This window comes from Leishmania major, chromosome 26, assembly GCF_000002725.2.
Source record: "Leishmania major strain Friedlin complete genome, chromosome 26".
Lineage (NCBI taxonomy): Eukaryota > Euglenozoa > Kinetoplastea > Trypanosomatida > Trypanosomatidae > Leishmania > Leishmania major.
In genome coordinates this window covers 922,767-1,032,901 of record NC_007267.2, presented here as the reverse complement: position 1 = coordinate 1,032,901, position 110,135 = coordinate 922,767, and the positions used below count along the sequence as shown (strand labels likewise).

The 110,135-nt window shown below is 62.0% G+C and overlaps 27 protein-coding genes and 1 pseudogene across 28 annotated transcripts in view; all 28 read right to left on the bottom strand.

Moving 5' to 3' along the window:
• Positions 1-2,313: 2,313 nt before the first annotated feature.
• Positions 2,314-2,598, bottom strand: LMJF_26_2550 (conserved hypothetical protein; the record flags this gene model as incomplete). Its single annotated transcript, XM_001684210.1, has 1 exon — positions 2,314-2,598. One exon carries the CDS (start codon positions 2,596-2,598, stop codon positions 2,314-2,316), a length of 285 nt encoding a protein of 94 aa, XP_001684262.1.
• A 2,703-nt stretch (positions 2,599-5,301) lies between these two features.
• On the bottom strand, positions 5,302-7,389 carry LMJF_26_2540 (conserved hypothetical protein; the record flags this gene model as incomplete). The annotated part of the gene is made up of 1 exon (XM_001684209.1): positions 5,302-7,389. One exon carries the CDS (start codon positions 7,387-7,389, stop codon positions 5,302-5,304), a length of 2,088 nt encoding a protein of 695 aa, XP_001684261.1.
• A 3,834-nt stretch (positions 7,390-11,223) lies between these two features.
• LMJF_26_2530 (putative serine/threonine protein phosphatase) lies at positions 11,224-12,723 on the bottom strand (the record flags this gene model as incomplete). Its single annotated transcript, XM_001684208.1, has 1 exon — positions 11,224-12,723. The coding sequence occupies one exon, from the start codon at positions 12,721-12,723 to the stop codon at positions 11,224-11,226; it is 1,500 nt and encodes a 499-aa protein (XP_001684260.1).
• A 1,231-nt stretch (positions 12,724-13,954) lies between these two features.
• LMJF_26_2520 (conserved hypothetical protein) lies at positions 13,955-15,424 on the bottom strand (the record flags this gene model as incomplete). Its single annotated transcript, XM_001684207.1, has 1 exon — positions 13,955-15,424. The coding sequence occupies one exon, from the start codon at positions 15,422-15,424 to the stop codon at positions 13,955-13,957; it is 1,470 nt and encodes a 489-aa protein (XP_001684259.1).
• A 1,665-nt stretch (positions 15,425-17,089) lies between these two features.
• On the bottom strand, positions 17,090-18,535 carry LMJF_26_2510 (putative protein kinase; the record flags this gene model as incomplete). The annotated part of the gene is made up of 1 exon (XM_001684206.1): positions 17,090-18,535. The coding sequence occupies one exon, from the start codon at positions 18,533-18,535 to the stop codon at positions 17,090-17,092; it is 1,446 nt and encodes a 481-aa protein (XP_001684258.1).
• Positions 18,536-19,704: 1,169 nt separating this feature from the next.
• Positions 19,705-20,136, bottom strand: LMJF_26_2500 (conserved hypothetical protein; the record flags this gene model as incomplete). The annotated part of the gene is made up of 1 exon (XM_001684205.1): positions 19,705-20,136. One exon carries the CDS (start codon positions 20,134-20,136, stop codon positions 19,705-19,707), a length of 432 nt encoding a protein of 143 aa, XP_001684257.1.
• A 911-nt stretch (positions 20,137-21,047) lies between these two features.
• LMJF_26_2495 lies at positions 21,048-22,543 on the bottom strand (annotated as a pseudogene). The gene is given in 2 exon segments: positions 21,048-22,118; positions 22,121-22,543. Coding segments are annotated over 2 exon segments (1,494 nt in total).
• A 2,475-nt stretch (positions 22,544-25,018) lies between these two features.
• Positions 25,019-29,404, bottom strand: LMJF_26_2490 (conserved hypothetical protein; the record flags this gene model as incomplete). The annotated part of the gene is made up of 1 exon (XM_001684204.1): positions 25,019-29,404. The coding sequence occupies one exon, from the start codon at positions 29,402-29,404 to the stop codon at positions 25,019-25,021; it is 4,386 nt and encodes a 1,461-aa protein (XP_001684256.1).
• Positions 29,405-32,269: 2,865 nt separating this feature from the next.
• LMJF_26_2480 (putative phosphatidyltransferase) lies at positions 32,270-32,959 on the bottom strand (the record flags this gene model as incomplete). The annotated part of the gene is made up of 1 exon (XM_001684203.1): positions 32,270-32,959. One exon carries the CDS (start codon positions 32,957-32,959, stop codon positions 32,270-32,272), a length of 690 nt encoding a protein of 229 aa, XP_001684255.1.
• A 634-nt stretch (positions 32,960-33,593) lies between these two features.
• Positions 33,594-33,962, bottom strand: LMJF_26_2470 (conserved hypothetical protein; the record flags this gene model as incomplete). The annotated part of the gene is made up of 1 exon (XM_001684202.1): positions 33,594-33,962. One exon carries the CDS (start codon positions 33,960-33,962, stop codon positions 33,594-33,596), a length of 369 nt encoding a protein of 122 aa, XP_001684254.1.
• An 888-nt stretch (positions 33,963-34,850) lies between these two features.
• On the bottom strand, positions 34,851-36,191 carry LMJF_26_2460 (conserved hypothetical protein; the record flags this gene model as incomplete). Its single annotated transcript, XM_001684201.1, has 1 exon — positions 34,851-36,191. The coding sequence occupies one exon, from the start codon at positions 36,189-36,191 to the stop codon at positions 34,851-34,853; it is 1,341 nt and encodes a 446-aa protein (XP_001684253.1).
• A 670-nt stretch (positions 36,192-36,861) lies between these two features.
• LMJF_26_2450 (conserved hypothetical protein) lies at positions 36,862-37,527 on the bottom strand (the record flags this gene model as incomplete). The annotated part of the gene is made up of 1 exon (XM_001684200.1): positions 36,862-37,527. One exon carries the CDS (start codon positions 37,525-37,527, stop codon positions 36,862-36,864), a length of 666 nt encoding a protein of 221 aa, XP_001684252.1.
• Positions 37,528-38,224: 697 nt separating this feature from the next.
• Positions 38,225-41,356, bottom strand: LMJF_26_2440 (putative protein kinase; the record flags this gene model as incomplete). Its single annotated transcript, XM_001684199.1, has 1 exon — positions 38,225-41,356. The coding sequence occupies one exon, from the start codon at positions 41,354-41,356 to the stop codon at positions 38,225-38,227; it is 3,132 nt and encodes a 1,043-aa protein (XP_001684251.1).
• Positions 41,357-43,607: 2,251 nt separating this feature from the next.
• Positions 43,608-44,618, bottom strand: LMJF_26_2430 (putative metallopeptidase; the record flags this gene model as incomplete). The annotated part of the gene is made up of 1 exon (XM_001684198.1): positions 43,608-44,618. The coding sequence occupies one exon, from the start codon at positions 44,616-44,618 to the stop codon at positions 43,608-43,610; it is 1,011 nt and encodes a 336-aa protein (XP_001684250.1).
• A 1,621-nt stretch (positions 44,619-46,239) lies between these two features.
• LMJF_26_2420 (conserved hypothetical protein) lies at positions 46,240-48,174 on the bottom strand (the record flags this gene model as incomplete). Its single annotated transcript, XM_001684197.1, has 1 exon — positions 46,240-48,174. One exon carries the CDS (start codon positions 48,172-48,174, stop codon positions 46,240-46,242), a length of 1,935 nt encoding a protein of 644 aa, XP_001684249.1.
• A 1,434-nt stretch (positions 48,175-49,608) lies between these two features.
• Positions 49,609-50,934, bottom strand: LMJF_26_2410 (conserved hypothetical protein; the record flags this gene model as incomplete). The annotated part of the gene is made up of 1 exon (XM_001684196.1): positions 49,609-50,934. One exon carries the CDS (start codon positions 50,932-50,934, stop codon positions 49,609-49,611), a length of 1,326 nt encoding a protein of 441 aa, XP_001684248.1.
• Positions 50,935-51,702: 768 nt separating this feature from the next.
• Positions 51,703-52,383, bottom strand: LMJF_26_2400 (putative peroxisomal membrane protein 4; the record flags this gene model as incomplete). The annotated part of the gene is made up of 1 exon (XM_001684195.1): positions 51,703-52,383. The coding sequence occupies one exon, from the start codon at positions 52,381-52,383 to the stop codon at positions 51,703-51,705; it is 681 nt and encodes a 226-aa protein (XP_001684247.1).
• A 490-nt stretch (positions 52,384-52,873) lies between these two features.
• On the bottom strand, positions 52,874-55,657 carry LMJF_26_2390 (conserved hypothetical protein; the record flags this gene model as incomplete). Its single annotated transcript, XM_001684194.1, has 1 exon — positions 52,874-55,657. The coding sequence occupies one exon, from the start codon at positions 55,655-55,657 to the stop codon at positions 52,874-52,876; it is 2,784 nt and encodes a 927-aa protein (XP_001684246.1).
• A 2,531-nt stretch (positions 55,658-58,188) lies between these two features.
• On the bottom strand, positions 58,189-73,413 carry LMJF_26_2380 (conserved hypothetical protein; the record flags this gene model as incomplete). Its single annotated transcript, XM_001684193.1, has 1 exon — positions 58,189-73,413. One exon carries the CDS (start codon positions 73,411-73,413, stop codon positions 58,189-58,191), a length of 15,225 nt encoding a protein of 5,074 aa, XP_001684245.1.
• Positions 73,414-74,595: 1,182 nt separating this feature from the next.
• Positions 74,596-86,490, bottom strand: LMJF_26_2370 (conserved hypothetical protein; the record flags this gene model as incomplete). Its single annotated transcript, XM_001684192.1, has 1 exon — positions 74,596-86,490. The coding sequence occupies one exon, from the start codon at positions 86,488-86,490 to the stop codon at positions 74,596-74,598; it is 11,895 nt and encodes a 3,964-aa protein (XP_001684244.1).
• A 2,424-nt stretch (positions 86,491-88,914) lies between these two features.
• Positions 88,915-90,963, bottom strand: LMJF_26_2360 (putative SLY1 protein; the record flags this gene model as incomplete). The annotated part of the gene is made up of 1 exon (XM_001684191.1): positions 88,915-90,963. One exon carries the CDS (start codon positions 90,961-90,963, stop codon positions 88,915-88,917), a length of 2,049 nt encoding a protein of 682 aa, XP_001684243.1.
• Positions 90,964-92,086: 1,123 nt separating this feature from the next.
• LMJF_26_2350 (conserved hypothetical protein) lies at positions 92,087-94,750 on the bottom strand (the record flags this gene model as incomplete). The annotated part of the gene is made up of 1 exon (XM_001684190.1): positions 92,087-94,750. One exon carries the CDS (start codon positions 94,748-94,750, stop codon positions 92,087-92,089), a length of 2,664 nt encoding a protein of 887 aa, XP_001684242.1.
• A 1,196-nt stretch (positions 94,751-95,946) lies between these two features.
• On the bottom strand, positions 95,947-96,330 carry LMJF_26_2340 (putative 60S ribosomal protein L35; the record flags this gene model as incomplete). The annotated part of the gene is made up of 1 exon (XM_001684189.1): positions 95,947-96,330. One exon carries the CDS (start codon positions 96,328-96,330, stop codon positions 95,947-95,949), a length of 384 nt encoding a protein of 127 aa, XP_001684241.1.
• A 1,267-nt stretch (positions 96,331-97,597) lies between these two features.
• LMJF_26_2330 (putative 60S ribosomal protein L35) lies at positions 97,598-97,981 on the bottom strand (the record flags this gene model as incomplete). Its single annotated transcript, XM_001684188.1, has 1 exon — positions 97,598-97,981. The coding sequence occupies one exon, from the start codon at positions 97,979-97,981 to the stop codon at positions 97,598-97,600; it is 384 nt and encodes a 127-aa protein (XP_001684240.1).
• Positions 97,982-99,218: 1,237 nt separating this feature from the next.
• On the bottom strand, positions 99,219-101,411 carry LMJF_26_2320 (conserved hypothetical protein; the record flags this gene model as incomplete). The annotated part of the gene is made up of 1 exon (XM_001684187.1): positions 99,219-101,411. One exon carries the CDS (start codon positions 101,409-101,411, stop codon positions 99,219-99,221), a length of 2,193 nt encoding a protein of 730 aa, XP_001684239.1.
• Positions 101,412-102,535: 1,124 nt separating this feature from the next.
• LMJF_26_2310 (conserved hypothetical protein) lies at positions 102,536-103,381 on the bottom strand (the record flags this gene model as incomplete). Its single annotated transcript, XM_001684186.1, has 1 exon — positions 102,536-103,381. The coding sequence occupies one exon, from the start codon at positions 103,379-103,381 to the stop codon at positions 102,536-102,538; it is 846 nt and encodes a 281-aa protein (XP_001684238.1).
• Positions 103,382-105,251: 1,870 nt separating this feature from the next.
• LMJF_26_2305 (conserved hypothetical protein) lies at positions 105,252-105,614 on the bottom strand (the record flags this gene model as incomplete). The annotated part of the gene is made up of 1 exon (XM_001684185.1): positions 105,252-105,614. One exon carries the CDS (start codon positions 105,612-105,614, stop codon positions 105,252-105,254), a length of 363 nt encoding a protein of 120 aa, XP_001684237.1.
• Positions 105,615-106,888: 1,274 nt separating this feature from the next.
• Positions 106,889-110,135, bottom strand: part of LMJF_26_2300 (conserved hypothetical protein) — a gene marked incomplete at both ends in the record, with an annotated part of 3,729 nt that continues 482 nt past the window's right edge. Inside the window, one exon of the mRNA XM_001684184.1 lies at positions 106,889-110,135. This exon is cut by the window's right edge and continues 482 nt beyond it. Coding sequence (XP_001684236.1) covers positions 106,889-110,135 — 3,247 coding nt within the window.

Here is a 110,135-nt window from a genome sequence, read left to right as displayed (position 1 = left end):
CAGAGGGAGACATTGACTGCGCCATGTTAACGATCCGGTGTGCTCACTTAGAGAGTCATGCGCACACTATTTCATGCAACACTACCTGGCACACCTCGCTGCCTTCCCCCTTCCCTCGCTCTTGTGGACCTGTCCAGTTCGTGGGAATGTGATTCTCCGCATTGTCTGCGCATCAGATGAACGGCTGTGGTTGTGGCGGCACGACCTTGCCCAACGCTCAGGCACGGAGGGGAGTGCGAGGAGGGAAAGAGTATAATCCCCCAGAGACGTCACGGTGATGAAGCTGTGATGCCAAGTAGCAAGGAATACGCACAGACACACATTGCCACACCGACGGACAGCATTACACCGTCTACATGGCGGCGCTCCTCTACCTTTCCTCGGTCGATACGTACCGCATGATCGTGACACACGCAACACCCCCATCGCACACTACGCTCCCTTCTTTGTCTTTGAGCAGCGGCGTGCCGAAACATGATCACTGCTGGCCGCTTCACCGCCGTCTTGTGCGCTCGCTACTTCCTCGGGAGACGGACGAGTTGATCGGGTAATGCGACGCATTGGCAGAAAGACATGGGCAATAAGGTAGTACAACATAGCGATGAACACGACACCAGGGATGAAGTACTCACGTAAGCACATCATCCAGTATGGCTCACCTTCGTACACACGGGTCGAGGTGCGCGGCGGCATTGCGAAGCGGAGCGCACTGCGCGCAGTACGTCAGCTCGAAAAACTAGGCTGGTGAAACAAGCACAAGAAGTGCTACCATGCTCGCAATATCAGGCCTCCGTGGATGCGAGTGCACGTGCGGTGAGGTCCCTGAGGAAACGCAAGCACGCTGCGGGTGATGTCGTGGTTATGGGTGAAGGTGGAGAGAGACATGGGAGGCTGTCAAATAAGGGCGGTTCAGGATGGTGGACCCGCAGAGGGCCGACGACGCTCCACAGGTGAGAGAGAGAGTGTGTTCAAAAACGTCGGTCGTGTGGTCCGCAGCGCCTTCACATCGACTCATGTGCCGCGAATGCATGCCCTTTACAGGTTGTCCTCCGCTGTGTGCTGAACAGATGCAGCCCTTCCACTTTTGCACCTTCTATATATATATATATATATACATATATACATATATACATATATATAGGTGTGTGTGTGTGTGTGTACGTGTTTCGTCTGCATCCTTGCATGCTGACAAGCCCTGAAAAAGTAAGAGAAAAATAGCATCAACGGAAAGACCGTATGCACAGGTGTGTCGTGTGAGTTTCCGTACACGCGTGCGGGTGCGAGCCTGATGCGCCGTTCCGAGCACGCTGGCATCCGAGACGCCAAGAGGCGTGCGCCACGTAGGTGTGCGCTTGCACCCCCACCACCCCCACTGCCACCAGATTCGCAGAGGAGCACACCTCGGTCGCGCTTCTCCCAGGGCTGGTGGTGCTTGTACACCTGAGCACACGTCGGCTTCCATGAGCGCACACATGCACAGATAGAGACGCTAGACATCTATGGAGAACAAGCTAGACAAGGAAAGAGAGAGACGCGCAGCCACCGTCGTTGACCAGATAGACAGAACGCTAGCAAATTCGCGGTGAAGAGAAACGCGAAGGAGGCATACATGTGCGGCGGGCAGCGTTGATGGTAGGGCGAGGCAAAGGTGGGAAGGGCTCAGACTTAGGGAGGGAATGAGAGCAAAACTTGTGTAGGACTTCGACTGTAGCCCTCACTGCCTTCACAGATGCACGGATGCACAGAAAAGAGAAGCAGGATAGTACGAAGCGAGGCTGCGCAGCATAAAATGCTGCCGCACAGTCAAAGACGCGAGCTGCACGCGTGTATCGCCGCATCGTGCCCTGTACGGAGCACACAACGACACGCGCGACTTTGGAAGAGAAAGCAAGAAGAGTACATTGCGATAGCCGCATTCAGACGCCGACTCGTTCCTGCCCCCATGCCCCTCTTCCACCTGGCTCTCCGCTCACAGCCGCGGGGAGTGCGCCACGCGTCCACCTACTACCATGGCCGCCTCTGGAAGGCATACAGGCAGCGTTCACCACCGATACAAACCCGCATCCAAAGGCAAGACGAAGACTGCACCCTTGTACAAAAGGGGGCCTTCGCCGCAGCACCGAATTCCCTCTGCGGGTGATGCTATGAAGAGGAAGCGCGCAGCTTCGTGGCGAAGTGCCTCCGCTCCTCAGGCGCTCATTGCACACACACACACACACGCACACACACACGCACTCGCAGCTTTCAGGTCTTGATTGGCCTTCGCCTTATCAGCTCGTTTTCCCCTGCTGCGCTACAACCGGCGGCGGCCTTTCAGCTCTGCTGGAGGTAGTTGGGGACGTAATCGCCGATGATCGTGACAGCGAACTCGCTGCGGGCACTCTTGTCCGACTTGAGCTTCACGACAACCTCCGTCTTTCTCGGATTCTTCGCGAGCGCCTCGTGGACCTCGCGCAGGATCCACTTGCGCAGTGGCAGACCGTCCTCCTGCGGATTGTCATTGACGCCGTCGAGCTGGTTGAGCAGGTAGATGTCGTCCATGTACGACGGCTTCATAATGCTCTCGCGCGGAATCTCAACCTTGACGGTTGTGACCATTTTTGCCAGAAAAAAAAGAGAAGCGGGTGAGTTGCCGCGAGCGTGTGCAAGTGGCGGAGGCAGGGGGGGGGGCACACGGGAGAGAACACGGGAGAGAACACGCGACAGCCAAACGCCGCCCTTTCAGGGTGGTCTCGCACTTCTTTTGAGTGCAGACGGGGTTGTCACGCGTGTGCGATGATGTGTGCGTGCGCGCGTGGTAGAGCCTTGACGGGCGTGTACGACAGCTGACGACGACTAGGACGAAGGAGAGAAAGAGAAAGAGATCGGAAGGGGTGAGAGGTGGAAGTGAAGCAAAAAGGCTGTGAAGGAGGAGAGCAGTGCTGTGGCCGCGGTCGTCCTTGTTGGTAAAGCGGTCGAAGAAGTGACAGCGACGACAGAAGAGGAAGAGAGAGAGCGCGGCGATCGGTACGGACGGATCCGTGTGAAGGGGGCGATGGAGAGCAAGGCAACAGCGGCAAGGCGAAAAGGGCGACATGATGTGTCGGTGAGGAGTGGAGCAACAGGGCAGGAGACGCGGAGTTCGCAGAGGAGAAAAGAGGAGGCAAGAGGCAGTGGCGGGCGAGGCAGTGGCGGGCGAGGCAGTGGCGGGCGAGGCAGTGGCGGGCGAGGCACAGAGGATGAGGAGAGAGGGGCAACGCAGGGTACTGCGCAGGGAGAGAAGGGCGGGTGAAGCGGAAGAGAAGAGGAGGATGAGGCGCGCACACGCAGTTTACGTTGTCTCTCCCCTCTTTCTCATAGTCAGCGTTGCTTTCATTTGGTGTGCGTCGTTCGCGCGTGCATGCGTGTGCGTGTGTGTCTCGCCGCCGCCCTCGTGCAGCGGCGGGGCTACCACACCCGATGGGGTCGGGCCTGCGTGCGGCGCGCAAGAGCCATGCGAGAGCGTAGAGAAGAAGAGAGCCAAAAAAAGCTAAATCCACGGCTCCTCGGTAGAGGGGACGCGAAAGCACGTCAACGCAGACGCATGCGCGCGCGCTTCCGCAACCTTTCATCAACTGCTTCATGCCGCTGGAGCAACCGGTTCAGTGGCATCGCACAACTGCCGACGTTGATTCACACGCGCCGGTCACGACTCCACTGTCCCGCAGCATCTGCTGTGTAGTGTTCTCACGAGAAGCTGCAGCTGTCAGGTCTGCTCCGCTGCTCGCAAGAACACGCAGCATCTCGTCAGAGCCCTTAGATAGCACCTGTGAAGCACAAAGGTGCAGAACGAAGCCGCCGTCGCGGTCGCCGCTTTACATTGGTTGCCTTCCCATGCGCACGCAGCAATGCCGCCGTCACCGCCGCACCGGCTCACATCCTCCAGCTGCATCTGAAGCGTTTCGGCACGTGCGTGCCGTCGCCTGTGTCAACCTCCCGCTGGCGCTGCAGCTGTCGAGAGAGAGCGCGAAACCGCGCAGCGAGAGGCCCACAGAGGCACACACAATATAAGCGGCTGGGTGCCGACGAAGTCTGCCGGGGACGCCAGAGCCCAGTGTCTGCCTAGAAACTGAGCCTCCTGCGGTAGCACGCATAGCTCACGCATGCTGCTGAACGACGGCTGGCGTTTTTGGGCCCTGCGAACAGCTCAGAGGGATGCATCCGCTGCTCCATCACGGCGACGGAGGCAGAGCGGGGACGGGGACCGGAAGGAGCAAAGGAGGTGAACAAAACCTCAGGAGGTGAGAGAAGTCACGCCTGCGAGCCATTACCAACAGCAGCGAAGCAAGAAGTGATGGATGCAAGATGTGAGACGATGGAACACCGCCACTGGCGTGCGCCTCTGCAGTTTGTCGACTACAAGAACGGGAAAAACGCAAAGCCGGCAGGGCAAATGTGAGCCGGGGTAAGCGGCCGCATGAGCCGCTCAGAGCAACGGGAACGCACGAGTGTTTCGTGCAGTGCGATTCAGAAGCATCGAAACTGCCGAAAATGGGATCGAGATCGGGTGAGGACTGAGTGATCATCGTGAGATCGCTTCCGCGGCAGCAATGGACCACGTGCAGCCGGGCATTGGCGGGTGCAACAACCTCATCGCGAATGACAGGAGGCTACGACGCTCTCGTCAAAAACAGACGGAAGCGCCTTGACTAGATTGGCAACGTTACGCCTTTGCCCAGCACCTGCTGTTCCTCCCTTGCGCCCTGGTACGAGGACGCACCACCAACCTCCCTTCTCGACCTCTGCGCCCGTGGGCCGCGAGGGGCGGCTTCGCGTCTTCTTCAGTCTGCTGCCGAATCGTTGCGCGTGGTCTTCACCTTCAGCTCCTCGTACACGTGTGAAAGGACCAGCATGCGAGAGGCAGAAGGAGGGTGGGGAAGGGGGGCACACCCGAGAGAGACAAACGACAACATTCACCACTGAGCTACCGCGCACATCCCCCTCCCTTTGCCTGAAGCGGTCAGTCACCAGGGGCGCTCTCGCACATCCTCCCGTGTCCGCAGACGCGCGGCTTACTTCGATTTGTGAGCAAGAGAAAGTGGCGAGAGACAAGACAGACGCGAGAGAGAGAAAGGTGGGCCGTATGGCAGCTGCCGGCAGCAGAAAAGGGGCGCCCGGGCACACACGAAAAGGAAAGAGAAGAGTCCCTGCACCGCCACCACCACCACCACCCCCCCCACACACACACATGCACACATGCACGTGCACCTCTGCACGTTTGCTGCCCTTGCCTCTACGCGTGACAGCAGCCCCGCTCGAGCACGCTGCACCCGTGGTACGTTATCACGTGAAAATCTTCTCGAGGCAGCCACTCGAGCGTATGCGCCGATGTTCCTCCCGCACCAACGCCTTTGCACGCAGCTGCGCACTGCCGTCAACGAGGACGCTCTGGACATGCTCCTCCGTGAGGGAGAGGGCCTGCGCGACGAGGTCGATCAGCCGCGGGGTCACGGCGCTGGCTAAGCCACACGACAGCTCTCGCATCGCGTCCAGTGCCAACTGCTGCCGCTCGCGTGCACGCGGTGCGTGCATCGCTTGGTGGAGCAGCAGTTCCGCGACGATACCGAGGGATACTGTGTCGCCCGTGCCCGCGTACACCTCTCGGACGGTGCGCACGGTGAATGCCAAAAAGTCGAGTGTCTTCGCCCGCTCCTGTGCCTCCCGCTCCTCATCCAGGAGGAACCTGTCCCTCCCCCCCTCCTCGCCAGTTGCAGCGCGGGAGCAGCGTAGCAGCGCCTGCGCGAACATGTGACGCACCTGGCGCAGCGGGATGGGGAGGTCTGTCAAGCGAGCTGGCGGGCGCTGCGTCACCTGCCGCTGGTAAATGGAAAGGGCGCACTCCCAGCTCTGTGTGGTGAGAAGTGAGTAAACCTCGGTGTCGTCAAGCCACTGGCACTCGCAGGAGTCGCGCCCAAACACAGAGGCCAGATACGCGCGCAACTCGGTGACCAGCGAACAAGGCGCCGCAGCAGCAGCGGACACCTTCGCGTCGTTAGCGCTACTTGCCGCGATGAGGTGACAGCAGCGAAACACTGTCTGCAGCTCTGCCTTTCGCACCGGCGGCTGCTGCGGCCACGGGTTGCTGTCGTACATCCGCAGCAGACTCTGTGCGATTCTCCACTTCGCCGCCTGCTTTGTGTGCACGCGCTGGCTCGACAGGAGCTGCAAGCACACCACGCAGCACGGCCGATCCAGTCCTTTGCCATCCGTCACAAGCCCCTCCACTTGTGGCCCGATATGGGCCGACAGGTGCTCCACATTACGAAGCGACTGCAAGTATGCCAACAGCGCCTCAGGGTGAGCACTGCGCAGCGTGTACAAGGCACTGAACGTCTCGTACAGGGCGTTGGCATGGGCGGCGTTGTGCGCGGCGTTGCACGATGCCATCGCAAACAGAAAAGATTCGGCGGTGGGCACCAGCAGACGATGCGAGGTAGCGGCCAATGTGATGTCCATGTCACTGAGAAGTTGCAAGGCCGCCTCCCACCGCCCTGCAGCTCCAACTGCCTTGATGAGAGCCTCGGTGAAGCGGCACCCGGCGTCGCCCATCACCTGCGCGTCTGGCACACGCTCCCGGATGCGCACCAGGGCATTCCACATGCAATCGCGATCGGTGGGGGACAGGGAGTGGTGCGGCTTCACAAAGCTCTCTCCACTGCGCCACACAGCGTCTAAGGCGGCTGTGTGGGCGTCCAGCGGTACCTCGTAGCCACTTTCCAGCACTCTGTCGTACAACTCCAGCGCCATCTCCCACGGGCGCGAGCCGAGGGCGTTCGTCTTGTACCCGGTCATGAGCCCCATCAAACGTGCCGTCATGTCAGCAGGTGGGTCGACGCGTGTCACCTCCTTTGCGTACATGTACACCTGCAGCGCGGTGGACCACGACACGTCGAGGTGAATGAGCTCGACAAGGGCGTCGAACGACACGGGCAGCGCACTCGCCGCGGCGGCGCCTTTGCGCATCTGGTGCTCCGTGAGGGCGACGACGGCGTTGTCGGCGCCCTCCAGCGTCAAACCCAGCTTCTCCTGAAAGGACGTGCCCCTCACAGCGTACCGCTCAAGGCGGCGCGCCTGATAGAGAGCGAAGGCCCGCGCCTCTGCCGGTTCCACGTGACACCACGGGCTCTCGCCTGCGACTCCGACGGCGTCCTCGAGCGCCTCCTCGTAGGTCTTAACGCCCATCTGCGCAGCTACGTGGTGCCGCAACATTGTGCTCGTGAACTCGGAAATGGTGGCTGGCATCAGCGCCTCCTGATGCGAGCGAGCGACGAGGAAAAACGCCTCCGCTGTCTCTGCCTTGCTCGTGGAGCAGCGCAGATACTCGGCGAGGCGACGCTGCAGCGGCGGAGACGACCGGGTTCTATCCCGCATCTGATATGCACGCTGAAGGGTTTTACCGATACCCGCCTCGGCGTTCTCCAGCCTCCATGCCAGCGCAGACGACCAGCTTGTTGACGTGGCCGACGGCGACGCAGATGTCACCTGGTAGTGCGGCCGTAACGCGCGATTCGCCTGCGTGCAGCTTGCGGATCCCGTAGCCACTGCCGCGCCTGACGCACGCACCCCTTGTGACTGCCGCTGCCACCGCTGCAGCTGCGCGCGGCGACGCAAAGCCTTCGACACCGTCTCCAGAGAGCGCGTGCCAGGCATCGTGTCATGCTAAAGCTAGATGAGTCAACACAAAAACAGCGGCGAGAAAAAAGTGCATCATCCGTCAGTCAACCAGAGGAAGGCAAGGCAACCAAATCCATGTGAACCCCCCGAACTTCATGTGCATAAAGGGGCGCCATGGCAGCGCTGGTGAGTGCAGCTCAACCGTGCGGCTGCACCGCACAATCCCGTCGAGAGTTGTGCTCCTCCAGTCGACGCCACGGCAAGCTCAAGCCGTCGTTCGAGAATCTTCTTTTTACGAGTCGTTCATAACAACAAGTCCACAAGTGTACGCGCGCACAACCGCAGCTCGCCTCACCGCTGTCGCACCGCCGCCACATCCGGGTCGTCACGGACGAGCCGGCCGGCCGTCGAATTGGGTCACGCGTCTAACAGGCTCCGCCCGTCCTTCCTCGCCCCCTCCTCGCATACCTGCCGCGCGATCGGCGCCACACGGACCGCGGGGGAACTGCATGCCTTGGATCCAAGCCGGCCGCGTCCAGCGCCCTGCTCCGCGGCGGAAGCAGCGGCGTCTATCGTGCGGCCAAGCAGGCGGTGGCCCAGCCGCGTGCCGGGTGGGCCCGAGAAGGAAGTTCGCCAGCTGCAGGTGACGGCCCTCTGAGGCCCTGCACACGCTGCCTGTGTGCCGTGCTTCCCCGCCCCCCCCCCCGTAGCTGCCAGCCACGGCAGTCAAACAATACCCTGCGGCGACCCTCCACGTCGGAGTCTGCAGGACCCGACCTACGCCGTTCGGGGCGCCCTCGTCGGGCTTCCCGCACATGTCGCACGCACGCACTCTTGGGAGCTGGCTCATGTGCATCCCCTCGCGTCTCTTGTGTCTATCACGCGTGCGCCCCTCCCCTCTGCATGCCGTGCTTCGATGCAATGCACCATGCACGCTGTGCTCGGCGACGCCTGCGCACAGACAGCCCCTGGCACGCCCTCCCCTGAGGCATCGCACAGGGGGCAGCGCTAGACACCCGACGGGGCAGGCGCACGCGCCACCAGTGAGACGAGGCGCGCTCTGAGCCTCGACCCATCCGCCAACCTCGCCTAGCATACCGGGCACAACGCCACGCCGGACGCCCTCGCAGAAAGCACAGGCGGGGGTGAGGGAGGGGGACGCCACAACGCCAGCGCACTCGCAGGCAGCACACCGTCTGCACTCCACCCTGCCAGTGCGAGTCACCCGCCGCTGCGCGAGGCCAAAGTACGCGCCGGCGCCCGTGCCGAGCTGGGCGAGGATGGTCTCCGCTCACCTCACACGCTCAAACCCCCTGCTCCTCCGTGGTGTTGGCCGGCGGCCGCCAAGGAGCTCTCGTCTCAGCGTGTTGCACGGTTTCGCGGGATGTCGTGCCTTGCGTCTGAGAGCTGTGGCCAGGGTCCGTTCTCCCTGCAGCTGGCGCCGGCTCCCCCGGCGTCGCCGGTTCGGCAAGCCTGTCAACTTTGTCGTTGACTTTCCGTCGAGAATAGCCGCAGGCAAACTGCAATGAGAGGCGAAGCTGACGGACTCGGAGTGGCGCAATGTACGTCCAAACGCGTCTCAGCACAGCCTCTCTTCTCACCCTCGTCGGGCCCGTGTCGAGGGCGTCATGACGAGGGATAGGCGAGTTCGTAGCAGCAGCCGCACCTGCTTCGCTGTCATTGCCGATGAAAGAGGGACCCAAACAGACGAGGTCACGAGCTCTGCCCGGTTGCTCGTTTTACCGCCGCTCGTGAACGGATGGAGAGACGGCGATGTGCAGAAAGAAGTGCTCGCACGCACGCACCACTCTAGACGGCCGAGAAGCCGATAACCGATTGTTCGCGTGCTGCTGCGCTGTCAAGCTTTCGCGCAGTCACTGCACGGTGGGAGACCCTTCGCCGGTCGGGCACGACCTCCAGCAGGCGCTTGCGTACGGAGACGATCATTCCAGCAGGCACACACGCGATACTGCAACCCGCGGCCTCTCGTCCATCCAACTGGCTTTCTCCCCCAGCCCAAACCTCATCACCACTCCACCCTTTCCGTCACCTCACCGTTCCTTTCTTTCGTGCTCGGCTCCTGCACGGGCTCGGCAGGTGCACGTGAGGATCACCTCATAGGTGCGCCGCTGCAGAACGCAAGACTGATAAAGCAGTGCAAGTGAACAGGGCGTGGGTGCCTCAGTGAAGGAAGAGAAAGGGGTGCACGGAAGAAGGCAGCGGAAGAGCAGCAGAGCAAAAACCGGGTTCTCTGTGCAACACGTCCGTCCTGCTAATAAGGCGTGAGTTCATGCTACCCGGCCTGTCACAGGCCCCACCACGTGGCGCGAAGCTGCAGCGGACCGCGTGACAGCAATAAGCCGACTCGGTCACCTGAGCGCGGTCTCTGCCTCGCAGCTCGCGTCACAGCCGCTCCCATTGTGCCAGTCGCCACCTGGTCCATCCCCCTCGCGGTGACCCGGACACTCCCCACACGAGTGGGCAGTCTGACGGCCGGGGGTGAGGTAGCTTCAAGTCACGCTGACACTTCGCCCATCACAAGGATGGTACAAGCGCATGCTCACGGTCGCAGGTCGCTCCGACACAGCGCCACCCCGGACCGAACCGCCGGCATCAGCGGTGATACATCGCTCTGACTGTCCCATGACACTGGTACGTGACCCTGCCATCACCAGAGGTGGTTCGGCACTCGGCAAGGTTAGAGAGTGGTGGGTGTGTGTGTGTGGGGGGGGGGGGGCTGTTTGGCCTCGACACCTAGAGTGGTGGTACTGGGCCCTGAGACACCACCGCGCACTGAGGGGTGTGTCACCCCTTGCCCCGACCCCCACCTGTCGTGAAGGAACAGTAAGCAGTGAGAAAAAAGAAATGAAGCCATGCACACTCATAAACACGCGCGCAGCAGCTCACTCCAAAGCCCAGCACTCACTGCCCTCGACTCCCACCTGCTTGCCGATAGCGTTTGCCCATCCATCAGAGAGTGGACGGATGCAGAGATGTACGCACACGCATGACCGTGCGAACCACCGTGGCGGTCATCAACCCGATACATGCCGAAGCAATCGAGGACACCACCGGCAGAGGAGAGAGAAGAGGGGGACAACCGCATAGTGCACACACACACACACATACACATATATATATATATATATTTATGGAAACGAAACGGAAAGAGAAAACAAAATGAGAAGCACACGCAGGCTGATGACACCACAGAGCGGTGTCTGTGTGGGGAGCGACGCCGCCCGGCGTCGCACACAAGCGCACCCATCACGTACACCCGCGTATGCGTTAAAGTCGTGCCTGCACACTCACATGGCCGCGCCGGGTGATGCCTCATGCAGCAGAGGTGATAAGGAAAGGAAAGCGGGAACAACAATCAGCATTTATTGGAAGAGAAACAGCGAGTATCACATGGAGCGTGTCTGTACAGAGGGGTGAAAGAAGAAAAGGCAGAGAAGCAGCACACCACAAAACAGCGCGTAGCCCCACATGTGCACGTCACCACACGCACACACGCACGCGTCGGATGAGTCCATGTGCCAGGGTGTCTGCTGGATCCGAACCGCACCGGTCAAGACGCCCATGTACGGCTCACCTACTGCCGGTGCTAGAGGACGCGGCACTGAGAACTGTGGTCGCCGCACTCGGCTGCGGCTCCAAATCGCTCTCGATCAGACAATCCTGCCAGCGCTCATTGACGGAGTCCAGCTCCTTTGATTGCTGGAGGCCGCGACAGGCTGCTTGCACACTGTCGGGGCCACACGGCAGTCCACCCTGCGGTGGTATGTCACCTGTCAGTCCCTTGGGTGGAAGACTGCTCTCGCTTCCTTCGCACAAGGTGTGGAACATGCGGGAGAGCCTCCCCATCGCCAGTATCTTCTCGCGAATGTTCTCGCCTCGCTGTTCCAGGACTCTCCCGTCGCGGCTTTCTGTGTTCGCCCCCGGTGTCGGTGCGGCCTTCGCCGCCTCCGCCCCGTCCACAAGCAGATGATCCTCACCACCGTCGATGGGGTGGAGGACGTTCGCCACAATGTCGAGCAACTTCTCCTCCACAAAGGGCAGCGACCAAGTGAAGGCGTTCATGAAGTTAGGCAGGTAGTAGGGGTGAGGGCTGCTGTTGAACTGGCGGATGCTCATAATGTTGCGGTTGAGCATGACGACGGCGGCCCGGTTGTCGTACGTGTCGCAGTAGTTCGGCGCGGAAAAGATGCAAATCACCGCAGGAAACCCCTTGCTTGTCTTCTTGTACAAGTGGTAGCCCTCATCCTGGGCCTCGTGGCCACGGATGATTGTGATGAGGTCGTTTTCCTCCAAGAAGTTGCAGGCCGCAGCGTTGCTGTAGACGTAAGAGCAGCCGCGGGTTGTGTTGGGCACGAACAGCGGCGCCGCCGCAGGGTCCTCCTCTTTTTCGTCCAGCGGGTCTGCCCACAGCAGGTCGCACATCGGCCCCGATGACGGCGGCTCGCGGAAGCGGTGAATGGCACCAATGTCGGAGATCCGCTTCAGCTCCGGCGACAAGCCGCCGTGCACGCAGAGGAATCGATTGTTGAGGATGCATGCGAGCGGCAGGCAATCGAAGGCGGACATTATGGCGTTGTACACGGCGATGGAGTACTTGTAGAGCACCTCGCGCTTGAAGTTGAAGTACGTCGTGAGGTGTCGGCTTTCGTGGTTGCCGCGCAGCATGATCATCGTGTCGGGGTAGCAGATCTTATAGCACATGAGTAGCAGAATCACCTCCATTCCGAAGCACCCGCGGTCCACATAGTCGCCCAGGAAGATGTACTTCTGCTGGGACGGGTCGCCGCCGATGGAGATGAGGTTCAGTAAATCGAAAAATTGGCCGTGTATATCGCCAGCGATGGCCACCGGACCATCGACACGCAGCACGTTTGGCTCGTCTTTCCATATCAGAGCGCACTGAGTAATAATTGTCAGGGCATCCGCCTCCTGCAGGAGACCCTCCTTTCTGAGGTGCTCGCGCACCACATCGGGGCGCGCCGTGCCACTCTCGTCGAAGAGCGCAGAGCTGCTCAGTGGCTCCCAATTCGGCGGTGGCACTGACGGATTGCCACGGTCTGTGAGGAGCATGCGCTCCACCTTGCCAGCGTGGTTCGGCACGGAGCTGACGGCAATCTCCAGGCCCCTCCCTTCGAGGGGGCCATCGATGCCGGTGGAGAGCGCCTCGGTACTGGCCCTGACGTCGGCAGTTTTCGCAGTATGTGGCATTCCGCTTCTGTAGTGGTAACGTCGAATGTGGGGTCCGTCTCTCTCGCCGATATTGGGCTTCGTGCGCGTGTCTGTGCACGATGCACGATCAATTATGCGTGCAAGACACACGCGTTAATGAGCAGACGCGAGCACAATATCTGTCGCCTGCACGCAAGAAGGGAAAACTCAGCAGCAGCGGCAGCAAGAAGTAAGACGACCGCGCCAACAGGGGGCCACAGGTATGAGCAAGAGAGACCCCCTCCTTCCTCAAAGGGTCGACACTACCGTAAGGTCTGGTGAGGAGGTGGTGGCTAGCGGAAAGAAGTCCGGTAGGTGGAGCGTGAGGGCAGCCCAGTGGGAGAGGAAGGTTGCGATGGCAGCTGTGTGGTGGCTTGGGGAAGGGGGAGGGGGGCAGAGAGAGCAGGGGATCAACGGGGGTGAAGGAGAGGGAGCATGGAGTACGTGTTTCTGCTTTCGTCCACCTGTCCGTATTTCACGACAAGCAAGTCCACGCGGATACGCCCACACACCCACAGTTCACCGTAGCCCTGTTGCACCACGGCTACGCCAAGCAGCAGGACTGGACAACACCCTTTGGCGTCGTCCAGCACACTGCAACAAGGCCACTTGCATACAGCGCGCAGGCCAGGTCCAGCATTGCGCTCGACACCCCTGTAGCTCAGCCAGGGTAGAAAGGCAGCTAGCGAATGTGCCATACGTGTCGACTCGTCGGTACGTTTCCTAGTGATCTGGCACAAACGTGATCATCATGGCCGCACGGCTCTTCGGCACAGCGTCAGCTCAGCTATGTCCCGCCGACGCCACCAGTCCGCCAGCCGTATAGCAAGATACACGGTAGGCTGCTTGGCTTCCATGCGAAGAGTGGGCGCTGGATTCTGATACAGCGCACTGAGGTCTCCCGCGCACTCTTGGCGACGAAAAACAACGAGGAAGAGAAAACTAAACAGCCAACCAATGTGTATGCGTGCACCCACGTCCATCATGAGACTGCACTGCACGAGGGGCGCAGGCGAGGAGGAGGTGCCCACATCCAGCCCCTTCCCCTCCCCCAATCCCCATTCCTTCCCCGCCTCTCCCGTCTGCCACGCCGCTAGTCGCTGTCGTCGTAGTCGCTATCGGAGAAAGACGATTCGGAGCTGATCGCGTCCTCCTCCGAGCCAGAGAGAGAGTCCTCCCCTTCCGAGAAGTCCGAGTCGCTGCGTTGCCGCTTGCGCTTCCGCGGCGCCGACGTTTTCTTCCCTTTAGCGGTGGCGGATGGCGAGGCCTTGGCGCGCGGCGCACGCGGAACGGCTGACTTCTTGGTGGCCCCCGGTGTTGCCGTCTTGGGCTTTGTTTTCGGGGTTGTCTTGGCAGCCCGGGACGCCGGTGCCTTGGCAACCTTGTCGGCCGGTGGCGCAGCTCGCGTTGACTTCCTGGCAGCCCTCCCAGTCGATGTAACCAGCTCCCCGGGTGGTGTGGCCATGCACTCTTCCACGTGCGCGCGGTGCTTGCTCTTGACGCGCTTGTGGCACAGGGGGCACTCCTCCTCCATGATGCAGGTGCCCACCAGGAGCTCCATCTTCTCCTCCGTGGCGGTCGCCTCATCGCTGCCGCCGCCGCCGTGACGCGCCCTCGCCCGCGCCTCCCGCTCACTTGTTTTCTGCCGCTCCATGCGTTCTCGCCACTCCTCCAGCGCTATCTGGTCGATAAGGTGCTGACTGACGGGGTAGTAGGGGAAGCCAAACTGCCTTTTACACCGCTGGCACGTCTGCACGGTATCGTACATGGAGGCATCGTAGTCGAAGGGTGCGCTGCAGTGTGGACAGCCGTGCAACGCCGTGGCGCAGCCAAACTGGAAGAGACACAGTTGACAGTGCACCTTCTTCCCCCAGTGGCCCATGAAGAGCGAGTACTGTGGCCGCGAATCGGGCTCCCAGAGGGAGCGGCACTTGGGGCACCCCACCGTGGTAGGCTGGTGGAGTCCACCCAGGCGCGGCTGCCCGATCGGCGTGCGGTTCGTCGACACCTCCGGCTCTGTATTGGTGGCAGCCAACGCTTCCCACGCCTTCTCGTCCGCCGCCGAGGCCTCTGAGGCGTCATCGTCCTCGGCCTCGCTCTCGCTCCCGCTCTCCCTCTCGCCCTCGGCAGTCGCTCTCCGCTTCCTCACAGCCGGTGCCGCACCGGCCTTTGAATTGGCCTGCCTCATCAGCTGCGATGCCGACGGGCGCGAGATGGTGGAAGACGGCGGCGCGGCCTTGGCTTTTCGGCCGTCTGCCGCAGTGGGCACCCGGGACTCCACTTTCGACTTTTTCTGTGCAGCGGCGGCGGCCCGCTTGCGCGCCTTGGGGTCTGCGAAGCACTCAAAGGCTCTCACCAGGCACTGGAACGCTTCCGTGGCCCTGTCGAAGCTGCCCTGAAGGCGGTCTGGGTGGATGACGCCAGCGAGACGCATGTAGCTGCGGCGTGCCACTGGCACCGGCGTCTCGGGCGTCACGGGCGCAAACCCCTGGGCGAACGACAGGATCACGAACGGCTGCCCATCGGCAGCCAGGATGCTCTTGGCGATCTGCACGGCTTCCATGCTGCGTGTGTGTCGCTCACGAGAGTAAGGCTGGCAGGCAAGACTGCAATCGGCAAACGATGCTGGTGTTTGTCTGCGGCAGACGGAGTGCGCAGTCTGAGGTAGCTGAGCGCTGGCAGGGACACGTGTCGGAGTGCGTGAGGTGGGAGTGAGCGAGTGTGGCTGTATGAGGGGACGTGACCCACTCAAGCGAACACAAGCGAGATCACACACGCGCGCAGACGAAAACGAAAACGACGCGAGCTCGACGAGAGCGCGAGAGGGATGGGGGAGGCAGAGAGCTGCTCTACACACGCCACCGATCAATACGTGGCCGCAGTGCGCGAGATGGCGAAGAGGTGTGCAGACACACGATAGCACGCCGAGGGAGAAGTGGAGAGAGGGAGAGAGAGATGGGGTGAGGAGACGGAAAGAAGTTCTGCGAGGCTGTATGTGGGCGTGTGTCTGTGCATGACGCAGTTGTGAGTGTGTGTAGGTTTGTGTATCCAGGCGATGCGCTGGCGCACGCGCCCCACTTGCACCGGGAGCACGGTAAGTTTATCGTTGTGACTGCGTACGCCTATCGCCCGCTGTGTGTGCGCGCGTGCGTGTGCTCGCGGGTGTGGCTAGGTGTGGATGTGTGGGTATCTCTCTATCATGGAGATGTATGGGTGTGCGTGCGTGTCTGTCTGCGCCGCTCAGCTCATGAAGGTGGCAACGATCGCTCGAAAAGGGCACAGAGAGTACGCGGGTGCCTGTACCTTCCACAGTCTCTTTCTCAGAGGCACGGTGCCCGTGCCTCTGAGTGTATCGAGCGGCACCACAATGCTCTCGCCGGCTCCCAACCGACGTATGTGCAGGGGGAGGGGGATGCCGTCGGAAAAGGGGTCGATTGCCTGCGTGTGTATGGGTACCTGGGTAGGCAACGATACGCTTTACGCATCACCTCCGCTCTTGAGTCCTCGTCGGCCTTTTGCAGTTGCTGATTCGGGGGAGAACCAGCGATGAAGGGAGAGGGAGGGAGGGAGGGACGGAGAGATGTGCGCCCTGCTGCAGAAGCGACGAGGCAGAGCGCAAAGCAAGTGCCACCCCACCGGGATACCTACCCTCACCAAGCGCACGCAAAATGGGGAGGAGGAGGAGGAGGAGGAGGGGAGGGCAGACCTGCATGGAGAAAAGGAGCAGAGAAAGAAGAGAGCCGAGTAGACGAAGCAAATACACCGGCGCTGATGACGGTCTCAGCGGCAGACTTGTACGATGATACGCCGGAAAATCATGTCATGCGCGAGGGTGCGAAGATCTCCGTGCAGGGCCGAGAGAAAGACGAGGGGCGGTAGTGGAGCCGCCACTTCCCGCCTTTTGAAGCCGCCCACGGAGATACTGTTGCCGGCATAGGAGGGCGTGCCCTCCGCCCGCCACCACCAAGCTAGCCATGGAGAAGAGTTGGCGTCATCAGTGACCCCACCCCGGTCTCTTTGCCACCTGGCAGTCTCCCAGGCTTGATGACTCACCCACACAAAACGCTTCGGTGCGCGCCTAGCAAGGCCACCGCATCAGGTAGCACGTCCTCAAGCAATACACAGCATCCAGGGCAGAGGGGAGACGGGATGATCGCAGCACCGCAACCACCGCGACGAAAGCCCAAGGAGGAAAAAAGACACGAAGGAAACACAGGACGAGCGTGGCTCACAAGTGGAGCAGCGAGAAGCGAGGTAGGTAGGCGTGGTACCACCGCTGGGGAGTCGACAGCGGTAGCAGCACCTCACTCTCCCCCTCGTCCGCCGCCTCCCGCAGGTCCGACGGCTCGAGTGTCACCCACTCGGCGTGGGTCTCCTCTTCGTCCAAGAGTAGCCGCGCGTTCCGCTGCATCTGAATCGACTTCACGCCTGCGGTGCGCGCCGTGATGAAGGGGTTCTCCTTGATGGCGGCGTAGTCGGGCCGCTGCGCCGGGTCGTACGACAGGAGCGCCTGCACGAGCTCCCGCGCGTCGCTGGAGACACCATCCCAAAGCGGGCCAGTGCAGGCGACACCGCGCCGCATTTCCTCGTGCATCTTGTCGAAGCTTCTGCTGCGAAATGGGCGGTGGCCCGACAGAAGGTAGTAAGCCACAACGCCGAGACTGAAGAGGTCGCCCTTGTGCATCGTGATCCCGGGCTCCTTCATATCAACGTGCCCGTTAGCCACCGCAGCGATGCTCTCTGGCGCGGCGTAGTTGCGTGTCCCGCCGACAACGTACCATTGCTCCTCCTCGTTGACGACAAACTCGGCAAGGCCAAAGTCGATGATCATCGGCGTGCTGTAGTCTGCCGACAAGACTATGTTGTCCAGCTTAATGTCGCGATGGATGATGTGCTTCTCCCGGTAGAGATAGTTCAGGCCTGCGGCGACACCTTCTATAATGTTCGCCGTGAATGCCTCCTCGGCAGCTTGGCCGTACTCACGCACGCCGGCGGCCGCCCGACGCGCCGTTCCGCCCTCGCCCGCCTCCATCACAATTACCAAGTCCTCGCGTGTCTGAAACGCACCCAAAAGGTGCGCCACGTTGGGGTGGTTCACCGACTCCAGTATACGCAGCTCCGTGAGGGCGCCCATCCACCGCGTGTACGTCAAGTTCGTGGCTTTGCTGATGCACTTGAGAATGGCACGCTTGTGATCCGCTGCGGAGCGGTCTTCGCACTTGAACACCGTGCCGAAGGTGCCGCGGCCGATCTGCGCACCGGGGTAGAAGGAAGGGAAGCGCTGCTGAATAGAATCGTAGAACGGGTAACCGCACACGGGAAACTCGGACATCATCGTGTAGCAGCTCTGCAGGAGCGCCGTGATGCTGCGCGGTGTCAAGTAGGAAATGATACACTCGAACGGGGTGCAGTCCATCGCTCGCGTGCGCTCGTTCCACGAGTACCGGAAGACAACCGGCAGTCGACACCGGTTGCACTTGCGCAGCAGCTGACGCTTGTACACCGTCTGCTTCGGCGCGCAGGCGTCGCAGTACACACGGCCGCACCATCGACAGCGGTGCTTGGGGCAGAAGAGCCGGTTGAAGCGGCGGCCACAGCGGCGGCCGCTGCATACGAAGACTTTGGTGTCGTCCTGCCACAATGCACCGGGTGTTAGAAGATCGCCGGTGCTCATACTCGACTCCATGGCTTTCGCAAACAAGTAATGAAAAGATCGGGGCACAGCAGAAAGACGGGTGTTGGGGGCTGCTGGGGAGAGATGGTGTGTGTGCCTCTTCGCACAAAACCCTGAAAAAGAGAGGAGAGCAGCAGAAGCCGGAAGCGAGTCCAAGAAAAGGGCGGAAGCAATGACTTGGCGCACCGAAAAGGGAAAAAACTGAATCCCGCACACGCGCACGGGCGTCAATCAGCAAGCGAAGAGGCGAGTGCGTGCGTAACGTGTCTCGGTACCTCTACCACAGGCGACGTGTCTGCGCTGACGGTGTCGCACTGCTGTTGCTCGTTGGCTCAGCGGATCGCTCCGCAGTATGTGTGCGGGTGATTGCCCTGTATGTGCTGGTGCTTGAGGGTGTGTCTGTCCGAAAATAAGGTGCTGTGGGTGATGAATAGCAGCAGTGGCTGTTGGGTGAGCGAAGGAAGGGGGGAGGGAAGGGGGGCTTTGGCGGGTGTCCGTCCCAGCTGTGTGAGAATGTGAGCTTGTGTGCGTGTTGCAGCAGGAGAGCAGCAGCCCAGTGGATGTGCCGACGGTGTTTGGAAGTCGAAACAAGCGGATCCTTTTGGTTTTGGTTTCACCATGGGGACGGTGTAGAGAAGGCACAAGACCGCGCGAGAGAGGATAACGACAAAGCGGAAGGGCTTTGAAAAGGCGAGGGAGAGAGAAAGGGAGGCAGACGCGTCACGACATCCATCACGAGGATTGGGGGAGAGGGGGTGCTGTGGGTGCGAGAGACAAGGCACAAGAGAGACCAACATCATCCGAGCAGGTGTCGCACACACGACACCGCTTCACACACGGTGCTTCCCTTCACGTGCCCTTCCGCCGTGATGTCGTTCCTTTGGATCGGCGGTAGGCAGAAAGCAGAGAAAGGAAAGCAACCCGCGCATCGATATGGCCAACCGCCCCCCCCAACACACACACACCCCCCCCACACACACACACCACCACCACCACCCTCACGCCCTTTTCTTCGGTTTTTCCTTTCATGTGATGACAACAACGATAGCCACAGGCGCAACGCGACACATCGTTGCATTGCTCCCCTGCGGCCCTGACGCACACACGCACATGTCGATGCCAATCAACTCCTTACACATCGCCTCGTCGTAGTCGCGGCGAGAGGGCTACTAGAGCTTGCCAATTACCTTGTACCAGAGGCGCTTCAGTCCAGTAGCCTCGTCAATGTCGTTTTCGAGGTCCGCGATCGCTTCATCGTCTTGCAGGTACTTGCGCACCTCTGGGTCGACACGCGCCGCGCACCGCTTCAGCACCGCCATATCTCGCTGGCAGTGGCCCACCTCAAACATGTTCATCATCATGCACTGGTGCAACTTTTCCGCCTCGTGGCCGCACGACTTCGGGAGTTCGAACTGTGTGTATGAGTATGACTTGTGCTGCGTCCGCGCCGTCCAGTCCTTGACACAGTCGTAGAACTTCGTGCGGTGCGCCTCGCAGGCGCCCTTCGGCCTGTCCGGGCCGTAGTCGTACTGCTTCAGGCACTCGCGCCAAAGCGTGGAAGGAACGGCGCACGGCGCCGAGTCGTCGCGCGCGGCACTCATCGGCAGAAGAGCTGAAAATACCGAAAAGCACACGCGCACACACACGCGCACAAAGAGTAGCTGAGGAGGCAGCGGGGCCGTGAAGGGTGGAGGGGGCGTTTGGGTGTGCGTGTGCCCGCCTGCATGCGCGTGGGGGACACGAGCGGTGTGTCAAGGGTGAGGCAGCGGAGGCGCGTGCGCTGGAGAAGCGGTGGCAGGCGTGTCTCCGCACTACCAAAAACGCGGAACAACACCACAGGACCTCACACTGCGTCGTCCATCGACAGAGGAAGAAGGGCGAGAGAGAAGGGAAAGAGGGGACGAGAAAAGATGCTCGGTGTAGCGCACACGCACACACATGCAGAACGAGTCTTGCACACCGACAGCCAAACCTCAGAAGCGAGTCATGGGCTGCTGAGTTTCAAAGCGGGAAGTCTCTCACAACGCGCAGAGATCACTCCCCAAGCCAAGAGCAAAACCGCACGACAGTTCACTCCGCGCCGTAACCGTCAGCCCTTCCCGGATGGGGAGGGGGGGGAAGGGGGCATCCATGTTCCGACGGTTTTTCATCGGGCTGGATTTGCTGTTTGGGTGAGACTCCCCGTATACAACGCACACGCCGTGCAGAGGATAGATGATGAAGGGGCGGGCAGAGCCGTTTGAGCAGGGGAGGGTGGAGAGGACACTGCCTTGCACTTCGCTGACACACACACACACACACACACACACACAGACAGACACCGCCGGGCAGCCGCTCACAACCAGTTGTGACCATCTTCGTGTAGCTCCGACTTTCGGCAAGAGCCTCGTCATCACGAGGTCCCCCTTTCCCTCCCCTTCCTTCCAGGTTTCCACTTAATCACACGAGTGCTGCACAGACACAGCGCAGACCACGCGAGCGAGAGAGCAGCGGCTCAGGCGGAGTGCGGCTACAGGGGTGCGGCGAGAGAGGTGAGCAGGACGCACGCGTCACTGGCACCGGGTTCCGATTGCGACAGGCCCATCGAGAAGCTGGTCTCGCAGTCCACAATTCGAGGGAACGTGCGCAGCGCGCCACCGCATCGGTCCTGTCTGGCCGCGTTGCCGGCGCGTAGCAGCAGCGTGCACTCCCCACACCGCTCGTGGTAGACAACGCACCTGTCTGCCGGGCCAGGCCGGATCACGTCAATGGGCTTCTGGCACAGCTTGTCCTCGTAGTACCCCACGTACATGCGGTTGTTGCACCTCGCCAGCATAACGTCGCGGTTCCTCCAACTCACCATGAGGCTGAGCTTCTCGCAGCCGATGGAGCGCTTCTGCAGCCAGCCGAGGCATCCGTCGTCTTTGGCGCTAGACTACAGGGGCGTCATGGAAGCCGAGCGAAAACCAGTGCTCAGCTCAGCACCGTTCACCGCAACTTCTTCGTCAAGGTACCCATCCGCGTCCGCCGCCGACACCTCACTGATCGCATCATTTGTGTCCTGTGTCTTCTCCGTCGTCACACCGGAGCCACGCGCGGCGGTTGACGACGGATCCGTCCACTTTTCTGAAACAGTCGCCGGAGCTAGCGGAGCAAGCGTGCTGTCAGTCGAACTCACCGTCCACAAGGCGTGTTGCCTTCGTCGAAGACAGAGACGGCCGCCGCTGCAGCGGCAGCAGTGCTTTCAGCTTCTTTGAAAGAGAGCGTTACTAACGCCAGAGCAGCGTCGGCCGGGAAGGAGCCGGACTGTGCAGCCGAGGCGAGCACGACAGTTGATGGGCAATCCAGCAATGGCGCTGCGTACGCTGGCATCACCGCGTTCGGTGCTCGCGTGCCCTCCGCTGCCCTCAGCGCCACCTCCATTTTCGGGACGTCGCCCGCCGCCAACGTGTGGCCATCGCACAAACTCGCTGCCGTCACGGTAGCCTCGCGGGCCTCACCGCCACCGACGCCGCTCTCCTTGGAGGCGGTGAGAAGCTCTTTGCCTCACGGTTGGCCCTGAAAGAACGGCTGCAGGTAAGCCCGCCCAGCCAGCGTGGCGTATTAGAGATAGTGCACACCCTGTTGCTTCCAGTGGCGACGTTGCCCTCGAAGAAGTCGTGGTTGGCGAAGATCATGCGGCCCTTCCCGCGCAACACCTCGTCTTTTTCCTTGCCGTCGTAGTAGCGCTGTGTGGTCGTCAACTCGAGCATACGTTTCTCCCTCCGCCCATGGTCGACGAGGCCGCCAATGGCCCAGCCCACCCGCGTCATCGAGCATGCTCGCGGTCGCCTCGGGGGCACCGCTGCTGTTTGCCGCCACTAGCACCATGTGGCTGCCGCCCACGAAGAAGCCGCCGATGCGGGTTGCCATTGTGCCAACACATTTTCGCGTAGGCGTGGGGGACTTCGTCCTGCCAAGGCGCCTTCGAAGTGCACAGCTGTGGTGCACACCTTGTCCGCCGACGTGGAAGCGTCGGTGCTGCTCGCATCAGCTCCCGACGCCAGCGAGCCATCAGCGGCGAAGGCGCCCTTCTCCCGGGAGCGCACTGAGTGCAAAGGTACCCGTGGAACTTCCTGTGGCGCGTGTCAGCGTCCCACTACCGCGCAGCCGGTGCCCCCTTCATTCTCCCCTTGTTGGAGGCGCCTACGCAGACGGTGACCGAATCGCCGAGGGCGCCGCCTCCGAGGGTCCGATCAAGCGCCGCGCCAACCATGGTGGCCGTCGACACGAGAGGAGGGACGTCAGAAACCGATGCGGCTTGCAAGATGACGCATCAACGTGGGAGTATGTCGTTGGGAGGTGGGCATTGGGACCACGAATGCGTTGTGCATGCTGCGAGGACAACAGCAGCGGCCTTATTGTGCAGGGAAAGAAACGCGCGCAACTGCGTCTGTGTTTGTGCATGCGTGTCAGCTATGGATGCTTCATGCTGCAGAGACACGGAGACTGTGAGACCTTCTCCATCGCGGCAGCAGCAGCCCGCTGCAGACACCAGCAGTGCGGACAATGTAATGCGACAGAGAAACGCACATTCAAGAACTGCATCTGTGAGGCGGTGCACACGCGTGGGTGCGGGAGGCTACGACTGCAGGGCTCTGCAGCAGCGCGCGCTGATATCGACGCTGCAGTCGCAAGAACGCGAAAAGACACATCGCGCTCACTCAGTGTTGGTAAGCGCTCGTATCGGTGCACGCTTTCGGTCGGCTCGGCCCACCTCTCCTGCCGCACGCCCTACACGCGCACGCAGACACGCCAAGGTGGTGTCGAGCGCCGTCTCTTCGCTAAGACGAGCGGGGTTGAGGCAAGACGGGCGAGGGAGAGAGATGTTCGATGTAGCCCTAAACCACAACGGTGAACGAAGGAGTCAGAGGCGGAAGTGCAGAAGCGTTGAAGGAGGGAGCGAGGTGATGAAGGCAGGGTAGTGGGAGAGGGGAGGTCTTCATGCATGCGTGTCTCTGGGCACGGGAGGGTGGATTGCAGGGTAGCATGGCACCAATGAACACATCCGTCAACGAGCGCCTCCCTGTTCCGTCTGCCGCAGTGTCGCATCTCCGTCAGGGACATGACAAGGAGGAGAGGTTTCCCTTGCTATGCCGTCCCTTCCAGCAGCAGCAGCAGCAGAACGGGTACGCACAAGCTATGCAGGCGCAGCTACAACGCACTCCACGGCTGAGTGGCGAAGAGGAAAGGTAAATGAGCAAGGGAGGGAGGGAGGGAGGGAGGAGGGGGGGAGGCTCTTCGTGGAGAGACACGCAGCGGTTTCGTTCACTTCGTTGTGGAGACAAGGTGGTAGCAAAGGAGATGAGAGTCACCGCCGCAAGCGAGAAGGTGTCCGTTTCACCGCTGTTGGCCCTTCCCAGATTGCGCGCCGCGCACGGTCACACGCGCTTTCACAGCAGACAAGATACAGGGGGTCATCAGCCGTCAGAGCACAGCTGCTCTGACACGTCCACACCGCTGCCCATGCACAGGCAGGCATACATAAAGAGAGAGAGAGAGAGAGAGAGACGTGCATCGATGCGCGCCCATGGAAGATCCAAAACAAAAAAAGGCAAGCGAGAGAAGAGCACCAATGAAGATGTGGTCGGCACGAGCCAAGGGCAAACTGCCGAGACCACACCGGCGGCAGACGAGGAGCGCTGGGTGAAAGGGGAGAAAAAGGGGGCGCCGAGCAAGTCCACTGACGAAATTTTCAAAAAGCATGCACAAGCGAAGCATTACCAACTACTATACAGTGTTGATGTCGTACAGGTGCAGTGAGGAGTGAGCAGCACCTAACGCAGAGCAAGAGCAGCGGATATAAGGAGGCGGGGAAAGGGAGAGGGAGAGATGGAGAGCGGCGACTCATGTCGTCCACTGCGCACGACTCAAGCCCTCTGCAGTGGAAGGGGGCCGATGGGGAATACAACCGGCTGCAACCCGCACTACTCTGCACACACCCGCCCACCCCGCACTTCCATCATCTTCGATGTCCGTAAATACAGCCAACACAGAAAGCGAGCGAGAGAAGGAGGGGAGGCGAAACTGAAAAGGTAGGAGAGCGGCTCCACACGCATGCGCAGAGAAGTGTAGCGAGACGGAGTAGACGCCGGTACGCACTAGGAAAACCAAAATAATAAGCAGCGGTAATGGTGCTACGATGGAGCGTCATCGCACATGCATGCGGCATGAGAGGAGAGTTCGCTAACGTCGCGCCAGACGCGACCATACAACGAACGACGCTCGGCACCTCTCACAAGAAAACGAAAAACGAAAAGAAGCCGAGGAGCTGCGAGCCCACCGACGAGGAGAGAGAGAGACGAGCAACGGTGTGCAAGGGCCTGTGATGCAGGGCCTGCGTCGCGCATTAGCGGGAGCTGGCGACAGTGGAGGGAGCCCTTTACTCCAGCTCTACGCAGCGAGGAGTCGGTGCGGCGTCATGCTCCAGCTCCAGACAGTCGAACCGTGACAAGGACGCCGCTCTTATCGGCGAGAGAAGTCTCCGCCCTTCTCCCGCGCGGTATCGACTCCACCGCCTATGTGGCGCGCTCGGGGCGCTCGTGGTGGCGGCGATACCTCGTCGACCTTTCCACCTGAGCGGATTCTGTGCACCCACTGATGTGCCGGAGTCGGGGCGGAGGCCGATCGCGGATGCACCGGCAGGTGAAGCGCCTTGAGTCGCAGCACCGTCGCGCCCTCCAGCTCCGGCGGAAAAGGGTACCGGAGGCCCAGGCGATCCGCCATAGCCATGTACTCGGCCAGCTTCTCCTTGGTGGGCATGAGCTGATCGGCGAGCACCTTGATCTCCGCATCCTTCTGCTTCAGCTGCCGCTGCAACTTCCGCACATCGCCGGCTTCGCTCTTCTGCGCCATCACTGCCGCCGCCGTGCCCGACAAGGATGACGTTCGTTGTGCCTCTTCGCGCTCCGGTCGGCACTGCAGGTTCCTGTTCTCAGCCGTCAGGCGCTCCACCTCGTCCTGGCACCGGCGCAGCTGCATCTCAAAGTCGACGACGGTGCTGTTGCGGAAGGAGCGGTTGACCTCACTGAGGTTCTCACTGCCATTGCGAACAGAGCCGGTGTTGCGCAACGGCGTCGACAGCTGTTGTTCATCCGTGCCGGGGAGCCGCTGTATGCTCTGCTGCTCGAGAAGGTCCATTCGCTTCCCAAGGTCGACCCGCTCCTCGTTCATCGCCGTCTGCATCATATCCATGTCCTCATTCGCGGCCTTCACGTCCTCCTCGGCCCGCTGCAACTGCTCCAACAGGTCTGCGACGGTGGCCTTGAGTTGAGTGTTTTCCGCAGTAAGCCGCATGTTTTCCAACTTGACCTGATCCACTTCCTGGTGCACAAGCATCAAGGGCGCCTGCAACTGTCCCGCCTCAGCTGAGTTCTCGGTAGCGGCGGCGCCGTCAGCTTGAGGGGACGCTGCTAGGATGTCATCGCCATCGTTTGTGGCGCCAACCTGCTCTGCCAGCGTTTTCTTCTTCTTGATCTTTTTCACCCGCCTCTTCACTGGCCTGTCGAGCAGACTCGCGTCACCATCGTCGGCGGCATTGCCCCCGGTGCCTGTGCCCCCCGCAGCAGCAGCAGCAGCAGCAGCAGCAGCAGCCTCCTTGGTCTCGTGTAGCTGCTCCTCCAGCTCGTGGATGCGCGCCTCATACGTCTCCGCAGCCTTTGCTGCCGCCTCCATCGCCGAGTCGTACGCGGCCTTCTGAGCCTGCAGTTGAGACTGCAGCTGGAGCACGTCCATCTGCTGTGCCCCCGCCATTGCGACCGATGATGCCGAGGCAGGCATGTTCGCCGAGACCTGCGCAACTCCTGCCTGCTTGCGCAGCTTCACGTTCTCCTCCATGAGCGCCTCGATGCTCTTCTTCAATGCTGCTGACTTGGCGATTTCAGCCTCGTAAGCAGCACGGTTGTTGGTTGACATGCGGTTCTTGATCTGCGTCTGCAGAACGGTAATCATGTGCTGATCATTCGCGGAGTCGGTGCGGTGCTGCAGCTGTATGCGCTTCAGCTCACTATTCAGGCGGTCGTTGTCGCGCTGAAGGTCTTCGATGCGCTTGCAGAAGGCATCAATGGCTATAGGCTCTGGGGCAGAGGCAGCGTAGGCCGCGGCACCATCAGCGGGGCGGTCCAACAACGGTCGACTCGCAGTCGCTGCTGCAGGGTTCAGGGAGGACAACAACGCAGCGCGATCCGTCGCCCTCACCTCTGTCTCTGGTTCCACCACGGCAGAGCTGCAGCGTTCCACGGCGGGTGCTGCAACTCCGACGGTAGAAGCAGCAGCTACAAAGGCCGCTGCCGCCGTGGTATCTACGTCGTTGCCGTTGCTGCCGCTGCCCTGCCCCTGAAGGGCGACGCTTGCCAGGTTTGCCTGCAAGGCACTGATTTGCCCATTCAAGCGCTTGATCTCGTCGGTTAGGGCTTCCTCGCGGCGGCACTTGTCCTCGAAGACGCGCTGCTGCCTCGCATTCTTCTCCTGCAGCGCCGTGATGGCGCTCGTGTGCTTTGCCGCCTCGGCCTCCATCGCGGACACGCGCTCCGTCAGGTCTGCGACGCCGCTGCTCAGTTCCGCCGCGCGCTTCTGCTCCTTCGCGAGGCGATCGCTGAGGGCGGCGCGGTCGCTCTGGTAGTGATCCTGCAGCGACTCGATCTCCTTCACGCGCTCGTCGTTCTCCTGTTCAAGGTCGGCGATCGTCTGACGGTAGATTGAGATCTCCGACTTGCACTTTTCCAGCTCGACGGTGATCTTCTTGTTCTCCTCCAACGACCTGTCGCGCTCCGCGACGACGGACTGGTAAAGCCCGTCGGCGACGTACTGCCCGTCGCGTGCCTGCACCTCGGCGATCGTCTTCCTCGCCTGCGCCAGTTCATCGGAGAGAGTCTGGATTTGTTTTTGCGCGTTCGCCTCCGCGGCGGCCTTGGCGCTAGCGCGATCCTTCTCCATGTGCACTGCCATCTCCTTAATGCCATCCTGCATGTCGTCCATCTGCTGCTCCAGCGACGCGTTCACCTGTGTGAGACGTGTGTTCTCTGCCGTCAGCACAGCGACCTTGTCGCGCAGCTTCGCCTCACTCTCGCTCAGAGCCGTCACCTGGTCCTGCCAAGCGCGCACGTTCTTGTTCTGTGTTTCCGAGATCGCGTGCTGCGCGTCCGTGACGGCCTTCAGACGCTCGATCTCCTGCTTGGCCTCCTCCAGCCTTCGATCCAGCGGCTCCATTGTATTTTGTAGCTTTTCCTTTTCCGCCTTCAGCTCGGCAAACTGGCTCATGCAGATCGTGCTGCTCTGGGCCAATTCCATGTAAGCGATCGTCTCCTTCGCCTTCACAAGCCGCTCCTCCATCTCCTGCGTCGCTGCCAAGCGGTCCTCAAGCAGCTTCTTCTCCTTGCTCAGATCGTCGAACTGCTTCTGCAGCCTGGCCATGCCTTCTGTGTTGCGCCTCTCCTGTTTGAGCTCGAGTGACTGCTTCTCAAACTGGTCCTTGAAGGTGTCGAGCTGTGTCGTCGCGCTCCGCACATCGGCGGTGAGGGAGGCGCACTTCTTCATGAGGAAGGCCACGCGCTTCTTATCGTCCTCGGAGCGCTGTTGCAGCTGGCGCGCTTCCGCGTCGCGAGACACAGCGTAGCTCTGCGCCTGCTGCAGTTGCATGACCAGCTGATCTCGCTCGAACTCCAGCTTCGAAATACGCTCTTTGGTGGCGTTGAGTGTCTCTAGCACCTCCGCGTCGTTCAACGCAGTCGCGTTGGCAGCGTCGTCGGATGCGCTGCGGCTAGTTTCCAGGAAGGCGATGCGTTGCTTATAGAGATCAATCTCGCGCGTTAGCGACTCCTGCTCCAACTTAAGATTCTCGTAGTCATCGACAGAGCTGAGGTGGCGCAACTGATCGTCTTTCGCGCTGAGCTGGTCGAGGGCGTCCGCCAGGCGCTTCTCCAGCGCATTATGCCTTTCCTCTTGCTGCACCGTCATCTCAAGGATCTGGCTGCGCAGGCCCTGCACCGTTATGTGGGACGCGTCCACGTCACGCCTGGCCGTCTCCAGCTGCTGCCGCAGCTTATCCACCTCCTCCATGTGCACCGAGTCCTTCGCTGCCAGCTTGCTCTCTAACTGGGCCACCTTGTGCTTCTGAAGCTCCGCATCTTTATCCTTCTCCACAATGGCGTCGCGAGCCTCAGCGAGCGCGTCCTGCAGCGCATCACGCTCACTGGTCATGCGCTTGAGCGCCTCAGTGGCAGACATCTCAGACAGCAACAGAGCGCTGTTGCCAGCGGGCATCGGGGCTGCCGCTGCTGGTTCCAGAGGTGTGGAGCTCGCAACGGAATCATTGCGCAGCTTTGCGTTCTCCGCCTTCAGTGCAAGCAACTCGGCTTGCGAGCTACGCAGCGCATCCTCAGTCCGCGCAGCTTGCTCGCGCACCCTTCGTAGCTGCGCCTGCAACTCCTGCGCCGTGGCAGCACAGCTGTTGCCCTCGTCAACGGGCACAATGTGCACCGCCACAGCCAGCGGGCCGCTGCTGATGAGCTGCTGCTGTTCCTTCACCGTGTTCGACAGCTCCTGCGCGTTTAAGTGTGCATTGTGCAGGCCCTCCACCAGCGCCTGCACCTCGTCGTTGCTGGAAGCGTGCGACGCCTTGTAGGAAATGAACTCGGACTGCAGCGCGTCGCTCAGCTGCTCCAGCTGCTCTCGCGCCGCGGACTTTGATCCACCAAACCAGCCTGTCTTCTCTGGCTCGAAGAGTGATTGAAGCACCGGCGTCTCCTTCAGCGGTTCCTGCGCCAGTGCCTGCACCTTCTCCTCCAGCGCGGATATTTGTCCGGACAGACGGCCATTCTCCTCACAAACCTTCGTGAGTGTGTTGGAGAGCATCGCACCCTCGCTCTCCAGCTGGCGAATGCGCTTGATAAGCGCGTTGCCCTCAGCTTCGCTGCCGACTGTCTGCGTTGCCGCCGCCACCGCTGCGCCAGCAGCAGCAGCAGCAGCAGGAGAGGGGGACGAGAGCGCACTACCGCCGGCCGCGCTGGCACCGCTGGCGTCTCCAGCGGCGCCGCCACCACTAGCCGGCGGCCGGCGCACCAACCTCCGCACGCCTGCTGAGGGCTGGTGTTCTGGTGAGACGCTCCCCACTCCACCGACGGGGTCCGCGTGGGACTCCATCGTCTCTAATGCGGCCGCGCGAGTTCACCACCAGGGAAAACACAACGAACGCAAAAAAAAAAATAAAAGGACGGAAGGCCGGCACAGGGGAACGACGCACACGCACACACGCAGCAGTGCAAAGGGAAGACAAGGAATGCAAGGAGGTGGAGGAGGAGGGGAGGCCGAGGCAGAGAGGCGCGCCACGCACACACGGAGGGTAGTGCTTTACAAGTCAAAAAACCGCGAACAAGGAAAACGAGGAAAGAGAAGGGAAGCAATAAGAGATGCCGCGCCAGGCTACGGTAGCCAGACGACGTACTGCCCCGCGGATGCGTGGGGGGGGGGGGAGGGGTGCGAGCCTACACCACTGATAAGCCCCACGCCAGCAGGACGCGGAGACGAAGAAAAAATGTGCGCACAACGGCGGACGTCCCACCCCACGTGCGCAACGCGGATCGAATTTCCCAAAGAGGGCACAACAGCGGCAGCAGACAGACGCGAAGGCGCTGGTGCAGCGTCTCGAACACTAAAAAGGCAAGGCAGAGAGCAGGGAGAGCAGCACCAGCGCTGGAAAACCGTCCGTACGTGGTCGCCGTCGCTGACGTCCAGAAGGACCGCTGTCTTGTCTGCTTTCGTCTCCACAGAAGTAAGCAAGCGAGCGGGCAAGCACGCACAGGCACAGCGTGGTCTGCTCCAGGATTGAGGAGCACTAGCGGAACGATGCAGCGAGAGGGACGACGTTGAGGGTCGTGTCGGGTGAGAGAGAGAAAGCACGAAAAGACATAAAAGGAGATCGAGCGCTGGAGGGCGGGGAAAGTCAGACGCACGCACAGGCTGCTCGGCAAAAGGAATGTTGGACGTGGTGCCGAAGGACGTCGCCTTGTGCGTCGACACAACCCCCCGTTGTTGGTGGTGCGTCGCTGCGACGAGTGTCGGCTTGGTGTCGAGCCTTGTGGTGTGAGCAGGCCCCCGCTTAATGTGAGCCGGTTTTCTTTTTCTGTTCTCGTTTCTTTTCGTGTGATGCACGCGCGTTGACGTGTGTGTGTATGTGTGTGTGTGTGTGTGTGTGTGTGTGTGTGTGTGTGGACACATCCGCATCACAGGAGAGAGGGAAAGGAAGGCGAAGCTTGAAGAAATGGTGAGTTGATACACATGCGTGGAGAGAGAAGTAGTGAGTGACGCGACACCATCGCGCGTGCTGTCTCTGTTTCACGAAGGCAGCCATTGTAGGGATTACATCGGTGGCGGAGGCAGTGATGAGCTGCAGGGCCAGCCACATCCTGTTACACGAGTACGCGCAGCCGCCGCCGTGCATTGGCAACGGCAAACATGCTCACTGTGCTGCTCACCTACGCTGCCCCAATCTCGCGCACGCCATACTCCCTAACCGGCCCTTCACGTGCGTCCGAGCAGCAGGGGGGGGGGATGAGAGGCAAAGAAGAGCCCAGACAGAGGGTGAAACGAAGCACACGTGGCCTCGCATGCGCAGTCTGGCGCGCGCGTGCGTGTGTGTGTGCATCTAACTCGTGGCGCGCCTTCGCACAAGAGGGATGCACCTCTATTTGCATTCATTTTGATATGCGTGTTGCCTTACCTCTGAAACAGCGACACAACGTGCCCATGAGCAGACTCGCCCACTTGGTTACACACCTCGCGGAAGTGAGCGCGGGGTAGAGAGGGAGAGTGCAGGCGCATGCATGAGAGTGCTGCCACCCTCCCCCCCCCAGCACACCGCCACAACGACATCGAGAAGAAGCGCGCGCAAAGGGGTGAAGCAGAGCGAGAGAACAAGTGCGCTGAACGCACACACATACACGCACATATACACAAGTATTCGCCGCTCACGTGTACGCGCGGTTTTGTCCTTCTCCCTGTCGGTTTCCCCGCCCACATCAAAAGAAAGGAGAGGCGCGGTGAAGAAAGGCAGAAACAGAGAGGCTGCGCAGAAAGTCGACAACTCCAGTGAGTGAGTAGCGGTGAGAGGGGAGAAGGGGACTGGAGGAGACGGTGCTACGAAGCGAGACGTGTGTGCCTGTCTCTCGGACAGGAACGCACCCTTCCCCTTTCGTCCCACATCGCTCCCGACCTGCGAGAGCAAGACTCGCTACGACCAACATGGCAGAGCAACTTGCTCCGTATCATCTAGCATCGCCGCAGTTATTGCCTCCTCCCTGCTCCTTCGGTTACTTCCGCACCATCACCACACCACCACCACCCCTGCGCCACTTAGGTTCCGCCATCCTCCCCTCTCTTCACCAGCACTGGCTCCCATCTACTCCCCCTCGCTTGACACCTACCACCGCAGTCACATTGTAGTCCAATAATAACAGCATCATCGCCCGCATTCTTGGCACGACGCGCTACAGTGACACGGAGCAGAAAGCACCGCTCGCCGGCACGCCCCTTCCACCAGCATCGCTGCGAGAGACAGAGGGAGAGAGATGCAAATATATAAGTAGCGACGGCCGCGCGACACCCCTCGCCAACACGCCATCCTCGCACTTCTACCATGCAAGAGCCCCATCGCTTTCGGCGGGGAAGCGAGAGCTGGAAGAGCAGGGGAGGGCGTGCGCACCGGTATCGCTGACGCAGTCCTCAGGCGTATTTGCCTTGCGCGCCGCGTTTCTGAGCGTCCACGCAAGCGATGCGGTAGAGACCATCCACGAGCTGCTGCACATTAACGACCTGCTTCAAGAAGCAGGGCACCACGCACACCGCGAAGGCGTACCACAGAAGGTCGCCCACAACCGCCACGCTCGCGTAGTTCGCCCATGCGTACAGGAAAATGTACGCGAACTCCTGCCCAATGCATAAGATGAACATCACGCTGCCCTTTACGTAGTACATGCGCAGCAGCCAGAAGATGCTGTCCGAGGCGTCCTTGTGGCTATCCTTTTGGATAAAGACGGAGGCGTACATACGGCAAAAGTGAGACGCCACGTCCAGGAAGAGAAGTATGGCGAAAACACATGTGTAGCGGTACGGCATGGGTTGCAGTACGCTGTCAAGCACCACCAGGAAGCCAGCCGTCGAGGCGCGATCGGTGAGCATGTCCAGAATGGCGCCAAAGTTCGAGCACTGATCCAACGCACGAGCCGCCATGCCGTCAGCCGCATCCAGCAGAAAGGAGGACGCGTAGAGCACGAGGCACAGCGCAGGGTAATCGCGGGCCACCAGATAGGCCATGATCGACGTCGCTATCCGGGCATAGCCGATAATGTTCGGCACGAAGAAGAAGACCTTCACGGGACTCGGACTCGTCGGCTTTGGAGACATCGCCGCCATGTGAGAAGACGGAGGAAGAAAGAGGCGAGTGTATGCGCGCGTGTGCGCTTGTAGAGAACGTCAGAACGAAAAAATCAAGCCGCGAGTCGAAAAGGTAGCGTCGATGACTGCAATGCGTGATCTGAGACGTGCTGCCATCACATAGATGAAGAACATGCAGCAGCAGAAGCGGCGGAGCGAAGAGAGAAAGATTGTGTCAGGGGGGCGCAGTTGGGAAAAGGGAGGGGGGGGAAGAGGCAAACCAAACACGAAGAGCGAGCATTCGAAGGAATAGACGACGACGGGAAAACACACGATGCGTCTCTGGCTCTGTCTCGCTCTCCTTGCTATCGCTTTTTGCCTGTAGTGTATCGCTGCTGCAGACGCAAGGTCTGGCTAACCACGTAGGAAATCGCTGATCCCGACAAGCTTAGCCCACCCCCTCATCACACACACATAAATATATATATATATATATATATATATATATATATATATATACGGAGGAGCAGCTGTGATCGCGCATCATCTGTGAGCACGAGCACCGAAGCGCCTGGACAGGAGACGCCGGTATTCTCTCTGGCGGTCGAGTACACAAGCGCATGCGTAGCAGTGATCACAATTGCGGCGGCCACAAGAAAACAAGCGACGCATCTTATCGAGGCATGTGCAACCGATGCGGCTGCTGCTGCTGCTGCTCTTTGCGAAGCTCGTCACGCGCCTCATCCACGCTGAATGGACAGGCGCGGTAGTTGAGTATCGGGTAGCGAAAGTAGACATTATCCTTTGCCACCTGCTGCTTCGCCAAGCATCGGTCGCACATGTTCGAGTCTGTGTCGCTGAAACTGCTGCGCAGCAGTCGCAACCCACACCCAAAGCACATCTCCTTGCAGTCCACGCAGACCATTGTGTTGAGCGGCCCGCTCCTCTTGGGGAAGTGCTCCGATGGGAGGAGGCGAGTGCATTGGCAGCATCGCCACCGCAAACGCCTCTTGGAGGCCGCCAAGAAGGCAGTGTGGAACATGTGCGGGAGCACACAAACAACGCTAGTCCGCAACACACACACACACAAGCACACGCACACGCACACGCTCGCACGAACAGAGAAGTGTACGCTGCACACACGTGAAGGTGCAGCAGCCCTCCGTAAACAGCCAGCATGGTACACACGCCGGTCAGCACCGATACGCACAAACAGAGCAGGCCGTAATAGAGACCGAAGGCGCGCCACAAAAACGAGAGAGAGAGAGAGAGAGTAAGAGAGCGAGAAAGAGAGAGATGAAGAGACAGGAACGAGGATGCGACGAAGCAGGCGGCCACCACCAGTACAGCAGGGAAGGAGCGCGAGATCATGAGAGATGCCGCTGAGGCGCACAGCATACATGTTTGCCCTCCTCAAAGCCCCTATACGCACTCTTTATTGTGGGGCAGCGACATGGCGGGTCCAGCACGCATGAGGGGTGGGGGCGTGAAGAGGGAGGAGGGAGGAGGGAGGAGACCAAAGCAGCGGGGCAAAGGAAGGACACCCGAGACAGCTCCCTCTGCACGCCTTCATCAGTATGCTGGCGCATCAGGTTGCGCCGCTTCGTCCGCCATGAACTCCGCTGTTCTCCTCCGTCATCCGTCGCTGTTCCTTCCATAGGCGCACGCCGCTCATCCGCCTGTGACTGCACTCACCCAAACCGAAAGCGGAGCCCCTGACGGAGCAGGGAGGGTGGGGAGAACGGCCCACAACAGGAGCAGCCGCAGCAGGATTGAGCTGCCGTCACACCGCGCCCCCTTTCGCCCTTTCATATTCGTCTATGTAGCACATGCCGGCAGGCTTGCGGGTCCAGACCCACGTGCGCGCCGAGACGGTGAGGGTGCACCCTCGCCTCGCCGACAGAGGCAACGCACCTCACAGCCAGTGACACTACCACATTGTGGCGGTGTACTCGTAAACGATGACGTCGTCGCCGAACCTTTCCCGCACCTGCGCAAACACCTCATCAGCAAACCGCTGCACATCCGGCACCAGCTCCGTCAACTTCACTCCGTCGCCTGATATAAGACCGTTGCGGATCAGCTGCTCTGCGTAAGCCTTGCGCAGGCCGCTGCTCTTTGCCATGCCTCTCGCCAGCACGTAGGCGTAGTAGCGCTGCTTGATGTTCTCCTGCGCGAGGTGGTGGATGAGCTGCTCGTAGGTGCTGATGTGACCCTTCTGATATCCGTTCATGGAGTCGCGCAGACGCACGCTACTCCTGAGCAGGATCTTCGTAGGCGCCGTCGGGGTCGCTGGCACTTCTGTCGCAGTTGCGGCGTACGCGCTGGAGCCGGAGGCAGACAGCGGTAACGGCGCTGCTGCCGTGCTTGCCCCTCTACCCCACCACTGCCACCACCGTCTCTGCGATGACGCTGTGCTCGCGCGGTGGTCGTTGATGTCGGGCAAGAGCTGGTCCTTTCGGAGGAACCCCACCGATGCGCGAGAGGCCTTGCCCAGGCTGTTCGCGCCATCCATGAAGCGGTACGGCGCCATCTCCGCCTGCGCGTCCACCGTGACGAGAGACTCTGTCTTTTGCAGGTAGAGGAACACGCGGTGCAGCACCGCGTTGATGTGCAGCCGGCGCTCCACGACTGCCGGCTTGGGACGAGCAAACCCGGCATGGTCTACTTCGCGGTTGTCGTCAACGAGGGGGTGCGGCGCCCCTGCAGCCGGCACCACCTCGACGGTGTGCCGCTTGTGTGTCAGTCTGTTCTCAAGGATCGCCATATCGCACGGAAAGTGGAAGAAGAGGGAGTGGCGGTACGGCGACACATTCGTTGTCAGCACGTACGTGTCGGTGGTCAAGTAGTACAAGACGTAGAGCAGGCCGACGGAGGCAGCGAGCACGTAGACAGTTAGGGCCGCCTGCACACGCCCCAAGGTCAAGCCATGGCCAGAGGTGCGGAGGCGCCCAATCAAGGGGTAGCCCCCCTTGCTGTAGGCAGCCTGCCGCGGATGTTCTTGCAGCGGCGTGTCGTGCGAATGGTACTGAGGGGCAGCACCAGCAGCAGCAGCAGCAGAAGCAGGGCCGCCCGCGGCAGGAACGGCAGCCACGTGACTGTCCACCGCGCCGGACGCAGAACCGACGTTTCTACGCTGCGGTGGTGTGGTTGCGGAAGAGAACGCGGCTGCCGCCTCAGCAGTTGCAGAGAGCGAGGAGGAGCCGACCAAGACAGCCGTGCGCCGCGCCCTCACCCACAGGAGCAGCGCGGCTCGCCGATGCAGCAGCATGATTGCGGGGAGGGGAGGGTCCAGTACGCCGTGCAGGACGCCCCTCCCCACAACCCCAGCAGCGAGATGCAAAGCGATGGTGGAGTGACGCCACACAAATCTTCTCTTGCCTGCGCGCCGGCCGTCGTCCACGCTGCGACGGGGGAGATGGAAGGAGCGGGGCGGGGAGTCACCGCCGCACGCACACGCCGGCACGCACCGAAAAAGAGCTGTGGCGTTTTTGATGGACACGCGTGTGTGAAGAAACAGGAGGAGGGAAAGAAGACGGTGGTGATGACCGCAACACAAGAGGGATACAGTCGCAGAGACATGCAAAACGCATCTGCGGAAATGGCAGCGGGATGCGTTCCTGCTGCGTGGCAACAGGCGAGGGGGCGCACGGGCGGTTTTCCGCTGCAGTCCGTCTTGCGGCTGCTGCTGCACCTCTTCCCTGTTTCTCCCGCTTCAAAGCGACACATGCACCGCTACAAAGACACGCAAGCGCGCCCTCTCTCCATCTCCGCACTGGCGCAACGCCTTTGCGTTGCGGTGCTCAACGTGTTACGTGGCCTTCCATGCCGTGAAAGCACCCCGGCACCGGCAGACTATCGTCACCCCGCTCCACCTCATCTCATCCGATGCCTCCCTCACCAAAGCTACAGCTCGGTAAGAAACAAGAGGGCGAGGTTGGCTACACACAGCGCCTCGCCCTCGCCGGCTCTTCCTCGCCCACCTCAGCCGATCCCGCCCATTGCCGTTTAGGCGCTGCCTCTTGAGTACGGATCAGGTCTTGCAATCGTGCAAGGTTTTCCCTCTTCTGCTGCAGCTCCACCCTCGCATCCTTCGCTGCGGCAGCAGAGAGAACGCAGAGGGCCTTGAGCTGTCGGTAGCACAGCTCCGTCATCTTTGCTCGCCGGCCCTCCAGCGAGGCAGTGTCACCAAGGTCCGCCGCGCCGCTGTTGAGGATCTGCTGCAGTGCAGCGCGCCGCTCCTTCCGCTGTGCTCGACGGGTGTCCTCTTCCTCGGTCGATGTGGCCTCCATCGGAGCCGCCTCCGCGGTGGCAGAGCCTCCTTGGATGGACAGCTGATGTGTTGCCTCCGCCGGTGGCGTGTCTGTGGCTTTCCACACACAAATCTTTCTCGTCAAGTCCACAAAGGACATACCGTGGAAGGTGAGGGCGTTGCTGACGCTGTTCATGCTTTGAAAAACCACAATGAGCCGGCCATCGGCAGCGTCCCACGCCTCGATCGCGCCGCACCGCTTCAGCAGCATGTGCAGCAGGTCCTCTTGTGAGTCCTCTGGGCAATCCGTGATGTACACGGTGCGGTGCAGCTTGCCTACCAAGTCTAGTGGCATCTCTCTCCGTCTGCCTGCGACTGGGTACGTGAGGTGCTGTCCTAGCCACAGAACACAGCAGCAGACGGCGGCAGACACCCGAGCGCGTGACGCTGAGAGAGGAAGTACACATGAAGAGCACAAGGAGGCGTAGAGGGTGAAGAGGGCGAATGGTTGGAGGAGCGAACATGAGCCCGACCAGGCTGCACACGTCGCAGGCAGACGGTGCGGAAGGGGAGGTCTTCTCGGCGCACAGCACCACCATTCCACGTCAGGAGAAGACTGACACACCCGGCGGCAGCATCCGTCTCCGTTCGCAAAACGCCGCGTTGGGGGTGCGCGGCCCCCTCCCCCGCTGCATGTGGCGTAGCGCTTGTTTCTATGCGCGCCACGCTCGTTCGCTCTCTGTGCGCACGGTACGACGAGCAGGCAAGGGAAGACAGCGGACACGCAGCGGAGGCAGACGTGCAAGCGACGAAGCGCTGACCATGGCGACATGAAAGGATGACGTGCGTTTGAAAAAGCACACATGCCGGTGCTGCGGAGCCACACACCATTCAATCGCGGAGAGCGCCCTCGGCTGAATGGTGCGTGGCTCGGCAGGGACAGGAAGCAGCAGCAGGAGCGGGCGGTCAAGGGATGAAGGGGAGGAGGGGAACTTCGCATCATATGAGACGGTCGTCCATCAGTTGCAAGCAGGCTCCCCTTCACGCGCCATTCACCAGCTGTCCTCGTCGCTCAATGTTTCAAAGGCGAGTCGCAGCGAGCACTCCGGCCTCTTGTTGAGCCTGTTCGTTCCTGACCTCGGTCTCCTCGAGCGTGATGATGTGACTGCTGCCTTGGGGGCACCAGATGCGCCTCTCACGCTTGTTAAAGTGATGGTCGAGGAGGCCAGTCGGCCGGTCAGCGGCAACCGCTGTGCCTGCAGCGCGCCGCTGGCTGCCATGGACGATGCAACGCGGCCAGTCATCTGCCGCAGAGGCGCGTCTGCGGCACGGGTGTGAAAGCTTGCTTGAGGAACCGCCGCGCACATGAAGGACGACGACGTCGACGAGACCGTCAAGGATGATAGAGACACCTCTGCGTCCTCGGTGGCCCACTCCGTGCGCGCACTACACGATGGGCGCGGCGTCAAGCTGCTAACGGTCACGGAGCAGTCCCCTCGAGTGTCCTCGCTGCGCCTTCTCTCACCGCTACGCGCCGTGCTCACTGCGCCATATGTTGCCGGGGTCTCCTGCTGCTCGTGCTGCTGGCCGTGGCGGGCGTGATGCTGCTGGGAGAAAAGATAGATAGGATTGTGAGTGTTGCAGCTCTTAAAGCTGGCGCTGAGCACACTCTCAGCCGCAGCGCTGTCAGTGAACGCACCTCCGGTAGGCTGAGCTGCCCCCGACGCGAGCGTAGTCGGCGTTCGTGTCGTGGAGAGCACGCTGGCCGACATGTCGCTGAGGGTCGTCGTCGGGCTGAGGTGGCTGGCGTTTCCAGGAGACCTGAGCCTTGTGTCGCTCGGCCGGCGGCCCGAACTCGTATCCGCTTCCTCGTTGCTCAGGGCGCCAAAGAGCGAGGAAGCCGACAGAGTCGCCGAGGGCGGCAGCGCAGTGCCCTGCCAGGGGTGTGTTAGAGGCGCGAAGGACATCAAGGGGCCAGGAGAGCTGGTGGACGACAGAGACGCCGCTGGAGCGACCGCATCCGCTGTGTGCCATGCCGCGCCATGTGCATGCCTTGTTGCTCCGGTCACGCGCCGGGCAGTGGAAAAGGGGGTGACGGTCGGCGATGTCGAAGTCGCGGCGAGAGAGTTAACCGATGGGTTTCCACCCCGCCACGCGTACGGGATGTTGTCCCTCGGCGCCGGAGAGACTAGAGCAGCGTCCGCGCAGCTGATGGCAGTGTTTGTGCCTGCCTTCATGGCAGCCGTCCCGCGACTGTGGCCTCCGTCGCTGCCGCAGTTAGCCTCTGTGTTGGCCAGCACTGCAGCGAGCGAGAACGTGCTCGACAAGTCACGACTGACAGGCAGCGCCACCGCATCCATGCGCGACTCCTCAGCAACGGCTACGCTCGCCGGCACCGCCTGGGCAGCCGACCTGGCAGGTTTTGTGCTGCCGCTTGCTGCCGTGTCCTGCATGGCGCTCGCCACAGCAGGCGTGGTGGCGGCGGCCTTAACACTCAAAAACGGGTGCGCCAGTGCCGTTGCAGCGCTGCTGCGCGCTGCCTCATCGACGCATAAAAGTGACCGCACAAACGACATGCCGGTGTGCGACAGCGCATGCGGCGAACGGCAGGCGGCACCGCTGCAAATGAGCCGCTTCATCGCCGCCGCGGAAACGTGGTCGAAGGGGTGGTGACCGCAGATCATCTCGAACACAAGGATACCGAGCGCCCACATGTCAGACTTGCACGACCATCCGCGGCCGCAAATGACCTCCGGTGCCGCGTACTCCAGCGACCGCCCTCCATCATCGGAGCTGCCGAGTTCGCCGAGCCAGCGAGCGCGCCCGTCGGCCAGCTGCACGGCGGAGGCGAAGTCGCCGAGTTTGGCGGTCGTTCCCGCCTCACTGCGGCGCAGCAGCACGTTGCGCATCGTCACAGCGCGGTGCACAACGCGTTGCTCGTGCAAGTGCCGCAGTGCCAGCGCCACGTGGTACGCAATGACCTGGGCCTGCGCCTCAGGCAGGCGTTGGTGCGGCTGGCGAAGGAGGTGACTGGCGAGGTCACCAGCGTCCGCGTACTCCAGCGCAGCGTAACAGCGTCGCGCATCCGTGAAGAACGCGTAGAGCCTTACAATGTGCGGGCAGTGCCGTCGTGCCGCTGCCTGTAGTCGCATCGCACGCTCGACCGTATTCGTTCCACCTTCGTGGCGCTGGGCGTAGTCGTCGTTGAAAACCTTGAGCGCCACGACGACTTTGCTGTGCTTTTCCCGCGCAAGGAACGTCTTGCCGGAGTGCCCGTGCCCGATGCGGCGCCCGATATCAAAGAACGATAGCGACCACCGCCTCGCAGTAGCGGCTGGCGACAGGGAGCGCCGCGGCGGGGTGCTGGAGTCTCTCTCCACAAGCAGTGGCGAGGCGCGCCAGACCAGTGTGCACTTGGCGCTGGTCCCCGGAGCGGATGGCGAAGGAAAAATGAGCGGATCAGGCAGAGGAGCAGCAGCCTCACCATCAGCATCAACGCTGGTGCGGTGCAGGTGCGGACTCGACGGCGGCACGCCCGTGATGGGAGAGTCGGTGAGGTCGTCGTCATCCCCCTTCTCCACCCCCACGTCAGCACCCGGCCCATCGAATTCGCTGGCAACGTACGGCCAAGGTGACGGGAACGCGCCACCGTATTGGCAACTGCGCGGCGCAGCCTCACCCCACGAACGCGTGAGGCCGGTGCTGCGCCTCACGTCGCCCGTCCGCGTCATCTCGACTGCCTCCCTCGTGCTCGTGTCTTTCCCAGCCCCTCCGTGGACGGCGCCGTGCCCGCCATCGCTCATGACGGCGTCATCGCTGTCCTCCTCCATCAGTGACGCACGGAAAAACTGAGAAAACCGCAGATGGGCCGCCGCGTCCAGCGAAACCGGCGCCGCTTCCAACAGCGCAGCTGCTGCACCGCCGCCTTCGCTCATGCGCGGATCGGCGGCAACGGCCTCTGTCGGCCGCACGAGAGCGACAGACCGTGAGACGGCCCACGCCTGCTTGGCGTTTCCGGCCCCAGCAAGCCACTCCTGCGCCTCTTGCACCTCCGCGTAGCAGAGGGCTTGAAGCAGCTCCACAGCGATCTGATCTGCCGCTGCGATCTGCGAGGACGGTCTCGCAGACACTGACGCCTTCACAGGGTGGACAGAAGAAGATGTGGGCGTCTTTAGGGCCACCATCGGCACGTGGAAGTGCACGTGCTGCTGCTGCACCTGCTCCTTTGCAGCACCTTCTTCCTCCCCCTGGAGCTGACACTGTCGAATGCGCTCAGAAGGCACTGCGAGCGGCCACGCCGCCGGTGTTGGAGGCTGTACGTCTGGAGAGTGTGCAGTTGAGGATGGAGTGGACGGTGACCCAGAGCCGTGGTGTGCTAGGCTACTGGAGAAGGAGGCGAGCTGTGGATCTGCGTCGGGAGGGGAGGAGCAACACCCGCGCGTCAACGACCGCTCGTTTTCCAGTGATGCCCCGCTGTGAGTCGCGCAGGCAGATGTTGGAGAGAGGCAGGTGGCAGCGCCGCCGCCAGACGTCCTCGTCAGCCCGCCGCTGCTGCCGCTGACACCTCGACGGCGCGTGGCCCTGCCGGTGCTACTGCTGCGCCCACTGCTGCAGCTGGGACGGGTCGAGCCGGTGCCGCGTCTATGGACTCCTGCCACGCATGCGGTGTGCAAATCCCCAATGTTGCCGTCGTGTCCCGGTAGCAAGCGCGAGTCCAGTGATGGGCCCGGGCTGGACTCGGTAGGGCCTGAGCTGAGCTTGGCAGAGGAGGAGGTACTGGGCGCAGCACGGCCGCTCCCAAAAAAAGACCTGGCTTGCCGCAGGGCCTCGTGCGCCGACGTCAGCGTCGCCGTGGATGTAGTCGATGAATCTGTGGCGGTGAGTGACAGAGCTGACAGCGCCGAAGAGGCTGCCCTCTCCGCAGCTGCTGTAGCGGAGTCCATCCACCAGCCACCCCTTCCGTACACTCCCCACCCCCACTACTGCGATAACCCCTCCTCTCTGTGCGTCTGAGCGCACGACGAGTGGCAAGGGCGCGTGCGTACACGATTCAGTGCGCGGAACACCAGATACCGACGCCGCGGACTGGCACAGCGGGCGCAAACTGATAAAGGCCGCTACAACCGCCTTGTGGAGAGAAAAAGGAGGCACAAGACGGCGCCGGGTATGGTTAGCTGACAACGTATGAATCTATGCTTGTGTGTGCGTGTGCGTGTGCGTGCGCGCGCGTGCAATTATCTCCTGTCCTCGCTAGGGCGAGATCAGAGAGAGAGAGAGAGAGAGAGAGAGCGACAGATAGAAAAGATCAGAGCAGAGCAGAGAGAGCTCATCAACTTGAGGGGTTCCCTCCCCCACTTTCTGGCCTGTTATAGGCAGCTTTACCAGCGGTGTTGGGCGTCGAGAGGCAGGAGGAAAGTCGGCTTCAGCACCCCTCCCCCTACAGCGCTGCTGCTTATCCTTTGGATGGCTTCTACGCACGTGCAAGCAACCCCCCTACCCCCTTACCCTTCCCTTACCCAGCGTGCCGAACCCCGGTGGCGGGCACGATGGGGGGTGGGGCACGGGGCGGGGTTGACTTGAACTCAGAGATAAGGTAGTAAAACCAGTTGGCATCCTCCTCAAAGCAAGGAAAGCGAGAGAGCTACCGTGCCCCACAAGCACGTATACGCCCGTATGTCGTTGCGGGCGGGGGCCGTCCGGAAAGGAATACCTGCGCCCCACCCCGCTCCCCCGCCCTCTCCCCTTACGAGAGGGCAAGAGACTCTTTCGCGTCCTCAAGGCGAAGGGAAAGAGCGGACAGATCCGAGAGCACAGCACAAGGCCCTGTAAGGGAGAGATGGAAGTGGATGTGCGCGCGTGTGCAGTGGCGTCCGCGGTGATGGCAGCTCGACACATCTTTTGTACGCGGACTGTGGCCAGGTGTCCGTGTGTGTGTGTATGTGTGTGTATGTGTGTGTATGTGTGTGTGTGTGTGTGTGTGCACGTTGTCTTCGGGCATCCTGTGCAACCGGCGAGAGAACCACACAGAGGCGAGAAGTGCACGGAAGCGGCCGTGCTGCTCCGTTCACGGAAGACAAGAGGGAAGGGCAGCAGGAGGCACCCATGGCGGCCACTCCTGCTGCGCCGACGCAAACTATATGCACTGCAGGGAGCGCACCAGCGAGGAAAAAGCTCGACCGACTTCTGCACAATAGACCGAGAATCAGCACGCGCGCAGACGAGTTCGACCACGTGCGTGTTACCGTGAGGGCTTGTCCTGTCCACCATGGTGCCCGTTCGCACACCCCCATCCTACTGGATGCCGAAGTGCACAAGCAACGACGAGGAGGAGAGGCCGGCGGGTCTACACAGACCCGTAGAGGAGCAGTGAGACTCTCAGCTCCGCCTTCCATCCCCGATGCCTGTCGCAGCAGCACACACCCATACACGTGTCTGTCAATGCTGAGGCTGTGGCGCGGCTCCTGCGGTCGCGGCCAACGCCGCCTCCAGGCGCGCCACCTCGGCGCGCAAGAGGGGCAGCGAGCAGTGCACCAGCTCCTTGCGTGTCGGCTCTGCAACAAGGCGGTCGATCTGAAACAGCTGCACTTCCGCCAGCCCTCGCGCCGCTCGCGAGGTGGCCGCGTCGTGCGCGCTTTCCCGCACTGTTGCGGCGACCGCGTCGCGCACCTCCTGCTGCAAGACCTGCAGCAGCCTTGGTGTGGTGTCCGGCAGCGCACCGATAGGGTCAAGGGAGGCAAACAGCGCAGACTGGGGAACGATACGCATGGGCACCTCCACATGCTCGTTGCCCAGCCCCGCCTGGAAGCAGTGAAGGGCGCAGTGACCGCAAGTGATGTTCGCCTCTGTGTTGAAGACGCTCGCGATGAGGCCGACCCAGCCGCTCTCCATGTACTGTTGAAACCTCCCCTGCGTGCATAGGTCCACAGGCGACGGCACAGCTGGAATCCTCGGATGGCTGTGATACCATCCCACCACGTAGGTGCGCACTCCTGTGTCAGTCGTCATGCGATCTGCCGCTTCGGTAGCTGACGCGACGGACTCGGCCGACATCTCCACTCGATCGCTGCGCTGCACATTACGCTCCCCGACGTGCGTGCCCCAAATGTAGGCCACCTTTTCACGCTTGGCCGCCGAGGCGGAAAGTGGCACAGGTGCGGCGCCAGCGATGCTGACGGCGGTGCCGCTGCCACGGCTGCGGACGCCATTGACGGCGCCATCCGCCGGACTCGCGGGGAAGCCGGCGTCGCGGCTGCCGTCTATGTGCAGCTCTGTGAAGGGCTGTACCTCAATGCGGCCCAGCAGCAGCCCCATGACCTCCTCCTCCTCTGTCGTGAAGGCGTGCCGCAGACAGCTCTGGACCACCTGGTCGCTGATCCGCACCTCCGACAGCGGCTCCCTACTCTCGCGGAGCTTGGCGGACGTGTTGGGCATGTCGGCGACGTTCATGAGGAGTGGAGCACCCACTAGTTCCGATGCGGGAGGGGGGGGGGGGGGCAAAAAAAAAAAATGCACCCTCGTGGAAGACTCGCGCCAGCGTGTCGGGCTGTGTTCAGGGGCACTGGTATGCGACTGTGGCAGTCTTGATGAGCTGCTCTGCCCTCCTCCCGGTGCCATTCGATGCACCACCCTTGAATGGGACCTCGTCTACCCGCCGCCGATTGGGGAGCAGGTTAGAGAATGTGTGTAGAAAGCCGTGGACAGGTGGGGGGCAGAAGAGGGGGGAGAGCTGGTCGAGGACGGAGCCACCGCTCAGACGGGTGCCGCAGAGCGCCGCCAGCAAGAGGGCAAGGAGAGCAGCAGGCGGAGGAGAAGAGGAAGTGCACGCTCACAGAATGCAGCTCAGCTCGGAGCGCGAGAAAGACAGCGGCGTTGCACGCAAGCGCTCCCTCCTCGACTCGCACGCGCATGCGCACGCATGTCCGACTCGAGCTTTCGCTCCGCCTCGGTGCAGCCAGCGAGCACCTCTGGAGAAGGTCGGATAAGAGAGGGAGGAGGAGGAGGAGGAGATCGGGCGCACCGTTCATGGGCCGCTCAGGTGACTCTCCTAACGGAAGTGCAGCGGGGCATCGCTGCGCTCGCGCGTTGGCCCATGGCGTGTCGTGGGAGAGAGTTGATAACGAGGGTTGCTCAGCTACGCTCCAGTGCGCAATCTACAAAGGACAGAGTAGTGAAGGAAGGGGGGAACGTCAAGAAACAAGACGCCTCCGGGGATGGGGAGGGCGCCCCCTCCCCTCCCCCAGCACCAACAAGGCAACACACCGAGACACAGGCGTACAGGGGACACTTCTAGTACAGGACATAGTAGGGAGAGAGAGGCGGGGGAAGGCAAGCAGTGGGGAGAGGGAGAGAGCCGAAGACCGCGCCGCCGGCACCGCGTCTCCCACGGGCCCCACCATCACACCCTTCGATAGACCAACACGGACAGGAAAGGAGCATCTACAACCACGCACCTGAAGAGAGGAGTAGACAGAAACGCAAAGACACACGTGCACACCTGGAACGCGGCGAGCCGACAACGAAAGCAACGCGGCAGCCCGCCGAGCGGGAGCGCGGAGACACGCGCAAGCGACGGGCAGCAAACACCGCACCGCTGGGCGCCGGCACGCACCAACACAGAGACAGACAGCGTGCACAAGACACATCGCATCGGCAAGGGCTCGGTGACGCGAGCGCGCTCCACCGGCTTGGGGGATGAGCGGTGATGGGGGCTATGGTGCTCGCCCCCTCCCGCACGCCAAGGCACAACGAGGAGGAGAGGGGCGAAGTAAGAAGAAGACGTAGCCGATGCCTCTGGCGCTGTCATCATGGTTGCTCTCGCCTCCCCACTTCCCTCCCTCGCGAGGTGCAACCCAGAGATAGCGATGTTGGTGAGAGCGGAAACCACAGGAGGCGCATGCGCTGCACTCGCACCGGCTACAAACCCCCTCCAACCTCCCAACACACAAACACACAAGTGCATGCACCCACTCGGGTCGGCATGCCCTCTGTGACGCCATGAGTAATTCTTCTCTCTTTCGATGACGCTTCCGCCTCGTTGTCCGTAACCGCGTTCTGTGGCATACACCCTCTACAACGGTGGTTGCTCCGTCACCGTGCGGAACAGCGACACCACAGCCGCCTGCGGCAGCTCGCTAATCAGCTCCCACGCCTGTGAGTCGTTGCGGATCATCGCGCTGAAGTTACGCGCCACGTAGCTGATGGCACGCTCGCGTAGCTCCGGTATTTGATGCTTCACGGAGTAGATGAGGAGGCGCAGGGCGTTTGTGTTGTTAAACGCCTCATCCGCCTCGCGCTTCAGCTGGCCGTCCATGATGAGCACCTGCTGCATCTTGAAGATGATGGCAATGTCCTCGGCCGAGAAGTCGCGCGCGGTGTCAAGGTGGCGACGGTACATCCCCATCAACAACTTCTGCCAGCTACGCAGGGAAAAGTCGAACTCGTTGGTGGTGAACGGCGGAAGCGGTCCCGGGCTACGTGGGTTCATCGCTTGCGAGAACAGCACACAGCGGCAGGCGAGAATGTAGCGGTGGGCGTGCACCGCGTACTGCTGCGGCCCCACCACCCACTCGTAGTCACTGTACTCCCCCGACTCCGCCAGCCACGCAAGCTGCTTCCCCAGCGTGTTTTTCATGGGTGGGATCAGCGCATTCGGCACCGTCTCCTTGCTGTAAAGAATTAGCGAAAGACGACGGAAGAGGTGGCCAGGAATCTCTTCGAACTGCCGGTCCTGGATGAGAATATCGTAGTTGTCCAGCAGCACGTGCAGGTAGAGAGAGGTGAGTACCTCGTCCGCAGCGTTGTAGCGCGTCAGCACAATGGGTAGAATGTTCTCCGGCGTCAGGAGCGGGCGAACGTAGCGGATGCAGACCGCGCCGAGGTCGTAGAACTCGCACGCCGCCGCAAGTAGATACAAGTCAAGCAGCGACTCTGGCGGTAAAACGCCCGACTCAGGATACTCTTCCGTGTACACGTACCGCAGGAAGGTTGTAAAGACGTCTAGGGGGACGGCGATGGCGACGATGCAGCCGACCTGCAACGGCAGCATCTGCTCGGGAAGCAGCGGCTGCATGCGCGCGCCAATCACGCAGCGGTGGGCCTTGACGCGGACGCCCTGGACGTCGAAGCTCATGTCGCACAGGATCTCCAAGTGCGCAAAGGGATACGCAAGCGGTGCGCGCACGACGGCGCTCCCAGCTCCTCGGCCACCGCCATCGCCGCCGATGGTGGAGGCGCTGTCTAAGGTCATCATCTGGCCACCGTTCGGATCGCTGTAGAAGCCGCGACGCACCGCTGCCCCAGCACTCGCGCCAGGCCGGTCCACACTGCCCTCCATCGGGACGAGTGCGCTGGTGCCGACTCGGCCAGGCGAGTACGACATCCTACCGCTCCGTCCCAGCGGAGTGCCTCCGCCACGCCTGCCGACCGGCCGCACGCTAGGGCCTCGGCTTGGCAATATCTGTCCGCCATTCGTTCCCGCAACGCCGGCGCCAACGACGCTGCGGGTCGGGGTGACGGAGCGGGTTGCGCTGCGCACCGGCGGTGCACGCCCGTTGCCGCTGCCGTTGTCCACCTGCAGCACCGCCTCGAAATCAACGCAGCGGGTGCCCGTCTCCTGCACCATGTACACGAACCCACTCTCCGGGCGCAGCAGTTGCTCGATCGCGATGAACTGGTGAAGTCCCCAGGCACTTCCGGCCTTCTTGAAGGTGCAGTTGAACGTCTTGCTGCGCGACTGCAGCGGGTCACGCATGCAGACGGCCGTGAGCTTGAAGTGGACAGAGACAGCACCCGGCGTGCAGCTCTGAAGATGCAGCGCCAGGAAGCGCTGGGCCTCGGCGGATCGCTCTTGAATGTGGAAGCGCCAGAACCAGCCACCAACGTTGAACTCAGCGCTGTAGTGCGACCCCTCGTAAGGCAGCTCGCGAATCACGCTCACCGGCACGCGGTAGCGATAGCGTGCGCTGTGCTCCGAGAAGAGCTCCACGGCCTCCACCGATTCCATTTTAGACTCTAGGAAAAATTCCGGGTACGAGGAGAGCTGCGGCGGAGCCGGTGTGCACCGCGTCTGCGGGGAAAGAGCCGGCAAAACAACAAAATGAGAGACGGCGCACGAGGTGAAGGGAGGGTTCAATGCAAGGAGGGCCACGTCAGCCGGCCTTTGTTACTTTCCCTAGGCGTGGCAGAGACCCCCTCTCAAAGGGAGGCGAGGAGAGGACAAAAACTCTGTTTACAAGTACAGTGAGCGTGCCGCTATAAGCTGTGAAGAGGGCTGACAGCGAGAGCGACCACGTTGGTGTGTGTGTGCGTTGATATCAAGGAAGAGAATGCGTGGCGAAGGACGAAAAAAGGGGGTGCGCGTGGCCCTTGACGCAATGCTGATCTCGCCTAGAAGTCTGGCCGTGGTGATGCGGCGTGAAGGGCAAAGGCCGCCGCCGCAGACTGCAGAGGAGAAGTAAAGGATAGGGAGAGAGAGAGACATGCACGCGGAAACAGCGTACAAGCGCAAGTGCCATCGTCCAGCAGTGGACGCGAGGCTAAGGAGAGAGAGTACAGCGCCAGAGAATGCTGAGAAGCGCGGCGCAGTCGGTATGCAGCACCTGTCGTCGCGACCGCGTCGACGTCCCTCCCCCATCCCAGTGCGTGCAGAGGAAGGGATGGGAAACGCGTCCGCATGCACGCGTACAGGCGCGAGCCGAAAAAAGCAGCACGCAATTCGTGTACGAAACCATGCGCTTGTGCCATGCGCTGCATGAGTGTGCGAGCGCAAACTGAAGCCTTCGCGCATCCACGTGCTCGCCCATGTCGCGGTAGCGGGTCCGCTTCCCCCGTGCCTGTGTCCTCTGCTCTGCATTTGAGTTGGGAAAGCGATTTGATGGTCCCTGACGTGCACAAACCTGCACAGGCGCTGAGCGAGCTCAGCGAAGCGGTGGAAGGAGAAAAGACGTCGGCCGGCTGCTTCGCGGCTCCGTGACATGCGCCGCGGTGCCTCCTTGGGCGTGACGCCTGGAAGCACGACCGTGTCTCGCCCGCACAACACGACAGAAGAGCTGCGGAGGACGGAAGATAGATAGATATAGATATAGATATAGATATAGATATAGACAGCGTCACCACCCGAAACGACTCTATAACCCGATGCCCGGCGCGAGGGCGGATGAAGACCGAGGCGCTGAGGGGCTCTCTGAGAGGCGGAGGGCCCCGGCAAGGTACAGTGAGTATGCGCACACGGCATGAAAGCCGAGAGACCGGAAGATAGAAAAACTGCCGTGCTGTTGGGGGTCGCACCAGTGCCCGCCCCTCTCCCTGCCCCTCCCCCCACCACCACCACCACCGCCACCACACACGCTCCCTCTCCACCTCTCAAAGCCTCCCCATTCCTCCGCTCGCACCCACCTGAACACTCGCATCACCATCCCGCTTGCAGCGTGGCTCACCTCTACGGACTGTCCTCAGGGAACAGTACATCCGCGTGCTCCTCGATCACGGCCTTGGTCAACTCTAAGCGCTCCAGCAGCTTCACGTACGTGCCCTTCTGCGACTTCACGTCGATCCACTCCTGCAGCTCCTCCACACGGCTCTTGTAGTCCGCCTGCCCACCCGAGGTGTCAAAGAGCGGGAAGGTCAGCACCGTCGTCGTGAGTGACGACTGCAGCTCCGCCTTCAAAGCGTCCAAGTGGGGACGCACGCACTCCTCGCGCACCGTGTAGTCGCTCAGGTGCGTGCACACGATGTCGTGCGCCTCATGCGCCTTGAGAAGTTGCTCGCACGTCGTCGCAAGCAGCTTCGCCTCCGGCACATCTTTGCCCTGTGCAAGGGTGCTCTGCGCGGACACAAGAAGACGCCGAAGCCTCGGAGACATAACTTGGATCCACTCAGCACACTGCCTCTCTAGCGAACTACTCCCGTGCTCTCGGGCGCTGGCAGCCTGAAGCTTGCCGTAGGTCTCGAGCGTCAGCATGACCCACTCTCGGTTCACCTCCCGAAGAGCGTCTTGCACCTGCACGTTGCTCATGAGAGCCTCGCTCTGCTCCATCAGCACGAGAAAGTTGCTGTCCATCACCGGCACGTTCGCGTAGAAGGAGTTGTTGAACTCGATGAGGTCCCCCAGCGTCGTCAACGCCGCCAGTGTATTGTGCTGCTTGCGGCACCACTCCCGCAGCTGCTGCTGACTATCCATGAAGTCCTTCACGAACTCCTCGCTCGAAGAGCTGCGGCGGTAGCGCTCACGGCCGACAAGCGTGCGAGCCTGCAGCTGCAGGCGGCACACCTCATCCAACGCGTCGTAGAGGGGCCGAGTCGGGGGCAGTGTGTTTCTGTTCGCCGATTCTCGCTCGAGCCTTTTCAAGCTCCGCACCGACGACTCGGCGGCCGCGAAGAACGTCGTCCAGGTGTCGAGCCAGTGGGAGACGGTGGTTAGTTCGACCAGCTTGAAGTCTTCAGCAGGGTACGACAGCAGAAAGGAAAGGATCTCCTTGCGCATGCAAAACTCCTTCAGGAGCGCCGTCCATGACACATAGTAATCCTCTCGCTCCACCGCAGAGATGGTGGGCGCCGAGGCGGTCTCGCGACGCAGCTCCTCGAGCTCACCTCGCAGCTGTTCTGCTTCCCGCCTCGCCGCCGTGGCGCGCTCCTCAGCCTTTGTTTTCGTGCCCAGCTGTTGCTCCACCATGAGGATCTGCTCCAAGACGAGGGTTTCGTAGTTTTCCTTGTTGGGGTGGTGAAACACCAACTTTTGCAGGCGCTGCACTTCTGAGAGGGACATGGGCGAGTGTGGGCGAAGGTAGTGGGACGGACGACGACGTGAGGCGAGGGGCAACGGCAAAGAGGCAGCCGCACGCGAGAACGGGTGAGACGAGACGGTGAAGAAGAGCTGAGCGCTCAACGTACAAAAACAAACGAAAAGGTGAGCTTGCTCAGCAGCAGCGCGCACATGCGACGCACGCCGGTGTGCGCGCGTGTTTAGACGAGGGGGGCGAGAAATGATGCTGTGAGTCGTGGAGTGCAAACGTGTGGGTAACACGTGGAGCCGTAGAGACGATGGAAAGTATAAGACAGAGGAAGGACGAGATGGCGAAGCAGCGCACGGAGGTGAGACACAGCAAGGGCATTCAAGAATCAAAAAGTTCAGATTGGTCACCAAGGAAAGATTGTGGGCGTTGGAGGAAGCGGGGTCCGCGTGCGTGCACTGAAGCACACATGCGCCTGTGCGCCTGAGGGCGGAGGAGGGGGTTTGCATGAGCGAACCTGCGAAAACAAGCCATCAAGCAGGCATGCGCAGGGACTCTGTGAAAACGCTATTCGACTCCGCTCCGCTCGACTCCTACCCTCTCAACACGCTATCGTGGCACCCCACCCCCTCCAGCTTCGCTCCGTATAACGTCTGCGGATTCTTCGAGGAAGCCGGATGGTGCACCCTCCCTCCATTTCTCTCTCGCAGTTCTTACAAGCCGCACGGCCACAAAGTATCCACAAGCACATTTACATCCCACCACCACCACCACCACCACCACCACCACCACCCCAACGGTCACTACGGGGTCTGAACGGAGTTCACCACAACGAGGTCGTACCAGCTGCTAAACTTTCCGCTGTCTTTGAAGATGTACTGCAGGGACTGCGCCATGGATGACTGCAGTTTGTCTGGCGAGTACATGAAGAACATGATGGACAGGCACCACAAGCAGCCCATGTACAGCCGGTACGTCACCGGCGGAATAGACGCGGCGCACTTGGAGGTAAGCAGGTGGTAGAGAGCGCACACGATTCGAGCCAGCATGTACATCATCATCTGGATGTGGACACCGTTGCTCGGGTCACCCCAGAACAGAGCGCCGATCAAGAACCCTGCCAAGGCGTTGTGCCATGCGTGCGTCGTGCCTTGCAGTTTACGCAGGAGGCCGCGTACAACGGCGAAGGTAACCGAGCTGTATCCGAGGCCCAACGCGTGTGTCTTTGTGACATTGAAGATCTTGGCGGGCATCGAGCTGTACGGCGACTTGCTCCAGACCAGGTTCAGCACGAGGGCGTGTGGGGCACGGACACGCGTGCCGTAAACGAGACCGTTGCGAAACCCCTTGAGTGCGGTGAAGAAGACGTCGAAGTCGCCGGAGGCGATCATGTGGTTGATGCGCTCCAAGACGGCGCCGTGGGGGCCGGAGAAGGTCGGCACAGTGTGGCACCTCGGCGCGGCTTTAGGAGCAGCAATGGACATGGCAGCAGTCGCAAGAAGCCTCAGCAGCAGCAGGCGGGGAGTGGTGGGGAGAGCGCCACAACGAATAAGGCAGCGCTCGTCTACGCAGCAATGGGATGCTTCAGGGTACAGAGAGAGAAGGCGATTCGGTGGACGCGGTGTTAGGGAGCACGCAACGGAGAGCGGCACAGACAGCGATAAGCACCTGCGGCGTGCTTAGCGGCCTTCATCCATCACGAGAAACATTGTAGACGTACGAAGGGCCGGGAGAAAGAAGACGGTAGTGGTGGCGAGAAGCGAGAACGCATGGAGGGTGTTGGAGAAGGCGCGGCGCAGCGCATAGGGGGCGGTGACCATGCGAGTCGATTGTGCTGCCTTTGCTGTGGCCCATGTGGAAATCCTCTCTACGCCATCACGGTAGCTCATGCTGAGCGTGATCCGTCACTGTTGTACTTTCGTTTCTCGCGCACGATTTTTGCAACTAATTCTACGCTGTGACCCCCTCCTCTTCTCACGGGGGCGGGGGCGCTTCCACCACTGCAGGCACCTGCAGTGCCGCGTCGCCGCGGACCCAGAAACTTGACTGATGGCAGCGCGGGCAACGCGGGTAGACCCTCCAGCCCTTCGCCTCGTCGCCGCCAATCACAAACGTCTTGTAGTTGCAGTGCTCGCATTTGATGTACTTCTTCAGCGCCGGCTTCAGCTCCATACGGTGGTGCTGCTCTACGCAGGTCGTCGGCGGCTGCCCGTACCAGCAGCGGCACGCGTAGCAGTAGTGTGCCCTGATCTGCTGCTCCGTGATCGCCTCCAGCGCCTCGAGCGCCTTCTCCCTTGCGATTTGCTTGTTCACGAAGCAGAGCAGTTGCTGCCGGTCGGATTCGCTGCGCAAGTGATCATGTGCGCTGTGGATGCCGTCCGCTACCGATCCAAGAAGCGTGAGAGCGGACGCTGCGCCGTCGTCAGCTTCGCGCAACTTCGCCGACGCACTCGTAGACACCTCGGGCGGCGACGTTGCGCTGTCCGTCGAGTTGCTTGTGATGTCCCGCGCAGCTTCGATAGCGGCACGGTATAGCGCGTTTTGCGACGCGGAGGCGCCTGTAACAGAGCTGACGGCGCTGGACATCACAACGCTGTGGCGGTGGTCCCTCTGCCGCGGCGAAGCGATGACGGCGTGTACGGCGCCGTGGCGTTTGAGAGGCGTGAAGGGGGATGACGCACCACGACACAGCGGCTGGAACTGCTGTCGCAGTGTCTCCACTCGGCTACCATCCGCCCCGTTTCCCAGCGTCGCGGTAGCGGCGACGGATGTTGAGGCGACTGGTGCAGACGACGACGACGACGAATAAGAACAAGGAGAGGTAGCATGCTCCGTGAAGGTCGCAAGCGAGGACGACGTCGGTACCTCCATACGCGCACGCTTCGGCGCGCCCGCGGTCGACGGCGTTCCCGTGCCCCTGCTAGCAGTGCCACCTTCGGTGCTACGATTTGGGGCTCGGGCATCCGCATCGAGAGCATCGCCACCCCTGCTGCCGCCGCCGTCAGTGCGCGCATGATTTGGCAGCCCTTCCCCTGCAGTGCTAGCTGTCCTCCCGCAGCGCAGTGGTCGCCGAAGCAACTTTTCTTCCTCGTGGTGGACGGCCTGCTGGCGGGCGGCCTCCAGCACATCACGACCACGCGATGTCACGCCAAGCTTATGCGCCGAGGGATAGCTCGCGGCGGGACGCAGACCGACCTGCTGGCGCAGCGCCAGAGGCGCGCCAGTCTGCACACCGCCGTACACACCGGAGGCAGCCGAGTTCACGCAGTTGCGGAGAGCGGCATCCTCGACAGGAAGCCCGGTGGCGCCGCGCACGGCGAAAAATGACGTCTGTCGAAGCATCTGCTGCGAGGCAGCCAGTCTGCTGTTCGTCACTGCACCACCACGGAGTGCCGCACGGCCGCTGCTGCCTGCAGGGTGGTGGTGGCCTGCTGGCCGCTGCGCGACGCCGGCCGGCGCCAAGACGGCAAGCCGTTGCTGCGCTCCGGAGAGGGTAAGGTGCGTAGTGAGGGTGCTGCCCTTCATGGTTGCAGGAGCTCCAAGCGATGAGGCGCTAGCGCCTCGCGCACCATGCGTCGCGTTGCGTTCCTTTCCTTCAGTGTCGCCGCTGCGCGCAGCCTTCCGAAGGTCTGCGACGTGGTAGGTGCAGTGTTGCGACCGCTGCATGTTCACCATGGCGCGGCAACGCTCCTTCGACTTGTAAGACACGGACTCACAGGTGCCAAGGTCAGCGGCAAATCCCAGCTGGCGGACAGCCTCGCTATCCGCCACGCGCAGCAGCACCTGGTCGGTGTCCTGCGCCGGGGCAGAGCCTCGTCGTGCGCACCGCGCGACGTTGCTGAGCGCCACAACTGCGCCAGTGACCAGGCGGCTGTAAAGAAGGTCAAACGCGCTGCCGCAGAGCAGAACGCTGAGCTCCGTCTCCGGCGCTGGTGAGATGCTCTCCATGTTCCACAGTGTCAGCACAGCGTAGCGTGAGGAGCCAGTGGCCGCTGTGCTCTGCTTCGGATCTGACTTGCGCGTAACAACGCCGACGCAAGTGCGGGCCACCGCCTCAGCGCTGCGGCGCGACATGCTGCGAAACAGGTCAAACGAGGCGAATGGGAACTCAGCCAGTCGCACACTGAACTGATCAAGGCTGACGGTGGCACGGCGAAAGCGGATGCGACTGAGCGGCTCCGTGATGAGCGCTGACGGCGGTGGTGCGGATGCGAGTCTCGAAGCCGCACCCTCTCTTGACGCGGCACCGCCCCTATCACCGTGAGAGGAGGATCGCAGTCCATTTTCCGCCGTCGAAGTCGCCGATGACGCAGGGGCCACTTTGATCACTGTGACGCCGCCGCATGCGCTCGGGGGGAGAGGCAAAGACGTCGCACAGCGCGTTCGCGGCAACGAAGGGGCAGCGCCGCGCTCATAGCGAGAAAACGACTGCGGCAGAGAGTCTGGCGAACGAAAGCCGTCCACCAAGGCGGTGGTCGCGGTGGGTGGCGGGGAAGATGCTGAGGACGACGTGCGCGCAGTCAGAAGCAGGTTTAGCACCGCTGGTGATGCAGGTGAGTGGGTGGGGAGGGGTGGTGTGGGAGCATCGCCGGTGCCATCGAGACGCATCGCCGGAGTTGTGGTGGTCAACGAACTCGTCCGCGGACCAGGTAAGGTCGCGGACGGCGCCGATGCATCGCTCACCTCCACCATCACCTCGTCAACCTGCGCGAGGGGCGACGTGTCGTCCTTGAAGATGTCAAAGAGGTCATTGCTCATCCTGTCGACGTTCGCATGTGAGGCGACTCTCACGGCAGGCAGGCCAAGACCAGCACACAGACACACTCGCGCACCCTGAAGGGTAAGGGTCGTTCCTATGGCTCTCCCTGCGTCTGCAGGTATGTGTGTGTGTGTGTGTGTGTGTGTGTGTGTATGGAGGGGGGGGGGGCGAATGGAAACACTCTGCCTTCTATGCCATAAGTTCGATGATGGATGTGTGCGTCTTGTATCTCTATGAGTCGAGGGAAGAGGGGGCGTGCAGCTGAAGGCGCTCGAGCCCACCCCCTCCCGTCTCTTGCTTGGTGCGTGCGGAGTGTCCAGGTGTATCTGTGGTGCTAAGGCACTCTCCTCTTTCCATGCGTACTTGATCGTGGGGAGGGGAGGGGAGGGGCCTCGCCGACGCGGAAGTGCCAAGGTGCAGGTAATGTCTCCGGAAAAAAGCGAGGGAGGCGAGACAGCGCAAAGGATATATGCACACAGATGCGCATGCACGGTGAGGGAGCAAGTCGTCCTTCGCTGCTTGTTTGCTTGTTTTGCTGTGAGAGACGCGCCGGCTGCGAGGGATGAGCGAGGGAAGGTGGTGAGGAAGCAACGAGTTAGATGGTGGAGCCGCATCAACAGACACTCACATCAGTCCTGAGCGCTGCGAGATGAGAGCAGTAGTGTTGAGAAGATGGAAAGCAACGGCTGTGAGGACCGCGGAGACAGGGTGGGATGCGAGCGCGCTGGTGGTGTCAGCATCCTCCCTCTCCCACACACCCTCCAGTCCGATGACGACTGGCATGCGCGCCTGCGTGCCTGTTCCTAGGTCGCGCATTCCATGAGAACCCGGTAGCTGGGTCGCGCCGCACATCGATGTTGCACGTTCCGCCAGTAAAGGGTGGGGTGGGATGTGCTTCCCCTTTCGCCTGCTTCTTCCAGCGTTACGTGCCCCGCCATCCACGGCGCATCGACCCCTCTCGAGTGCTCAGACACCGTCATGGCGGCACTTGCAGGCGGGTGTGTCGACTCCCTACCGCCTTTCGTCTATCCCGCTGCTCTGCTTGCGAGTCTTCGGGGGGGGGGGGGGGGGGGGTTGGCGCGTTCAAAGAAACGGACGGAATCTACGCTGTACATGACAAACATCGAGCAAAGCCAAAGTGAATGCCCGAGCGAAAAAAGGAGAGAGAGGGCGGGGGGCGTGAGGGGGGCATCGATCGGCCTCCCTAAACGGTAACGGCACACGACACTCACGTGCACGCACACGCAGGCACACACAAACTCACCTGTGGGTGTGACAAACCAGATTGCTCCACCTCCACACGCCATAAAGTTATATATCCACGTGTATGCATCCATACATCTACATATATATATAGAGAGAGAGAGATGTACGGTTGTATATCCATCTATGTACACACACACACACACTTCTCTCCCTCCCACCCACCACACCCACCCAGACACACACACACATACACGTACCTCACGCATCATCTTCATCACAGACACCGTGCGATGTGGGGAAGACAGAAAAAGAGAAAAGCATAAAAAGGAAAAAAGTGTGGAGCCCCGCACCCACATTTCCATGCCAGCGCACGGGTGGCGCTGGTAGTGCGGGCAATCATGACAGCGGCGTGCCGTGTGCACGGCGACGCACTCCACCTCGCGGTTACTCATCATGCCGGTTAATGTACATCACTCGGACTGCACCGAGAGAAACAAAGGGAAATGGAAAAGAAGGGGAAGTCCATCCAACGGAGCTCCTCCCCGTCCCCCTCCCCCACGCGTGCGTCAGGTGTCTGTGCAAGGAGAAGCGCGTGAGGAGGCGGAGGGAACGCCGTAGCTGATCGCATAAAGAAAACTGGTGTAGTTCAACGTCTACGGTACACAGGCCTGCACACCACACGCACACGCACGAGGGCCCACATCCACGGATCGTCTCTGCCAGAAGGCGAGCCGTCTCAACGGGAGTCGCGCATGAGTAGTGTACACGCGTATCCCCGACATGCATGTGCACATGGCTGCCAGCGCGCGTTGGAGGATAGTGCAACGCCCAAAGCGCAAAAAAAAAAAATAGAAACCAAGCCTCCCTCCACATCCCACTCATCAGTCGAGCACAGCTGGTGCGCCAAACACAGCAAAAGCCGCCGCTCCAACGGTACATGTGCAGCGATAGCGTGGCCTAGACAACTTCTCTGTATGCTGCGCGCGTGTCCGGCCGGGTGAGCGGTCAGGGGGTCCAGGGAGGGACACCATGAACGACGGCAGTGCGCGAACGCCGAAAAAAAAAAGGAAGCTGCAGCGTTGGTGGGCAAAGGCGGGTCGGGGGAGAGCAGAGGAAACGTGTATGTCGAGAAGGGCACGCAACGAAAGGGAGTACAACGCGCGCATGGCACATCGGTATGCATGCCACGCGTGAGAGAGTCGAGCAGAGTGCGGCACGAACGCACGTGCCGTCAGCAGTGAGTCAACATAATGAAACACACTTACAAAGAGACACCGACACGCTCCACGACGGTTGCTGAGGGCGGAGGGGAGAGAGGGAGGGGCTACAAGGTCTTCGCTAGTGGAGGGAGGAAGCTGCCAGCTGTCGGCGGTGTCTCGCGGGTTGCTTCGGACGCCGCGTTGCTGAGTCGCTTAGAGACCACGGCCGATGAAGAGCCGACGCGGGTGTGAGACTTGTGCTTTCCTGCGCCCCTGCCGGTCGCTCCAGACGAGCCCCGCGTCTTCGCATGGCCTGAGCCACTGCGCGCCTTCCTCTTCGAGCTCGATCGGTGTGCCCGCCCCGCCGCACCACCGCGTCCGCCGCGTCGCCGACGAGAGGCCGGCGGAGTCGGCTGCAGCAGAGACCTCCGCACAGCCGTAGGAATATCAGCGACGTCGGCACCGCCGTCCGCCGCAGCGGCGCTGTCATCGGTCAGTGCGGCGCGCAGGCCATGGAACGGTACAATCTCGGCCAACGGCGCTGCCTTCTCCGCTGCCCCAGCGCTTGTATCGCCGCCCTCGCCCCGCCGCGAGACCGTCTGGTCCTCCTCGGACTTGGTGTGAAAACGCAGTATCGGGTTAAGGAAGCTCACGCCGTCGGGGTTCTCGGCGACAACCTGCACCGTGTACGTCGTGGACGGCGTCAGGTTCGTCAGGACGTACGTCGGCCGGTGCACTGTGGCGAGCAGCACAGGGTACGGCTGGTCTGTTGTATTCGCCAGGTATATGCGGTAGATGGGGCGTGTGTAGCGTCCCGCAGCAGCCTCGGACGGTTTTGGCGGCGGCAGCCACTCAAGCGTGGCGGTATTCTGGGACAGCGTCGTGAGATGTGGATCCACCACGCCCTCCGGCGGGGTGCCGCTGGACACCGCGACTGCCTCCGAGTAGTCGCTGTACGGGCCAAGCTGGTCATCTGGCACCGGCACCGCAGTGACAGCTCCGGAGCATGCGTCGTGCGCGGACGCCGCCGCAATGCGTCGCGCACACTTGACGCGACACCGCATGCGTGAGAGCAAGCCGCTGATCAGCACAGCGCAGACGTTTGTGTCCTCAACGGTATCTATGACGTGCCATCCAGCCGCCCCGAGGGTGGCCACGGGCCCGCTCGAAGCGCCTGCCCCACCAGCCTTGCGCGCACTCGCGCCGCCGCCACCGCCACCGCCGATGATGGTGGTGGTGCCGGCCGACGGTGGCCGATCGGTTTGCACGAAGCACTGCTCAATAACGTAGCGGTACCGCTCGCGCGGCGCGGCGGCCTCCGCCTCGGCAGCGGGACCCTCCGGAGTGGACCACTGCAGCGAGCAAAACTGTGCATTCACGCGCCGCAGCGTCACCTGCGTCGGGGCCGGCGGCGGTGTCACGAACCGCACCTCGACCGGCGTACCCCAGTTCCCGAATAGGTCCATTGCGCGGAGGCGCGCCACATACGTCGTGTCCGGTGTGAGCCCATCAATGCGCTCATGCATCGAGGAGGTGGAGGACCATGTTCCGGCGAGGGCAGAAGTGCCGCCGCGGGGGCTGTTGCCCTGGAAGTGGGGACTGGGCAGCGCCGCTGAGACCGCCGCGTCCGTCAAGTCGTACTGCTTTAGGAAGAGCGATTCCTTGGACGGCGAAGACAAAGCTTTGCCACCATCGAGGTTGGCGAGTGCCGCCACATCCATGTCTGGGATCGCCGTGTGGATCGCAGCCCCTTCCTGCCGCTGCCGGTGCTTCAGGCTGCTTCTCTCGTGCGACACCGCAGCGCCGCTGCGTTCGCCAGGGCGTCCCTCCTGACTGGCTGACGTGCTTGGGAAGAAAAGTAAGCTGGAGAAGTGCTGCTGCGCCAAGCTGCCCTCCATCGATGACGCGCACGAATGCAGGGCAGCCATTTCGGCCTCCGAGTACACCACAAGCTGGTAGCGCGACACGGTGCGGGAACCGGCGGGCATCGTGCCGGCCGCCGCGGGCTCCTGTGACGCGCCAGTGGAGTTGCCACTGCAAGGGCCCACTGTGCCCGCTTCGGTAACGTCGACGTCTTCCACAAAGCCGACGGCCGACGAAGGGCGGCAGCGACCCCAGCGGAGGTCCACCGTATCCTTGGTGATATTGGCCGTCAGCCTCACCGGGTACAACGTAGTGAAGGTAGCCGCTTGTGACCACAGGCCCCAGTCGCCACCGCCGTAGCAGGGCTGCAGTGCGACGACGTATTCGGTACCCGGCTGGAGCTGGGTCAGGCGGTACGAGGAATCCAGGTATCCCTCCTGCATCGGTGTTGCCGTGGTACGGCACTCCTCTGCCGATATCTCGCGCTCAAGCATGCCGGCTTGCGTGGAACGGATGACCAGGAGATACTTTGTCGGCAGCGTCGGCGCGCCTAAAGCGGCACTGGGGGCCCCTACAGAGCCACCGCCGGCGCCGCGCGAATCGCTCTCGCTCCGCTCCCACGTCAGCTCCGCGTACGTCTCGCCAACACTCGAGAGCGTCGGCGCCAGCAGCTTCAGAGTGCGGAAGGTGCGTTCCTCGCTCCAGAGACCCCAGTCATTGGTGGCTTCGCAGCAGGCGCGAACGATGATAGCGTATGGTGTGTCGGCAACCAGCCCACCGACGCGGTAGTGCGACACGTCCTTGTGAAACTGCTTGTCTACCACCGCCACGGACGGTGTCTTCTGCGTGTTGAAGACGCATACGTGGAACGCGAGAGAGCCGGGGTTGCCAAGTTGCACAGCGCCGCTCGGGTGCGGCGCCGACGCTGTGGGGGATACTGCTTCGCTGCGGGCGCCCTCGCCGCTGTCTTGCTGCTGCTGCGACTGCGCAGCGGCGGCATTTGCGGCGAGGGTCAGTGACGGCGCCGCTGCTGACCCCGCCTGCTGCTCGAGTTGCTCAGCGTACTCCTCGGCGGTCTGTGCGGGGCGGCGCCATTCCACATGGACGAACTGCTCGGTCGGCATTGACACCGCCACCTGGATTGGCTTCAACGTAGCAAAGCAGGCTGTGGCGCTCCACAGGCTGCAAGCCTGGTTAATTCCATCGCCGGAGCGCACACGCACCAAGTAGAGCGCGTCCGCGTCGAGGTGCTTCACTGTGTAGCTTGTGCGCGACGCCTTAAACCGTTTGGATATCTGGTAGTTGAAGCCTACCCCAGACAATTCCAGCTGATAGGAGCCGGCCACCTCCTCCTCGTCCCCAATCACGGCCACTTCACCGTCAGGCAGTGTGAGCCCTTCGCGGGGTCTGTGCCACGTGATTGTCGCGCACTCCTCGCCAATGCGGCTTACCTCCACCTGCAGGCACGGCTGCGTGATGATGTACACCGGGAGGCTCCATCGGCCCCACATCTTTTCGATGCAGCACCGCACCTCCACCTTGTAGAGCGTGTTCGGCTTTAACGCCTTGTTGAAGTACGATGTCTCTGTGGGCGCCATAAGCTCGTCCAGGTGCAGCGTGTTGCTGCCGCGGTTCGTCTCCACCCCTGACCCGTTGCGCAGCAGCTCATCGATGCGCAGCTGGTAGTTCTGGACCGGCTTCACCGGCATGGCGCGGCGCACCGGCAGCGGTATAGCGCGCGGGTCGCGAGCCCAGCGGAGCTGGAAGTACTCTTCGCCGACCCGCTCCACTGAGCACACCATGTCGCGCAGCGTCACGACGTACTCGGAGTCACTCCACACACCCGGGGCAGCCTTCGCCTTCTCCATCGACTCGCGCAGAGTCGCGTCCATCACGGTGTGGGTTGTCTGTTCGTACAGCTGCAGCACCGTCGGCGCGGTGGGCAGCAGCGACATCTCCTCCACCTCCTCTGTCGCCCTCTTCCGCTCCTCCTCATCTGCTCCGTCTTGATCGTTGCCCTCGCCGACGCTCCTGTGCCCCTCTAGCCCGTTGGAGACGGAGCTGCGCGTCGTCGAGGTAGATGTCGCTGGGGCCGTCGTCAGCGCGGCTTTTGCGAAGCCGTCGCGCGGACGATACCAGCGCCGCACAGAGAGGCGGTACCGATGGTTCGATAGCAGCTCGCGCAGGATGCTATGGCGCTGATTCGCGTGCAAGAAGACGCTGCGGCCCTCGCTGTCGCGGTGCTGGGCCGTCTCACCCTCCTCTTCGCCGAGTGGGACGTCCGTGTAATCGCGAATCCGCACTTCGTAGCACACCGTCTCCTCCACCTGGCCAATTTGCAGCGATGCCATGTGAATCGTGTTCGGCTTTCGCTGCCAGCTGGCCGAGACGTAGTCCTCGCCGACCTCTCTGACGTCCATGGCCAACAAGTTGTAGGTGCCGCTACGCACAACGTCGCTCCACGGGCCGCGCTCCCCGCCCCTGTAGTGGGCGCGGACGCAGATGAGGTAAACGCAGTCGGGCTGCAGCGCAGGCAGCGTGTGCTTGCTCACGTGCCCGGGCACCTCGACCGTGCACCCCTCCGCCTCATCCGAACGGCGGACGGAGATGGTGAAGGACTGAATCGACGTGAGGGCGCTGCAGTAGACAACGCCGACCTCGGCAGGTTGATCGTGCAGACGGAAGCGACGCTCGTGCTGCCACATCCGCGACAGGTCTGGCGAGTCCGTGCTCGGCTTGTTCGGCGAGCTCACCTGCGCCTCAGCATCAGCGTCGTCCGGCAGCGGGCGTCCGATGTGCTCCGTCGCCTCGTCCTCCGCACCCTCTCCATCCGTGTCAGTCGCAGCGGCGGCGACGCTGCGCCTGTGGCCTCCTGCAGCCGTGGCGGTGTTCGCCGTGCTCAGTGTGTAGTGCAGCTCCTCTGGAGCTTCGCGGGCCCATTGCACGCGAACAAAATCTTCGCCGACGGTGGCAATGCTGGACACCAGCGGCTTCATCGTGTAGACACAGCGCCCCTCCGACCACTCACTCCACACACCGTCGCAGTTGATGGCGCGCACGTAGAGCAGGTATACACTGTTCGGAGCAAGCGAGTGCACCAGAAACTTCGTGATGTTGCCGTTAAGGTGCTTGTCCATGAGCATCCGTGGTGCCGTCTCCTCCGTGGCGTGATAGACACGTACCTGGTACTTCACGGCTTCGCGGTCGCCGACGCACACCACTCGGCGGACGCGCATTGCAGCCGGCGCCGACTGCACCACCAGCGTAGTGACTGAGGCAGACGCCTCCCACATCGCTGGCACAGCAGCCAGCGCTGCGTTCATCTCCATGCCGGCCGCCGTGTCGAAGGCCGCGCAGGCCAGGTACTGCTCTGGGATTTGCTCGGGGCGAGCCCAGTTCATCTCGATGGTGTTCTCAGTGATCTCTTGCGGGTAGACGACCAGCTGCCGGAGCGTCACGAAGGTGAGCACAGGCGACCAGAAGCTAGCCTCTCCCGCGTCGCTGAAGGAGCGAACTCGCGCGAAGTACACAGAGTCCATGGTCAGCCCCTTGACGCGAAAGGCACCGCTTGCGGCAGCCGACTCGATGCGGGTGGAGAACGAGAACTCCATCCCCGCTCCGCCGCGCACCTCCAGCTCGTAGTGAAGCACCTTCGACGTCGGCAGCGTCACCAACACGCCTGCCGCCGCCGCGCTCCCGCCTCCATCCATGCTTTCAAGCGTGCTGCTTTCCGGAAAGAACCCAGCTGCGCCGCCGCTGCTGGTGGTGGTGGTGACCCCACGACCACCAATCTGAGCCGCTAGCGGGGCCAGCGGCCGCCGCCCCCACTGTAGTGAGACGTAGTGCTCATCAATGAGGTCGGCGGAGAGGCGCAGCTGCGGCGTGGTGATGAAGAAGTGCGGCGCCGACCACGGCCCCACCTGCCCGCCTGTCGTTTCCGCCATCACCTGCACCCGGTAGACCGTCTGGGGATGCAGGTCGCTGAGATGGGACTCCAGCTCCGTGCTGGAAGTGATCCGCTTCACGAGCAGGTAGTGCTGGCACTGATCATGTGACGGCCGGGCCGCACCGCCGTTGTCGTCAACGCTGTCGGGCACAAGTCCGTCGTGCAGCTGCGGGTGCGCCTCAGGTGGCAGAGGGCCGCCGCGCTGGAAGCCGAACGCCAGCGTGCCTTCAAGCTCGTCAGCTTCGGCGGCCCGCGGCTTCTCTTCTGAAGGCGTGCCTGCGGCGTCGTGGAAGGAGTTGTTCGACATGCCGACGTCACCCATGCTCATCGACAGCACCTCTACGCCGTCCGAGCACGGCTCGGAGACGCCCGTCGGCGAAGACGAGTGGCCGGCTGACATAGCCCTCACCGTCGGTGATCCCACGGCAGAGTTCGTGCGCAGTGGCACCTCCTCCAGCCGCAGGTAGAACCCGGTTATCTCGGAGTTGTCCTCGAGCACGTGCATGTCGTTCTCGTAGTCGATTCGCGGCGTCATGCGCCGCCATGACACCCTCGCGCTGCTCTCCTTCACATCCGTCACGGTCGTTGCGATGCTGGGTAATGTGACGCACGAGCACGCTGCCGACCACAAGCCCCAATCACCCTTTGGATCCCACTCCCTCACGGCGATGGTGTACTTCATGTCGGGCAGCAGTGCATCGATCCGCAGCACGTTGCAGGCCCGCATATTGCGGAACTCCTCCACCTCTTGACCTGTTACGGGGTCCTCGTGCGTGATGCGGAGCTGGTATACCTGCACCTCCTCTGTGTAGCGGCTACTCAGCAGGGTATCGTGCTCGTCCAGCGGAGAAGTCGGCTTGTTGTCCAGCCGCCACCACTGCAGGTCAACGAAGGTCTCGCTGATGTACGTCATTTCGAGCTGGATGATGTGATGCGTCATGAACTTGAGCGGCGCCGTCCAGCACCCCCACACGTCGTCACCGTAGTGCGGGCACAGGCAGCACACGTACAAGCTGTTCGGATGCAGCCCCGTCGCGGTAAAGCTAAGCGTCGGCGGGGCTGTGAGGTCGTGGTATTGGTTGTTGGGCAGGTAGTTCTCCGAGATGGTGCCCACCTCATCAATGACACGGAGCTGGAAGCCCTGTACAGGGCACGAGGGGTCCACCAGCAGCCCCATCTCGCCATCCGCATGCTGCTTCGCGCGATCCGCGGAGAGTCGCCGCAGCATGCGCAGCCGGCGCAGACGGTTCACAAGTGACGCGAACGCCGCCGCCCCCAGCACGCTCCGCTGCTCTTCCAGGCCGCGCTCGGTGAAGTTGTGGAACTCGCGCTGGAGTCGTCGGAACTCTTCCGCCTCCTGCGACACCGCATCCATCGTGTCCGGGTCACCGCGGTACCAGTACAGGTTAATGTAGTGCTCACCGAAGCGGCTCTGGTCGAGCTGTAGCAAAGGCAGAGTCTGTATCATGGCAGGCCGGCTCCACGGCTGCCACGAGTCCGGCACACCGCGCGCGCGGACCTGCGCCGAGAAGACGGCGTCGGGACTCAGCCCCTGCAGAAGAACCTGCGACACGCACGAGCGCAGCTGCACGGTAAGCAGGGTGACGGAGTCGGTGGTGGCGGGCAGACTCGCCGCAGGCGCTGCATCAGGGGACGTCGGTGTCTTGACTAGCTCGTGGCGCCTGCAGTCGGGGAAGCTGCCATTGCCGGCGCTGGCGAAGCCGCGGTTGCCGCCGGTCATCATCGAGCCGGCGTGCACACTTCGCTTCGCCGCCATCACTCCCTCACGCGCGCTTGCCGCTGTCGCCAAGCCGCTTGGCCGACATCGTCGCAGCGTCTCGATGGCGGCGATGAAGGGCAGGCAGACTTCGCCCTTCTGCAGTGTCACGAGTAGCTCATAGCCTGTGCAGCCCGCGTCGCCCACCACGATGTGCTCAGCCTGGTAGTGCCGTGTGGCCTCCTCCCGCAGCAGAGTGTTGTGCTCCTCGCGCGCCACCGGGTTTATCCAGCCAGACACCGCCGTCGTCGGCTCCCCCTTGCTCTCCTGCTCCTGGATCTTGCGCTTCATCTCTAGTAGCTCGCGTCGCTCGCGGTCATCGCACTGGTGCAAAGCGTCTCGCTGGTGGCGCGCCAGCAGCTCGGTAAACTTGCCCACGTCCGGTTGCGGCCTGAACCACTCCAGCCGCGCGGTGCACTCCGTGCGCTGCACCACCTGCACCTGCACGCAGGCCAGCGTCAGAACCGTCACCTTGGTCGAGAAGCGCGACCAGTGCTGCTTCTCGCTGAGGGACCGAATCGAAAGGCAGTACAGCTGGTCCTGCTGAAGGTCTTCGATGAGGGTAGACTGGGTTTCCTGCGTGAAGGTGAGGTGTCGCCGCTCGTCGACGCTGATTCCTTCAAGGATGAGTTCGTACTCGTGCACCGCATAGTCCACTTGAATCACCTGGGAGCCGAAAATACCTGCTGTGGTCGCGGGGCGTGTCACTTCAGAGCCGGACGACTCCACCTGCTCCTCGGCTGCATCCTCATTGTTCAAGTCCTCCTGGTTCTCCGCAGACCCCGTTGTCAGGCACCACTCGCGCTTCTCGGCCTGCACGTGGCTGATGGTGCCGCTGCGCGTGTGCGTTGCACGCGGGCGGCACCATGAAACAAGCACCGCCACCTCCTGCACTTGATCAACGTGCAGTTCGACCCGGCTCTGCGTCACGAAGCGCAGCGCCGGGCTCCACATCCCCCAATGCGCGTTCTCGATCTTCGCCCGCACGCGGACCTCATAGACGCTGCTGGGGACGAGGCCTGATATGTGGTGCGTGCTGACGCTGCTTGGCAGCGAGACAACGGAGTCCACGGTGAGAGGGTCGTCGTGCAGCGCCGTCCCGTCCATGCTCAGGCGGCGCGTTTGCAGCTCGAACTCGACAGACTTATAACAAGCCATCGTCCAGGCAGCGGTGGTCAGCATCGCTGCTGCCGCTGTGGTCCAGCCCTCCGCTGACACGGACGGTGCACCGTGCGCGGAGTTGCCAGTGGCAGGCGCCTCAGCGGCGCGGCGCCACTCCACCATACAGTAGTCCTCACCAATCTCCTGCGTGGTTACCTGCATCGGCGGCACCGTCTGCGTGCAGAGCACCTCTGACGGTGCGCCCCACTCGCCCGCGACAAGGCAACCCTCATCATCCACCTGCTGCTCTCGCACCGATATGGCGTAGCGAGTGCCCGGCAAAAGATTGCCGAGGCGCAGCGCTGGCTGCGTTGTCTCATACACGCGCGCACCTTCAACAAGTGGTTCGTCCGTCTCGTCAAACGCCGACTCCGTCGGCATCGGGCGGATCGTTACTTGGAAGTTGTGCACCCCTGAGTCGGATGGAAAGCACAGGTACGTACCGAGCGGCGTGCTGTGGAAGAACGGTAGCGCGGAATACTCACCCTCGCCGTCACCGTTCTCGCCGCGCGATGCGCCGGCGCGGGAAACAGCCGTCCTCAACACATGCGACGTGTTCTCGACGAGCTGTACCTCGCTGTGCGTGCTGTCATCCACACCGCCATCGCTGACTGACGCGCTCACATCAGCGCTGCCGTTGTCGCCGTGCTGGTCCGCCGCTGCCGTCGTCGCCAGTCCGCTCCGCGTTGCTGGCCGTCGCCACGCAAGCTGCAGGAAGGTCTCCCCAGCCACCTCCACTCCGACCTTCAGCAGCGGGCACGTCGTCACCTCGGCCGCCGGGCTCCAGTGGCCCCAGTCACCGCCACGGCTGAGGCCGCGCACGGCAATGGAGTAGGTGGCGTGAGGCAGAAGCCCGTCGATGCGGAGCGCCTGCTCCCCTTCCTCAGTGTACAGCTCGCGGTAGTCGTCTGTCTGCGGCATGCCCGCAAAGACGCGATTGCACGACACACGCAAGTGCCAACGCGTCACGCGCTCATCGGGGTGCAGCACGCCCTTCTCGTCCATCTGCATCCCTGCCACGTCGCTGCCCACCTCGGCCATCTTGTCGTGCGCGTGCTGCGGGTGCAGGCGGTGCATCGGACGCGACCACTGCGCGTCCACAAACGTCTCGCCGACCCGCTGCAACCTCACGCCGACAGGCTTCAACGTGTAGAACGGCACCGGGTCACTCCAGAGCCCCCACGCGTCGTACGTGTCCTTGGCCCGCACCTGGATCGTGTAGAGTGTCGAAAGCCGCAGACCCGAAAGCGTGGCGGCGATTTCGCGGAACGTCGTCGTGCTTGTGGCGGCAACCGTACTGGCGCCGTCCAGTACCCGAATCTCGTACCCGCTGACAGCCCCGTCGACCTGGCGGACCTCTGCCCCATCGCCATCCGTCATGCACGCCCCCTCCCACGCCCCTCGCCTCCATTGTGCTCGCACGTAGTCCTCGCCGATATTCAGCACCTCCAGTCTCAGCCGCGGCAGCGTGCGCACGCGCGACTCCGCGCTCCAGAAGCCCCACACGCCCTCGTGCCCCTTCGCACACACCCACACGCGATATTCCGACGAGGGCTGCAGGTCATGAAGGCAGAACGCACTCACGGTAGGGGCAATGTTGTAGATCACGCTGTGCGCCTCGCCGACGCGCTGGACCTTGAAGCGGTAGAGCTGCACAACATCCTCTGTCTCCACGATGGAAAATCGATGGCGGGCCGCGACGGCGCGCCCCAGCACCGTCACGGCACTTCTGCCGGACCCACCGTCACTCAAAGGCGGTAGCACCCCGTTCTGCAACAACTCGTCCGAGTCGTAGGCCACGTCGGCGGTGCCGTCGTCTTCCAGCAGCAGTCGCACTTCCGCGTCCGTCGGTTTCGGCAGGTGGCGGCGCCATTCCAGCATGACGAAGTGCTCGCCAATGTTGCCAAACGTGACGCGCATTCGTGGCTTTGTGCGGAAGGCCTGCGCGGACCACAGTCCCCAGTACTCCGACTGAACGAAGAGCGCGCGCACGTAAATCGTATACACCGCATCCGGCATCAGCCCACGGAAAAACAGACTTGTCGAGTCCGTCTCCTGCCTGTAGGTGAAGCCACCCTCGCCAATGAGGCACACCTCATATGCGCGGGCGGAGATGTTGACGTTGAAAACCGTGTTGGCGTCCCCGGCGACGTCGAGGTCGGTGCGGCGCGACCAAGACACCCACAGCGCATCCTCCGAGACGTGCTGCACGTGGATGTCCATGCCGGGCACTGTCCGCACCTTCTGCTCCTCGCTCCACACACCCCACTCGTAGTTGTCGTTGAAGGTCTGCACACACACCATGTAGGTGGTCGCCGGGGTCAGATGGTCGATGCGCAGCGAGCTTGTCGCGCCCTCCACCGTGTACGTGTGTTGGTAGGCGCCGCCGCTCTCCCGCACCCGCACTCGCGAGGCGGTGATCGTAGCGACGCCGAACACCACCTGCTCTGGGTTCGCGATCTGCGGCGGGACGACCTGCGAGTGCCGCACCCACTCCACACTGACGAAGCTCTCGCCAATGGTGGTGAAGGAGACTCGCATGGCTGGCACCGTGGCGAAGACGAGCGATGGGGACCACATGCCCCACTCCCCATTTGCCAGCTTCGTACGTACCGACACGCTGTACACCGTGTTGCACTTGAGGTTCGGCACTGTGTACTCCACCGTCTCGGCGCTGCTCAGCAGCTCTGTCTGATAGATGAGTCGCTGATGAGCGGCATCGGGTGGCAGAGCATCGTTCAGGTACGCTGCCTTCGACTGCTCTGGCGCGACGGCAGCGCTGTGGTATGGTGCCTTGGATAACACCGGTGACGTGACGCACAGCAGGATCATCGGGCGCAGCTTGCCATGCGCCAAGACGCGATCCTCCGTTGATGGGTTGTCGTCGTCCTCCGGCAGGCGGCGCTGCTGACTGGGACGCCTGAGCTGCAGACAGCAAAACTCCTCTGAGATGAGCTTGGCATGGATTCGCATGGGCTGCATCGTCAGACACCACAGCGGCACACTCCACAGACCCCACTCCTCGTCATTGTAGTTCGCTTTGAGGTCGACGCAGTAGTATGTGTTCGCCTTGAGCCCTGTCACGCGGTACGGGCAGTCGCCGTCGCCCAGGAAGGTCTCCGTGTGCACCTCATGCGCGTTGTAGACGCGCAGGTGATATGACGTAACGACGCCATGGCCGGTGGGGTACTGATGCGGATTGGCGACCTTGCGCCGCTCCCACCGCACCGTGATGGAGTCCTCGGCCACCTCGTCCGTCGTGACAGCGATTGTGCCACGCGTCAGGATCGGTACCGGAGCGGACCACAGACCCCAGCTGCCCGAACGCCCACGCACTCGGATCTGAATCGTGTAGGCGCTGGCCGGCAGCAGCTCACACACCTTCAGCTCCCGCACATCCGCGTCAAGGGCGTACTGCCTCGCGTACTGGGTCGTCACACCGCTGATGCGCAGCTCCTGCCCGGTGACGCTCCAGTCGCCGAGGTGCACCTCGCCGTCTTTGCTGTTGTCCTCCTGCTCGGCGGGTGCCAACCGAGACGCCTCTGCCTCACCACGGCTCCACACAACCTTCACGTAGTTCTCGCCAATCATCAGTTGATGTGTCGGAATGCGGAACTGCGGGTTGGTGCGGAAGCGCACCGGGCGACTCCACAGTCCCCACCGCCCGCTCGACGTGGCTGCCCGCACCACAGCAACGTACTCGCGGTCGGGCAGAAGGTCGCCGACACGCAACGACGTGTGCTCGCTCGACACGACTTCGAATCGGGCAATGTCAGAGCGGCCGCCGCCGGCCTCGTAGCCGCTCTCCGTATGCGGCACCACCGGCATACCAGGTGGCTCCCTCCCGTACACGAGAATACTGTACTTGGCGACGAACATATCAGCCACCATCACGCCGCTCAGATCGCCGTCGTCCCGCGCAGCGCACCGCTGCCACACCAGCCGCACAAAATCCTCGCCGATCTCGTGAATGGTGGTCTTCATGGAGGCGGGCGTGCGGACCTTGGCACGGCTCCACAAGCCCCACTGCCCATGCTCATCGCACGCGCGCACGGCGATCGTGTAGGTCGTCGACGGTTTCAGTTGAGTAAAGGTGTAGCTTGTGTCAAGGACATGGCGATGCAGCATCGCGTCCTCGCCGGTCTCTACGCACCCCATCACCACCTCGTACCTCAGGTGGTCCCACTCAGCTGCCGCAGCCGCTGCATCATCACCGGTAGCGCTAGCGGTTTCTGCCGGTGCCGTGTTGGCTTCCGACAGTCCGCGGCGCCAGGTGATGTGAATGAAATCCTCGCCGACGTCCCAGACGTGCAGGGCGACGGCCTGCAGCGTGCGCACTCGCACTGGCGTCGACATCTCCCCCCAGTCCTCAAACCCGCTCAGGGGGTTGTGCTGCCACGTTCGCCACTGCACGTCGTAAGTTGTGTCAGCCTCGAGGTCGTTGACGCGGAAGCCGCGCTGACTAGGGTCACGCGTGACGCGCTCGTTGAGCACGACCGTCCGCTCACCGAGACCGTCCACCTTCACGACAACAATGTTGTAGACTGACAGTGGTTCGGCAGCTGCACCGCTGGGATCGTCCTGCCTCAGCGCGGCTGCGAGACCGGCGGAAGGCCAGTTCAACGTAAGGAAGTCCTCGCCGCGCTCGAGAAACGTGAGCACGTGGCTCCGCGCGGTTGTGAAGCGCTGTGGCTCTGTCCAGATACCCCATGTGCCCTCGATCGCGATGCGGAGGGAGACGGTGTAGTCGCTGCCGGAGCGGAGATGCTCGAGGTGCAGCAGGCGGCGCGGGTGCTCTGTCGGCGACGACGGCGGTGCAAGGTCAACGGTCTCGGCTTGGTGGTACGCAGAGGTCATGCTCTGCACACGGTACTGTAGCTGCGACTCGTGTGGCTCCTCCCCACCCTTGCGCGACCACATAAACGACGCGAACGACTCCCCGATCACGGCCACTGATACGACGGGACGGGTTGCCGTGCGCAGCTTGAGCGGGGCGGAGCGGCCGCTCCACCGTCCCTCCGCTGAAAGCGCGCGCACGCAGACCGAGTACGTTGTGCTCGGGAACATGTCTGTCATTGTGTACTGGCAGACGGAGGCGGGCACCGCGATCGGGTCAAAGCGCAGCCCGGCGCTCTCCACGGTGAGCTCGTACTCGTGCACAGTCGTTTGCGGCTGCAGGTAGCCGAAGGCGGCGACGGCGACATCGTCGAGCAGCGGGTCATTCGCAACGGTGGTCGCGGTGGGTTTGCTCGCCGACGCCTTCGCGGTACCCTCCTGCACTTCGCGGGCCCAGGAAAACGTAAAGGTGTCCTCGCCGCGAGCAATGAGTCGCACCTCCAGCGCACTCTCCGTGATCAGCCGCGTGACCTCTGTCCACTCCCGCATGGTGCGAATGACGGTGCGGTACCGCATGAGAACAATGTAGCGCGTCCCGGACTGTAAGTCGCGTATGGTGGCAGAGCGGCAGCCGGCCTCGAAGGTGCCGTGGTAGTGCTCCGCCATGTCGGACTCTCGCAGCAGCCGTAGCTCAAAGTCAGGGATGCTGCGCGCCCACTCCGTCGTCGCGACATCCGTCTCGCGCGCCAACCCGTCCTCGTTGCGCTGCGCCAAGCGGTCCCAAGTGCAATGCACGTAGTCAGAGCCGATCTCTCCAAGGCGCGTCTCGACGGGAAACAGCGTGGCGGTCTGGATAGGTGCGGACCACGCACTCCAGTGCACATCGGCTCGGCTGTAGCAGCGCACGCGCACAGTATAGCGCCGCCCCGCCTCCAGCTTAACCACCTTAGACAGCTTCGTCGTCGGCATCGTCTGCTGAAAGTACAACTTGGCGCCATCCGGCAAGGGGCACTCGTCATAGCCGCCATCCTTGCTGCTGTCATCTGCTGCTGCCGACGCATCGCCAGGAAGTTGAGGGGCAGCACTGGCGTGCTCACCGCGGTACCGGTTTCGAGCGCCAGACGACGCCGCGGCGCCGGTGCCACCGCCCTGCTCTTCGTGCAGCACCGCGTAGATGAGCAGCTCCCACCGAGGCACCCCCTCCACCTCGCAGTTGACAGGGAATCCCACGTCTGCCGTCGCTGCGCCATCCACAGCCGCCATGGTCGACGTCGTGCCAAGCGACCCGTCTCGCGTGGCGATGGCATCGGCGGCAGCGGCGCCTTCGTGCTGGCTGTCGTGCTGGCGGTTCGCCGCCATTTCCGTCAGCGTTGCGGCCGCCGGCGAGGACGTGGACGCGCCGCCGCGCTTGTAAAAGGCCCGCGAGGATGCGGCTGCCCGCGATGTGTGTAAAGACGGATTATTAGCGCCGCAAACGTTGCTGCTAGCACCCACGCGGAACACGCTGCAGGAGAACTCCCCAAACATGTCACCAATGCGCACCACTGCTGCCTGGCAGTTCAGCTGTGGTGCACTCGGCCTAGGAGTGCCGCTCGCGCTTCCAGGTGCATCGGCGGCAGCGGCGGGGGCGGGGGGTGAAGCTGCATGCGCTATCTGTACATCGTCCGCCCCAGGTGCTGCTGTCTCTGCAACGTTGAAGGTGTCGGTCACAGTCGTCTGGCGCAGTGCTGCCGCGGCGTCTACTGCAATGGTGCGGCTCGAAGGCATGGGCGCAGTGTTCGTGTGTGGGTGAAAAGGTGTGTAGATGTATCTGTCACTATCGGCCGCGTGTGCGCCGAGGTCGCTGGCGCGGCGTGCACCCAGGTACCAGGTCGATGTATCCAGTCCTCTGCGGCTAAGGGAGCAGGCACAGGTGGAGGGCAGGAGGCAGGAGCGACGCACACGTTGGCCCACACATACACACGAACGCCCTGGCGACGAGAAGAAAGACAAAACCGCGTTTACAAGAGAGACAAAAAGAGTCGAAACGCCCGTCGTCTGTGGCTGCTGAGCGTTGGCGTGTGTGTGTGTGTGGGTGTGTGGGTGTGTGGGTGTGTGGGTGTGCGTCAGAGTGCAGGAAAAGCACGGCAAAGACCCAGGTGAAGGAAACGGGGGAGACCGAGAGAGAGAGAGAGAGACAGTGAGCCGTATGGGGTGGTGCGTCAGCACGAAGAGCCACATCAGCAAGGGACGCGGAGGACGACGAGGAAGAGGGCGGCGACAGCTCGACAAGAGAGCTGCTGTTGGTGAGGAGGGTAGACACCAGGGATGAGTGGAAGGAGCCGAAGCGCCCCGCACGATGTGCTAAGGGTGCGGGCCTCAGCCGTCTCTTGCGTTGTCGGGGTAACGTTGAAGTCAGCGCAGGTATATACACGAGCTATGCCGAGCTCCATGGGGAGTTTGAGGAGGAAAGCAACGCCGGTGCAAGCGCATACGCGCCCCATACCAAGTGGCACACAGACAGACACACACACACACACACACACACACACACACACACAGAGAGAGAGAGAGAGAGACGGAAGCAGACACGTGCGGCAGCAACAGGGAGAGGGGAACGCGAAGACAGAACTGCGCGAGACGCGGTGCTCCACAGCGAGCCTCCACGGGCGAAGCGAATAAAAAGGGAGGCGAGGTAGCGGCAACGTAAAACACACACACACACACACACACAGACATCACAGCAGCAGAAGAGAGAGGGATGGTAAAAGTAAGGCAGAGGGCGGTGCGGTAAGAGTCCGCAGCGTAAGCGAAGACTCACCCGGCGTACCCGTGTCGCCAGACGTGCTCATCACCGTCTTTATCGATACATACGGCAACCAAAGGCATAGAAACAGAGAGCACGGCAGGAGCAGCGCTGCATGGGCTCCGCTCTCCGCCTACTGCGGTGACGACGCGGAGATACCGCCTCTACACAAAGCCGAACTCCGCCGCGTGGGTGAGGCACGTCTCCAGACTGCGTTGCAAGTCCGCGGCTTCTGTGCATGGTTGTAGCAGCAGCGAAATGGGAAAGCAGGTGTGCGCCGTCGGCAGCCGCCCTGGCTCGTCCCCGCACTCCACCAACACCTTCTCCGGCAGCGGGATGCGGCTCTGGCCAGAGCAGAAAAGCAGGAAGCGCGCCAGCTGCGACTCGGTGAAGCCGTTCAGCACCTCTGTCAGCATGGCGCGCATGGACAGAGAGAGCGGCGACATGTCCAGCTCCGCGATGACGTGCTCGCTCGAGGCGGCACCGGTGCCGCATACACGCGCGCGTAGGTCCTCCCACCGCACGGAGCGCAACGATGTGGCGGGAACAACAGAGGTCAGACCAGCACGAATTGCCAAGAACGCGGGGTCGTACTGATGGAGCAGCGCCTCCTGGGCGAGGGCGCGGCGCCGGTTCACCTCTGCCGCCTCCGCGCTGGCAGCCATATCCTCCAGCTCCTCCAGTATCAGGTGGCTCATGTCATGCATGCTCACCCCCGGGGTCATGCAGGCGTATGGCCGCAGCGGACGGGCGGCAAACGGTGCGGCGGTGCCGTCCATTGCACCGGCGCCGCTGCCTTGCAGGCTGCGCAGCAGCGCCGGGCTCGCCCGCACGTGCTCCGGCAGGGACGCAAAGAAGTCATCACTGAGCACGAACTCCTCGTCCTCGAGCGTGGCTATGATGTTGTCGTCTATGTCGTGCGCGTAGTCGGCCAGCGTTATCGTGTCCTCCTGGAATGTCAGCGTCTTCCACAGCATCTGAGGAAAGTCAAACGACGCCTTCAGCGTGCCGCACAGCACCATGTTGCCCATGATCTTGCCAAGCCACTCGAACATGCGACGCAGCACACTGCCCTCGGCGCCGTCGTCGGCCGCCTCGCTCGCGTACAGCGCGGACATGTTCGGGACGACCGTGAACATGGTGCTGTGGCTGCACAGCTGAAAAAGTGGCAGCAGCGGATCCACGCGCACCCCACGGATAAAGCGGTAGCTCACCTCGTCCCCGATCATGCTCATGATGGTGCGCGTTACGCCGCCAGCGTCCAGCGCGAGTGTGCCCTCTAGCTGCACCGCAAACATGCGTGCTCGCTGGTACACGCGCGTCTTCTCCAGCTGTGTGAAAAGCTGCCCAGTTACGCTGCAACGGAGTCGTCGCTCCTCCGGCGACAAGGAGGAGGCATCGCCGAAAATGTCGCGCAGGCTGTTGCGCGGCTCGTTGCCGGAGTTGACGGCGTGCATCGACAGCACGTCCCCCTCGTCTTCCTCGGCGTCCTCATCCTCGTCCTCCATGGCACTCACTAAATCCTCCGTGTCGTCTTCCGCGTAGTCGTCCTCATCGGCGTCGTGGACGTCGTGGGGGAAGGCAGCCGGCGGCTCCTCTGCAAATGGAAACCGCGCCACCGCCGCTTCACCTGTCTGGCGAGTGCCGTCTACCAGCGGCGGCACGGCCGCCAAGACGGCGGCCGTGCCAGCGTGAGCGTTTTGGCGAGAGGGAGGCGATAGCGGCGACAGCGCGGATGAGGGAGACGGCAGCAGCGCCGAGTGCTCTTCTATCCACGCCGCGTCTGCTTCGGCGCGCACCTGGTTTGCTTTGCACAGCGACACGAGCACACGGAGCGCGTGCCCGCCGTTGTACTTGGGTCTGCCGCCTGGCTGGAGTTCGAAAATGGTCCAGCGGCCGCTGCTGAAGAGCAGGTCTGTTGCCTTGCGGTAGCACGACATGAGGTAGGGCGACTTCTCGATGAGCCACAGGTGGCGTGCAACGATAATGGTCAGTTCCTGGACGCAGCGCAGCTGCTGAATGTATGGAAGCAAGCCGTGTATGTTCACCGGTGCTGCCAAGCGCCCTTCGCGGTCGCCGACAGTGGCCGAGCCGACCGCTGCCATCAAGAGTGGGTATTGGCGAAGTACGCTGTGCGCCCTAGCCGCGTCGAGCAGCGGCAGCACAGACGACTCCCTGAGGGACGTGATGGAGGCCTCCTCCAGAGCACGACTGAGTTGCTGATAAAACTCGTACGTCTGCGGGAGAGCAGCGGCCACGCTGACCTGCGCGTCGCTCGCGTCGTTTCCGCCGTCGCCTTTCTCATCGTCTCTGCCCCACAGTTGCTTGTCTGACGGCGGCGAGTAGTCTTGATAGCCGGGGGGCTTGAACTGCGTGTTGCCCAGGCGGATCTTGAGGCTGTGCGGCTCAACTGAGGCGCTCACGTATGGGTAGATCTCCTCCCCGTCGCCCTGAGCCGGCACCGATACCCATGATATTTCCTGTCCGTTGATGGTCCAACACACCATCATCGTCTCCAGGTCCATCATGGACCCGATAACGTCGCCGGCGCTCGGGCGTCGCGGCACGGGCATTGCCTGCTCCGTCATCATCAAGCGCAGGTGCTCGCGACAGTTGTATCCCCAGGAGTGTAGGTCTGACCCGACGTGCTGCGCCGAGGCGATGCGCTCGTGCTCCAGCGTACCCCACCCCATTACCACAGTCCTCGATCGGTCGGCGAAATCCGGCGGCACCTCCACCTCGTAGTAGAACTTTCCACCTTTCGTCGGCGCCACGCCAACACTGCCGCGCACCTGACCCACAAGCAGCTCCCCAGCCTCGTTGAGGCGCGTCTCCGTCAAAGCCACCACGTGCGGAAACGGCTTGCCCAGCATCGGCGGCAGGGGGCGCCGCTGCTCCATCGCGACCACAGCGCGTGCCAGGCACGCGCTGGCCTTCGCAATTGCTGAAGTGGTTCGCATAGACGCGCGATGAAGAAGTGCCAGGACGGTCGCCCGCTGTTGGCCCTCCACAAGGGGTTCCATCGACAGCACTGGCACCAGCGGCTGCACGTTCAAGCGGGCGCACGCGTTTTCCTCCATCAAGGCGCTCAGGCACTCGTAGCTGGCCTTACGCTGCGCCGTGTCGCCGTGTCGCACAACGTTCAGGCACAGCGCGTAGAGTAGCGCGTCTTTCTCAGCCGCGAGTTCGAGTGGCTGTTGCCGGATCAACGCGAGTGCGACGCTTGCGATGGTGGACACTAACTCCGGTTCACGGATACCATCCTGCAGCATCTGCAGGCACTGGAAAAAGATGGGAGTGACGGTGGACGCCGGGAACTGGCTCCAGCTCTCCAGCCAGTCCGTTGAGCAGACGTGAATGCGACGCAAGAAGTCTGGTTGAGACAGCTGGCTGGATGGCAGCAAGGCCGCGTAGCGAAGAACGATGGCACTCGCGTAGTGGACGATGGCGCCGACCATGCACGGCTCTACAGGTGCCGGTACCGCCGATGCAGTTTGGCGCTCTTGCGGCTTCGCCAGATGCGCGGTGAGCGGACGCTCTGGGATAGGAGAGACATAGCGGCCCACCTCCGCAGCGGCGCACGACCCAATCTGCTGGGCTGCCGCCTCGACAAGTCCCCACAAGACGTCAGCGTTGTACGCGCGGTTTTGCAGGCCGAAGCAGATTATCTTGGAGCCGTCCAGCGCCCACTGGAACTCCAAGGTGGCGCCGTCGCCAGTGAGGCGTGCCTCAATGGTGGTGGAGAACCTATCCTTCGGAAGCCACCGCGTCACGCGGGCGCAGCTGGAGCAGAAGTGGCGATGGCGCAGCGCGTGAAAATCTCGGACGTACTCGCGCTGATGACACTCGGCACAGTAGCAGCACAGACCCGTCGCTTCCTGCCGTCGTACGCTGCTCGGCCGCATGCATCCACACGTCACGCACGTCGCTGCCGCAAGGGCATTGTAGGCGAAGCTGCACATGGGGCACGTCCACGACGCTCCTGGACGCGCGTTGGAGCAGATGGCGCATCGCACAGCGGAAGGCTCGTTAATTAAAGTGCACATGGAGCAGGCCCACTCTTGGCTGGCGACCCCGTCGTCGGGGCCGTCACCGTCGGGCAGGTCGATGCGGTCGAACTCCATCCGCCCACGCAGTACCGCCGATGAGACGAGGTAGCCGGTGAAGGTGAACGAGGCCTCCTTTGTTTCACCGAATCCCTCGACCAACACGCGGTCGTCCTCCTCGGTAGCGCCGTTTTGCACGCGGCGAATCGTCAGTGTCATCGGCGCCTCCACATCCCTCACCCCACCTGCTGCGGCGCCAGCAAGGGACTCGCGTGCGGCGCTGGTGGCAGCTGGAGCAGACACTTCAGCATCCTCCTCGCCCTGGTTGTCTTCGTCGCTATCCTCGACCCGAGGCAACCCAACAAGCTCGCTGGTCATCGCCTCAGCGCCGGAGGCCACCGAGTAGTCGTCTCCCGGCGCTGCCGCGTCACCAGAGTTGGTCTCCTCCTCGGCCTCCACAGCTGGCTCGCCATGACCATCTGCCGCCGCCTCGCTGGCCGCATCGTCCTCATCATCGGCATCCTCCCATAGCATCGCATCGGAAGACTGGGCAGACGTCCGGTTGTGATAGCCTTCGCCACCTGCCCCCACCTCGTTCTCGGCACCAGTCACGGCGGCGGCGGCGGCAGGCACGCTTTGCGGCAGCCCTCCAGCGCCGGTGGCATGGCCGATTGCGGCGAGCGGACCGTCCGTCCATTCTGTGTACCAGCTGCAGTACGGCGAGGCGCGCTGGTCCTCCGGCTGCGCTAGCTGCTCCTGCAGCCGCCGCAGGACGCGAGCAAGCAGGTCGCACCAGCTCGACGGCGCGGAATGGCGTGCCGTGCAGGCCGACCAGCGCTCCCCGCATGTCGGGCACAAGAGCGCGTGTCCGCGGCGTCGATGACCCACAAGACGATCCTCGAACCTTTTTACGCTGGTGAGTGTGGTCGTGCCAGCAGGCTTCGTGTACGCGCTCGCCGCGACCGTCGCATCCGCCTGGGGGGCGTTGGCTTGCGGAACGCGAATGAGCAGTCGCTCGCGCAAGCGGGGGTTGCACCAGAGTTCATTCCACGACTCACGCAGCAACACATGCGGCGGCAGGTCCAGCTGTGTCACTGGCAAGACCGCGTCCAGCAAGGGCAAGAGAGCGTGTATGGCCTTGTCCGCCGCGGCTGGAAGTGTGGTCGGGGGCGGCGTCGTAGGGATGCCACTCACCGGTCCACTGACATCACTGCCGCCTGCGACTACACAGGAGTCGGCGCTGAGAGGTTTGCTGGGGCCGTTGCTGCCGTTGCCTCCCTTCCCTGGCAGCGAGCTCTGCAACGAGAAGATCAGCCGCAGTGTGCGTAAGAGCGTAGCCGGATGAGTGAGCACGACGTGTCGACGCGCTCCGTCACCCGAGTGTTCGTCCGTATAACTGAACGAACGCGGCGAGGTGACCAAGGGCGTTGCTGAGGTTCGCTTCATCCCGGCAAGGCACTCGGCAGCCACCGCGGCGAGCTCCGGCACGCATGCCTGCACGCATGCCCGCACCGCGGCCAACGCCGACAGCGAGTAAGCGTCCTTTGTGGAGTCCGGCTCCAAGGCAGCGGCGCACACTCGCTGAATGGACCCAGCCTCGTCGCTGACGACAGCCATGCCGCCCTCGAAGCGTTCGACATGCACGGACGTCGTACCACCGCCAGGCTGGTCGAGCTGCGGAGGGGCGACGTAGACCATCTGCATCTCGTCTCCATCCGCACCCAGAACGCCCAGAGTTACGTCCAGATCTGGCGCACCAGAGGCCGCGGCGGCGGTGATGGACAGGTGCTCCTTCACAAGCGGCAGCACCAGTGGCATCCACGACAGCAGCATTGCACGCATCGTGTACCGCGCGCTCACGACGGCTTCGTCAGGCGGGTACATCCACTTTGCCCGACTATCGCGGTTGTAGAGCTCCACAAACGGAAAGATGTGCCGCACAGAGGCGGGGATCCCGCGATGTAAGATGTTTAGCGGCAGCCCATTCCGCTCGAAGCCGATGCACCGCTCCTTCACGTACACCACAGCCGTCATCACGTCGCCAGAACCGAAGAGAATGCCAGTATCAGGGTTCAAATAGTTCTCGGCCCGCTCCGTGTCCCACCGCTGCACAGCCGTGCCGGGCACCTCGGTCAGGTAGTCGGAGATGTAGTACACCCGGCGCTGTTTCGACCGCTCACCTGGGTAGAGGATGAGCTCGCCGTTGCCGTCAAGCGGCGTGACCATCGGCGGCGCGTTCATCTCCGCCAGGCCGAAGTAGTAGTACCGCCCCAGCGTCTCGCACTGAAAGCCGCGCTGCAGTCGCACCGACACGCGCACGACATCGGGTGTGTGCGGGTCTGCCAGATCAATGGGATTGCAGGCGTACGACATGCTGCGCACATTGCTGGATGCGGCGCCGCCGCCGCTGCCGATGGTGGTTCCTGCCTGGTTGTGCTCAATCCGACGCCCACCCGCAAACACAGTTACGCACGACGACGGAACCGACGAGTTGCTGAACCGCGGCTGATAGCCAGGCGTGGAGGAGGCGAGCTGATGACAGGCGGCCCAGAGACGCTGTACAGCACTCGCACTCACCGGCGCGGCTGCCGCCGTGGCTGCCGAGGTCGAAGGCAGCGAGGCGGGTGTGGGGTCACAGCCGACGGCGGAAGCACGCTGCGAGATGGCGTTGTACAGAGCACTCAAAGCCACCGAACGAGTCTTGCGTGCCACGGCCGCGCACTCAGCGACAGCGGTGAGGACATCGATGTGTATGGCAAGGAGCGCCGGCGACGCTGGTACGGCGATGGAGAGCGTGACAACAAGGTCGAGCAGCATCGCGTTTGTAACGTGTTTGGCTGCCGTGTGCTTCACGTGATACATGGCTCCGTCGTCGGCGCCACCGGCACCGCTGCTGTCGAGCTCGTGCAGCAGCTGCACTAGCTGTTGCACGCTGTGCTGTAGTGGAATGGTGCACGCCTGCACCATTCTTAACCCCTCCCCATACCCTGCAGCAGTGCTGGAGATAGCAGTGCCAGCAGCGGCGGCCGCCGCGCGTACATGACGAGAGCTGCGCAGCACCAGGTAGTGGAGGACCAGCTCCAGCAGCAGCGACACACCGAACAACGTCAACCGCGCAAAAGGCGATAGGCGGACGTCAGCCGGCGCCGATGCCAACGACAGCGACGATGAAGCGCCTGATGAGGGCGCATGGCCGCCTGTGCCGCCGACACCGCGGCGCCGAGCAGCGTCGCTATCCTTACCCCCTCTGGTGTGCACCGGGGTGACGGATAGCACGTGCATGTGGCCGTGGCCTGGCACGTACTCGCCGGTGCGCACGTTTGTCGCCACGAGGCGGAAGTCCCGCCGCGGCAGCGTCAGCCGCGTCAAGCTCACGCCATTGAGTGCCATCACGACGTCCCAGCCACCACGCGCAAACACAAAGCTGAGCTCCACAACGTCGCCAGCGCGCCAGCGAGGCAGACGACGCTGACGGCGCGTCATGTCACCGTACTGCACGGTGCCATCGCCGATGAAGTAAATGCCGTTGGCGTCCGTCTCTGGTGTACAGTTGGCGAGCGGGACGTCGGCGGAGGCGAGCCCGATAAAAAAACCCCTGCTCGTACCGTTCCACAGCTCCACTCGCACATGCCCGGGGGTCCACGACGCGCTCGCGGAGCTCTGCGGGATGTCCCAGAGACCCCCGCCATCGCCCAGGACGGATGGCATCGAGCTGATATACGTCACGGTGTTTCCACTGGCAGTTTCTTGATAGCGGCGGAGGATGTGCGGCTCACGCGAAGCCGGCGTTTCGCTTTCGCCAAACTCGGCGCTGTCACCAGCATCTGCAGAGCCCGCACTGCCGGTCGGCAACGACGCTGACGGTATCCGCCCTCGCACGTACTTGAGTACTTCCACCAGGAACTCCTGCTCTGCCGTCTCGCTCGTCAGCACCAGCGAATCCGTGCGGGACAGGCGTGTAAAGGACGGCAGCAAGCCCGTCACCACCTCTGCAAAGTGCGGGGAGCATGCCTGCACGTCGGCCGCATCCATCGGCGTCGACATCAACGACACTGTGAAGGCAGCGAATGCGCCATACTCCCACGGCTCCAGCAAGAAGCGATGCGGTGCGGCCTGCGTTGACTGGACGCGATGCAGCAGAGCACGCAGCAGCCGAAAAAGCTGTGCAAGGAGTGCATGCACACCGCGGCGAAGGTTTGCCTCGGTCACACGGCCGCACCCGCTCACCACGCTCAGGTAGTGGCCGGCGGCGGCGGTGGCAGCGAATAAAGATGGGGAAGCCGCGCTACCAGGTGTAGTCATCGGCGCCGCAGAGGCCCCAGCGAGTCCACCGGCAGTGGTTGCACCTGTGGGGCGGTGCGGCGACGAATGCACATGGTGGTTCTGTGCCGCGGCCGCAGGCCCGGTGCTCCCGAGCAGCATGAGCCGTCGCACCGCCTCACTGACTAGCGCCACGTGCCTGGGTGCCCGCCACGTCGCCGAGCACTTAGTAAGAAGGTCGACAACCACCCACATGGTGCTGCCGAGCTGCCGACGGTCCTCCAGCGCCGCTTTCACATCCGCCACGCTGAGCCCAGGAATGCTGAACAGGTCGATCGCCGCATCCACCACTTGCGCTGATGACACGGTCGCGGCTGTGGGACCAGACGCGACATTGCACAGAACGAACAAGGCAACTTCCAGAGCGTGCTCACCACTGTTCGTACCGCCGACGGTGGTGCTGGCTAGGCTGACACGGCGCACGGCGTCCGACCAGGTCGGCGAATGCCACGTCAGCGGGTCCGTGTGGAGGTACCCGGTGCGGTCTTGAAGCAGCATGTGGGCAATAACCAAAAGCACGGCGCGGACGCCGTCGACGTGCACAGCGTGGCACCGCACCCGCGCCCGCAGCGCTGCTGCCGGCATTTCGTGCAACGCCTGGATGAATGGATCGGAAAGTGGCGCAGCAGCTGCCGTTGCAGGCGCACCAGCGCAGGCCGGGGCTGCAGTCGTCATCGCTGCGATCGACACGTGGGAACCGCCGCTACCGCCGTCCGCCATCGCTGCCTGGGAACTGCCAGATGCCGAAGCGCCGCCACCCGTGGCACTTTTCAAGCCCCCTCGCAGCAGGAGAGAGCTCGCGATACGGCTGCGCCGCTGTTGTGGCTGCTGCTGGTCACCGCTCCCCTGCACCCGCCGCTCCATCCAGGCCAAGAGCCGCTCCGCGACGGTGCGCTGCGCACTGGAAAGAGCCACCGTCCACTCGGTGCTCCAACGCGTGTCGAGGATCAGCTGCACTTGCGCGCTAACCTCGCCAGGAAGCATGTACACCGGGTCCTGCGGCAAGCTCGGGATTACGACACGGCACGGGCCAGCGTAGGTGAGAGTGCCACTGCCGTGCTCCTCCTTCAAGCTGTGAAGAGACAAAGGCAGCCGCGTATCCTTCTTGGCCTCCTTGCCAACAGCGGCATAGTTTGAACTGCTCTTCAGCGCCTCTGTCGCGCCAGGTGACGTGCTCGACGTCGAGGACCCTGCCAGGGCCGAAGAAGTGCTCTCTGCGCTGTTTGCGTCGCTCTCCAGCGGCAAGAGCAGCACATCGCCCCCGCGCAAGGCACGATCCCACTGCACCGCGTTGGTAAGGTGCACCGACACACGCGTGGCGCATGGCAGACACAGCTCCACCATCTGCGTCCGGCGACGGCGGCACGGCAGCGCGTCAAAGTCTCCATGCGCGCTGTTGAACAACGACCCATCTCCAACACCGCCGGCACCGCCCGCGCCATCGGCGTCTTCGCCGTCGTGGCTGCTTGCGGATGCGCTCAGCGGGCTTGCACGAGAAGCCCGGCTCTGCGACGACGCGTTCGTGGTAGTGGATGCGTTGGAGCCTGCGTCGTACGCGTACTCGCCCTCGGCGTCCGTGTATGCGGTCTCGTCCTCTTCGCCGCCCTCTTCGTCCACCACCGACATCTCCTCTGTCACGGCTGCAGCGCCCATGTGGTCGTCGTTGTCGCGGACGTCAGAGACCTCGTGGAACGCCGAGGACGGATAGGACGGGTAGCGGTTCTCGGTGCTTGGGCCGCTCTCGCTCGTGTACGCCAGCAGTGCGGCAGGATCGGTGGCGCTGGTCTCGCCGGCGCCGCGTCGCACAGTATGGGAACCCTTCTCTGTCGCACCGCCCGAGTCGTGCACCAAATCGCTGAGGCAGACCTCGGTCATCACAGGAGGGACTGGCAGGCCGATTTCAAAGGGCACACGCACGGAGAAGTTCACCACCTCTTCCGCGCCTCCGCCACTCGTCACTGCCGGGACGGAAGTTGCCGCTGCGGCAGCGGGCACGGCGGCCCCTCCCTTGCGCCCTTGTGATGGGCGATGGTAAACTCCGACGTGGCCGCCAGCAGCACCACCACTACCTGCCCTCTTGCCGTGCTGGTGCTGCTGTTGAGCCAGTGCCACAAGTTTGGCAGGTGCCGTTGCCGTCACCGTCTCCAGCACCTGGCCCAGCTCTGTCAGTGTATCCGGCGACCACTGGACAAGGGGCACGAGGTGCAGCAACGGCAGCACCAACTCCACCCACAGAGCAGCCTGCTGCTGCGCGACAGAGGTGTGCTGCGGCTGCAAGGAGGAAGCTGCGGGCGACAGGCTCTGCTTTACCAACCCGTGCGTCTCCCGCTTCTCGACGGGCTGGATAGGACCCCCTTTCTGCGCCGGCGTCAGCGGTGACCGCTGCCGGTGGTACGCCGACAAGCACGACGGAGGGTGCAACACGGGGGCAGAAACAGCGCCGCCGTCCGCGCCTCGGATAGCGTCGGTAGCTGACACCGCCCGCAAGGAGTGCTTCAGTAGACACGCGAACGAGTGGCCCGCCTCGGTACACGTGGGGGCGCGTCTACACAGCATCACCGCCGTGCGCAGCATCTTCTGACGCAGCAAGGCCCCGGCCCCCGCTGAGGGCGGCGGCACCGACGACAGCGATGTAGAGAAGATGGAAGTGGTACCACTGCCGCTGCAGCTCTCGCCTCCGTCCGACACTAGAACGCTCGCCACGACGGACTCCCACTGCATGTCGATCCGTTCCGCAAGAAATCGGCGGGTCTTGCGCTCGTAGCACTCGCGGTCGTTGACATCATCGTTTCCACAGTTTACGGTGCCGCTACGACTGGGGCGCGCGCTGGTCAGCTTGCCCCTCTCCGCGGCGCCTGTGGCCGCTGTGTTGGAGTGGCTATCGCTTGGCGCCTGCTCTCCCGACGCGGCGGTCGCACCGCCAAAGGAATCCGCTGTGCCGTTGTCGTTGTGTCTGCCCAGCTGTATGGATGCAGCACGAGTCGACACAGCAGCCTCACATGTTGCGCTTGCACCGGCTGCGGTCCCAGAGGCGTTTTCCGAAGGTGACGCGCCACCGCCAGTGTCCGTATAGGGGCGCGATGTGCGGGGCAGCGTTCCCACAGACCCTCCACCGCTTGTGATGTCGCGCAGTTGCCTTTCCGACGCGTCCCCAAGCGACTGGATGGCGAACTCGAAGACATCTGCCGACAGGCTGAGGGCCGGCGGAAAAGGAGCGTGTCCCTCATTGCGCAGGTGGTGAGCGACGGCTTCGGTCGCATGCGCGCCGGAGCCGGAAGCACCGGCGGCAGCGCGTGGCGACGATGCCTGCAGCACCTTTCGGGGGGCTGGCAAAGCTGAAATAAAGTAAGCAAGCGCGGCAGCACGCAGCCGCGCTGTGGACAGCGGCACCTCACCGCAGTTCGTCTGCGACAGGCTCTCTGTCAGCTCCGCCATGCAGCTCTGAATTCCGGCAGCAAAGGCGGCTTCTGTTGCCCGCGGCGACGCGCTTACGCGTATGGAAGGGGTGAAGTACACGTCGTTCATGGACAACGAGCGCTCCATATTCGTCAGCAACGGCCACGCGACGCGGGCCAGCTGATCAGCTGGCATAGACATGATTTCCTCCACGCGGTACGTTGCGATCGCCGCAGTGGGGTCGAAACGAGCATGAACGCAGCGCACTGCCGCTGAGGGCTGAGATGGCGGCTCCATGGCAGCCACTTTTCTGCCTCTGGTTGCTCCCTCCACTGCTCTAGGTGCCTGAGCTGGTCACGAACTCCACCGTGCAGTCAACGCTTGTCGCTCTGTGAGCCTCTCTGTGTGTATAGGTTGAAAGCACGCGCAAAGACTGCGAAAGGCAATCGAACCGCGTAGAGACCGAGAGAAAAGTAGCAGCGCGTCCGATTCGTGCGGCAGCGCTAGAGCGATACGGGAGGAAGAGGCGGCAGCCGGATGGCGGCGGAAGGGCTATGTTGGGCGAGCGAGACGTGAAGCAGAGAGCGCGAGAGCAACGACAAGAAGAAATGCAGTCCCCGCCGATGACCCGAGTGAGGGGGAAGCGCGGCACGGCAGGGTGCACACACACACACAAGCGAGCGCGCACACAAACAGCAATGCCGAGATCGGGAGAGATCAAAGTAACGGCGACAGCAGAGCCAGTGACTCCACGAAACAAAAAAGTAAAGAGAGAAAGAAAGACGAAGCAGGCACGCACTGCCGCAGCACCGAGAGGAGTAACGGCGATGCCTCTCTCGCCGAAGTACACAAGAGGCGAGATGCGAGTCAGGGAAGGAAAGGATGGAAGAGATGCAGCGCACAAGTTGCCCTCTAAATCCGCCAACACACCCACAGAGACACAGCCGTGCCGTCACACACATACACACACACACAATGGAAGCAACAGCTATCCGCCGAGAGACAACGCGACGCACACACACGCAGACACCGCGAAAGAGAGGAGAAGCGCCAGGAGTATAAAAGACGTAGGGAAGGGCAACGCGGAGCCACACACACACACACACCAAAGCACTCGCGCCACACGCACAGAGGTGCCGCAGAGGGGGGGGGAGGCGGAGTAAAGCGACGACGAAATGAAACCGCGCTGAGAGAGACCGACAGAATGAGGGAAGGGAACGAACGTAGCGGACTGAGCACAGACACACGCGGAAAGAGCGAGCGAGCCGAATGCTGGTAGCGAGTGCTCAGCAAGGAATCTGTAAAGGACTCGAGGAGACTAGTCCCTGCTCACGCTCAGAGATGAAAAATATTGAGGCGCACACACGGGCGACGCGCAGGCACACGAGAGAGGTCCTGCGAAGCTTGCCACCGGCGTCGCCTGTGATGACGTTGCACGTCCGCGTCACAGCGCGTGAGTAGCCTCGAACAAGGGCTGTATTGCGAGAGGAAGCGTGCAGGGCTATTGAGGGAGGGGGAGGGAGGGGGGGAGGGAGGGAGGTGTTGGATGAGGCGCAGAAGAGGGAGGAGCAGAGCAGAAAGGCGCAAGAGTTTGTGGTCACGTAGAGAGGTTGTCCGTCTGTACGCCTGTCTCGCTCTCGCTCTCGCTCTCGCTCTCTCGCTCTCGCTCTCTCTCGCTCTCTCGCTCTCTCTCGCTCTCTCGCCCTGTGTGTCGCCCTGTATATCCTCCTTTTCTGTCTGTTGTGTTTCCCTCTCAAAATTCTGATGCACGTATGTACGTGTGCGGGTGGGTGTGTATCGCGTCTTCTCTCCGCTCTCCGATGGTGTCCTCTGTTGCTGTCGGGATGTGTGCGAGGGGGTCGAGGTGGAAGCAGTCGACAAGAGTGATGGAAATAGAGAGAGAAGGCGAGATATTGTGCGTGCTGCGCTGTACGTGAATGAGACTGCGGGTTGTGTGTGTGTGTGTGTGGGGGGGGGGGGGGGGGGGTGGCACATACGTTCTTGACGAACCATGACCACCCAGTTTGAGGAGGCGGACAAGAAGACGGAGGAGGAGGAGGACCAAACAAAGTTGTTGGGATGGAATTTGATCACAGAGAAAGATGTACGGGACAGGCGGCTGGCGAAGGAGGCGTGGAGCATCGAGTGCGAGACGGCGGCAGCGCCCATGCCGTCCTAGGTATGCCCATGACACGCCTTTACTCTGGAGAGAAAGGAAGCCACGCTCCTGTGCGCGCACTCCCTACAAGCACGCTACGCTCCCCATCGTGCGGCGACGGCAGAGCGCGAGGCGAGGAGGAGGGGTTCAGCCGTGGGCTGATGCCGCGGTGAAGGCGGTCGCGTTCATTTGGGGAGAACACGGTATATAAAACACAGCACCCCACTACTGCCGCGTGAGAAGCACACACACACACACACACGCACACGTGTGTGCAGGTCGGCGTGCAAGCACGAGGAGGAGGAGGAAGAGGAGGGTATGGGGCGCGTGTGAGAGGGGAACGAGATGCCCAACGGTGTCCCTCGCCACGTTGGCCCAAGTGAGGGCAAAGACGACAGACAAGGGGAAAAGGGGGCGAACAGGCTTAAAACAAGAGTCGATGCGCGTGGGCACATGCAACACGATTGGCAGCATCCGCAACCACACACCGCAAGGCCAGCGTAAGCCTACATGATGGCAACACCATCGATACAGGCACACACCAGAGCATATGCAGTAAGCCCTTACGGGTTCTGCGATGCACCCAAGATGGTTAGCTGCCGGAGCATGTCCTCGCCAGAGACCACCGATGTACAGCCATACATCACCGACTTGCGCGGCTTGCTCGCCTCCCACGCCTTTAAGTTGTCGTACTCCGCCACGCTGCCACCACCGAGGGCAAACACGATCGCTTGCGAGAAGACGGCTTCGCGCAGGTCCACCGGCTTCTTCGTGCGGGGGTCGTACGCTTCGACGGTTTCAAGCAGCTTGGCGCGCAGGCTACCGGATGGGCCGCTGCTGCCACCAGGAAGTGCACTCGTCGGGCTGCTGTATGAGCCGCCCACACCGCTCGCACCACCGCTGCTCGCCGAACCTGGCGCACCGCCATGTCCGTCCTGCATGAGTGCGTCCACCAGCTTCGTGAGCGGCAGCATCGTCTCTGTCTTGCTCCCCAGCGAGCTCGCAATGTTCTTGGCGATCTGCTGCGCAAAACCCCAGCCGAAGCCCTGACTGGGGTTCGGCTGCGCCGCGCTGGGGCTCTGCGTCGTCAGGGACCAGTTCCGCAGGTGCTTCAGATACGCAAGAGCCGGGAAGCCGGCGGCCCCTTCGCTGACGGCGCCCTCGTGGCTCTGCACGTAGCGTGCCTCCTCTTCGCTGGCGCACATCAGGTATGCGATGAGGTACAACCGTTGTCTGTCCTCTGTGGTGCCGAGGCCGTTGGTCAGCAGGTTGTGAAACTCCTGCTCGTCGAGTCCCTCCTGTTGAAGCACGGCAAGCTCGACACCGTGGTAGTGGTCCAGGTGCCTCGAGCGAATCTTGCTGAGGATACTGAAGGCAAGCTTTGTGTGGGCATCGAGGCAGCGCTTCCGCTCCGCCAGCGCCGGCGCGTTCGCCAGCAGCTTCGACATGTCGTTTCCGTCGCTCCCGTCGCCCATCATGCCACCGGCACCGCCGGGTGTCTCCTGCGCCAGCGCGGCGTACTCCTCCTTGTAGCGGCGCAGCGCCGCTTCGATGTTGCCGCCGACAGTGCCAAACTCGAGGTTGGCGTTCTCGCGGTAGACCTCGTCCTTGTCAGGATCTACCTCAAGTATCTCGTCCTTCCCGTCCGGAGTGGTGATGGTGCACTTGTTCAGCTTCATGCCGCCGATCTCGACGAGGAGGCCGCGGTACGTAAAGAGGTGGTGCAGCGCCGTTGCGAGGTCGCTGGAGCGATCGACGAGAAGAAGCAGCGGCCGCCCCAGCACTGAGGAAGGCGCCGGTGTCAGCTGTCGGTCGTTCAGCGCGTCGTTCAGCCGCACGGAGAGCCGTCGAGCGACCTCCGCCGTGGCACCGGAGCGGGAGTGCACCAGGATGGGCAGCACCTGCAGTGACAGACACACGTGCGAGATGCCCAGGACGACCTGATCGAGGTGCGCCTCTATTTCTTCATCCTTGGTGCTTGTCGTGTTAAGCAGTCGGAAGGAGTTGTTCAGCATGAGGGAGAAGAGGTCGTTCTCCAAGGCCACGTAGCTCAGCGTGCGGTCGTACACGTGGATGTGCCGAATGGACTCTAGTGGCGAGGCGCTGAGCTGCTGCGCCAGCAACTCCAGCTGCGGTCGCGGAATCTGCGTGGTGAAGTTGAGGTAGACCCACTCATACAGGCTCTGCGCGCAGTCCTTCGCGATGCGGGTGATGTTCTCCTCCGTCGGCGCGCAAAAGTAGATGGCCGGGGCCCCCGGCACCGGGTCACGCTCCGTGGCGATGTGCAGGTACAGGGTGACGCCAAGTTCGCGCAGTTGGCCGACCTTTAGTAGCGGCGCAATGATGTCGCGGCCCCAGTCGTCAAAGATGAGAAGACGCCACGTTGTGATGATCGGCTCAGAAGATGCGGCGGCGGCGGTCGAGTAGGGCTCTGCCACCATATTGCCCTGCGCGTCCAGCGGCACGGCCATCCTGATCATCTCCGCCAGCACAGCCTCCTGGCGCTGACGAAGCCAGTGCTGACTCGGTGTCGGCCGCGCTGCGACCGCGCCGGGTGTGCCGGCGAAGACGCCGCCGGGTGGGCGAGCCGACGGGCCGCCGGCACCTCTCATGAGAGAGCTGGATGTAGTGAACATTGCCAGTCAGTGACTGCGGACTAGAAAACCAAAGTTCGAGGGACAAAGACGACGACCGCGGGCGATAAGGACAGGAGGGGAGCAAGCGTGAGGTAATCCGAGATCGAACGAGGTGCGGGACACCGGGGGTGGCGGAGCTGTCGATGATGCTGATGGCGGTCGCAGGGTTAGGAGTTGTAGGGGGTGGAGGTGGGGGCGAAGGGCTGATGGCGGCAAGCACTGCTGTTCGACCTACCAGCGGGCGCACGCACACGCTCAAGTTTAGAGAGAAGGTAGAGGCGGTAAAGCGTGCCGAAAGCACACGTATGCCCCACCACCACCGCCGGAGCACCGAGGGGGGAAGGGGGAGGAGGAGGAGGAGGAGGGGGGTCAATGTACCCGGCACAGCGATGATTTCCTTTTCACCCTCCTGCGTGCGTGTGTGTGTGTGTGTGTGTGCGTGTTGCCGTCGTCGGCGCAGTGGCACCGTGATGTGTGCTGGTGTGCTTTGGGGACAAGTGAAAGGATCGAGAGACGCATGCAGCAGCAACGAAGATGAGGGGAATGCAACGCGCGCCAGTGTGCAACGGAGCAGACACGTGAGAGACAGGGAGTGGTGGCGGCGCAACCGGGATTTCCGTGCAGACTTGCACAGTGGCGGAGGAGGAGCAGAAAGGGAGAAGGCAATGGTGCACAGGCTGAAGGCATCCCCAGACACACACACACACACACACGCACACTCATCACCACCACTCGAACCGCGCAGAAGAAGCTCCACAGGCTCGGCGAATGTCAGGCCCAACCGGCGTAGCCAAAACTCCTGCCGGCGGTGGCAGCGCGCACCTCTGCAGCCTCTCTTTCCGCTGATTCTATTCGCTCGAGGAAACAAGAGGTGATGGCTATGAGAAGGGGGAAGGGAAGAGCGAGAAAGCAGGCGTGAACAACAGACACCGCAGCAGCAGCAGCAGCGCGTGTCGCGCAGGGAGCAGGCGCTCCATTTTTTGTGCTTCGCGTTACACCTGCATGTACGCGCATGCGGAAAAGGGTGAAGACGCGCTTGCTCTGCCATCTTCGCGGTTCCGCCGACGCTTGTCGACTCGCCTTTCGCCGTCCTCCACCGTCAAGGGAAGTTAATGTCCCAGAACTGGCGTGGTGTGTTCTGCGAGAGAGGCGGCGAAGGGGACAGCAGCACGCCATCGCACTCGGTGTCAGCTCCGAGGCATCGCGGAGGGGTCTGTGAAGATGTAGTCGGCAGTGGGCTACATGCTGCACGCACAGCGCTGAACACCTGCTCTGTCCGCACAATGTCCTGGATCCGCTGCTCACGGGTTCGCACGTAGCCACAGGGAACGTGCTCCCCCTCGAACATTGTGCGTTGATGGCCGTCACTCTCGGTGCGGCGTGCCGTCGCCGATCTCCGATGTCGGTCATTGGCAGTTTCTTCGCACATCGGTCGGCCCAACCCAGCGACAGCGCTCAACGACACATCCTTGCCAAGAGATGGCAAACCCGCCAACGGCATTGCCGCAAGGACCTCATCATTCACGTCGATGCGTCCCCACTCGTCACCCCTCCCCCGTCTCCGCTTGCACACGCCACGGTGCGTCGGCTGACCTTCTGCAGGCGATGCATTCACCTTACCCGTCGCACCGGTGTCCTTGCCGCCACGATGTGCACGCCGCGCCGTGGGCCGCTTTAAACGGAGCGACGACGACGATGACGATGACGATGGGCGTGGAAGGGCAGTGATGGTGGCAAGTATGTCTGTGGCAGTCACCACGCGCGTCGGCGTCCGTGGCAGTGGCATATCGCGCGCGGCGCTCACCGTTTGTGGTGCTTCCTTACAGCTTCTGTCCCCCATGTGCATCGATGACGAAGCCGCCACCCTTCCGCGCTTCTCCGAATGGGGAGCTCTTGCTGACTCGGCATCCGACTCGTCATGGTCACTGCCAAAGGCCAGACAACGACGAAGGGACGGCGCTGAGGTAGTTGGACTTGACATGGTGAAGAAAACGGAAGTCACATCGGCCCCTGTAGAAGCGCTACCACCGTTGCCCATGGCAGGGAAGCATGATGAAAGCTCGGCATCGACTTCAGCACGGCGATGCGTCTTGGCCGGCGGCGGCCTGGGAAAGTACATCCCCTCCTCGTCTGCGTCGCCAAAGGTCGAGGTAGGGGTGGCGCTACGTGGCTGAGAGAGTCGGTGCGGCGACGACTTCAACGTCGGCGGTGTGGGGGTGTCCTGAGAGCGCTGTTCATCGGGAGCAGCGCGGTTGCTGCTCTCCCACGCGGTAACCGCGGAGGTTCGGTGAGCTGAAAGCGAAGGAATGCATGGAAACAAAGTGCTGCAAGGCCCAACCTTCACCACAGTTGGTGAGGACCCGCATGTCAGCACCGTCGCAAAGCTTGGCGATACTGCTGGCGTGTATGACGCTAGCGCAGCCTCATCAGCCTCTTCACGATGGTGGCCGCCCTCCACCTCCTCCCTCAACTCGTCCCGCTCTTCGTTCACGGCGGACTCCGCGCATGAGTCTTCCACATAGGCTGGTGAAAACTTTGGCAACGCCAACGTCAGCGCCACGGCACCCTCGCCCCTTTTCGTGTCTGCAAACCTATCGGCCAAGCCACACACATGAGATGATGGCGGCGAGTGGGGTACTCGTCTGCCCTGCGATGCGCTGCGGCTGTCCATGTTCATTGCGGCCATCGACGTTTCCGGATCACAAGAAGCAGTCGAGGCGTGCTGCTCGCGTGGGCTCACTGATCGCTGCGGTAGGGACGGCGGGCAGTACCGCAGCTCGCTGAAGAAACGCGTGCGCCGCTGCGTCTCGACTGCGCGACGATGCCGAGTATCTGGGTAGTTGGAAGCGCCTGCCCCGTTTTCGGCAACGCCGTGGGTACCTGGCGCGTCTGTGCTGTTGGTGTCGACAACTTCAGTGGTCCGCGAGCGGAGCACGGAAGGAGTCGCCTCGTATTGCTCAATGCTCTGAGGGTTTTCCGGTGTCGCAGTACTGGGAGTGCGCCCGCTGCTGGCGGCGGCATCACACGTGCCGCCCACGCCGCCGTCCTCCGGCTCACAAAAGTGCCGTGCAAGAGCGCGGCGCAGAGCCGCGTACTGCCCTCTCGCCGCTGCAGAGAGGCCTGCTGGCGGCATAGAAACGCACTGCATCGTGACGCGCGCCTCCGCTGGTGCGCGCGTCGCCTCTTCAATGCCAGTGGTTAAGGGGCAAGCAATCACGGCCGGCAGTGCAGCTCGAAATGTACCCTCGCTGGGCGGCGCACTGACGTCCTCAGCGTCGCCGCTCCCCTGTGCCGCCGTCGCTGCCGCACCCGCGGCAGCCAACGCGTTAGGCAGGCGCGCGACACCGACTAAGGCCTCCGTAAGAAGTCGCAAACGGAACAGCACGCTCAGCTCTGCCTCCTGCGCTTGCCGCAGTCGCGCCTCCGTGGCGCGCAGGGCCCGCAACGTGTCCATACCAGGCTGCAGAGGGGTCGGCAATGCACTGCGCATGTGAGCCTCATCAACGACGGCGCCGTGTTGGCGAGCAGCAGTGCCGTTTCCCAATGCACTCGGCACCGGCGATAGTGTCTCAGCAACAGCCTTGGCATGCTTTACAGTGTTGCTGTCAGCGCTGCGCGAGAAAAGGGAAGTCGAGAGCGGCACCTCCATCGAGGCCGGAACATCGTTGTCGTTCTCTTGGGGGTTCGACATGCCTGCAGGGAGAACAGGCAAGAACGAAAGATAAGAAACGCGAGGAAAGAAGCACTCAGTGCATGCGTGCATGTGTATGTGTGTGTGTGTGTGTGTCCGTTCGTTTCCGCGTAGGGCGGTACACCACCTGCCCCTGCCTCTCCTCTACGGTCCCTCCGCACTGCCACAGGTGCCACCGAAGGAGGGGAAAAGGGGCGGCGTATTTGTGGCGCCGGCGCAGGCCGCCCACTCAGTGTGCGAGGAATACGCCCAAAACCTTAAGCGGCGAAAAGCAGAGAGCCGACAAGGGGCAGGCAATACCACAAGCACGTGTCGTGCGTGAAAAGACGAAGAGTAGAAGAGCAGACGGCATGGCAGAAGCTCGAGGTGGCAGCGGGAGAGGCCAGAGAGAGAGAGAGAGGATCAACCGTGGCTTGCAATGGCGTGTGACCGCACAGCCGGCCACGCAGCTGGGAGAAGAGCAGCACGTAATCCGCGCGAGAGACACTGATCTTGCAGGCTTCCCATTGTCGAGCCCAAGGTTGCGAAACAAGCGGGGACCCACGTTGCCGGAGAGTGCTGCGTGGCATACACACAGAGAGAGGGAGGATACAGCCACACCGTCACTCTTCGCCTTCTCCCCCCCCCTCACCTCCCTCTCTCTGTGGTGATGATCGCTGATGACGATGTGGGGTCGTTTCACGTGCCTTCGCTTCGTTGTTCTGTTTCAGGTTTGGGATGTGTGTGGCGGTGGCGTCGACACGACGCAGAAATGAGAAGCGAGAAAACACACAACACACAAGAACAAAACAAAACAAAACAACAAACAAACAAAAAACAAAGCGCTGTCAGCCACGCAACGAAAAAGGCACCGTGGATGAGCCGTAACGAGGAACGCGCGCAGGAGAGCGAAGGCGTGGCCGGCGTGTGTGTGAGAGACGCCCCCCCCCATGCGCGTGCCGCACTCTGCCGATGCGGGGAGGAAGTCACCACGCCGACGTTGCGGTGGCGGGTAAAAGCATAGGTGCACACGGATGGGGAAAAAGAGGAGATCAACAGAGGCCGCGGCATCTGTGCGTCTGAGCATCAGCCAGCTCCCACCACCCCTTACCTCTAGGGCCATGGCTTTCTGCTGTCTCTTCATCCATCTTTACAGCACCTCATTCTGTGCACCGCGCTGACCGTCTTGTGCTTATCGTAAATCAGCGCTCTTCAGCACCGTCGCGGAGAGGCGGGCGCTCTCCATCCGTCCGCTGCAACCATAGCTTCTCTCACTTGACCCAGTAATCCTAGATCTTGACGGCGTACACGCGCTTGGGGAACTTGTGTGCCTGGCGCATCTGGCGCGACGTCTTGCGGTTCTTCTCGTTCTCCTTCAGCGCTAGGCGGCGGCGGTGCGTCAGCTTCGTGCGCAGCACCTTCGGCGTCTTGCAGCGCAGCTTTCGGTCCGCGTAGAACATCTTCAGGTTGCTGCGCTCGTTCTGGTTCAGCACGGTCAGAATGCGCGCAATGCTCTTGCGGATCGGGCGGATGCGGCCCAGGCGGGTCTCGGCACCGCCCGTCTGCTGCACCACGCGCAGCTGCGACAGCTCCTTCTTGTACTCCGTCAGCGTCTTGAGAAGATCATCCTTGCTCTTCTCGCGCAGATCCTTAATCTTCATGTGGTGGGACATGGTTCCGGGTGAGGTAACTCCAAGTACACACGCACACACGGTATTTCGGAACAGGGGAGAATGCTGCCAGGTGAGATGGCGGGGCACACACGGGAGAGAGATGACGGCGCTGTGTTGTGAACCAGCAGCGAAAAGAGGCAGCAATGCGATTGTAGAGGTGAGGCACGCGTCCCGCGCCATCCCCGGCGGCACAGGCACGAGCACAGCGATAAAGGGGCGGAAAAAAAAAAACGATGAAAGGAGAGAATGAAGAGAGACGAATACAAGTGAGCGTCACGTGTGCAGCTGGAACACTTCCAGTTTGCCTCCACTCTACATGCGGTCTCGCATGCACAAGGTCATCCTCAAAAGCAAGCGCGCGTGTCGCACATCATGTTCACTGCAACGACCCCCACATATCCAGTGCACTGATGGTGTACTGTTGAGCTCGCTCGCGCGTTGCATGGGCGACTACGGGCCACGCAGCCACGGCTGTCGATGCCCATTATAGAGGAGCTCGAGAATAAAGCTCGAGTGAAAGCGGGAACGTAATACGCCGCCGCTGATACACACATGCATACGCCCACAACGTGAGAGACACACACGAACTCCAGTCCCGCAGCGACCCCCCCCCTACCTAGTGACAAGTGGCGCATGGTGTGCGTGCGTCAACAATGGGGAGCAGCTGCGAGGCCGTGAGCAAGTGTCTGCGTACACCCACGGTTGTGTGGTCATTCATGCTGTTGGCGCGTTCTATTTTCTCGTCGTTGTCGCCGCGAAGGTGAAAGGAAATAGGAAAGAAGGAAATAAGAAAATAGGGCGAGGGAAGCCATGGGAAAGGAGTGCATGGCCAGCGATGCGGCAACCGTTCCGTCGACGCCGCGAAACCACCAAAGAGTCCTCAAGAAGCAAATACTCGTGTGGCAGTGTCAAGCGCGCCCATGACGCGAGCAAGCGAACATGTGATGGGGAGAGGAGGGGAGGGCGTTCGCAGAGGCAGCGAGTGGAGAGTGAACCGATGAAAGGAAGGCGGGGAAAAAAGAGGGGTCAGCGGCGATACAGCGTCAGCGATGAGACGCCCACCTCAACTCCCTCTCCGCCTCCCTCCCATCGTCCTTTCGCCCTCTTCGCACGCCGCACAGAAATACGCCGCGCCAGCCACATCCACCCCTTCACTACCGATCGGGCGGGAGCCTCCATAGTCAGCCTCCACAGCACATATCACCATTGCTGTGCGTTGATGCGCTGCACACACGCACACCCAAAAGTGTCGCTTCGCACGCGCACTTTAGATCTTGACGGCGTACACGCGCTTGGGGAACTTGTGTGCCTGGCGCATCTGGCGCGACGTCTTGCGGTTCTTCTCGTTCTCCTTCAGCGCTAGGCGGCGGCGGTGCGTCAGCTTCGTGCGCAGCACCTTCGGCGTCTTGCAGCGCAGCTTTCGGTCCGCGTAGAACATCTTCAGGTTGCTGCGCTCGTTCTGGTTCAGCACGGTCAGAATGCGCGCAATGCTCTTGCGGATCGGGCGGATGCGGCCCAGGCGGGTCTCGGCACCGCCCGTCTGCTGCACCACGCGCAGCTGCGACAGCTCCTTCTTGTACTCCGTCAGCGTCTTGAGAAGATCATCCTTGCTCTTCTCGCGCAGATCCTTAATCTTCATGTGGTGGGACATGGTTCCGGGTGAGGTAACTCGAACCGAGTGAAGTGAGCGGAGAATCAACGAAGCTGAGGCAAAATCCCTGCTGTAACGTCGCAGGAGGAGAAAGAGGTGGTGGCGGTGGCGGGAAGCACATATATGCACGAGCAGACGACACCGATGCGCGTACACACGTTGACGCACATGTATGGATGTGATGTATCAGAAGAAGGTGGTGGGTAGGGCCGTAGGGGGTAAGGGGGCGGAGGAGAATGGCGGGTGAGATGGCGCACGTTAGGATAGAGAAAGAGGCAGAGAGAAGACATTCAGTACACTAAAAACAGAGAGATCGCATGGGGATAGTGATGGAGTCACCCACATGATCGTTGCACCACGCGCACACGCATACACGCGTACAGATACAGGGCGGGAGAGCGTGCACGGTGGGGAGACGAGTCCATTCCCTAGCGGTGAAGGCGGCGAGAGCGGTAACGCGCACTAGCCCAGGCGCCACACAGCAAGAGAAAGAGTAACAGCAAGAGGCACACAAAACATAAAGGCCTACTCAGAGGCATGTGTTGCGGAAATGGGGGGAGGGCGTCGTAGCGGTGCGTGTCCCCTTGCTGTGCTGCTGTCGGCAACGATTTCGCTGTCTGGGCCGCCTCGCTGGCGACCACAACTCTCAAGCGCCTTCACTTTTCGCTTGCTTCACTTCATGTACCCTTCACTACGCGGGAGCCAAGCGCCTCGCACACGGAGAGGCGAGGGCGAGGAAAGAGGAGAAGAGTAGCGCAGCAACGTGCCGGAACAGGGTGCGGCGTGGGGCGGCGCGGTGAGCGCGAATAAACACCAGCAAAGAAGGACAGAGAGAGAGAGATCGCGCCCCTGTGCGCGCGGGTGTGTGTTGTGTGAGTTGAGGAGGACAAGCCGCAGCAACGCGCACCTTTACACACACATAATCATCATCATCCACGCATAGGCGTCTATGTACATCAAGAAGAGGGAAAGGAGGCAAACATCGATGGAACAAAGCACATACATGCACACGACGCACGAAGGCACGCACACGCACCAGCCGTGCCCTCCGCAACACCACCGTCACCATTACTGGTGCAAACCACAACCACAACCACAACAAGCGAGAGGGACCGGGCGCGGTGGGGGGAGGGAATGCGAACACTTTGAACAAAAGAGTGAGATCGTGGACGGGGGGCGGACAACACGCCACCACAGCGCCGAAGAGGCTGCCGCGTAGACCGCAGCCTCGCCAGCCTCACAACTTTTTTACACCAAACTGCACGGCAACGGCCGCGATGGAGTTGGACTGGGTGGCATAGACTTTGTCGTACCCCGGCACCAGCGAGGCCGACGCTAGCGACGCAACTGCCGATCCGCCACGCACGCAGCCCGTCGTGGTGTACGGCAGGTTCGCGAACTGGTCACGAGAGCGATGGTACGGTGTCTGGGCGAGCGGCTGCAATTGCGCCAGGTGCGCCTCCACCGCCTTCTGCAGCGCCGTGATGCGCTCATCCCGCTCTTTCTCCTGGGCAGCGAAGAACGCCTCGAGGGACGCGCGCTGCTCCTCCGTCAGCTTATTCCACGAAGCCGGTCGACGAAGTGGCCTGGGCTCCGTGGCGGCGGCGAATGCCATACCCTCGACACCATGGCCCTCCTCGTCTGCGGCCTCGTCGGCGTCCCCGGGCCTCTCCGCCTCTTCCTCCTCCGCCTCCTCCTCCTCGTCTATGTCCGACTCCTCATCCGTCTCCTCCTCCGCTTCGTCCTCCTCGTCGTAGTCGTCGTTGTCCGAACGCTCCTCGGCCGCAGCGGCGCGTCGGGCCGCACGGCGTTCTTCGGCCGACTTTTTCTTGGCAGCCTTCTCCTTTGCCCGCTGAGCCTGGCGCGCCTTCGCCGCCACCTTCAGCTCCTTTGCCTCCATCGCCCTCATCGTGGCTGCAGCGGCCTTGGTGTACACCTTCACGCCATCCTTCAGCGTCCGCTGCACACTGCGCACCGCCTGCTGCACTTTCTGAAAGTTGTGTGCCGTGTGCCGGCACACCTCCTTCACAAGCAGGCGGTCCTTAAGGCCGTACACGTGGCCCTGCGCCGCGCCGATGAAGACCAGCGGCGCAGCGCCACCTTCATCTCCATCCAAGCCAGATGACGCACCGGAGCATGCTAAGGGCGTGTGCGGCAACTCCACCGTGCCGAGGGCGCTCTGGAACGGGACGGGGCGGCGCTCCGGTGCCTTCAGGGCAGACTTCCATGTGGCTCCCTTTGTCTGCTGCTGAAGAAAACGCAGCTTGGCGTCGAAGACTTCAGATTGCAGCGTGCTGCTTGCAGCCGTCGGAGAGCTGGCAGCGTCGACAGCAGCCTCTTCTCCAGAGCCATCCGTGGCGGCAGCGACAACAGCAGCACCGTCGGCGTCGCTCTCGGCAGCGGCTGCCACTCCCACCGTTTCCTCCATCACCTCCTCGGCTATCAGCCTGGATGGATCCAGCTCTTGGAAGACAATGCAGACGCTGCGACGCTGTTTACTGGACGGCCCCTCTGAGTCCTTGCGCTGCTGCTCTTCTTGCTGCTCTTTCTCCATCAAGTCCGCCTCCGCGGCGGCCTCCTGCAGATCAGGCAGCAGCCACACCTTCAGTGTGCCGTCTTCGGAGCACGATACGAGGCAGCTTGCACCGTTGCCACTGCCGTCGTCTTCGGCATCCGCGTAGACGAGTACATCTTTCTTCTCCAATGCTGGCGGCAATGCGTTGGAGGAGCCGAACGAGACGGGATTGACAGGGGCGCGCTTCGACCGCACCACCGGGATGCTGGACGGAACCGGTACCACGAACAATGCCGTGATGGTGCCTGTGTGCCCGCGCAGCTCACAGACTGGACGACCAGACTCCATATCCCAAACGTAGATGCGCCCGTCTGTGCCGCCGGTGAGGACGGTGCCGCTGTTGTTCCAGTCCAATGCAATCGCCGTCAGGGCACCGCCGTTGTGCGCCGGCCAGCTGGAGCGGCGATCGCCCTCCATCAACGTGAGAGAGCCGTTCTCGCCGCCGAGGAAAAGCCGCTGTTGGCCGGCTGCAGTGCCTTCGCCGCCATCCCGGATCATGGTACGCACAGGGAAGGGTAAAGTGCTCGTCTTTACAAGCGTCGCCCGCACCCTAAACGTGCCGGTGGACGGCGACGACGCAGCGTCCTCGACCTCTTCCAGCGTCCACCACTTCACGGTGCCGTCCAAAGAGCACGTGCACAGCTCAGCGGCTGAGACAGCTATGATGGCCGTGACCGCTCTGCGATGAGCGTAGAAAGACGCCGTCGGAATCCCGAGCTCGGCATCCTTCATGTCGTCATAGCGCTCCACTGTGCCGTCCTCGCGACCTACAAACAGCGGCACGAGTCCGCCGCCGGCATCCTCGGCGTCGCCGGTGTAGGCCGCCAAGCAGCGGATCGTCACGCGAGATGGCATGCGCGAGAAGCAGAAGTAGAGAGAGAGAGAGAGAGACGATCGATCGTGCTTACGTGTGCGTATGGGACGGCTGAATGCGCTGGGTGCGTATGAGATGCCGAAGGCAGGGAACACGTGAGGTGGTGGCCACTGTGGCTCTTCACATGTGCACCACGACAACGCCACAAGACCCACGCTGTTCTCTGTTGGGGAAGAGGGAGAGGAGGAGAAGGGGGGCACCTTTTCTTGAAGGAACTGCAACCACGTCTCGCGCGTCGTGTTGCTTTAATTTCCACCGAATGCCTTCCGTGGCCACATACAATATACTCGTGCACCTATTGCTGCGGTTTTCGCGAGGATGCACTCAGAGCCGTTCACTTCAGCCGGGGAAGGGGGGTTGTGGTGCGGTGGGCAGTAGTGGAGGTGTGCGCGTATGTGTGCGTGCGTGCGTGCGTGCGTGCGTGCGTGCGTGCGTGCGTGCGTGCGTGCGTGCGTGGGTGTGTGTGTGTGTACGTGAGGACACGCATAATGGGAAAGACAAGTCAGGAAGACAAGAAGATCGACTCGGTTAGTGGGGGAGAGGAGGGAATAGGAAAGCGATGGGGAGTAGCACGGCAGAGGAGGCTACATGAACGTGTGTACGCCTCTGTTTCGGCTACCCATTTTGACGAGTAGACACGAGCACCAGGGGGAGGAGGCACAATAGTGAAGAACCCTCTCGGAGATGGGCTCCACCCTCTCCACCATCTACCTCCTTGCCCTGATCTCGTCTGCATTGTTTAGTGACAAGGACGAAGACGAAGCGAAGGAGAGAGAAAGAGAGAAGGAAGACGACGATGCACTTGCCTCGCACCACGTTGTCCTGTCGTCTCCCTGCCACCACTCGACTCCAATGCTTCTCTGCCTCACCGCACCGCACCGTTCAGCTCAATGGGCCTCTTCGCCGCATCCGTTCACGTTCCTTCCTTGCTCCTCCTTAGTTTCGCGTTGTCTTCGGTTCTCGTGGGTCTTTACTCTTCCGTGTTCGCTCGGCAGACACACGCACACATAAAGAGAGAGAACGCACCGACACAGGGCGTGAATGCAAGCGACCGCCACAGCGGGTGCCCAACACTCTAACACGCACATGCAAAGACGTGCTTCTTTCAGTCGTTGTAACGAATCTTGCGGCACACACGGAACGGCGGCGGGCCGTCCTGCTCCTCGCTCGGCACCACAGGCAGATTCACGCGAGTCGGGCGGGCCAGCAGCTCCAGCCGCGACTGCAGCGCTGTCCGCTCCTTCGCCGTCAGCGGCCGCGGCCTCAACGTCAGTTCTGTGTACTTGCGAGGGTCGGCGTAGTAGTCGTACTGAGACACGAGCAGGCGCCGATTGTCGTCGTGCTCGATCGAAACCGACGGCGGCCGCCACCCTTTCTCTAGCTGCTTGCAGTAGTTGGCAACTGTGTCGACGTCAACGTTGCCGCGGTTGCTTCCAGAGGCCGAGGGGGCCGACCTCGGTGATGACCCTGTGATCGCGCGCGCAGAGGACGCTGGTAGACGGTGGTACTGGTAAACCGTCTCCTTCTTAACCTTCTCGACGTCCTTGTCAGTGCCGAAGATGCGGCGCAGCTCTGCCTCCCGTGCCCGGCGCACCTTCAGCGGCTCGTCGTATACGTGGTGGATGTGATGTGTCATCTCCTTGCTGGAGAGGAAGCGCGGCGTCTCCTCGGCGTCCGGGTACAGCTCCTGCTGCAGCGCCGCCCTGTGCTGCTGTCGGCGCAGCAACTCGCCTTGCACGCACCTGTTCAGGTACGCCTCCAGCTGTGCGGGGGAGCGGCGTGCGGACAGGGTTGGTGGGTACGCCTCCTCCATCGCACGTGCCTCTGCCCGCTTCTTGCGCTCCAACCCGCCATAGTAGAGCCGATTGACGGAGCTGTTCACCATACTCGGGGAGGCGTAGAAGTTGACAAAGGCCGCCGCCTGTTCGTTGCCGCGGTGTGGGTTGGGCATTCGACTCGCCAGTTGCCCCCCTCCCCTCCCCAGGCCTTCCACGAAGGCAGCGACACCTCCTGCGGAAGAGACGAAAGCCCAAAAAGGCAGAGACGGGAATGTCACGCGTCAGACTACCGCGTGCCTGTGGCGCTCGCGCGGCGTGTGCGTCTATTGATTTCTATCGGTGCGCGGTCTAGCAGGCTGCCACGGAGCCCTGAATTCGGGGGAAGGGAAGAGAAACGGGTGCTAATAATATATAGAAGGTACGTGGCTGTTTCTAAAGCTTGCACAACACAAGGGACGAGCAAACGCGAACATCAACGCACCAGAAGAGGCAGAATGGTTGTGGGCAGGCGGGCGGGCGGGCGGGGGAAAGGGAGCGGCGAGAAGGAAGAAGAAGGTGTGTACATGTGTGTGTGTGCGTGCGTGCTCTCTAGGCTTTGGGATCACCCTGCACCTCGGCCACCAAGGATAGCAGCAGCAGCAGGACGAGTAGCAGTATGGCGACCACGCTGTCACGGCGGAAGCCGAGAGAGTGAGAGGAGGGAGGGGGAGCGGTGATGGAGAAGACAATACAAAAAGAAGAAGTATGTGACGAGGAGGAATGAGAGAGCATCGACATAGAGAGATGCGTTCGCGGGGTTGTGCACATGTACACACACACACACACAAGCGCACAGGCACTCCCCAATTCCGTCAGTGGTTCGCTTGGAACAGGCACAGGAGCACACGGCGCCGTCGGGATGGAGGAAGGGAAGAAGTGTGAGGAGTTCAGGACTTACAGTAAGAAAAACGTGAAGAGAGGTGAGGGAAGGCCGCCGCGGCTGATGCAGCCCACTCCACCCCCCCCCCTCCTCTCCTGAAGTCCTGTAATTCTCTGCCAAACACACTAGCAAAACCTTCGAAAAGAGACCTTTAAGGTGCGCTTAACATCTCTTCATGTAGGAAGGGTCAGTGCACATTTCGGGCCTCCTCTTCCTCTCCCACCCACCCCGGTTGTTGTTGTCATCCATCGCTTCTCTCAGGTGAGGTTATTGTTTCAGCTAAAAAAAGGAGGCGAACAGTTACCCACAGTAGAGGCGAGAACCACACACACACACACACACGAGAGACGCACGGCAGAGTTAGGAGAATGGCCAAGGCAGACAGACACACACACACACACATGTACGCAAGCACACGGACGGCATCAACTGAGAAGCCAACACAGAAACGAGCATAACGCTCATAAAGACGGAACAAAAGAAAAGAGGAAAGGAAAGATGAATCTGTGATCTCATTCACGTCACCTCCACTCTCGGTTGCGTACACCTTGCCATCTGCCACCTGCCACCTGCCACGACCACCCACCCCCTTCTCTCTCTTCACTACTACCCCTCCAGTCTTCCTCCCTCCTGATGCAGGGCGTATACACACGCGCACATTCACTCGTACGCCGTCAGTCAGAAAAGGAAATCCGCTGGAGCGGAGCGGGCCTCCCTCTCATCGCCGTCTCTCTCCCTCTCGCGTCGCAGCAGGCACCGACACACCTCGCAACACTTGATAAGGAACACCACACAGAGGCGTGCGTTAGCGAGCCCCGAATCGACAGAGAGAGCACGGGGGGAGCGAAGAAGGAAAGAAAGGGGAACGGGACGGGACGGGACAGGCAGTTGGATGCAGAGAGATGCAAAACCGAACGAGAGAAAGAGAGAGACGGCAGAAAGACAATACGTTTAACATATAACGAAACCCTAAGAAACGACGAGAGAGAGAGAGAGCCGCTGCATCCATTGCCGATCAGCCCACTGACATCTCGCGTAGTCGCGCCTACACAAGCGCGCGCGTCGAGTGCTGTCCTTTGTTGCTGCTGCTTTCCTCCCAAACACAGATACACAAGGTGGCACCATCAACAGCAGCAGCAGTGAAGCATTGCAGCTGACCTTCCCAATATCGTGTTAACCATCACGTTTACACGGAAAATGCCCCATAATTCGAGCAATCGTGAAACCCCCAGCTGCAGCGGAGAAATACTCTCCAGGAGGGCCTTGAGCGACGCAGGGTCCTGCTCTCCAACTTCTAACGTTGGCATCGACTCTAGCGATCCCTGCGCGACAGCGTTCATCATACCACCGATAGAATGCGACAGTGACGGCGTCAGCGGCACAAGCACGGGCAGCATGCGAGCCGCCTGCACTGGTGAGCTGATGTGCAGTCGCGTGTACATGCAGCGCGGGATGGCCGTGCTGCTAAAAACACGGCGTCCAAGCATCGTCTGTATCACTGCCGTAAGAAAAGAACAAAGTAAGGGGTGGCAATCTGTGCGGATGACTCACCCACACTGGCTCGTGACGCAGTGGAGTGGAAAGGGCTGAGAGGGGTTTGGGTAAATGCGTAGGCGAGGCAGTCGCCGTTGATGATCTCTGCTGAAGCCCTCCAGCACACAGGCACCCACACACACACACACACACGTGCCAAGACAAGTTGATGGTGGTTGAGGGGGGCTTGAATGATCCACACAGCTGCGTCAGGACCGCCCACGCAAAAGAGGAGAAACAACAGGAAAAAGGCGAAAGGCCGTTCGGAAAGGAGGGAGAGGGGCATTCATGCACGCGCCCACCGCACCGCGTGCGATGCATAGTTGTGCCATTCGGAGAGGAGGAAAGGAGGAAGAGACGGGAGACGGCGTTGCATCTCTCTGAAGACGCACTTAGACGCGAATGCACTGGCACAGGACGGGAGCGTCATGCAATCAGTGAAAGCCAGGAGTGCCACCTTACCAGTGGTCTGCATCCCTCAGTGCGTCTCATTGCCTCCGCCCCCTCCCCCATCGATGGGCAAGGTCACTGTGGCAAAAAAAAAGGTGGGCAGAGAAGGGGAGAGAGAGAGCGGCGTCCGATGGAGCGAGCTCAACGGCAGCCCTTCTCTGCCCACCTCGTCTTCTCCCTCTCTGTACCCCAAAAATAGGACGAGAGAAAGAGACCAACACACAGCGCAGCAATGATTTGTCTTGATGGCGCAGGTAGAGGCAACGACAGCACTCGCAGTAGTAGGACGGGGCGGTAGGTGAGCGGCAGCAAGCAAAACATGTACAGTGAGCAGCCAGCACACACGCAGAAACGAAATCAAATCACGACCACGGCAGTGACAGTAAAGGAGAAGGAAGAGACACACAGCACAAGCAATTCGATCGCGGTGGTGGCGGCCGTGTCCTGGCGTGCGTCGGCCGTCCCTCAACTCCCTGAGTGCATGCCGACATACAAAACAAAAATGCGCCTCTGTGCTACTCATGGGAGAGGGGGGGGGGTAAGCAGGCACGTGCCAAATCTCAAGGGCGACCACCACACACACACACACACACAGACACACACACACACACACACACACACAGACGCCGAGAGAGAAAGAAGAAGAGGCAAGGCACAGTAAGGCCCACAAGACGCCTGCAGGCCCGCTCATGTGCGCAGGACTTTGTCCCTCAGCCCATACAGATGTCACCCCTTTTCTCTTATGCACGCGCTGAATGCATCCTCGTTCGCATCCTGCTCACATGACGGCATGGTCGGAGTCGGCGTCTGAGCCAGCGATGTGGTGCTCCAATATGTCCTGCAAGTTCGCCAAGCTTACCTTCTCTGCCAGCTGATTCGCCAGCCCCTCCTCGAGCCGCTGCACTTCGATCTGCATCTCCTCCTGAATGAGCTGATGAAGGCCGTTGAGCTTGTCGTGCACAGCGCTGACATCCTCCTTGCGTGCGAGGAGGCCGATCATCGAGGACCATATGTTCTCCAGTCGCTCCTCGAGAAGCGTCCGTGTGTAGTAGGTGGCGTGCATCGAGTCAACCACCTCCGCAACCCAGGCCGCTTTAGTATCATCGGAGGGCTTCTGTGCGCGGTCACCCGCCTCGAACAACTCGGCCGTCGTATCAACGGCCGAGTCCTTCACGTTAGCGCGCAGTTCGTCGATCTTTGTCTCCATGCCGCTCACGACAGTCTCGAGTTGGAGCGACAAGTCTCGCTGGTACGCCTGGTGTGCCGATCGGGCCCTTTCCAGCTCGCTGCGCAGCTCCGACTGCGCCTTCTCCAGGGCGTTGAGGTCGTCAAAAATAGAACGAAGTGACTTCTCCATGCTCTCGACGCGGTCGTAGCCCTCGAGCAGAGTCGAGATGCGCTCTTCAAGGGTGTGCTGCACCTCCTCCACGGCAGCTTGCAGCGCCGCTAAGCTCTCTGTGTTGGCGTGTGCATCTACCGCAGTGGCGTTGGATTCGGCAGCAGCCTTCAGCGCGTCCTGACAGCGGAGGACGGCAGCGGTCGCGGCAGCCTCAACCAAGGCCGGCTCTGCCTCACGCATCTCTGTGCGCAGCTGAGACGTCACAAAAGCGTGCATGTCCTCCTGCAAACGCCCCAGCTGCTGCTGCAGCAGACGCACATCCTGGTGGTGAGCGTCTCTCTCCACTTCACGGACGCGCGGAACACCACTGGAGCAGCAGCACGCGTTGCTAGTAAGCTGCTGCTGGACTGCGTCGAGTCGCTCATGGCACCGCGCCAGCTCATCAACGCAGTGTTTCACGGCCGCCGCGGCGGCAGCCGAGTCTGCGTCACCGGTTGGTGGGGACCCTCTGTTAGGAGGCGAGGAGAGTAGCTCCGAGACATCCCTCTCAATGGCAAGCAGCCTCTCTTCCACTGCGCGAAGCGCCGCCGCCGTTGCCTCACGGCGTGACGACTCCTCGGCGTCAAGGCGGCGACGGAGCTCTTCGTAGGCGGTGTGCACCGCTTCTCTGTGTAGCGCGTCGCAAGCGGGTGAAGACACGCCGTCCCTCACGCTTTGCCGTGCAGCAGCAGCAGCACACTCGCCTCGCACTGCTTCAAGATCGGCGTGCAGCGCTTGCAGTGTCCCTGTCTCTATTCGAGTCACCTGCGCGGAAAGGTGCTCTACCGTTTCCGTCAATCGGGCAACACTGACGCTCAGGCTCCTGCGAGAGACATCGGCGTTCATTCCAGAAGCAGCAGCAGCACCATTTTGCACACTCGCTGGTGACTCGACAGACAGCGCAGCTGCAGTTGGTGCCGCTGCTGCATCACGCGTCCACTTCTCCAGCCGCGTGTGCACCTCCGACAGCTGCTGTGTTGTCGAATTTTGGTGACGGGAAAGAGACTGCTCCGTGTGCAGCAAACCCTCCAGCGCCGCCGTCAGATCAGTGCCCAGCTTGAGCGCCATGCGCTGCTGGTCGTGCAGTTGTGCTTCCATCTCATGGGCACCGCGGGCAAGTTGGCTGCTCCGCTGGTCAACACTCATCACGTGCTCGCCGAGCTCCAGTAACCGACGCTTGAAGCCGTCTAGCGCCTCCTCGACCAGGAGAACACGCTGAAGCACGGAGTTCGTGGAGGAAAGGCTTCCGGCTTCAGTGTCCGTGCACCATCGGTCAGCGCGTGTTGACAGCGTCTGCAGGCCTAGCTCGATCCCCGCCACGCGGCGCTTCACAGCCTCCACCTCTACCAACGCTGGTGTCACTTCGCGCAATGCTGCATGCGACTGCAGCTGATGCGTCACTTCATCTCTCACTGTGCTCCGCATCTGATCCGTCTGCTGCGACATGATGGCCTGTGTATACTTGGCGCCGCCGTCCACCTTCGCAGTCAGCTCGTTGAGCTGCTGAGACACGCGCTCAAGTACAGGCGGCGACGCGTGCGGCTGTGAGTTCGGTGACACCGCCGCTGTTATCCTCTCCTCCACATCTTTCACAAAGGTCGACCGCCATGTTTCCCACGCCGCTGGAATATCGATGTTTGTGCAGCTCTCTGGTGCGGTTGCTTGCGCTGGTGAAGCAGCGGGCGCTGGAGGGGGTGCCACAGCGACGCCGCACCCCTTCTGAAGCTCCTCCACAGCGACCGAGAGATTATGCACAATTTCGCACAAGGATGTCACTTGCCGCTCCTGCTTTTCACGCTGTTGTGACGCGTAGCCCACCATTGTGCCGATGCGGCCCAGCTCGCTATGCAGCCAATCATTATCTTCCATTTGCTCCGCCCGCATCGTCTTGATGGAAGTGGCGAGCTGCTGCACCTGTGCCTGAAAGGTCGCCACGGTGTCTGCTAACGAGGTCCTGATTGCCTCAAGCGCGTCCTGCGTCTGTCGTCGCTCCTTCTGATGGTCGCGGCGAGCCACCAAGGTGGAACCAAGCTGCTCCACCTCCGTCTCCACACTATCAAGACGCGCAGAAATGTCTTTCATCTGCTTCACGGCACGCTGCGTGAGAGCATCCGCCTCGTGGCTTGCAGTTGCCAGCTGCTCCGTCAGGCGCCGCTGCTGTTCCTTTACGGTGCGCAACTCCTCTGTCAATTCGTGATAGCGCTGCTGCGTTTCAGCCTGGTCCTCCTTGACAAGACCTCGAAGCTCAGCGTAGAGAGATTTGGCTTCCTCTCGTGATCTGGACTCGCTCCCAAGACAGGTATCCTCTGTACCCTTCATACGCACCTCCAGCTCGGCGTGCTGCGCAACGCACAGACACTCGAGCTTCTCCACCGTACTAAAGCACGATGTGAGACGTTCTCTGCTCGCCTTTTGATCCGCCTCCACAATCTGCGATAACTCCTCGCATATACCGCGAATTCTGCGACTTTCCTCCTTTTGAGAACTGGAAGCTTCTCGGAGAAGCCCGATGCTCTTCTCCAGGCTTCTTTGCTGCGCACTGTAGACGTCCAGCTCACCCTTGAGCACTTTCTGCACGTCTGTGACAACCGCCAACGCCGCTGAGTCAACCAGCGATTCAGTGGATCTCAGACCGACCGTGCAAGCG